Raw genomic sequence first — 135526 nt, forward strand, 5'->3', positions numbered from 1 at the left:
CATTAATTAGTACATTAGTGACTTTACTTTTCTTTAAAGCTGTATTCTTTCTCATGTGTAGTCACAGAAGACTTAGTGGTATATTGATGATTTGACAGAGATTTCTTTTAATGCCTTGAACTAATAAATCTCCAAGGTTTTGTTGGAGGGCTTTGTCTGTATGAGACGGTTTGTTCAGTCATGTCTTCAGTGCTGCAGAAGGTAAATTACAACTGGGTCAGTATTCTTGCTTGGGAAATCCCATGGATAGAGGACCCTATAGTCCATGGGGTCGCGAAAGAGTGGGACATGACTGAGCAACTAAACAGCAGCAACCTCACCTTCACTTCTTTTTTGTAAAATACATGTATCTTACAAAATTTTAAAAAATTTGGTTGGCTGCTTCAAGTCTTAGCTTCAGCACATGGAATCCTCAGTCTTCCCTGCAGCATGTGGTATCTAGTTCCCTAACCAGGGATTGAACCCAGGCCTCCTGCATTGGGAGTGTGAAGCCTTAGCTACTGGACCGTGAGGGAAGTCCCACTGCCTTCACTTCTTGTATAAGTAGTTTCAAGGTCAGAGGTCAGAGCTTAGGGTCTTCTTAGGTCTTTCCTGAGTATGCACAAAGTTCTGACATACACATGAACTTCTAAACTCCTAGGAATTATGTTCAAGCTTGTTGAAGCCCCCACAGACATCTCCTGTAAGTTTTTTGGTTCCTCTGTTTTTGGTCCCAATTAGTAATTCTGCCTCGGCAGCTGCAGTGTCAGCCAATCATCACTGGTTGACTACAGCCGGTAGGGCTGTTTGCAGAATGAGCTGGAGTCAGACCGAATAAAGAATGGAGATTTTCAGTAAGCTGCCAGACAGGTCAAACACTGGCACTTGTGTTCAGCTGAAGATTTTGGGGAACTCCGTATCTATTCTGCTCTTTCCGGTAGTTGCTGCTTTCACAGGTACTGTAGTTATGGGGCTTTTGATCTTCAAAGCTACCACAAAGACAGGGTGAAGGGAGTGGGTTTAGGGCAAGTTAAAATGCCACTGGCTTTTCTCCCTGAAATTCAGCTGTTTTCCTTGAACAAACAATCCTTGGCTTGTTGCAAGCCTTAACTTCCAAAATTCTGAAAAAGTTTGACAATTTTTGATAGGGTTTTCATTGGTTTTATGGAGGAGCAGAGTTTTGGTAGACCTTACTCTTCCATTATTCTCCCTACTTTCTTCCCAGTTTCCCCTTCCCTTACATCCCTGAAGAAAGCAGAACTCCTTTACTTAGTAAAACCATACATTTATACTGATACTTCAGATTCAATCCAGCACTATAGGGTTCTTTTTATAGCTTTTCCCCTTTCTTGATATGCAAACATCTTTCTCTAACAATGAGAAACTCAGTTATTATCTACAAATGTGTATGTATTTATTTTCATATGTAAAGTGGTTTGAAAATTGCCAACCCATACTTCAGTGAGAAATGCATTTACTTTTAAAAAGATGACTGACTGACTGCTTTGTTAACAAATTGTGAGGAGAGGGACCAAATCAGCTGAGTGCCGAAGAACTGATCAGCAAGAGCAGCTAAGTGATTCCTGATTATTTGGGTTAGATGCTGAGGATGGCTTGGACCAGAGCAGTGGTGGTTTAGATTATGAGGCATGGTCAGATTCTGGATATAGTATTAAAGTTGAATCCATAGTATTAAGCTGATGGGTTGAATGTGAGATGAGATAAACAGAAAAGAGAAGATGTCAAGATTTTTTCCTGAATGGTTGGAAAACTGGAGTGGTCATTCCTCCAAAGCTATGGGAGGTGCAGGTTCTCAGGGAAAGACTGGGCCATTTTAAGTTGCAGATGTTTATTAGATGTCCATGCAGGTGCAACCAGATATCCAGTTGTTGTCCAGCTGCTTGGTCATGTGTGAGTCAGGAGTTTAAACCCCTTTGGACTGGAGGCACATCTGAGGATTCAGCTCTACAAGACGACCAAATGGGCAGCCAGCGCCCGTCCTCTGTGCCAGGAGTGCCCAGTGTGCTCCGGCCGCTTCCAGATGCTGCTGTTCTCTGTATCTCTGTCAGAAAGCTTTTTTCTCACCCCCTTTTTTTTAAACTGTGGAAGGCAGCTCTGTCGAAGATGCATATGGAAAGCCAGTAGCTTAACAGGCCCTGAAATAGCCGTCAGCTAGTGATTCTTGGGAGTTGGTATATAAATACCTTAGCTCTCTTGCTCCTGGGTTGGGATAATTCTGAGGTGCATGCTTTGCCAAATTTCCCACTCTCTCTGTGGGATTAAACTCCAAATTGCCTACGATTGTAGCTGGTTTAAGAACACACTATTCATTGGATGCTTTCTCATCACTATATGTTGTGATTCCCCGTCTCCTACTGTTGGACTATAAAGAAAGCTGAGTGCCGAAGAACTGATGCTTTTGAACTGTGGTGTTGAAGACTTTTGAGTCCCTTGGACTGCAAGGAGATCAAACTAGTCAGTCTTAAAGAAATCAGTCCTGAATATTCACTGGAAGGACTGATGTTGAAGCTGAAGCTCCAATACTTTGGCCACCTGATGCAACGAACTGACTCATTGGAAGAGACCCTGATGCTGGGAAAGATTGAAAGCAGGAGGAGAAGGGGATGACAAGATGAGATGGTTGGATGGCATCACCGACTAGATGGACTTGAGTTTGAGCAAGCTCTGGGAGTTGCTGATGGACCGGGAAGCCTGGAGTGCTGCAGCCCATGGGGTTGCAGAGTTGAACACGACTGAGCGACTGAACTGATCTCCTACTGTTAACTTTCGCTTGAATCACTGTGTCAGGTTTTACTTCTGGGAGAGCTCAAACTAAGATAATTTTAAAGCTGTGGGACTGGATGATGTCACCAAATAAGTCAGTATAAGAAAAGAGATGCAGATGAAGGGTGAGCTCTAAAGCAGGGCAACACCAAAAGGTCAAGGAAATACAGAACCAGCAGAAGAAACTGCATGTGCAGGGGTAAGGGAGAGTCCTACTTTGCCAGGGTTGGATTCTGTGAGAAAAACTTGTGAACGGAAGAGGGAAAAGAAAGTTGAGTTTTTATGCAAGACAGTGATACTAGTATGGACCATGGAATTTAAAGACCATGAAATTACAGGCATGAGGGAAGTGAAGAACCGAAAAAGCGGTAGAATCAATGGATTGAAATTGTGGTGGGCTTCCAGTGCACCTTTCCAGCACCGTGCTTGCTAAGAATGCTGGCGAGGACAAACAGCTGGGACTTCATGGAGCTCCATGAAGAGTTTCATGTGACCTCTTTCGTTTGTGCATGCTTGCTAATAAATGTTTTTATGGATAGCAGAAAAAGAAATCTTGGTGGGCTTAAAGAATTGCTGGAGTTGGAGATCCCAGGAGTGAACTGTAAAGATACCAGAGGTCACTGTAGATGCTTAGAATGGAAACATGGAGAGTTGTGGTTATTGTTGTTAAAGGACTGGACTCTGGCTAAAACTATGGAGTGTCTCCTCACTGGAGGAAACAGCAAGAAGCTGAGAGGTCTAAATATGTTAGACCATCATTTGGATTCTGAAATTACCAGTGGTCATGAAATTAGTTTGGAGAATAATTCTCAACTGAGAGCTAAAATTGTCACTAAGTGGGAGTGACCAGGCTGGGGCCTAAAGGTAACTGCAACAAGAAAGAGTAAACCGATGAGGTGATGCTTTTCTTAAATACATACACACTTACTTATGTGCCAGGGTGTTCTAAGCAGTTTTAAAAGTCGCTTAATCCTCATACCACTACCACAAGATAGGCACCATTTTAGCTACTTTTACAGATGAGGAAACAGGAGCAAAAGAGGATAAATGACTTGCCCAAGGTCCTAAAGCTAGTCTGGCTCGTATTCTTAACTTCCATATTGTGATGTCCATTCATCTTCATATGTGTGTGTGTTTAGTGGGTAAGGGGTGGGGAACAATGTAGAAGCAGCGGTGAAGAGCTTAAAAAGGGCACCTACTCGACCTCCAAGCCCAGTGACATGAGGGAAACAGGAGAGAAAGTCACTCAAAAGGGCTGTGAAGGAAGTCACATCCTCAGAAGAAACCAGACTCGAAACTGGGAGTCCTGTTTTAATTTGTAAGTAACTGTTTCATTGGCTGTATTTATCTTGTATTGCCTTTTTGTTATTTATTTCAGTGACTAGAGCTTTCAAAAATATGTTGATGGAAGTTACCTGGTATTTTTAATGGAAAATATTTCATCTTTTACTATTAAGATGACTAAATTAACTCAGACAAATTACACTAAGAAAATATTCTTTTATTCTTTACAAAACTGAGTTTACTAAAGCTAGGTGTTGAATTTTATCAAATAATGGTCAATGTTGGGTATCTTATCAGAATTTCTCCCCTTTGGCTTTACTATGGTAAGGATTTGTGACAGAGTTATCCTCTGAAATATTCTTACATTCTGGGGATAAAGACACCTTGGTTATTACATTTATTTTAAAAGATGACTGGAATTGATTTATTCTTTCTTATGAATTCTTGGATGTATCCTCTGAGTGAGGATTGGTCTGCTGTTCTTTCCTCATGGTACCACTCTTGATATCATGCTAGCCTGGCTAATAATTTTAATTTTTTTTTTTAAAATTTATCTATTTAATTGGAGGCTAATTACTTTACAATATTGTAGTGGTTTTTGTCATATATTGACATGAATCAGCCATGGGTATACATGTGTCCCCATCCTGAGCCTCCCTCCCACCTCCCTCCCCATCCCATCCCTCAGGGTCATCCCAGTGCACCGGGCCAGAGCACCCTGTCCCATGCATCAAACCCAGACTGGCGATCTGTTTCACATATGGTAATATACATTTCAATGCTATTCTCCCAAATCACCCCACCCTCGCCTTCTCCCAGAGTCCAAAAGACTGTTCTTTACATCTGTGTCTCTTTTGCTATCTTGTATATAGATAGGGTCATCGTTACCATCTTTCTAAATTCCATATATATGCGTTAGTGTACTGTATTGGTGTTTTTCTGGCTTACTTCACTCTGTATAATAGGCTCCAGTTTCATCCACCTCATTAGAACTGATTCAAATGTATTCTTTTTAATGGCTGAGTAATACTCCATTGTGTATATGTACCACAGCTTTCTTATCCATTCGTCTGCTGATGGACATCTAGGTTGCTACCTTGTCCTGGCTATGATAAACAGTGTTGTGATGAACACTGGGGTACACGTGTCTTTCACTTCTGATTTCCTTGGTGTGTATGCCCAGCAGTGGGATTGCTGCGTTGTATGGCAGTTCTATTTCCAGTTTTCTAAGGAATCTCCACACTGTTCTCCATAGTGGCTGTACTAGTTCCCACTAACAGTGTAAGAGGGTTCCCTTTTCTCCACACCCTCTCCAGCATTTATTGTTTGTAGACTTCTTGATGGGACGAGCAGCAGGTGGTTGGAGTGGTGGTTCTACTGCTTGGCCCTTTCCTCCAGGGATTACGTGAGGCTCTGGTCCAGACTTCCTCAAACAAGGTTCTTTATGTGAACCAGAAAACGATGAGGTTTTCGTCTGAAAACTGAACCCTCTTCCAGTTTTCTCAAGGTGGTACATAATCACCATCAGATGCACAGAAACTGGTTATATAATCACCATCAGATGCACAGAAACTGGTTATATACAGTGGATACTGTATTAGTTCCCATTGCTGCTGTAACAAATTAGCACAAATTTAGCAGCTTAAAACAAGTATTATTCTCTTACGTAACCTGAAGGCCATAAGTCCAAAAATCAGTTTACTGGACTGAAAGTGAGGTGTCAGCAGGGATGGTTCCTTTTGAGGGTTCTGAGAGAAGAATCTGCCTTTTTTCAGCTTCTGTGGTTGCCTGTATTTCTTGGTTTATAGCTGTTCCTCCACCTTCAAAGTGCATCACTCCAGTCTCTGCCTCTCAATACAGTCAGGACTTCTCTTCTGCCACCCACCCTCTCTGCCCCCTCCTTACTAGAATACTCATAATTACATTCAGCCCACCAGGATCATTTCCCCACCTCAAGATCCTTAATTTTAATCACATTTGCAAAGTTCCTTTTGCCATATTAGGCAACATTCACAGGTTCCTGAGATTAGAACCTCAGTATCTTCAGAGGCCATTATTCAGCCTATCACAGCTGAAAGCCTCAGGGCTTAATTCTTTTCTAGACTTGTGCTGAAAAAGGCTGGCTGTACCATATGCTCATTAGAGTTGCAGATGGCACAAAAGTGACTGTGCCACGTGACTGACAGATGCTGAAAGTCTAATTCACAAGAGCGTGATTTGGTAGCACTCTTGTGGCCTGCTTGTGAAAGGCTTCAAGTTGTCAGCTGGTAGTTCCAGGGACAGGCTATGACTGGGCTCGTATTAGAAACAACATCTAGAATGAAAACGGGGCTGGCTTTTCCAGGGCTGCTTGGATCCCGTCAGGAGCAAGTGTTGACTCTGAGCAAGCCCTGCTTCCTGTCCCTACCAGAGCTGCACACTGGGAGAGCAGTTGGGACACTCGGTAAGGCCAAGCTGATATGGGAAAGTTAGAGATCCTGCAAGAAGGCGGGTCAGGATCCCAGTGAGGAGGAGGCCTTGCTTTTGTGCAGAGCTTTCCAGAAATGGATGTGCACAGTGGGGAACTTCCTATCTTCAGACAGCCCAGGTTTGGGGACTACCTGGTAGGGATATGTGGGGAGGGAATAGAGTGGGCACTGAAATCAAATTACTTAAGATTCCTTTCAAACTCTGAAGCCCCCATTTGACTACTGCAGATTTTAGTTGGAGAAACTGAGGTCCCAAGAGGAAGAGGTCACTTACCTAGATTTGTAAAGAGCAGAGCCAGATATTAATCATTTCTTTCATCTTCAGATATTAGTATTGATAACTCAGTTTTTAAAACCACAATGAACTAAATTTAGAGGTAAATCTTAACACTGATTTTTTTTTTTTAATGCCCAAACTGTAGTTTCCAGGCAGAGAAACTACTTCTCACTAATGCTTTGAGAAGTGAACGTTTAGTAAGAAGCTTCAGGTCCTATAGACTTCTTCATTAGTGCAGGGAGGGAAGCAGGGAGGCTGAGCATATCTTCGCTGCTGTTGAGGCTTGTCAGATGCTGCCTGGAGAGGAATGGAGTTCAGAGAATCAGCCCAAATTTCATGTGAAACACTTTTAATGATTTTTGAACCTCTCAGACATAAAAAACGCTAGACACAAGGCTCATTTGAAAGAACATTTTCATATTGACTCAATACCAGAAATAAGCAGTTGCCAGAGGACCAGTGTTTCTAAAGTATGTAAGTCTTGAATGTTTTTAATGAACATAAGATCCTAGGGAACTAACACTGCATGTCACAATCTCTGAGCACTGCTCAATGTTCTTCTTAATCCTGTAGAATTTCTCCACATATTCAGAACGCCCTAGGAGCTCCACAAAATCTTCATCATGAGTGATTACCAGAAGCTGGAAGTTCCGCTGTTGTGAGCGACTTTTTATTATCCTGAAACAATATAACATTTTATTACTAAAGAACATACATAACTCTTTCCTTTATTTGCAAAAGCCATTGAGAACCCTGTCAGACACAAAGTGTGTGCTGTGTGTGATGACCAGGCTTTTCCTGTGTCGTGTGAGTATCAGGGCCTCTGACAGCCCTGCAGGAAGTGGGAGGGGGGAGGGGTGGGGTGGATCCAGGCCTTCGGGCCAGCCGGGTAGCAGTCTCTCTCCTCTCCAGACAGTGGGGATGTGTGACCTGACTCTTCACTGAGGTCTAGTTTAAAGACTGGTGAGAATACATGATGAACTAGTTTTATTCTTAAAGCAAGTAGAAATGTTTTATTGCACTTTCCTTAATAATCTGTGCCACTCAGCTTTAGGAGTCTGACTTATTCCTGGGGTTTTCTTGACCTGATATTAGTTTTCTTTGGAAGAAAACTATTAAAAAAGACTACAGGCAAGGGGAATAACACTGTGAGCTGCACTGCCTTCTTAGGAGCTGGGTCTACTTAGAATTCTGCCACCACCAGTCACTAGACGCATCACTGGTATGACACACAGAGGGCCCGAGTAGGTGTACTGAGAACATTTTTGCTTGTTATCTATATGCTGAGGTAACTAGTTATGAGTCTGAGACTTAAGACTTTTTCTTTTAACTAACCGCTTATTTACCCCTTGCCTGGAGCTGGATGCACTTAGCTTTCACAAGCACCAACCCTTGCTTGTGGGTCACACGGGACTGCTGAGAGAGATGGCTGGAGACAGCTGGCTCTGGGGCCACTCAAGTCTCCCATCACAGGAAACGTTCTCTCTGCTCGGAAGTCTGTCTGGAGTGAAGAGCCCCCAGAAGAGCTTCTCCATCTCATGGAGACTGCCCAGCCTCTGCTGGCACCGTGCAGAAGCAAGGGCTCTATGCCCCTAGAGCTGGCACCACCCCACCGGTGAACTGTGATAAGCGTGTCTGCAGTCTGGATTCTACTTCACCACTAATACACTCTTTGAGTAAGAGCTGTCATTTCTCATAGACGCTGACACATGTGAGAAGCTGGGGAGAGAGTTTAAAACCCACTATTACCACCTAGAAATGCTTTAGTGGAGCATGCTAACTCCTGTCTAAGACACATGGGCCCCTCTGGTGGGTTTACAGGAAAACCAAACCAAGCCAGGAAACCCTCAATGTGAACACTCTTGGGGAGATGTAGGATGTGTCTGGGGCATCTGTTCACCAGGTAGTTCTTTTTTTAAGCATCTGAAAAATTACTAGCAAGGTAAAGCCTAAGATCTGGTAGAACCAGTTCCCCAAGGAGGACACATCTACAGAGGATTCAGTTTTCACCAGAGAATTCTCTTACTCTTCCTTTAAAAACAGTCATAACTTGGCTTCAAATTTGAGGTACTTACTCAACCAGAGCATGAGCAAGAGATTCAATGTTTTCTCGGTCAAGATTTGTCGTTGGCTCGTCCAAAGCAAGGATGCCACAGTTTAAGCAGAATGTTTCAGCCAGGGCTAGGCGAATGATGAGTGAGGCTAATACCTGGAAAAAGGGGGCCAGAGCTCAGCACTGCACACATTTCTCATTCACCTGAGGAAAACAGGCAGACTGGCACCAGGTCTTTCGAAGGGACAGGCGGGGCAGTGTCACAGGCTCACTGACCTCAGGTGCACCTCATTAAAATGCCAGGCCACACCTCACGTCAGCTGTAACAAAGCTTCCAATTAGAGACCTGCATCAGAAATGCAGTTAACACCTATCTAATGCTACTGACAATTTTAATAGTGGTATAAGATGAACAACCTTAAAAATTCATAATCTGGCTATTTTCCTGATGATGTTAGAAAACTTGGATATAACACATTTTCTAGAGCCTCACAGACACCTTTTTCTTGGAGACACCTTTAAATCTCTCTGTTCTGTGGAACCAAAGTGGCACCATTGCTCTAACCCAAACTTAAATGTTTGTGTGTATGATTCTGAGAGGGAGGGAGAGGGAAACTATGAGTACAGAAGTATGGTTTTATTTAAGCTTGACTGTAGAAAATCCACGCAACCAAAACTATGAGGAGCTTTTGCGGATAACAGAAACCTAACACTGAGACTGCCACTGAAGCCATCTGAGGGTACAGGGTCACAGAAGTAAGAGGGAAGGACTAGTTTAGGAAGTATACACTTTGTGTGTGAGCTGTAATGTCCCCTCCACCCCCAGATTTGTGGGCAAAGGTGCATCAGTGAGTGAGTGAGTGATCTCAGGGCAGTTCAGAGCTTTTCTCTGACGCGCAGGGCAGGCTGGCAGATTGAAGACGCCAGGGCCATGGGCCAGCCCTCCTCTCCTGCTGCCACTGAGCAGGGATGGAGCTCCTGGCCCACCTCTACAAAGCATCTGTCTGTTCTGTCACTCAACACCAAGGAAACACTAGCACTCATTTTTATAATTTATAGTAGCTACAGGAAATCCGCTTTTGTTCAGAAAGTATTTTTAATCCAAACAGACATGTTTCAAACTCAAGGGATATTGATTATAGATCACAAATTTGTCATTTTTGCAATCAGATTAAGATAATAATCTGCAGATGCCTTATAAATTGGTATCAGCTGTCTGGGTTGATGACAAAAATATATGCATAGAGTGTCTTTAAAAAATTGCAAACTTTTATGTGAATAACTCAGATGATGTGAGCATCCATTTACAGAATTATAAAATTTTGTTAAGAATCAGGGGTCCAGAGGTAATATTGATAATACTCTTCTAATCTGCAAAGGAGGAAGATAAAAAATCGGTAACATTTTGGGGACAAACCAGTGCACAGTGAAAGAACCCACCACTGTTCCCCAAGGATACAGGTCCTATCTTCCCAACTTTTTGAAATATCAGTCCTCTGTGCTCTGCACATCCAGCCTCGGCTTCCTCCCAGAGCTCCCTGCAGAGCTGGGTGGCCTGGCCCAGCACTGAGTCCCTGTGGCGGTGGGGCAGAGGCACCTGTGGCTTTCATAGCCTTTGCCTCTGGTAGACCCTGCTTTCAGATGGTCCCCAGGCCCCAAGGCTAGGCTGGGGAGTGGTGGTGGGGACTCAGTCCTATGGCGAGGCGGCCTTCTCTATCAGACTCTTAGTTACTGTAATGCCTCAGCTGGCTCAATCTAGGGTCTGGTTTGCTAATACTGTATGTCACTGATTCTAAAACATACCGTTCCTTATCCTTTGACTTCTCTGAAATCAAGATGCAGCTTAGAATTACTATTGAATTCTTTCTTTCTTGGTAGCACATAAATTAGTGTGGGTCTATAACTGATGATCAAATAACCTTATTCTCATAAGGAATGCCATGAAACAATGAATGGCCTTCAGCTTTTTGCTCTACATTTACACTATCCTGTGAGACTGCTTCAGGCCCTTCTTCTAAAAGCCTACTTTACATAATGTTGCAGGAAATGCTGGTTAGAATTGAGAGTGTAATGAGAGTGAGTGAGCCTGGCTCACTTCATGTGGCAGCAATGACGCTATAAGGAGCTTCCCACCATTCATGGGCACCTCGGCTGCTTCCTCTGTGCTGACGATCATTTCTCTGTCAGTTTTCTGTGTACAGGTGGCCTTACGTTCATGAAGATACCTGCCTTTTGTCCGGCGCTGCAACGCCCTCTCATATCCAAGGCTGTGTCTCCCTTTAGCATCACCACTCGGTAGTTGTAATTCCTCCTTTTATCAGAAGCTGATACATTTTCATCGGCATCTGATCGAATTTCTATGTACTCAATATCTGATACAGAAAGAAGAAGATTTTAGGAACCTATACTCTGCAGCATTTTGTCATTTGCAAACCTTATCAAAGAACGTTATAAGCAACATGTGAGGCTGACATTCCCAGGGGAAACACTGGGTGGTTTGGAAACTTTTCCCTGGTTATGAGGATTCCTGGTCAGAAGCAACCAGATACCCAACCAACCCTTGCTCTCAGCTGTGCCCTTTTCTTAGTTCCCCTATTAAGAATTTCCTCCTAATGGTTTTCTTCTTCTTCTTATCTCATTTCAGCTTATCCCTATCTGCACTTCAACAGAACCTATTATGTCATCAGCTAAATATAATCTGTACCATAGCCAAATCTGTAAGTCCTGTCAGGCTTTGGAATAGAAAACTTTGCATTTTTTCTTTCTACAAGATATTGTCAAGATAAGAATTCTTAGAAAATCTGAAAGATGTTCAGAAAGGGATCTAGAGGTAATACTGACATGATGAGAGGTCATATGAAGCAAGAGCTTGACACAGGGCTTTAGAAAGAGCATTCAAGTTACACCATGTTAATTACCTTGTCCACGATAGGTACTTCGCCAAAGGTCACGAATAATTTTGTTGATTTCTTCCATTTTCATACTGTGAAATTTCATTATTGCTCTGGAAAAAGAATCCACTGGTAAAGATAACATAGTATTTAACTGGAATGGGTTGCCCATTTCCTCCTCCAGGGGATCTTCCCAACCCAGGGATCGAACCTGGGTCTTCTGCATTGAGGGCAGATTCTTTACCATCTGAGCCACCAGGGAAGACCAATATATTTAACAGTATATATTAAAAAATATACAAAATGTTTAATAATATATATAGTAAGTAACATCATAACAGTGAGATAACTTCCCCCATATTAATAATAAAAGTAGAATATAGTAAGAGCTAGAAAAAATAAATAGAACCAAAACCTTACTATTGGCTAGTATTGCAAACTGTCAGGCATATATAATTCCAGCACTCCAGGGTCCTTATCCTTCTCCACTTTCACTCTCTAGATCAAACCCTGGTCTCCTGCATTACAGGCAAATTCTTAACCATCTGAGTCACCAGGGAAGCTCCATGGTAAGACAAACATTCCCTTAAATGCTTAAGTACTGTGAAAACTTCTGAAAAGAGTTTTTTATGAGACTTTTCCTTAGGTTTAACAGAAGTGCTGTTTCTACTGATAGCAACTGGTTATATAGGAAGCTCTGCTAAACGGATGACAGTGAGTTAAAGAGGGGATAGAAGGTGTACAGGGCCCCTTAATCCACCGGAAAATAGGTGAATCTCTGGAACTGCTGCCTTTTTTCTCTTCTATTTTATTACAGTTTACCGAAGTCAGCCTCTGAAGCTGCTTTTGTCTCTGAGATCTGTGAGCTTTCTACCAACCAGAAGTGCTGGTTCAGAGAGGAGGATATAGAGGCTTAAGCTGACCTGAATTTCAAAATGTTATTTTCCCTTCCTAGTTAAAGATTCAGAAATCCTAACTCCAAATATGTGCGTTAACTTTTGTGCACCCCTCTACCCCCCACAACACTCTTGAAATACTAGTAGTTTTGAAATACGAAAAAGAAAAGAAATGTCTGTAAAAACAAAAGTAGCCTGTCAAAATCTAACATCGTTTTTACTATAGTCACCTTTCGCCAAAAAGCCCTTAGGTTCTTTGGAAGTGGGTTTATGAATTAATAAATGTTGCAACAGTCACAAAAAGGCAAACATCACTGCCATCACCATACAAAGGATGTGAGGCGGACACACTCCCATTTGCAAGTCTCTTATCTGATATATACAAAAAAAGAAACTGAACGTAATGCTCCTGCCTCTGCAGAATCATTTCATGATCTTCTGGTTTACCAGCAAAAGAGAAAGAAATGACTCAACATAAATACATTTTACATATCAGATGAAGGATTTTAAGTATAAACCCTGGAAAAAAACCATATTCTGCCTGTTGATGAGAATGCAACAAGTCTCTATTTTCTACTTTTATATATTTACCTCAGATTTTATACTTCTTTCAAAAGGACAGAGAGACAACTTCTAAGTATTTGTTTAAAACCAAAAAACCTCAGAGAATGTTCTTGAGATGAATCATGTAATCCTTAGCTTTATACATTATGATCTTGATTCTTCAAATGACTTTTAAAAAATGTCATCTTTCCATTCAAGTTAGAAATCGTCCATAATTAACATAAATAAGCACTCTCAACGTGGAGAACAAGCTCCAGGTGGGGCACACATGTCCAAGATGCATACGTATAGTCGATACCATGGCTCCCTGGGACATCAGAGGTGGTGCATCCTCACCCATGTGTGGGTCTGCTGAGAGAAAAAACTAGTCCTTACACTCACCCAGGAGTGTGGCAGGCAGCACTGATGTTAACAACTGCCGGACCATTCACTGTGTATCTTGCATGCATGCTCAGTCGCTCACTCATGTCTGACTCTGGCTCCATGGACTGTATGTAGCTCGCTAGGCTCCTTTGGCTGTGGGATTCACGAGGCATGGATACTGGAGTGGGTTGCCATTTCCTACTCCAGGGGCTCTTCCCAACTCAGGGATCGAACCAGCGTCTCCTGCATTGACAGGTGGATTCTTTTACCACTGAGCCACATGGGAATCCCACTTTGTATCTTCTCTCTCTGCTAATATGGAGTTTATAGCCCCACTATGCAGTGATTACAGTAACTACATGGGTTCGATCCCTGGTCAGGGAATTAAGATCCCACAAGCCAGGCGACACAGCCAAAATGAAAAAAAGAATGGAAAGGTATCCCTATGTTCATGATTGGAAGAATTAATTATGTTAAGATGTTAATACTTCTCAAAGCCATGTATGTAATACAATGCAATTCTTATCAAAATTCCGATGGTATCTTTAATAGAAATAGAAAACACTCTTGAAACTTACATGGAACTAAAAAAGACCCCAAATAGCCAAACAAACCTGAGAAAAGAACAAAGCAATGGTATTGTATTTCCTGATTCTAAGTTATACTAAAGCTATAGTAATTAAAACAGTATTGTACTACCATAGACAATTAATCTATGACAAAGGAGGCAAGAATATACAATGGAGAAAAGAGTCTCTTCAACAAGTGGTGCTGGGAAAGATGGACACCTACATGTAAAAGAATGAAATCAGAACATTTTCTAACACCACACACAAAAGTAAACTCGAAACGGGTTAAAGACCTAAAGACAAGACTACACTATATAATTCCTAGAGGAAAAACACAGGCAAAACACACTTTAAAATAAATTGCACAGTATCCTTTTGGATCCATATCCTAGAGTAATGAAAATTAAAAACAAACAAAAGGGACCTAATTAAAAACCTTTTGCAGAGCAAAGGAAATGATAAAATGAAAAGACAACCCACAGAACGGGAGAAAATCTTTGCAAAAGAAGCAACCAACAAGGAATTAATCTCCAAAATATACCAACAGCTTACACAGCTCAAAAAACCCCAAAAAAGACAACCCATCAATAAATGGGCAGAAGATCTAAATAGACATTTCTGAAAAGATATATAGATGATCAAAACACACATGAAAAGATCCTCAACATCTCAAAGAAATGCAAATCAAAACTACAATAAGGTATCACCTCAAACCAGTCAGAATGGCCATCATCAAAAAGTCTACAAACAATAAATGCAGGAGAGAGTGCAGAGAAAAGCAAACTCTCCTATATTGCTGGTGGGAATGTAAAGTGGTATGACCATTATGGAGAAGAGTATGAAATTTCCTTTAAGAACTAAAAATAGAACTATCATATGATCCAGCAATCCCACTCCTGGGCATGTATCCAGGGAAAAACAAAACTTGAAAAGATATATGCACCCTGATGTTCACTGCACACTGTATAATAGCCAAGACACAGAAACAACCTAAACGTCCATCAAGAGATAAAGAAGATGTGGTGCATGAATCTAATGGAACGTTACTCAGTCATTAGAAGAACGGAATGATGCCATCTGCAGCAACGTGGATGACCTAGAGACTTTCATGCTAAGGTGAAACAAGCCAGACAAAGACAAAGATCATATGATATTGTTTATATGTGGAATCTGAATTAAAGAAAAGATTAAAATAAACTTATTTAAAAGACAGAAATAGACCCACAGACACAGAAAACACTTATAGTTACCAAAGGGAAGAAGGGAGGAGAGGGATAAATTAGGAGGTTGGGATGAACATATACACACTACTATAAATAAAACAGATAACCAATAAGGACCTACTGTATTGGCACAGGGAATTATACTCAATATTTTGTAATAACCTATAAGGAAAAAGAATCTGTAAAATAATATATACAGATATATGTGTAACTGAATCACTGTGCTGTTCATCTGAAACAAACATGACATTGTAAATCAACTATATTGATACTTCAATATAGAAAGAGACTTAAAAAAAAACTAGTATGGCACTGGCATAAAAAGGCAAATAGATCAACAGAACATAACCGACAGCCCAGAAATTAACCCAGACACATACAGTAAACTAATATTTGACAAGGGAACCAAAAACTCTCAATGGAGAAAAGACAGTCTCTTCAGTATGGTGTTGGGAAAATGGGATACTCACATGTAAAAGAATGAAACTGGATCCCTATTTTAATCACTCATAAAATGAACTCTAAATGAATCAAAGGCTTAAATGTAAAACCTGAAAGTATGAAACTCCCAGAAGAAAGTTCTTGACATGGGTCTTGGTAATGATTTTTGGAAATCATAGCTAAAGCACAAACAATAACACCAAAGTGGGGGTCTACATTAAACTAAAAAGTTTCTGCACAAGAAGCGAACAACAAAGTGAAAAGACAACCTATGGGGTGGGAAAAATATTTGAAAGCCATGTATTTGATAAGGAGTTAATATCCAAAATATATAAAGAACTCATACAATCTGGAAAAAAAAAAAAACCTCAATTTAAAAATGGACAGAGGACCTTAACAGACATTTTTCCAAAGAACATATACGAATGGCTAAAAGGTCCACGAAAAAGATGCTAACAGTCACTAGGGAAATGCAGATTAAAACCACAATGAAAGAACCCCTCATACCTCTTAGAACATCCATCACCAACAAAACGTGACAAATGATGGCATGGATGTGGAGAAAAGAAAACCCTCGTGCGCTGCTGGTAGGATACACTGTAAACTCTATAGCCACCGCGGGAAACAGTATAGAGCCCTAAAAAATTAAAACCAGAAGCAACATATAATCTAGTAATTCCACTTTGGGGAATATATCCAAAGGAAAGGAAATCACTAACTTGAAAAGCTATCTGCACCCCCTCCCCCATTCACAGCAGCACAGTTCACAGCAGCTAAGAGACAGAGACAAACTATGTCCATCATGGAATGAACAGATAGAGAAGGTGTGAGATATATATCTCTATACACATATATATATCTCAGTATATCAAATCTATACACACACACACATTTATACATATAATGGAACATTATTCAGCCATAAAAAACAAAGGAGTCCTACCATTTGGAATGACGCTGGATGGACCTTGAAGGCATGTTAAAAGAAGTCAGTCAGACAGAGAAAGACAAATACTGTAAGATCTCACTTACATGTGGAATTTAATTTCCACTTATAAATATGTACTGCTGCTGCTGCTGCTAAGTCGCTTCAGTCGTGTCCGACTCTGTGTGACCCCGTGGACTGCAGCCTACGCTCCTCCGTCCATGGGATTTTCCAGGCAAGAGTACTAGGTGTGTAATATACAATATGTTAACTATACTTAACACTGCTGTATGACATAAGACAGCTAGGAGAGTAGATCCTAAGAGTTCTCATCACAACACTTTTTTTTTCCTTTTTATCTACATGAGATGATGGATGTTAACTAAACCTACTTTAGTAATCTTCATAATATGTGTATATCAAACCATTATGCCATACACCTTAAACATATACAGTGATGTATGTTAACTATTTCTCAATAAAATAAAACAGAAGCTGGGGAGAAAACTGAGATTTAATCAAATTAGTAATGTGCTCAAGATCAGAGAAAAATGGGATATTAACAGCCCTTGAATATAATCAAAATTATTTGAACAGGCAGTCAAAATGCCATCTTTCAAGCCATCAGGCTCAGACAGTTTTACACGTGGATGTTTTCATATCTTCAAGGTACACCTAGTTCTGAAGCATGTAAATACTACATAGCAAGGAGAAACATAAGTAAGAAAAAAAAGGATAGGCTTATTTTGCTTACAAATACAGATACAAACATTCTAAATAATACCAAATTTAGGGCTGAGCATATTAAAAACAGTGTATTACAACCAAATAGTGTTTATCTCAAGAACCCAAGAATGGTACAACAGAAAATTAAGATAATTCACTTCATTAAAAGATTGCAAGAAAATATTATTTAAACAGATGTCAAAAAGTATAATACTGAGTTTTGATAAAAACTAAATACAGAGAAATAGAAAAATTTCTTAATTAGACAAGATGACTATCGGATAGCCACAGCAAGCATCAAACTTACTGTTAAAATACACAGAAGTGTTCCTCTTAAAGCTAAGGGCAAGAGAAAGAGGACTTTTATTACTGCTACTCTAAAATAATGTCCTGGAGACCCCTAACAACTGAACAAGACAATAAAGAGGAATGAAGACTAAATGAGAGGGACAAAAAAGAACTTGCTATTGTTTCTGCAGATGATATAACTATATACTCAGAAAACCTAAGAAGTCAACTGACAACTATTAAGACTGACAAGGTGGTCAGAAATAAACATACATTACTGTAGCAAAATTCAGTATGAAATATAATAGAAAAATGGATCCTATTCATGATGGCAATAAAAACTAAGAAATACCAGGAGAAGTGAAAAAGTTATAATACTTGACAATAGAACAAAACCATCCTGAATAAATACATTACAGGACTCCAGTGGGAGATTCAATATTGCAAACATTTTCCCTCAAATAACCCGTAAATTAAATGCAATCCAAACAAAACTTCCAACAAGATTAAATAATTTTTTAAATAAAACCCACAAGATGACTCTAAAGTTCATATATGAGAGATAATGCCAATGAATAAAATCATAGTAGAGGACAAGAATAAAAATTAAACCAACTACATACAGAACTTTATAACTGACATTTCAAGTCAATGGGAAAGGTTTTAATAGTGCTTGGAAGAGGAAAAAATTAAAATTATATCACTATCTTTTATCAAATTTCTAATAAAGTCCAAATAAAAGATTAAAAATAAATAAGACTATTAAAAATTTTTTTTGTAATCTTAGGACTGGGAAGGCCCTTGTAATTGAGAAGTCAAGCATTAAAAGACCAAAGATTCACTGACCTAAACACTGAGCCACAGATAACACCATCAAGAAAGCTGATGGCAAATGACAAACTAGGAAAAACTCCTTGTGGTGTGTGTGCAAAGGATTAATATCCAGAATCTATTTTAAAATAATAATGTAGATCACTTAGAAAAAGACAACCTAATAGAAAACTTGGCAAAGAGCTATGACTGGACAATTCCTGGAGAAGAAATACAAACAGCCAACATATGAAAGGACTTCTAACCTCACTATTACACACGGAAATGTAAAGTGAGAACATTTTATGTGTAAGACTCAAAAATTTTAGAAGTTGATAATATGTAAAGCAGACATAAAGAAATGTCATATATTTAAGTAGGTACTTTCATACACTCCTGGCAGAAACAAACTTTGTGCTTTTGGAAGGCAATGTGGCACAAACAAGTTAAAAATGTACACACCCTCTGACCCAGCAGCTCTATTTCTAAGTAGCCATCTTTCTGATATAGCTGCACAAGTGTAAGAAGACATACATTGTAGCATTATCTGCAGTAGCAAACACTTAAAGGCTTCCTAATATGTCTGTCAGTGGTCAAATAAAGTAGGTAACATCCACCTTATAGAATATTATGCAGCCATTAAAAATAATGAGGTATTTATCTATACAAATGTGAATTTCATCACATGGTAAAGTGAAAAAAAAACAAAACGTATCTACAATGTGATACTGTTCACACAAAGCAAATGTGTACATACATGCAAAAGCACTGTGAAGAAAATGAAAATGTCTCATCAGTGTAATTCTACTGAAGTGTTGAATAAATGTCAGAGCCTGTCAAGGAAATTTCAAGTCCCAATCTGAACCATGTTCTGTAATTTGCAGAATAATGGTATCAGTTTAGTTCAGTCGCTCAGTCATGGCCGACTCTTTGTGACCCCATGAACTGCAGCATACCAGGCCTCCCTGTCCATCACCAACTCCCGGAGGAAATAAAAATATCTGTAATACAAGGCTGAATGGGTTAAGTGGTACAAAATATTATGATATACAAAGGAAGAAAAAATTACAGCACTTGTATGTTACAGGTAATTAACACTTAAGAATGACCTTGAAGGCCCATGACATCTAGTAAACTATGATTCTGCTTGGGCAAAGATATAAATTTCATGGGCTGGAAACTATTGTAGGTAGATGGTCATCGGGCTAGCTACGTCAGCCCCACCTGTGTCTGGAGTGTACATGTCACTCGGTTAAATGCATATAATACTGACACATGTTATGTGTATGTTTTGTGAAAAAGGATCTCCCAAAATAAAATGAAAAGTTCTAAGATCTAAGAAAACAGTGATTTATAAATCAGTCTTATATTGAAATATTCTTGGTAATCTGAAAGATTGTCTTGAAAATCTCAGTAACAATCTATTGCATTTTATGAGGACAAAGGATGGTTTTAGTGGTATTTAAATTCTAGTCATCCATGAAAGTCTTAGAATGTGATCCTCAGAGATGACCAAGGCCTAAGATATTTACTGTTTGAAAGGGGGCACAATGAGGCCAAAAGACGAAAAGACTCACACAGGTGAAACTATTCCGTATGATGCTATATGAGTAGTTGTTCTTCAGTCGGGTCCGGCTCTTTGCGATCCCATGGACTGCAGCGCGCCAGGCTACATGGCTAGTTACATGTCATTAAACATTTGACTATTTGCACAGAGTGTAGAAAACCATGAGTGAACCCAAACGGGAACTTCAGATTTTGGCGAGTATGATGTTCATCTAATGTACCACTCTGGTAAGGGATGACTGTGGGATAGGCTATGGTCAGGGAAGGGCGGAGACAGAGGTATATGGGAAATCTCAGTATTTTCTGCTTGATTTTACTATGAACCTAAAACTGCTCAAAAAATAAGTCTACTGAGAGAGACAGAGAGAGAACGGAGTATGAACTAATATAGTGTGTAGAGCTTTTTCATACATGTCCCTCTTCCTTCTTCACGCACACAACGCTTCGAATGCCAAGCTGACTGTCCTGTCCGTCAGCACCTCTTTCCACTATGGCTTCTGCCCCGGCAATTTCTACATGATTTTCCTTTTTGTTCTAAGCTGTCAAACTGTCTCCACTCTTTGGCCTTTAATAAAAAGCTTCTGCAAGCCTTGACGTTATCTACTTTCTAAGTACACATGGGTTCTCGCTTGATGTCACAAGTGAAGCATGTTAGGCATCCCCAGGACAGTAGTTCAGAGTTTGCTGCTGCTCTCTGGCCACTTCTAAAATCATCACAGGACTTGGTCATTAGCTGAGAATTGAATGCATGAAATGGAGTGGTCAGATAATAAGTAGACTAAAACCTCACCTGCCAGACAAACACCTTTTCAAATGTTACACCTTTCATATTTAAGCCATCTCCAGGGCTCCAACTACTGAGGAACGTTAGTTACCATTTTGCTATTCAAAGTCAGAAATGCATGTACAATGGCAAATTTCGAACTGGATTTCCCCATAACTCAAGCTATTTCAGTAAATATTAAAGGGGCCAAAGACGAGCCTTCCTAATGAAAGCAGTAGAAAAGATTATACTTACAAAGACTTTTTCCAACAGTACTGTTCTCATCCTTGCACATAAAATTGTACCAAATGGAGGAGGAAATGGCAACCCACTCCAGTATTTTTAATTAAGAAGTTGAAATATTTTATTATTAAATTGTTTCTTATTCTCCTGCAAGGCTGTTGCTTCATTGTATAAAAACAGTGTATTGCAAAATTAAGATAGTAATATTCTTTACTGGACGCTATACAACAAACAAACTTTTCTCTCCTGCCAGCTATTTTCTAGGGGGAAGATAATTTTGACCCAAATGCAGGGATGGCTGTAAGCAAGTTACAAAATTATATAAGGCTTAAGATAACCGTGTTATCTTTGAATTACATAATTTTTATAACTAGTTTTACCACATATAATTTCAGAAATTTTGAATATTGTAACTGGAGCCTGGCCTAAAAATCATAGGGTGCTGTCAAAAAGATGCACAGTGTTTATCTGAAGTCATTAGGAAGTTAAGGGGTGTTTTCTTCAGGAAACATTGTTACAAGTGGTTTCTTTTCTTAAAAGTTGCTTTTTAAATACATATCCACCCCTAATTTTAAGACAACTATGCTAAATTGTTTCAAAACTAGTTTAGTTAGGGGTTCCATTTTCACTCCTCAATAGATTTTATGTATTTTTCATATGCTTCTTCACTCATTAGTTCCCCACTCCCGTATCTTTGCCTGGAGAATTCCATGGACAGAAGAGCCTGGTGGGTTACGGTTCACAGAGTTGCAAAGAGTTGGACACAACTGAGCAACTTTCACTTTGCTTCGCTTCACTTCCTGAGATATACAGGTTGCCAGAAAACTGGCTAAGATCAATTTTATTGTTCATTATTATACTGAATACTCTTCCCTACTGTAGTTACCACCATGAGAACTTCCTGTCTTCCTACATATAGGTCAGCGGAAGCCCTCTAGTATGAGGGAAATGATATGATGAGTATCACATTCTACTGAGTATTGTGTTCCAAACTAGTAGTGATTTTTATTACTTACCACAATTCAAAATCCCTAACTTGCCAATCTTAAGCTGCACATTTATAAGAAAAATGTCCTCTTTTTCTAGATAAACCCTTTAAGACTATTAAACTAATTTCCTAAAACCTTTGAAATTACTGAACTGCTGTAATTTCCTTTGACCAGACTCCCAAATATCAGCTTTTAAAATTCAGGTAATGGGTCAACCACTATTGCTATAGTGGTTGATAAATATTTGGTTAAAAAACCTTCAAGTCATTGTGAAATGGCACTAGCTGTCATCGGGGTTTGTAGTCTACTTGTTTGCTGCTGTGGGGGCTGATGTGAAACTGCACTGTATCTAAGATAAGAATGAGAATGACGGCCACGAGGTGAGCCCAGCATCAAGCCCTCACGGAGTGTAAGAAGCCGGGTTCTGGAGAGACTCAGAGAAACCTGGCTGCCCTGGACATAAAACTTACGTTTCCACTGAGTCTCAGAAGAAGTATGACTTAATGTTCAACATCCCACATTTGGGGGGAAATAGTGTAACATTTTGGGAATACGGCAGAACTATGTACTTTGAATGATATATTCCAAAATCACTTAATTTTAATTGATGGCTTCTATTAAGGGAGTGGATAAGGGATAGTAAATTCTAAATAATGGATGTTTTTCCCTTGTCGAGTGTCTCTGACCATTGGTAATGCTGACAATCAGTGATGGTTTTAGATGATTACTAATAACAGATGGTAATCAGCTTTTCTTGAAAATGCACTGCTAATTTCCTGTGTTATCTTAAATAGATAGATGAATGCAACAATTACGACGACTGCATGCTTCTTCTAAGAGGTGAAACAATGAGGGAAATTTTGGACCTTACTTTTTTCTAGGTGAGAAGGCAAATTTAAGGCTCCTAGTATAAACCTTAAGAAGAGTTGCAAGCATAAGCTCACAAACACTCAATTTTGGGGAAATCTGTACCACTTCTTTTCTTCTCATTTAGAAGAATCCATCTAATTGCCAGACAACAGAACTCAGTAAACAGCCTGCCTTTGTTTCCTAGGCAAGCCTAAACTGCTGGGAAGCACCGCTCTACCCCACAACCCACAAGCTCCCACATATGCCCGCCTTCTGCTTAGCATGATGCCTCTATGATTGAAGCTCTTTTCTCTACTGAAATGCCCTTCCTTCATTACTCATGGCCCAGGTCAATACAGACCGTGGACCACCTACCATGGTCTCTCCTGTTGAGCGGTTACAACTTTACAGGAACAACAAGGTATATTTCTATCTCCCCAGAGAGAACAGAACAGGGATTTTTTTCAATGAACAGGTGCCCCACTGAGGGAATTTTTGTTCCTGCTGTCAGTGCTCTCAGGGTCTTGCAGGGTTAGCTGGAGGGCTTCTGGGTACAGTTTTCCATTCAGTTAACGCCTATGAAACCCCAGGTCTGCAAGTCAGTGTACTAAGAGGAAGAGCTACTTTATAGCAGAATCATGTACACTTAAGATTTAGGATTTAAAAAAATAGAAGATTCAGGATAAAACCAGTCTACATACCTACTTTGGTGTTCAAGCCCCTTCTAGTCAGCCCCCATTTTCCTGCTACTCTTCACAACGGAATTTTTTTTTTTTTTAATAAAGAGTTTACTGTACTCACTGTCTTCATTTCTTACCACCTACTGTCTCCTCATTCAATGCTAAGGCTTCAGTTCCAACCATGCCACTAAGTTTGTTCCTCAAAGTCATGAACAGTCTCCATTTTATCAAATCAAGGGTCACTTCTTAGTCCTTATCTCATTTGACCTCTCAATAACATTAGATTCCTGAAATAGTTTCTTTCCTTGGTTTTCAAGCTACTATGCCTCTAATTTTTTTTTTCCTTCTTCATCAGCTACTTCTTCACTCCATTAGTAAACATGAGTTTTGGGACCCTTCCCATCTCTTCCACAATTATTCCATACGTAATCTCATTCCATGGCTTTAAATACTACATCAGTTCAGTTCCGCCACTCAGTCGTGTCCAACTCTTTGCGACCCCATGAATCGCAGCACGCCAGGCCTCCCTGTCCATCACAAACTCCCGGAGTCCACCCAAACTCATGTCCATCGAGTTGGTGATGCCATCCAGCCATCTCATCCTCTGTCGTCCCCTTCTCCTCCTGCCCCCAATCCCTCCCAGCATCAGGGTCTTTTCCGATGAGTCAACTCTTCGCATGAGGTGGCCAAAGTACTGGGGTTTGAGCTTCAGCATCAGTCCTGATAATTCCTAAATGTATAGCTTTCCCTTGAACTGTAGACTCTAAATTATAGATCCAACTGCCTGCCTTACATCACTACTTAAAGTGCACCTCAAACTTCAAGTGTCCAAAACACTTTCTCCTCCCCAATCCTGCCCATTTCAGGGAGTGGGAATTTGCTCCCCCAAAATCCTATTGCTCATGAAAAAATATGTAGGATCAGTCTTCCTCCCCCCCACCCCTTTCCTCCCCTACATTCAGTTCAGAAGCAAGGCCTGTAAATTCTATTTCCAAAACAAAACTTGAGCCCATCTACTGCTCTCCATTTCCACGGCTACCATCCTGGCCCAGTCCACCACTCTCCTGGGTGCCTCCACAATCCATTCTCTACACAGCAGCAAGTGTAATTTCTTCCAACTACGAATCGGGCTATACTACCTCCCTGCTTCAAACACTCCAGTGACTTCTCATCACACTTAGAATAAAATCGAACTATTAACCAAAGCTGCAAGGCATGGCATGCTCTGGGGACCACTCCCCTCTGACCTGATTCCCCTGCTCACTGTACCCAGGCACGCCTGCCTTCTTCCTATTCCTTGAACACCTCATGTTTGTATTGGTCTTAGGACCTCTGCATCAGTTCTCTTTCCATCTGGAATGCCTGAATCTCCGCTTTCTGCATATCTTGCATGGATCACATTCCAGCTTAAATGTCACATTCTCAAAAAAGATCCTGCCTTAGAAAAGGCCTAAAGTAGACCCTCAGTTATTCCCATCATCATGGTTAATTTTCACCATTTACGGATTTATTTCTGAACTTTGTTTCTTCATCTCTACATACTTAGTATACAATATCTAAACAGTACCAAATGTACAAGCACTCAAATCTTAATTAAACAAAATCCTAATGCACATGACAAGATATATTTTGCACATACATATATACACAGTTTGCTGAGGAGGTATAAAATATATACATTGACTATTGTGGCTCTTAACCAAGAAGTATGAGTTAAGGAAAATTCTTAATATAAATATTTGTTTTCTAAAGGTTAAAAGAGAGGGGTGACGGATGGTGGTAGCAGCACAGCATAGTGGGAGTAGAAAGGCCTTAGTTCTGAGGTCTAATTTCATCTCTGCCACTTGGCTGGGTAATTCTGGACAGTCTGCTTGATCTCTCTGATGAATACTTGCTCTTTACAGGTCTACACTAGTAGTTCAGTCACTCAGTTGTGGCTGACGTTGGAAACCCCATGGACTGCAGCACGCCAGGCTTCCCTGTCCATCACCAACTCCAAGAAGTTGGTGATGCCATCCAACCATCGTATCCTCTGTCATCCCCTTCTCCTCCTGCCTTCAATCTTTCCCAGCATCAGGGTCTTTTCCAATGAGTCAGTTCTGCATCAGGTGGCCAAAGTATTGGAGCTTCATTCAGCTTCAGCATCAGTCCTTCCAGTGAATAGTCAGGACTGATTTCCTTTAGGACTGATAGACTGGTTTGATCTCCTTGCAGTTCAAGGGACTCTCAAGAGTCTCCTCTAACACCACTGTTCAAAAGCATCAGTTCTTTGGTGCTCAGCTTTCTTTATGGTCCAACTCTCCCATCCAAAACTGACTACTGGAAAAACTGTAGCTTTGACTATACGGACCTTTGTTGGCGAAGTATTGTCTCTGCTTTATAATATGCTGGCTAGGTTGGTCATAGCTTTTCTTCCAAAGAGCAAACGTCTTTTAAGTTTATGGCTGCAGTCACCATTTGCAGTGATTTTAGAGCCCAAGAAAATAAAGGCTGTCACAGTTTCCACTGTTTCCCCATCTACTTGCCATGAAGTAATGGCTTTCTGCCATAAGGGTGGTATCATCTGCATATCTGAGGTTATTGATATTTCTCCCGATAATCTTGATTCCAGCTTGTGCTTCATCCAGCTGGAATTTCTCATGATGTAATCTGCATATAAGTTAAATAAGCAGGGTGATAATATACAGCCTTGACATACTCCTTGCCCAATTTGGAACCAGTCCATTGTTCCATGCCCGGTTCTAACTGTTGCTTCTTGACCTGCATACAGATTTCTCAGGAGGTAAGGTGTTCTGGTACTCCCATCTCTTTAACAATCTTCGACAGTTTGTTGAGATGGAATTCAATTAAATTATGGCTAACACAGATGACACCATCCATATGGTAGAAAGTGAAGAGGAACTAAAGAGCCTCTTGATGAAGGTGAAAGAGGAGAGTAAAAAAGCTGGCTTAAAACTCAACATTCTGAAAACAAAGATCATGGCATCTGGTCCCATCACTTCATGGCAAATAGATGGGCAAACAATGGAAACAGTGACAGACTATTTTCTTGGGCTCCAAAATCACTGCAGATGGTGACTGCAGCCATGAAATTAAAAGATGCTTGCTCCTTGGAAGAAAAGCTGTAACAGACATATTAAAAAGCAGAGACGTTACTTTGCCGACAAAGATCTGTAGAGTCAAAGCTATGATTTTTCCAGTAGTCAGGTATCGATGTGAAAGTTGGACTATAAAGACAGCTCAGTGCTGAAGAACTGATGCTTTTGAACTGTGGTGTTGGAGAAGACTCTTGAGAGTCCTTTGGACTGCAAGGAGATCCAACCAGTCCATCCTAAAGGAAATCAGTCCTGAATATTCATTGGAAGGACTGATGTTGAAGCTGAAACTCCAATACTTTGGCCACCTGATGTGAAGAACTGACTAACTGGAAAAGACCCTGATCCTGGGAAAGACTGAAGACAGGAGGAGAAGGGGATGACAGAGGATGAGATGGTTGGATGGCATCACCAACTCCATGGACATGAGTCTGAGTAGGCTCCGGGAGCTGGTGATGGACAGGGAAGCCTGACGTGCTGCAGTCGCAAAGAGTCGGACATGACTGAGCAACTGAACAACACATATTAAGTATTTAATTACTATTAGTATCTCCTCTGCACAGCCCCTGCCCCAGAAATTTCATCTTAAAGCATGTTTAGATAGAAACAACAGACACCTAATGCTTTCTTGGTCAAGTTCCTTAGTGCCCTTAAGAAAGAGAGAATTTAACAATATACGTTAAAGACTGTAACATGACAAGGAGAGCCGGACGAAACAGCCTGTGAGTTTCCCTTTGAATTCTGACTCTACGATGACTGCTATAATGGACTTAAAAAAAATTTCCGTTTTATAGATAAGAAGACTGAAGCTCAGGGTATTTAAATAACTTGCTAAATGTCAAGTCAGATTCAGATAGTCTCTAGAGACTAGAGACAATACTTTTAACAGTTATGGATTTTTTTTCAGGCCTCAAAAAGGTACAATTTATCAACTTTTATACAAACAGTTCTTGCTATTTAAGACTCAGCTTAATTTTTTTCATCAAAACCAAGTTAAGTTATCCTATTCTGTACAGATTTTTACTGATAAAAATCTGTTTTGGTTTTTGCCTCTTTAAATAAACTTGCCAGTAAGGATTGGGTTTCCTATTCCTTAGCACTCAAAAAATGTTCAGAACGTTTACCACATACACAGCATCAGCTGTTAAAGAATTCAAAAAGTAATAAGCCTTCTAAAGGCATATATGCCTATAGCTGGATATACTAAAAAGAATTATGGAAGTTTTTTTTAAAAAGACAAATGTTGTATATGTAATAGTCTACCAGGCAAGGACTCTAATAATGTCCTGCATTTGCTCTTATTTCAGAACATGAAATCTCAACAACTGCTGGATCTAAAAATCTAGGGGAGATTTCAATATTTGAGGACATTAAGGAACAAGGGGAATAAAAGTTCCTACTTGGTACAGACATACATATCCACGAGCCTTTCTGAACCCAAGGAGCATTGTAATGTTAGCTTATTTGCTCACTGACAACGAGGACAAAAGATGTGTTCCTTCATTACAGAAGCCGAACTTAATCCAACAAAAACCTTACTAGTATTTATTTTTAAAAATGACTAACATAATTGGCTCACTTCCAGTCTTCACTTACCTTGAAAGACTATGTACTCTCTAAAACCTGTACATGCCAGAATTATAGCTGAGTGATTCTGGGGCCACTCTTGCTATCATCATGAACTAAAAGAATCCTCATACTGCAACGTGGGGTCTTCCTGTCCTCCTGAGCTTGTGGTCTGATTCCCAATGCTGAGGCTGGTCTGTTTACTAGGCTCTTTCCAGAGGAAGCCTTAAAACACAGATTCTCTCAAGGAGGATATATTCCTTTTTAGGAAACAGTAACAAACAAAATCTAAGGTAACTGATCCTTCTCTTGATAAAATGCTTAGAGAGGCTAGACAGATTTAGAACAAAAGTTATTTTAGAGTATAGCTGAGTTTAGAAGAAAGGCAACTCTCTATGTGGTGGAAACAGAGAACTAAAAACCAGAATGGTCAGTGTGTGATATGATAACTGCAGCTGAATTTAGTTATTATTTTCATAACCCAGGGTTTAGGTATTCTCACCTAGGACAGAAGATGAGGTATAGGGCCCAAGTGAGGCAAAGAGAAGTGACTCCCAACATAAAAGCTGAGACTCTTGAACAGTAACTTCAGTGAAAAAGTGGAAAATTAATAAGCTGAGAGTTCAAAGTCCTGGGCAAATCCCTTCCAAGAGTTTAAGGTCCTTTATTATACCACCAGTGTAGTTCAGGAACTCCCAAATTGAAAAATTAACATAAAAACTAGATTCAGACCAGTGTTAGCCCTAGAGTGTCTAACAGAAAACAAAACAACTAAGTGGAAGGACATCCACATAAAAAAGTCACAGGGGCGCTTCATAGAGGAAAAAAAAACTCACTAAAGACAAGTTTACAGTTAAATACTACATGAAACCCAAGAAATAATTCCCTAGAGCTAGAGTCAGCACACAATACAGCAGAAATAGACTCCTAAAAGTGTGAAATTAAAAAATGACTGTGAAAAAGAATATAATTTATATTTAAAATGAGTAAAGACATACAAGAAGGAATCAAAACACTAAGGAAAAAAATACATTAAGAAAAATAAAAATTTCTGAAAATGAGTAAAATAACACTTACAGAATTGAAAAATATCTTGAAATATTGAAATGAAAAATAGATTAAAAATGGACACCTTAACAGGCAGTATAAGCAGCAGCTAAAGAATCTGTGCACTGGAAGGTCTTCATCAGGGTGTTACCCAGGGTATTACCAGTATATGCAAGGGGCATTAAGCAATGTGGAGGAAAGAATAAGGTTTATTTATGTCTAATGACAAATGAAGGCGGGAAGAATAGTAAGAAATGGGGAAAGGATAATATCTGAAGAGAGAATACGTGAGAACTTTCCAAAATTAATGAAAGGTATCAATCCTCAGATCAATAAGCATAATTCTTAAATAGAACTAAAACTAAACCTACATCTAGACATACTCCCCCAAAATGCAGAATACAAGAGATAAGGGAAAACTCTTAAAAGAACCAGAGGAAAAAGGCAGATTACTTCCAAAGGAATAATTAGAATGATTTCTCAACAGCAATCATGGAGATCAAGAAGAAATGGAATATTTTCAAAGTACCGAAAGAAAAAAAACATCCTTTCAATCTAGAACTCTATGCTCACCTAAAGTATCAAGATTGAGAGCAAAGATTTTCAGACTGAAAAAGAGTTTACTACTCACAATTCTTCACTGAAAAAAAAAATTAAAGGATATACTTCAAAAAAAGAAAGAAACTGAACCTAAAGAAGGAAGATTTGTAAGAAATTGGTAAATGTGGGTTTATCAATAAGCGCTGACTATGAACCACATTAATTATTTTCTAATCTGACATATAAAAATAAGGTTAAATGAAAATATCAGGCAATAGAAACACAGCAGATAGGAGAAATGAACATTTTGGAAGAACGTAAAGCAAGTCATATCAGAGCCATGGTTCTTAAACTTTGATGTGCACTGTAATCACCTGGAAGGCTTGTTAAAGCGTGGCCCGCTAAGCCTTGTCCCTAACATTTCTAATGTACCAGATCTGGAGTGGAGACTGAGAATTTTCATTTCTAATAAGTTCCAAGGTGATGCTGGTAATGTTTCTCTAGGACCCCTTTGGGAATCAAAACACTTGATTTTTAGGTCGAATATGAATGTTAAAAAAAAGTAAAGGGAAACATCCAAATAACTAAAGCATATTATTTACAACCCAAAGAAGGGGGAAAAGATGAATAAAGAAAAATAAATCAATCCTACAGAAGTCAGGGAAGTAGGAAAAAAAAACAGAAATAAATACAACTAAGTAATCAATCACAATCAAATGAATGGACTAAATTTACTAGTTAAAAGACAAAGATGAGTTGATTCACTTTGTTGTACCGCAAACACAACACTGTAAAGCAACTATATTCAAAAAAAAAAAAGACAAAGATGGACAAACTGAATAAAAAACAAAATTTTCCCATGCACTAAAATATACTGTAAAGTTATGGTAATTAAGACAGTCTTGGTAACGGCACAAATTGAACAATGAAACCCAGAAATGACCCATGCACACACGGTATACTAGCCAGGACAACTGGTATCCATAGGAAAAAAATGAAATTGGATTCCTACCTTATACTGTACACAGAATTCAATTTAGAATTAGATACTTAAATGTATTTAAGTGTGAAAGGAAAACTTTAGAACTTTTAGAAGAAAATGTAGGAATAGGGAAGGATTTTTTAAACAAGACACAAAAGAGCTAACCTAAAAAGATGAGTAAATATAACTACCTAAGAATCAAATCTGTTTAGTAAAAGACACTATAAGAAAGTAAAAAGATCACATGCAAACCTGTAAGACCACCAACAGTACATTAAAAATGGGTACAAAATACAAATATTTCAAAGAAGAAACATGATCAAACACAGAGATGTTCAGCATCATTAGAAATCAAGGGACTGCAAGGCTTTCCTCGTGGCTCAGGGGTAAAGAATCCGCCTGCCAGTGCAGGAGACATAGGTTCAATCCCTGGTCTAGGAAGATCCCAGAGCAGCAGAGCAACTAAAGCCCATCTGCCACAACTACAGAGCCTGTGTGCCACAATCACAGCCTGTGCTCTGGAGCACAGGGATGGCAACTCCTGAGGCCCACACACCCTAAAGCCTGTGCTCTACAAGAGAAGACCCCGCAACGAGAGAAGCCCGCACACCGCAACTGGAGAGTAGCCCTCCACTCCCCACAGCTAGGAAAAGACGCCCCACAGTAATGACCCAGCAAAACCAAAATCATTTTTTCTTTTAAATCAAGGGACTACAAATGAAGACCATAATGATTTATCATTTAAAACCCATTAAACTGCAAAAACTAAAATCAGCAAAGTCAATGTCACAACATACATCAAAGGTAACTATTATATTCTGTTAGTGGTATAAATCATTAAAACTACTTTGGAAAATAATTTAACATTATTTTGCGAAACAGCATACCCTGCAACCCAGCAATTTTACTCCCACGTGTACTCCAGAGAATCTCTTACATTTTTACTCCACATGACACAAATGTTCCTAGCAATGAGGGTTAGATTAGTAAAGGCCTGGAAACAACCCAAACGTCCATCTACCAGAAAATGGATACATTATGGTAATTTCCACAACAGAATTCTGTACATCACTGAAAATGCATCAACCACAGCTATAAGCAACTTAACAAAAGCAAAACAAAACAAGCAAAAAAAAAAAATTCTAGAAGAGTACAAAGAATATCATTTTTTTTAAAGCTAAAAAAGTGATATACTTTACAAAATTATTTTTTTTTAAAGCAGAGAGAGCAAAAATCTATGTCAGCAGTTACAGGGAGTGGGGATGACAAGTGGCCGAGATGAGGAGGAGCATCTCAGTGGATGGTAGTTAGTGATAGTGGTAGAGTTCTCAGATTGGGTATGGGAGTGGGATCATGATGCTCGTTAATATTAATATGCCTTATAACTTAATTTCGTAATTCAAGTAAGCACGCTTTACTTAACATACATACATATATTTTTCTATTCTCTGCTAGGTATGAAATACATTAAAAAAGTTAAAAGGGAGTGGTGAGTAAGACTAAATTATGCTAGTTGATACTGACTGCAGTAGGAACCAAATGCCCAGTACTTACTGGTCAAGGGTCTTATAATAGATGTCCAGATCCTTGTTCACAAGCTCTGTTGTTCTCATAATAATCATCATTTCCCTGTACTTTTCCTCAGCATCCCGAAATTGAGGTTCTCGAAGTTCTTTCTTAAAATGAATAATTTCTTCCTCATAACCTTTCTGTCGTCCTATTGCCAAACTGTGATTTCTTTTTATATTGTCTATTTTTTCTTCCAACTTCTGATGTTCACTAGGAGGGAAAATAACAAATGAGGACCATTTTTAGATTTTAGCAGCCCACAGTAGAAAAGCCAGATTTCTTCAGCTAGATAAATATATCCTTCTCTTTGCAATCAGAATACAGTCTTTCCTTGCTTTTTCTTTAAGGCTTCAATACTAAAGAAAACTTTCTTCTCTCCAAATCTCTGAAGCATCCAGGTTTCTAAACAGCTGATTTGTGTGTGCTGAATAAAGTACTGTCATAACATGTGAACACTGAAAAAGTTCCTGATGTTTACACATTAACCAAAGTAAAGTACTTTTGGTGATTAATATTACAAATTTATAAACTTCTCATTGTGATCTAAGTGTACAACTCTGAGAAGTTACTAACAGGTTTTATCAGTTTGTTCACAGTATGTTAGACAAAATAAAATTTTACCTCGAACTATTAATTTATGTTGTAATACTACTAATAGTTTATTTTCCTCTATGAAAACAAAATTTCTCTTACATAAGTATAAAAAGCATCACACTGATCATAAAAGTAAAATACTTAAACTTTTCTCACAACTTGGTAGATAATGCAGATTTTAACATATGCTTTAAAAATCTTCATTCAACAATTAGTTATTAAGTGTCCTCTTATTTGCCAAGCACGCCTCTCAAGTTTATGAATATACTTAAAGAACTGGCCTGATTTCTGTTTTGTTGACATTGCTGTTGTGTCCTGGTTGAAGAAAGGTTTGAAAAAGAGCAGTTGTGCTTAGCAGTCTGAATGAATGTGAAATGCACTGTTATGTGCCAATTACAGAAGGAATTATAAAAATATCTGATTTTGGTCTTTAGTAGCAAGGAATATACGGTTTCATTTAAAGGCTTTTTCTATAAGCTTGCCCCCCGTCCAACTTGCCACCAAGAGCACCAACATTACAATGTTAAAGAGTACAGCTTCGAAGCTAGGATATCTGGGTCATGTTCCTGGCTTTCATTCTAATTTCCTATCTTTTTTTCTGGGTCTCAGTGTCCTAATGCATAAAAAACAAACAGGCTGAAAGATAAAGAGCTCTTCTAGTTAAGTCTTAGTTCCTTGATATATGAGATTGAAAATGACCAAACCAAGAGAACTTACAATAACACAGGAGTAACTTTTTGTTAGGTTTTAATAACTAAATTAAATTTCAATTTATTATATCTTTCAGAAAAACCTAAGCATTCTTTGATCCAGATTTCTTTGTGAAGTCAAGAAGAAAAATGAAAATTCCATAAGGAATGGCTGAATGAATGAGTATATCTAACCAGCTGAGGTGGGACCAAAAACTGTTTGGCTAGTACAATCTTTAACACCAGACTAGTGCCTCAGCATCAACCAGCTTCTTACAGAATTCATAAGGCAAAGAAACCAAGAATAAAATATTTTCTGCTGTAGCAGGAAGATAGCAACTATAGTAAGTATCAATAAAACCAGATGAAAGAAGAATCTAATTAATCAAATGCTTTGGCTGGCACATAATTATACCTGGGACCATGTACAATGGGTCACCAAGGACAAAGAACTGGCTGTAACTCCGCTAGCAATTACAGAAAGCATAAGCACTGACCCAGGCAGGGTTCAGAGGCCAGATATTCTTTCTACCATTAACTTGTGAAGCAGGCTTGCTAAAGTCTGTGAATTAGATATGTTTAATACTGGCTATCACTGCATAGTTACAATGTGACTATAAATTCTGTGTTACTACTTCTTCAGTAATTTGGTTTATAAAGCCATTAAATGTATTTGTATGCAAGTGCCCACCTTCTTTCAAGTTTGAAAGGACACTCTGGGCACAGGTTTAAATTCTTTAAAAAAAAAAAGCATTGAATATATTTCACATGTCAATAATAAGGACCTTTATTTAAACTAAAGACTATTTTTAAAAACGCACTTTTTCATTTGTAAAACCTGCATTTGACCCATTTCCTTCAAATGTTGTTTTCTTTCTTCTTCAACTTCTTTTAGTTCTTCATTTCTTTTTCTTAAAGTAAGGTTATCCTGTAGCCACCTTTCTTGTATCTAAATGTAAATATTAAATTCATTAGCAAAAATAATCAAGTTACCAACATGTGATTCATAGCAGGTAACTGGCAACAGGCAGTACCAATTCTGCCTTAGACTTATGTGTAACTCAGCAGAGGGAGAAGCCAGTGTAAAGGGACCTCCAGGCCTAGACAATCTGGAAGGCCCATATACACACAAAACAGACATTTAAGTGATGAGAGAAAACACACAACTAGATTTTCAGTATTTCATACCTAGGCCCCATAGGGTCATCTTTCCTAAGAACCTCACAATGGAGCCCACTGATCTAAGAGATACAAGAGAGCAAGACGACTATCAAAGTCTCCCCCACTTTTTCCCCAGTTGTATTTGTCTACTAACATGTGCCAAGACCATTATATACGGTATGTCAGATAAGATCTTCACCTTCAAGCTGACAAGGCAGTAAGAAGTTTCACAAAAATAGTATGTCTATATACTTGATGACTTTTTTTCTGGCCACTGAATTGAACTGAAAAACTTTAAATTTAGCTGTTCTTGTTGAGTAGTTTTGTCCTTAAAAAGCAACCATTAAATCATTTGGTGGCAGCAGCACCACACAATTATTTCAGTAGTTTTCCTGGTGATTATAATGGACTATGTTGTCAAGAGACAAACAGAATACAATTTATAAGTTGACTCTTTGCAACTTAGGGAGAAAAAGTCTTCCTGCAAAACAATGGTGGTTTGGCTCCAAAGAGCCTGAATATAAAAAATTTACCTTAAGTTTGGAGTCAGGCCTTTTCAAAGAAGACCCTTCTACAGCAACCTGAGAAAAACTCAGAGTGGAGGGAAGTGGGGGTGAGGGGAGGAGGCAGATCTTTGATAATAACGTTTTGTTGCCAAAGTAATAACACCAGAGTCACCACGGTTTTGGGAAGTGGGAGATCAGAAGAGAAGCCACTTCTCTCACATGCTTAATGTTCACATCCAACCCTGCCCATCTATAAATCACTATTCTGAGTTTTGCTGTTTTTTTTTTTTAACTTCATTAAGGCTCCTTTCAGTTTTCCTACAACTAATAATGTAAATCTATACATATCTATTAAAGGCATCATAATAAGCTAGAGACGACAAAAACGACATAGTTGTAAACTACCTTTTGTTGCCAAGGCAACCTAATGTACCACCACAGCTGCTATGATTCCCCAAGATTCTTCCATGAGGGACTATGCTTATACTTCTTCCTTATTAGGAACAAAAGAATGTGGCATTGCTTGCTTTTATCTAACAGAACAATGGAATTTGCTTTCATGAATACCTGAAAGGATTCTCTGAAGGGCTATCACATTCTTAGGTGAGACTGATTTTTTGCATGAAATAATATTCCTGGTCTGTTAGCCTGCATGGTCACCAGAAAGCTAGACGTTTCTTTCAGGTCAGCTTCTAATTGCTTTTTCATTCAGGAAGACAGTATTCAGCACAGTAGTTAAAGAGTATAGGCTTTGAAGTCAGATATACCTAGGCTCAAATCTCAGCATTGCAACTTTCAAACAGGATGACTTCAGGCAAACTAGTTTAAATTCTCTGAGCCTCAGTTTACTTGTAACATAGGGACAATAATACCACCTGTCAAGAGAACTACTTTAATGTTAAAATAGTTATTGTATATAAAAAGTACTAAATACAATGCTTAGCTCAATAAGCTAGTGAAATTTTTGGGGGGTCAAATCTGTCCTTGTACTTTGAGTCTTCCCTGGTGGCTCAGATGGTAAAGCGTCTGCCTGCAATGCGGGAGACCCAGGTTCGATCCCTGGGTTGGGAAGATCTCCTGGAGAAGGAAATAGCAACCCACTCCAGTACTCTTAAGCAGTAAAAATTCCAGTTACAGTCTTCAAAATATAAAGTATCAGAGGAGGAAGAGAGAAAGTATCAGAAAAAACTAGATGCAGTCATAAAACTGTTTTTCCACTATACTAGCAATTTGACAATGTAGGGTCAAGTTTGACTCTTATTACTTTTATGACCTTTGGCAAGTCAGGTTACCTCTGGTTTCCTTCATCTGAAAAATGAGGAAGATTATTAAACTTCCAAATTTTTTAATTCTGTGGAGTAAATTTAATAGGGCTTAAGTACATAAATATGCTGTTAGGTTCTTCAACTGTTTGATAGTAATCCCAATCACTCAGTTCAGAGAGTAGTTAATGCATGTGGTTTGCCACCTAAAGGAAACATGAAAATTAGCTGCATTATAGGTACTTGTGATAGAGTAATATGCTGAATAAACTACATTCCAAAATTCACCAAAAGTCTAGTTGGGGAAAATGCCATTTATAGAGCAATTTCCTGAAAGCTATACAGTGCTCTGACTCAGTAACTGATACATCGGAACCCCTGAGGACCTTTAACAAAATATACATGCCTCTGCCCATGCCCCAGAGGTTCTGATTTATTGATCTGGAATGGAGACAGATGTGTATTTTCAATAACCCAGGTGATTTATTCTTTTTGAGATGTAACTCATATACCACAAAATTTGCCACTTTTTTCAATTCAGTGGTTTCAGTGCATTCATAAAGTGCTAATTCCAGCACATTTTATTGCCCCCCAAACTCCACACCCATTAGTAGTCACTCTCTATTCCCTTTTCTCTCCCTCCCCCTTATCCCAAGCAACACTAATCTGCTGTCTCTATGATTTGCCTATTCTATACATTTCATGTTAATAGAATCATACAATATGGTCTTCTGTGACTGACTTCTTTCATTTAAGCATAATGCTTCCAAGGTTTGTCCAGATTATAGCATCTATTATTTCCTTACTTTTAATGGTTGAGTAATATTCTGTGAGGACTTCCCTGGTGGCTCAGATGGTAAAGTATCTGTCTACAATGCGGGAGAGCTGGGTTCGATCCCTGGGTTGGGAAGATCCCCTGGAGAAGGAAATGGCAACCCACTCCAGTACTATTGCCTGGAAAACCCCATGGACAGAGGAGCCTGGTGGGCTACAGTCCATGGGGTCACGGAGTCGGACACGACTGAATGACTTCACTAATATTCCGTGACGGTTGATTTTGTGTGTCAACTTGACACCACAGGGTGGCTAGACACTGGTCAAACACTATGCTGTCTATGACAGTGTTTCTGGGTGAGATTAAAATTTGAATTGGTAGACGGAATAAAGCAGACTGCCCTTCCTAATGTGGATGGGCCATATCCAGTCAACTAAAGACCTGAACAGAGCAAAAAAGGCTGATTAAGGGGTAATCATCCTGCCTGACTGTATGAGCTGGGATGGTGGTTTTTTTTCCTGTCTTCATATTTAAGGTGAAACCCTGGCTCTTCTTGGATCGAGAGAATATTTTAACTCTCCTAGTTCTCAGGCCAGAACTACACCATCAGCTCTCCTGGGTCTCCAGCTTGCCAACCACAAATCTTGGGAATTCTCAGCCTCCACAATCACTTGAGTTAATTCCTTACGATAACTATCTTTGTCTGTATCTTTATCTGTATTTATCAGTCTCTTATTGGTTCTGTTTCTCTGGAGATTCCTGGCAAACATATATGAATATACCACATTCTGTTCATCCATTCATCAGGTGATAACAATTTGGGCTGTTTTCCATATTTTATGCAAATATATTTGAGAGGGCTATGGCAACCCACTCTAGTACTCTTGCCTGGAAAATCCCATGGACGAGAAGCCTGGTAGGCTGCAGTCCATGGGGATGCTAAGAGTCAGACACGACTGAGAGATTTCACTTTTCCTTTTCCTTTCAGGCATTGGAGAAGGAAATGGCAACCCACTCCAGTGTTCTTGCCTGGAGAATCCCAGGGACGGGGGAGCCTGGTGGGGTGTTGTCTATGGGGTCGCATAGAGTCAGACATGACTGATGTGACTTAGCAGCAGTGGCAGCATCATGCAAATATATATTTTAAATTCTTGGTTATATACTTAGGAGTGGGAAAAACCCATGTGATTTTGATAGGTGCCTATAGCTAACTTTTGCTCTCCAAACACTCTAACATTTATTTTAGGCTCCAAGCATACCACCTTCTACAGAACCTTCCTCAAGGGATAATAAAGGTACTGAAACACACTGCAAAAAAAAGGCCTCAGAAAAAAAAAAGCCCCATGAAGTTTGTTGAAGACCTGGTTTCTATTAATCTATACAGTGTCTTCCTCTCTTTCCATGAATGCCTACAGAGACATTTTTCTCTGGTCTCAGTCCAGGAAACTGGTTTGTTTTCAGTTTTGAAACAATGTGAATCTTAATTACGACTTTCTCTTTTCATGTGACTACTGAGATCTTCAGCAAGCATGTAAGATTTCACGGCCTACATTTGATATACTTAGTACTCTCCTGCTTCACTGTCCTTCTTCTTATCCTTATTTCTACACTGTTTCATTTTCTCATTAATTTATTACTTAGCATTGCTTTATGTAAATAATTAGTAAACAACTTCTAGAACAAGGTAGGTTATAAAAGTAAACTAATGTAGTCAGATCTACTAAATTTAGACCATCAACTTGAAAAGGGTCACAGACTGGTATTATCTTAACTATCTCTGTATATTTGTAAGGACTTTATTTACAGATTGTGATCTTAAATAGAAAACACACATAATAAGCTAATGGTAACTATTATATATGCATCATAAATTTATATAGCCTTTATTAGATGGCAGAGATTCGATTGACCTCTGACTGATACTAATATGGGAAGGACTGATGTTGAAGCTGAAACTCCAATACTTTGGCCACCTGATGCGAAGGGCTGACTCATTTGAAAAGACCCTGATGCTGGGAAAGACTGAGGGCAGGAGGAGAAGGGGACGACAGAGGATGAGATGGTTGGATGGCATCACTGACTCAATGAACATGAGTTTGGGTAAACTCTGGGAGTTGGTAATGGACAGGGAGGCCTGGCGTGCTGGCGTTCACTGGGTCACAAAGAGTCGGACACGACTGAGCAACTGAACTGAACTGATACTCATATTTAAGATACGGCTAATCTTTAAAGAGATTTTAACCATTATTTATAACCAAGTGTTTAAAGCATTCAAACATTAAATTTTGTTCAAAACAGCAAGAACAGAGAAACGGTATAGTTTTTAAAGATATTAACCATCATGTTCATATAAGACATGTTGAAAATTATTTTCTCAATGTGATTTTAATTATACGGTAGAAATTAATTTCTTTAATAGAGAAAGCAAATAAAGGAATCAAATGAAAAACAATGTATAGTCTACTTACAACATTTAAGAATAATATAGAGAAGTAAGACTGACAATTGTCAGCAGGGGAGGGAAACTTTTAATTTTATGTTTTGATGTTTAAATTTTTACCAAGGCAGTCTCTTACTGAAAACAAAAAAGGAAAGAAGAAATCACAATTTTATTAGAATTGCTTTTCTCAGGGAACCCTCCTACACTGTTGGTGGGAATATAAATTGGTGCAGCCACTGTGGAAAAATAGTATGGAGATTCCTCAGAAAATTGAAAACAATTACCATATGAACCAGCAACTCCACTCCTGGGCATACATCCAGATGAAATTATAATTCAAAAAGATACATGCAGCCCCCACATTCACAGCAGCACTATTCACAACAGCCAAGACATGGAAGTAACCTAAATGTCCACTGACAAATGAATAAAGCTGTGGTACATACATATGGAGTATTACTCAGCCGTTAAAGAGAATGAAATAACTCTATTTGCAGCAACATGGATGCCACTCAAGATTACACTACATGAAGTCAGAAAAACAAAGACAAATACCATACGATATCATTTATATAGAGAATCTAAAATATGACACAAACGAACCTATGGTGGCACGGTGGTAAAGAATCCGCCTGCCACTGCAGGAGATGCAAGAGACGCGGGTTCAATCCCTGGGTCAGGAAAATCCCCTGGAGAAGGAAATGGTAACCCACTCCACTACTCTCGCCTGAGAAATCCCATGGACAGAGGAGCCTGGTGGGCTACATTCCATGGGGTCACAAAGAGTCAGACACAATTGAGCATGCATGCACACACATGAAACAGAATCATGGACACAGAAAGAAGACTAGTGGTTGCCAAGGGGGAGGGATGTGAGAGAGGTTGGGGACTGGGAGTTGGGATTAGCATATGCAAACTGGTATATATAGAACAACAAAGTCCTATATATATATAGTCCTATATATATAACAAACAACAAAGTCCTACTGTACAGCACAGGGAACTATATCAATATCCTGTGATAAACCATAATGGAAAAGAATATGAAAATGAGTGTATATATAATACATAACTGAGTCACTCTGCTGTACAGCAGTAACTGACACAACATTGTAATCCAACTATACTTCAATAAAAAAAAATCAGAAAAAAAATGTTATGATCAAAAGAATCACAATAACTTAAGTTACACCAAGTGTACTTTTTAAAAATTGCATTTTACAAATGAAAATATGTCTCTTTATAGTACCACAGGAAAATTTGCTTTGTCTCTCAATGACGTAAAAGAGAAACATACTTTTTATATAAATATATACACAAGAATTGCTTTTCCCTACTGTTTTCATATCTACTCAATGCAAGTATTGAAGAGTAAAAAATAAAAAAGGTAAGAATGTTACTGGTATAAATACCACCATAAATCCTCAGCAGAAAAAGGACCTACCTTCTGTGTATCAATATCTTGTCTCATGATTCCCATTTCCTTATTAATCTTTTCTTTGTGTTTCTCACATTCACTTATTTGAGCTATTACTTTATTAAGTTCAGTTTCTTTTTGCTACAAAAAAGAAAATTTCTTAAGCACAAAAAATAAAAATGTAAACAAATCATTTTAAATTATATTCAATTAAGTAGTTTTAATTACCTTCTTATAGTCATCTTTTCCATCTTGAATATAATTCTCAATGTCTTTCATGTAACTGTGAATATTTTTTACCTTCTCTTTGATTTCATTTATCTGTAGAAAAATGTTTATTAAATATTGGGAGTAGGTATTTAGGAAGATTTATTTCCAAGGAATATCTTATTTAAGGTAACAAAAACTTAACAGGAGCATACAGCGACACATGGGCTTGGAAGTTAGAAATGCTGGTTCCAGTTTCCATCACTGACACATTTTATCTCAAATCAAATTTTATGACCTCCCTTTATTAGCTATGGGATTAGATTAAAAGCTCTCAATTCTCAAACTTCTATTAATAGTTTAAATCAAGAAGCAAAATAATACAAAAAGAGCAAAATAATTTATAATTAATCCTTATTTAAAAAAAGATTATGTCACAAATATTATGTCACAAATATTATTTTATCATGCTTTTAATTTCATGTGAAATATCAGTGTCCAACTTGGTGCTTTTAATATAATAATTTAAAAAATGTTTTTGGTAAATATATAATAAATGAAATCTTACTTTATCTTGTGCTATTTTGTGGCTTGTATTTTTTTTGTTGATTAATTCTTCTTTCTCCTGCTGAAATTTTTCCAGTGTTGTTTCCAAAGGGCTTAGCTGCTCTTTAGCATCCTAAAGATATAAAATATATAAGACCTTATATAATAGCATTACATTATCTTATTTCAGACTTCATAGTCATAATAAAACCACTTTCTATGTACCAGGCTTTAAAAATATTTTAAATGATTAAATCATTCATTTGCCCCTTTCAACAACCCTATGAGGAAAGTACCATTATTTTCATGCTAAATTTCAGATAAGCACAGAAATGATTTGTCCAGGGCCCCCCAAACCAGTAAATGAAGGAGCCAGGATTCAAATCTCATTCAACTCCAGAGTCACTCTTTAGCCACTGTGCTATACTGTGTCCAGCAAGTATATATGCTATACCGACTTGATTCTTTTTTTCTTTTCAAAATTTTAATTTTGTCTTAACAATGTTGTGACAGTTTCAGATGAACAGGGAAGGGGCTGAGCCATACATACACCTGTATCCATTCTCCCCCAAATTCCTCTCCTATCCAGGCTGCCATATAACATTGAGCAGAGTTCTATGTGCTACACAGTAGGTCCTTGCTGGTTACCCATTTTAAATATAGCAGTGTGTACATGCATATCCCAAACTCTCTAGTCATCCCTTTCCTTCATCTGCCCCCAGCCAGGCGACCATGAGCTCTTTCTCTGGGTCTGTGAGTCCCCTTCTGCTTTGTAAGTTCATTTGTATCAGTTCTTTTTAGATCACTGACTTGATTCTTAATCTATGCCATGTGCTTCCAATTACATGAACACGTGGCTTCAGGTAAATTTCCCTGAGTTTGTAGGGGTCCATATCAGCTCTGTGTAGCTGAAGAACAGGAAAGCTCTTTCAGTTCAGTTCTTTCTTCCACAGATGGAAATATGATCATAAAGGAACTTTTGACATTAAGCTTAGCTTGCTGAAGCTAAGTAGATATTTTATGGTAATTAAACCATACTAGTACACTGATGTAGGTGTGTCCTGACTTATTTTGGAAAGAAAGGGGTTTTCAAAAAACTATTTTAATCAGAAGTCCACATCATTTGGCCTTGCAACATCTCTATAGCATAATAACTGTTGTTCAAAACCCTGATCCTCACAAGATCCTAAAGTAACTAGTGAATTCATAAAGGTAGAAACAATTATTCAGAATTAGTTCAGTGTCAGTATATTTTATATTAGGAAGTGGTTAGGTATGGTAGGAAGTCAGATGTCTTACATATCATAAGATATATACCAGTAAATTAACTCTGTCTCCTACTAACTGTATGAACTTGGACAAATCATGGGATATCTGGAAGTCTCAACTTCTTTTTCTATAACAAGGAAATTTTGTCACATTTATCAAAATGATACACTGAATGCAAAATGAGATACAATAGTTTCAATGTCACAGTGTTTTATTAAGCAGTAAAAAAATAAAAAAGGTAGTACTACTATTTATACTATACTCTAAGCCTCTGATATTCTGTAATCTAAAACTACTTAAGAAACATTTATAGTAACAACAGGTTCAGTAATATACTTAGTTCTTACTGAATGTGCACAGTTATAAACCTAGATAAGACTATTTTTTATAAAACTGTTCAAAAATTTAATTGGCTGAGTCTTAGGTTTGATTTGGGGCTTCCCTGGTGGTTCAGCTGGTAAAGAATCCGCCTGCAACACAGGAGACCTGGCTTCGATCCCGGGGTTGGGAAGATCCCCTGGGGAAGGGAACAGCTGCCCACTCCAGTATTGTGGCCTGGAGAATTCCATATAGTCCGTGGGGTCGCCAAGAGTCGGACATGACTGAGTGACTCTCACTTTCACTTTTTACTTAGGTCTGATTAAACTAGATGAGGGATGCCAATTAGCTTCCATTCCATTTGTCAGCTCAGCGCCTGCTGATTGTAGTGGGAAGTACGCTGAAATTACATCTGGAATCAAAGAAGAGTGCTATGTCTGAGAGGCAGTGTCTGCCATCCATGTAGGATTTTTAGATAAGACAATCTCCAATACAGGTAGGAATCCTTATACGGAGTTAACAGCCACCACCAGACCACCCCCAGTAATAGGAAGTTTACTACTTAACCAGGCAGCCAGTTCTTTCTTCTTATGGCCAGTAAACCTTCTCCCAGAAGTCTTTTCCTATTAGTATTTCTGTATACCATTTTGATTTGATTCTCACAATAACCATATTTTGGCCATTGTCCCAAAAAGAGCACTTCATATATCTGAACTAATTATAAAAAAATACATATGAATGTTTTTACCTTTATTTCTCTGTATAAGGACTGAACTTCAGTAGATAATTCCACAGTCTGTTCCTCTAGCTGCTGCCGACGTTGTAAATTAGTGGATATCTGAAGTTTTTCTGATTTAAGTTCATTTGCTGTGCTTTTTAGGTGTTGAATCTGTTCCTGCTGGTCCTGTATAAGCTTACGGTTCAATTCTATCTTACTAGAAACTGCATGAGAACACATCCATACAGTGATTAATGGAAGGGCACAGAAAATACTCTAAGTAACATCTTTCCAGTTTATAGGTCTGTGGCATTCACAATGGCTGAGTTTCTGTGGGTCCCACAAACTGCAAGTAAAATGCCAGAACAATCTACCCAGCTCCCAAACCCGTCTGCTGTCCCAAGAGCCAGGGGTGAGCTCACAGGGCATGTATGACTGAGAAAGAGAACAGCTTATCTATTATTTGGGCTATGCTTGTGGCTCAGCTGGTAAAAGAATCCGCCTGCAATGCAGGAGACCTGGGTTCAATCCCCAGGTTGGGAAGATCCCCTGGAGAAGGGAAAGGCTACCTACTCCAGTATTCTGGCCTGAAGAAATCCATGGACTCTATAGTCCACGTGGTCACAAAGAGATGTACATGACTGAGCGACTTTCACTTTCCATCTATTACTAATTATTCAAAAGTTCCTATTATTCAAAGTCTGTTCCGTAAAGAAAGGAAACCGAGAAGTGATGCTTTTGAGAAAAGAAAGTGACTATACCATGGACTGGAAGACTGTTCCTTGTCCACATAACAGTTACCAAATTAATGGTAAAAACCATATGCTTGGAATGTTAAAGTCTTTATAAGGAAACACACTCTATTACCTGTATCTAATTTGTGTTGTTTTTCTTGTTTTTCCTGGTTTACTTGCTGAACGCTTCGATCCAAATCTAGTCCTTGGAGTTTAGCTGCTTGCTGTGCAATTTTTCTTTCAACATCTTTTAGTTCCATCTTAAGAATAAATCAAAGTTATTTCCTTTAGGAAATTTATGGCATTATCATTATTCAAGATCTTTACAAATTAACTGCTTTTAATTACTTTTAAAAATCTAATTTGTAACTGTTCTCAGATATAATTTTAACAAATTTTAATACGATAAAAATGAAATTATTTTTATGCTTCAGTCAGTCAGTTCAGTTGCTCAGTCATATCTAACTCTTTGTGACTCCATGGACGGCAGCACGCCAGGCTTCTCTGTACATCACTAATACCTGGAGCTTGCTCAAACTCATGTCCATTGAGTCGGTGATGCCATCCAATCATCTCATCCTCTGTTGTCCCCTTCTCCTCCTGCCTTCAGTCTTTCCCAGCATCAGGATCTTTTCCAATGAATCAGTTCTTCACATCAAGTGGCCAAAGTACTGGAGTTTCGGCTTCAGCATCAGTCCTTCCAATGAATATTTAGGACTGACTTCCTTTAAGACTGACTGGTTTGAGCTCCTTGCAGTCCAAGGGACTCTCAAGAGTCTTTTCCAACACCACAGTTCAAAAGCATCAATTCTTCAGCACTCAGCTTTCTTTATAGTCCAACTCTCGCATTCATACATGATTACTGGAAAAACCACAGCTTTGACTATACAGACCTTTGTCAGCAACATAATGTCTCTGCTTTTTAATTATGCTGTCTAGGTTGGTCATAGCTTTTCTTCCAAGCAGCAAGCGTCTTTTTATTTTAGGCTGCAGTCACCATCTGCAGTGATTTCGGAGCCCAAGAAAACAAGGTCTCTCACTGCTTCTCCATCTATTAGCCATGAAGTGATGAGACTGGATGCCACGATCTTGGTTTTTTGTATGTTGAGTTTTAAGCCAGCTTTTTCACTCTCCTCTTTCACTTTCATTAAGAGGCTCTTTAGTTCTTCTTCACTTTCTGCCATAAGGGTGATGTCATATGCTTATCTGAGGTTATTGATATTTCTCCCGGCAATCTTGATTCCAGCTTGCGCTTCACAGAGCCTGGAATTTTGCATGATGTACTCTGCATTTAAGTTAAATAACAGGGTGACAGAATACAACCTTGATGTACTCCTTTCCCAATTTGGAACCAGTCCATTGTTCCATGGCCAATTCTAACTGTTGCTTCTTGACCTGCATACAGATTTCTCAGAAGGCAGGTAAGATCTTCTGGTATTCCCATCTCTTTCAGAATTTTCCACAGTTTGTTGTGATCCACAACATAGGCTTTGGTGTAATCAATAAAGCAGAAGTAGATGTTTTTCTGGAACTCTTGCTTTTTTGATGATCCAGCGGATGTTGGCAATTTGATCTCTGTTTCCTTTGCCTTTTCTAAATCCAGCTTGAACATCTGGAAGTTCACAGTTCATGTACTGTTGAAGCCTGGCTTGGAGAATCTTGAGCATTACTTTGCTAGCATGTGAGATGAGTGCAACTGTGCAGCAGTTTGAACATTCTTTGGTATTGCCTTTACTTGGGACTGGAATGAAAACTGACCTTTCGCAGTCCTGTGGCCACTGCTGAGTTTTCCCAATTTGTTGGCATATTGAGTGCAGCACTTTCACAGCATCATCTTTCAGGACTTGAAACAGCTCAACTGGAATTCCATCACCTCCACTAGCTTTGTTCCTAGTGAAGCTTCCTAAGGCTCACTTGACTTCACATTCCAGGATGTCTGGCTCTACGTGAGTGATCACACCATTTTCATTATCTGGGTCACAAAGATCTTTTTTGTATACTTCTTCTGTGTATTCTTGACACGTCTTCTTAATATCTTCGGCTTCTGTTACGTCCACACCATTTCTGTACATTATTGTGCCCATCTTTGCATGAAATGTTCCCTTGGTATCTCTAATTTTCTTGAAGAGCTCTCTTGTTCCTTAATTTTATGCTTAAATTAATTTAAATGATGAAAATAAAAGGCACCTTCCCAGGTGGCTCAGTGGTAAAGAATCTGCCTGCCAATGCAGGAAACACAAGAGACATGGGTCTGATCCCTGGGTCGAGAAGACCTGTCGAGAAGGAAATGGCAATCCACTCCAGTATTCTTGCCTGAAAAAATTCCCATGGAGAGAGGAAACTGGTGCGCTACAGTCCATGGGGCCACAATGAGTCAGACCCAACTGAGGACGCAAATTAAAGGAAGCAGACTAAAAAAGAAAAATAAACATAATTCTCCTAACTTAAGGATAAAAAGAACTAAACTCAGAAGTGTAAGTTAAGCAGTTACTCCCTGAAACTACCTGAAATTCAGAATAGGGAACTCTAAACACAATTTGTACCAGAAAACTAGCTACTGAAACACTCACACGTCATTTTCAAACCACCATGAAACAAGTTTTATTCTGCGTTAAACTGCAGTAACTGTACCTGGAGCCTCTCCATAATTGTAACATCTGTCAGACACACTTTAGCACTTTCTTCTTCAGGTATAATTGCACCCAAGAGTGTTTCCTGTTCTTCTATGTCATTCTTGAGGCGCTGTATGTCTCTGTTCACACTCTGCAGTTTGTTTCTTAATTCTGGTATTTCCTTCTCCTTCAATTCAATTATGCTTTGCCTTCACAGAAAACACAATTAAAAATAAGCAATGTAATGTTTCTTCATTAAGGAGATGGAGGTTACGTATTTTTTGGCAAGAATACCATAGAAGTGATGTTGTATCCTTCTACGGGCACATGATGTCAGCATGTTACTCTTACTTAGTAAAGACAGTGTCAGCCAGATTTATCCACTGTAAAGTTACTATTTTTCTCTGTGTAATCAATAAATACCTAGGAGAAATGCACTGAAGACAATGTAAACATTCTGTTTTTCCTCAAACCTTTGTCCACTGATTTTAGTACCTATTGAGAGATCTTCATAGCAACAATTTTACCATGCTGTCTGCCAAACTGAAGGATATTTTACAAATTACCAGACCATACTCATCAGAAGTGTCAAGATCATGAAAGACAAAGAAGAACTATGGTAGACCACACAGGAGCCTAAGGATAAATATTAATAACAAGGATAATACATGCAACGTGGAGATCCTAAGTTGGATCCTGAAATAGAAAAGGGATATTAACAGAAAGACTGCTAAAATTCAAATGTGGTTTGTAGTTTAATAGAATTATACCAAAGTTAATTTTTTGATTTTGATAGCCATATTATGGTAACATAAATTGTGAACATCAGGAGAAACAGGGTGAAGGATACATGTGAACTCTCTGTACTATCTTTGTAAATTTTCTTTAAGTGTAAATTTACAAAATAAAAAGTTTTAAAAGTTTAAAACTTATAAAATAAAAACTTTAAACATTAAAAAAATGAAGGATGGAAGAAAAGAGGAAGGAAGGAAGGAAACCGTCCAGTCAAATGCTACGTGGGTTTATGGTACAAAAGTTGTCGAACCCACTTTACCACTGCCACTCTAGCTAATGAGTTATCAGCCCTGCGGCAGGTACTGGCCCCAAACCTGTTTTTGTTAATACCTCGGAAACGACAAAACTTGTATTTAATCTGAAAAATAAAAAGCTATTAAGCTTATTTCAGAAAAGTTTTAAATTCTTAATCAAAATCAAATTAGTATGATAAACTGATTTCTAATGAGAATCTTATAATAAACTAGAAACTCAAGCATTAGCTTTACACGGTTATTACTTAATGATTTTTTAGAAGTCCACACTATGACCAAGAAACGCGAACCAACCAATCTGTGGCAACAAAAGACCTGTAATCTTTTACACCAGAGCAATGGAAAACTTTCCCAAATAAACATTAACGTATTCAGATTACGAATAATTCATGCTCACATTACTTCCTGATGTTATGGACCAGAAGTTATGTGCCCGCTACCTAAAAAGTGACAAAGTTACAACAGCCTAATGACAATCAAGCATTCACTTGACTGGGTCATCTTTGTGGAGAACTACAGGCATCCATTAAATTTTAACCCCATTTTTACATTTGCATACACACACATAGATGTGGTCTCTTTAAAAAATAGCAGTAACACTATGACCAATAAAAAACAGCAGAAGTAACACTATGACAGTTTCTGGGCCCAGACCTTAACACATTTGCTCTTAGAATACTTCCTGTGGTAATCTAGCCACTATGCTGCCAAAAGCCCAAGACGCAGGTGGAAGCCACATGAAGGTGTTCTGTGTGACGGCACAGGCAAGCCCGTGGCCAACAGTCAGCATCACCACCAACCATATGAGTGAACCATCTGAAAGCCCAGGCCAGCAGAGCCTCAGATGAGCTCCCAGCCAACAGTCAGCATCATCACCGGCCATATGAGTGAACTATACTGCATGTCCAGGCCCACAGAGCCTTGAAATGACTGCAGCCAACATGTGACTGCAATTGCATGAAATACCCCAAATAAGAACTACTTAGTTTTAAGCCCAATTATCCCACAGAACCATGGAAGATCATAATAAATTATTGTTGTGAGGTACCAAGTTTTGAGGGGGGTTTGTTATGCAGCAATAAACACATGGAACTACAGTTACTAAAGTTTTCATTCATTCAGCAGATAGTTACCAAAATTACAAAACACAAAGAATAATGGGGCCACAACAATGATTAAGATATGTACCTTACTCGGACAAAGGGAGCTGTGTTGGCAAGGGTCCTAAAATATTAATACAGTGTTGATTTCTGCTCTTCATAATTTATCAGTTTGACACAGAACTACATGTACTTTCTACCAACTTCTAATGTTATCTTTCACTTGATGTCTTTAAGATCCTGCCTTATTCCTTTTAATTCTCAAATTATTGCTTTTGTCTCCACATGACATGCTCTCTGTAGCCCCTAATGATCTGGTTTTTATTCTTGATGATTATATTAATTATCTATCGCTACAAAACACAACACCCTAAAACTTAGCAGCTTAAAACACAATAGCACTTATTTAATACCACAGATAGGAGGATTAACTACTATCTGGGTATTTTTGACTCAGGGTGTGTTACTGAAGGTGTGGTCAAGCTGTGAGCTGCAGTTATCTGAAGGTATTACTGCTGGAGAATCTGCTTCCAAATGGTACACTCACTCATGTGGTTGTTCGAAAGCCTCAGGTCCTCACCAAGTGGGTCCCTCCACAGGGCTGCTCACAACACAGCAGCTGGCTTCCCCCAGATCCAAGAGAAAGAAAAGGAGAGCAGGAAGCTATAGTGTCTTCTATAATCTGATCCTCGAAGGAACATGTGATCACTTCTGTTGTATTTTACTGGTTACACATCCTGGAACCCATACTGGAACATGAGGGACAACTATGCAAGAATGTGAATACCAGGAGGCAAGGGTTGCTGGGGACCATCTCACAGGCTGGCTACCACAAAGCACATCTTCCTGCATCTTTCCTTCTCCTTTTCCTCACACTCCTCTTCAGTTTTCCAAGTCAACATACCCTCCTCATTTTTCGCTTTTAGAGTTTTTCTCACTTTCATCTATTCAATGTAGGCCTTACAAATAGCTGTGAAAAGAAGAGAAGTGAAAAGCAAAGGAGAAAAGAAAAGATATAAGCATCTGAATGCAGAGTTCCCAAGAATAGCAAGGAGAGATAAGAAAGCCTTCCTCAGCGATCAATGCAAAGAAATAGAGGAAAACAACAGAATGGGAGAGACTAGAGATCTCTTCAAGAAAATCAGAGATACCAAGAGAACATTTCATGCAAAGATGGGCTCGATAAAGGACACAAATGGTATGGACCAAACAAAAGTAGAAGATATTAAGAAGAGGTGGCAAGAATACACAGAAGAACTGTACAAAAAGATCTTCATGACCAAGATAATCATGATGGTGTGATCACTCACCTAGAGCCAGACATCCTGGAATGTGAAGTCAAGTGCGCCTTAGGAAGCATCACTATGAACAAAGCTAGTGGAGGTGATGGAATTCCAGTTGACCTATTTCAAATCCTGAAAGATGATGCTGTGAAAGTGCTGCACTCAATATGCCAGCATATTTGGAAAACTCAGCAGTGGCCACAAGACTGGAAAAGGTCGGTTTTCATTCCAATCCCAAATAAAGGCAATACCAAAGAATGCTCAAACTACCGCACAATTGCGCTCATCTCACACGCTAGTAAAGTAATGCTCAAATTCTCCAATCTAGGCTTCAGCATTACGTGAACCACTTCCAGATGTTCAAGCTGGTTTTAGAAAAGGCAGAGGAACCAGAGATCAAATTGCCAACATCCACTGGATCATCGACAAAGCAAGAGAGTTCCAGAAAAACATCTACTTCTGCTTCATTGACTATGCCAAAGCCTTTGACTGTGTGGATCACAATAAACTGTGGAAAATTCTGGAAGAGATGGGAATACCAGAACACCTGACCTGCCTCTTGAGAAACCTATATGCAGGTCAGGAAGCAACAGTTCGAACTGGACATGGAACAATGGACTGGTTCCAAATAGGAAAAGGAGTACATCAAGGCTGTCTATTGTCACCCTGCTTATTTAACTTCTATGCAGAGTACATCATGAGAAACGCTGGGCTGGAAGAAGCACAAGCTGGAACCAAGACTGTGGGAGAAATATCAATAACCTCAGATATGCAGATGACACCACCCTTATGGCAGAAAGTGAAAAGGCACTAAAAAGCCTCTTGATGAAAGTGAAAGAGGAGAGTGAAAAAGTTGGCTTAAAGCTGAACATGCAGAAACCTAAGATCATGGCATCTGGTCCCATCACTTATGGGAAATAGATGGGGAAACAGTGGAAACAGTGTCAGACTTTATTTTTGAGGGCTCCAAAATCATTGTAGATGGTGACTGCAGCCATGAAATTAAGATGCTTACTTCTTGGAAGGAAAATTATGACCAACCTAGATAGCACATTCAAAAGCAGAGACGTTACTTTGCCAACAAAGGTCCGTCTAGTCAAGGCTATGGTTTTTCCAGTGGTCATGTATGGATGTGAGAGTTGGACTGTGAAGAAAGCTGAGCACCGAAGAATTGATGCTTTTGAACTGTGGTGCTGGAGACTCTTGAGAGTCCCTTGGACTGCAAGGAGATCCAACCAGTCCATTCTAAAGGAGATCAGTCCTGGGTGTTCTTTGGAAGGACTGATGCTGAAGCTGAAACTCCAGTACTTTGGCCACCTCTTGAGAAGAGCTGACTCACTGGAAAAGACTCTGATGCTGGAAGGGATTGGGGGCAGGAGAAGGGGACGACAGAGGATGAGATGGCTGGATGGCATCACCGACTCAATGGACATGAGTTTGAGTGAACTCCGGGAGTTGGTGATGGACAGGGAGGCCTGGCGTGCTGCGATTCATGGGGTCGCAAAGAGTCGGACATGACTGGGCGACTGAACTGAACATTAGATTAATTTTCCTAAAACACATTTTTAAATAAATCCCTGAGGATGGCTCCCCATCACCTAAAAGACTAACTAGGAATGAACATAATGCAGCTCTGTCTTCCCTACTTATGGGAATCAGTCACTACAAGTAGGTTTTCAAACTCCAGATAATGTTTCTACTGCACCACATGTCTCACTCTTCCCTGTCCTATATACACACTGGTCTAATTTCCCTCTTCCCTTTCCTTCTCTTAAATGAATCAAATCAACTTTTCTGTGCTTTACATTCCTCCTCCTTCCCTCAAAATTCTACTCATTCTGTAGTCCACTGGCTTCTTTCTTCCTAACTAATGCATTCGTTTGAACCAATTAAGTTCTTTATGAAGTCTAGCTTTCTACATTTAATTATGAGCGCTTTTTTTCTTACAAAGATCATCAGCTCCATGAAGGTCATGTCTTATTGGTCTCTGTGACCATTTTTTGCTCTGTGTTCTGGGAAATACCAAGGCAATCTTCACATACTCTCTGACTTGATTTTATGTATAAATAGACCATCATCTGGATTTCTTATAGAAGAGAGGGAAAAATAAACAATAGAAATCATCTGTAATTCATTCTTTCTGGAAATGAGAAAAACGTAAGTATAGTTTAAGATTTGTCTCTTAAGGGGGGGCTTTCCAGTACTTTAATTCTTTTGCTGGGTTTAGAAAGTGACACATCAGCCAAGAGTCTGAAAATTTAAAAATTTCTGCCCTCAACCCAAGTCTCAGGAATGAAACACACACACACGCTCACACAGAGTAAAGAATGTATCCATCCTGTGAGTAGTTTAAGAAACAAACTTATTTTGAAACAAAACAATTCTTTCTTATCACATAAATTAACAGGAGAGGAACATACTGGCTTAGATTCCTGACTTTAACCTTTATTCATTCAACTCTTGCTTACTGAATACCCAGCCTATGCTAGGAGGTAGACAGGTATCTTGCTGTGCAGGCACGGTAACGGGAAACTGCTATTCTCACCTCATGGGCACTAGTCCCAGCATTTCATCACGCCGCTTTTCTTTTTTCTTTAACTCCGATTCTGTCGACTTGAGCTTATCTGGAGCAAGCCTCAGCTTGGACTGCAAATCACTGATGACTTCTTGTAATTCAGCTTCTGTCTGAAAACCTCTCTGACAGACAGGGCAACATGACTGGTTTTCATCCGTCAACTGAGTAATGAACTGGGAATAAACTGCCGTAGCTCCAGCCAACATGGCTATTTAAAAAACAGATATATATATATATATATATATATATATATTCTCAGTGAGATGCATATAAAATATGGTTTTGTTAATATATTTCTATCCTTTTCTGTAAATACATGATACTCTTCTTGCTTTATAAACACACTATGAAAGAAATAAAAATTCTGACATTTAAATCTTCTCAAGGGTGTAATACATTCAGATTTATATATTTTCTGGTTAACACAAAAAGTATAACAAAACTTTATAGAGCTTGTTACGTGCCAGACACTATAATCTCATTTACTCCTTCCCAACATCCTGAGGCAATTATGTCCTCAGGTAATGAATCTGAAGTATAAAAAGTTTCAATAATCTGTCCAAAGTTATAAACCAAGTAGGTTGTAGAACCAGAACTGAAACTTGAGCCACTGGGCTCCAGCACCAAGTTTTTAAATCTCCCATCCTTAATAGCTACCTGTGAACAAAAATTCAAAAACATGAAAATGCCCTGATAATATAAAGATGGTAACTTACCTCGTTGTTTTGACGATTTTTCAATTTCTTCTTTAAGTCTGTCCAAGTCACTTTCAAAATCCTGGCTGCCACAGACATCAAACAGTTTGTCTTCATAGCTGGACAACTGCTCTTCCTTCCTTTTTAGCTCAATATTTATGTGATTTTTATTTTGCTCAGCTGAAGCTAGTTCCTTGCTAAAATAAGAAAATAGATTACAATTTCAAAATATGAGAAATGAGTTCAAAGTGTGAAGGCAGATACAAGATAAACTCTGCCAGAAAATACGACAAAAGTCTGCTGTGACCAGGTGCCGTTTCTTTTTTAGAAGTCATGGCAACAGTCCACTGCTGCCTGCACTCTCCTCCTATAGTACACCGACTCACTCCGGCCAGACACCTGCTCCCAGAAAAATGTGAAAAGACCGAATCTGAGGCGGGATCGTGGTCTTAGATCTTGCACTAAGAACCTTAGCAAGGAGAATATGTTCACAGATCAACTGGAGGGAGATTAGAAAAAAGGAGAGCATTCACTTAACTCTGTGTGAACCCTTTCAAAACTGTACGTCCATTCCTCCAGTAAAACATTTTTCCTTTGTTCCCTCTCTGTTGCTGTCATCCAATGAGTTGGCCAAAAGGTTCTTTTGGTTTTAAAGTAAAAATAAAAGACATTTTTCATTTTTCACCAAGAACTTTACTGAACAATGTATTCACTGTTTTGTTCCACTACCTTCTGCCATTTTCTAGGCAACTCATAATTCCATCTTCCAAAAACTTTATTGTTTTGAGCAAAGAACTAGTTGTTCCAGGTGCCTTTTATGGTCTTCCAAAGAACTGAAATTTTTTCCATTAAGAGAATTTCAGTTGGTCTGATTTGCAGCTGTACTTGTTGGAATTGTTTGGTTTTTTGGAAAGAGTTAATAGTAGAGGACTCACTTCCAATCCCACCATATACACAATATCAACTTCTTTGGATGAAGACTGGTCTTTGGTATGTGGTTGGTGGTGTTCACTTTCCTTGACCCACAATCTCTTCCATTCCACATTATTGTACAGTATCCACTCTTCATTGCCTGTCACAATTTCTTTTAAAAATGGAACTTTTTGTTATGTTTAAGTAGAGAAATGCATGTGGAAATATGGTCAAGAAGGTTTTTTTCACTCAATTTATGTGGAAGCCAAACATCAAATCAATTAACACAACCAAGCTGGTACAAATGATTTTCAGAGCTTGATGTGGATATTTTGAGTATGGCAGCTACATCCCATATGGCATAACACTGACTGTTTTCAACCAGAGTACCTTCTTTATATATGGCACAAATCTTTTTTTGTGTTTCAGTTGCATTTTTACTTTTCTTGAAATAACAAAGCATAATATGTGAAAATGTTGCTTTTCTCTTTCATCTTCAATACTAAAATGGCTACACAAAATTCACCAATTTGGGGATGTTTTATTTATTTATTTATTTTAAAAAGCATGCTGACGGGACAGCTGTCATACTACAATCTAACAAAACTGCTCTGAATGAAGTTAAAGACAACTAGTGCTACCAGAACCACCTTAGAGGAAAAACCAAACATCTTGGCCAAACTAATTTTTACAACCTGATCACTCATTCCCTCTCATTCATCAAAGACTTTGCTCACTAGTACAATTAATTTTCACTCCAACTCTTAAATATCATCCTAGCCAGCCTCCATGCCCATACAAATCAGGGGTTTTTGATTTACAGGTTTTGATACATTAGGTAAGCCATGTAATCAATTTAATGTATCATATTCAGCATATTTTGAAAAACTGAACATATTATGTAGAATATACTGGAGTGGACTGAGTGTAGTTAGTATTGGCACTATTTTAAGAAATCTGTTTCAGATAAATACGCATGAGTGCACACATGCCTCATCTTGATACTTTCCATTGTGAGTTGCAGCAAAAGTTTGGAAAAAAATAACATGCAGATGATGCTTTCACCATCCTAGCCATTGAGCATGCTCATTAAGGTCACTATTTTAACAGCAGCACATACATTTGGGATCCTCCTTGGAAGAACAGTTTCTCAAGGCAAACCAGACAACACTCCCCTCTTGCTCTCACCCTGGCTCCCTGGGCACTTGGTTCTCTTGCTCCTCTTCCTCTGCCTGCCAACAGTTTAAATGCTGGGTTTTCCAGGAATCTGACTACAATTCTTTCTCTTCTCTTTCAATAACTCCAAGTTGACATGTACTACTGAGGCCAATATCATCTGCAAAGCGACAACTTCCAATCTACTAAACCTCAAACTCTAATATTTTATTCCCTAACAGACATTTCCACAAGAAATACAAATTTAACATGGCCAAATTCACCATCTTCCTCAAAAATGTGTAGGATTTTTCACCCTCCTATCTAAACACCACTCAAGGTGATATTTCAAAAAAAATTGATCACTGTTTTTAAACTGTGGAAAAAACAAAATTTAACACCTTAGCCATTTAAAATTGTACGGCACGGTGGTGTTAACTGTATGCACATTTTTGTGTAACAGATCTCTAAAGCTTTTTCATCTTACAAAACTGAACTCTATACCCACTGAACAACACACCCCACCCCACCCCGCCCTCATCCTCTGGCTACTCTGAACCTCCAATATATATACTTTCTGTATCTAAGAGTTTGACAACTTTGAATACTTCATGTAAGTGGAACCATGTAGTACTTTTTGTGACTAGTATACTTCACTTAAGATCCTCAAGGTTCATCAGCACACAGAAGAATTTCCTTCTTTTACAAAGATAAATAATATTCCATTATACATTATCAAATTTTATTTATCTATTCATCCATCAATAAGCATTCAGGTTGCTTCCACCTGTTGGCTATCGTGAATAATGCTGCAGTGAACATGGACTAACAAATATTTCCTTGAGATCATGTTTTCATTTGAATATATACCCACAAGTGCAACTGCCCAATCATCTGGTTATTCTTTTCCTAATTTTCGAAGAACCTCCAAGGTTTTCTACGGTAACTGCACCATTTTACATTCCCATGAACAGTGCACAGAGCTCCAATTTCTCAACATCCTCAACACTTGTTTTCTGGGTTTTTTAAAAACTTATTTTATTTAACTGAAGTATAGTTGATTTGCAGTGTGTTAGTGTTAGCTGCACAGCAAAGTGATTCTGTTATACGCATATCACTCTTTCATTTTCTATTCTAGGTTATTGTAACACACTACTGTACTCCCTATTGTTTTGATAACTGTCATCCTAACCGGTATGGAGTGATATATCACCATGGTTTTGATTTGCATTTCCTTAATGATTAGCGATTCTGAGTATCTTTTTATATGCTTGTTGGCTAGTTGTATATCTATTGGAGAAATTGCTCAAGTCCTTTGACATTTTTTAATCTGGGTATTTGTTTTTTCATTACCAAATTGTAGGAGTTCTTTATATATTCTGGATATTAACCCCTAACTGTTATATTTATTGTTCATATTGTTCATGGAAAAGGCAAAAAGATATGACACTGGAAGATGAGCCCACCAGGTTGGTAGGGGTCCAATATGCTATCGGGAAATAGTGAAGAAATAGCTCTAGAAAGAATGAAGAGGCTGGGTCAAAGTGGAAATGACGCTCAGTTGTGGATGTAACTGGTGGTAAAAGTAAAGTCTGATGCAGCTAAGAACAATACTGCATAGGAACCTGGAATGTTAGGTTCATGAATCAAGGTAAATTGGATGTGGTCAAGCAGGAGATGGCAAGAGTGAATGTCGACACTTTAGGAAACAGTGAAGTAAAATGGATAGGAATGAGCAAATTTAACTCAGATGACTGTTATATCTACTACTGTGGGCAAGAATCCCTTAGAAGAAATGGAGCAGCCCTCATAGTCAACAAGAGAGTCCAAAATGCAGTTGATGTTGGTGTTCAGTTGCTTAGTTGTATCTGACTCTTTGCAACTCCATGGACTGCAGCATGCCAGGCTTCCCTGTCCTTCACCATCTCTCTCACACTCTCATGAGTGTGAGTTTGCTCACACTCATGTCCATCGAGTCGATGATGCCATCCAACCATCTCATCCTCTGTTGCCCCCTTCTCTTCATGCCCTCAATCTTTCCTAGCATCAGGGTCTTTTCCAATGAGTCAGCTCTTTGCATCAGTGCAGTACTTGGGTGCAATCTCAAAAGAAACAGAATGATCTTGGTTTCCAAGGCAAACCATTCAAGGTCACTATAATCCAAGTCTGTGCCCCAACCTCTAATGCCAAAGAAACTGAAGTCATACAGTTCTGTGAAGACCCATAAGACCTTCTAGAACTAAAACCAAAAGAGATGTCCTTTTCTTCATAGGGGATTGGAATGCAAAACTAGGAAGTCAGGAGACACCTGGAGTAACAAGCAAGTTTGGCCTTGGAGTACAAAATGAAGCAGGGCAAAAAATAATGGAGTTTTGCCTAGAGAACACACTGGTCATAGCAAACACCATCTTCCAACAGCACAAAAGATGACTATACACATGGACATCACCAGATGGTCAATACCAAAGTCAGATTGATTACATCCTTTGCAGGTGAAGATGGAGAAGCTCCATACAGTCAGCAAAAACCAGACCTGGAGCTGACTGTGACTCAGATCATGAACTCCTTATTGCAAAATCCAGAAAGCAGGGAAAACCACTAGACTATTCAGGTATGACCTAAATCAAATCCATTATGATTATACAGTGGAGATGACAAATAGATTCAAGAGATTAGATCTGGTGGACAGAGTCCCTGAAGAACTATGGATGGAGGTTTGTAACACTAGCGGTTACCAAAACTATCCCAAAGAACAAGAAATGCGAACAAGAAATGCAAGGAGCCAAAATGGTTGTCTGAGGAGGCCTTACATATAGCCGAGAAAAGAGAAACGAAAGGCAAAGGAGAAAGGGAAAGATATTTTCAACTGAATGCAGAGTTCTAGAGAGTATCAAGGAGAGATAAGAAAGCCTTCTTAGGTGAACAATGCAAATAAATAAAGGGAAACAATAGAATGGGAAAAATTACAGATTTCTTTAAGGAAACCAGAGATACCAAGTGACCATTTCAGGCAAAGGTGGGCATAATAAAGGACAGAAACAGCAAGGTCCTAACAGAAGCAGAAGAGGTGACTAGAATACACAGAAGAACTACAAAAACAGGTCTTAATGATCCAGATAATCATGATGGTATCGTCACCTAGACAATGTATTAAAAAGCAGTGACATCACTTTGCCAACAAAGGTCCATACAGTCAAAACTGGTTTTTCCCTGGTGGCTCAGACAGTAAACAATCTGCCTGCAGTGCAGGAGATCCAGGTTTAATTCATGGGTTGAGAAGATCCCCTGGAGAAGGGAATGACAAACCCACTCTAGTATTCCTGCCTGGAGAATTCCAAGGACAGAGGAGCCTGGCAGGCTACTCCATGGGGTTGCAAAGATTCGGACACAACTGATTGACTTTCATCATTTCATTTTATAATTTTTCCAACAGTCATGTATGGGTGAGAGTTGGACCATAAAGAAGGATGAGTGCTGAAGAACTGATGCTTTTGAAATGTGGCGCTAGAGAAAACTCTTGAAGAGTCCCTTGGACAGCAAGGAGATCAAACCAGTCAGACCTAAAGGAAATCAACCTTGAATATTCACTGGAAGGACTGATGCTGAAACTGAAGCTCCAATACTCTGGCCACCTGATGCAAAGAGCAACTCACTGGAAAAGACCCTGATGCAGCGAAAGACTGAGGGCAGGAGGAGGGGCAACAGAGGATGACATGGTTGGATGGCATCACCAACTCCATGGACATGAGTTTGAGCAAAGTCCGGGAGATAGTGAAGGACAGGGAACCCTGGCATGCTGCAGTCCATGAAACTGCAAAGAGTTGAACATGACTTAAGTGACTGAACAACAACCTCCACACCTAAACAGATACATCATTTGCAAACGTTTTCTCCCATTATGTGGATTGCCTTTACCCTCTGTTGTGCAGCAGTTTTTAAGTATGATGTAGTCCCAACTGTCTAGCTTTGCTTCTGCTGCCTGTACTTTTGGGGTCATAACCAAGAAATCATTGCCAATTTCAAGATAACGAAACTTGTCCCCACAGTACCTTTTAGGAGTTTTGTATTTTCAAGTCTCACTTTTTACACAGGAATATTTTAATTCTTTCTCTTAGTTCTGCAAACTTTTAAGGAACAAGAAGCTCAAATCACTGTTGCCATTTTACTTAATTTGTAAAATACAGGAGAATCAAATTCAATTAATAAGACATACCATTTAATGATAATAAACGATTTCAAAACAATTAAAAATGAAAGCAAGACATAAGAGACTTCTATTACATCTTTAAGTGTTATAACTACTTACTTCAACTTGGCAAGTCTGTCCCTAGTCTGGTTAATTTCTTTTGATTTACTATGAAGCCAGTCTTCAAGCTGTTTTTTGTTGGGAAAATATCCTAACAACGAAGTTAATTCATCACTATGCCTGTATTTTATTTTTCTGATTTGTTCATCTTTGTCAGCCTAAAGGGAAAAAAAAAATCTTTTAAAAATAAAACTCAGTATCTCCACATTACATAAAGAATAAAACCAAATTTTAGATTGATTACAGTTCTAGGCTTAAAAATAAAACCGAAAATGCAAGGAGAAAAAGAAAAAAAAATATTTTTAATTTTGGCTGTGCTATGCAGCTTGTGGGATATCTCAGTTACCTCACCAAGGACTGAACCTGGACCATGGGAGTGAAACTGCCAATAATACTTGGCCACCAGGGAGCTCTCGAAAATTTCTTACAGTATCAGAGGAAAGAATAACAGGTCTGATGACACAAAAATTAAAACTTCTGTACGTGTATGCTCAATCTCTCAGCCATGTCTGACTTTCTGTGACCCCATGGACTTTAGCCTGCCAGGCTCCTCTGTCCATGGAAGTCTCCATGGAAGAACACTGGAATAGACTGCCATTCCCTTCTCCAGGTGATCTTCCTGACCCAGGGATCAAACCTGAGTCTCTTGAGCCTCCTGCACTGGAAGGCAGATTCTTTACCACTGAGTCACTTGAGAAGATCAAAATTTCTGTATGATATATGATAAAAATTAATAGAAATGTATGTGTGTGTTTGTGTAAACACTTTTGTACTGTTATTTTTTGTAATTAGAGTACAGTTTTTAAGCCTGAAAGTCTATTTTATAGAGCATAAAGCTCACTTAACCCTTAAAATATAAAGCCAATACCAACTAAATACTTCATAGTATAACAACTATGAATGTAAGATAAACTGTTTTAAACACCAGAGAGTATAATTAGAATAAACAGAAGGTCATACTTTGTCTTTGTTGAGCATCTCCATCTGGGTGCGTGCTGCTGTGTGATGGTTTAGCTGCTCCATCTCCTGGTCCAACTTACGCAGGGTCCTGTCTAGGTCTGCTTTCTCATTTTGAAGGCTTATTACTTCTGTTTTTAGAGTTTCTACATTGCTGTTTTTCTCAGCCTTGCTTAGCTCACGCTCCTTATTGATAATTCAAACAAATGAACAGGTTTATACGTTTTGGGTTAAAATGATGGCAGAGTGTATTAGAAATCAGCTACTCCTCAGAATGGTCAAAATATTAGTTTGATTTTATTCAACAACAGAAAAACAGAAGGAATAAACTTTTTAAGAAATATCTTACAAAGTTACCTTACTATAAGAGTAGAGACTTAGTAAATAAATCTACAATAGTCAAACAGGAGTGAAAATGAAAATTAGTGCAAAATTAAGAAAAATATGCCTAAGTATACAGTTCAGTGACTCTTCAGTGAATAATTAAGCATTTATCAAGGAAGTATGTAACTCACCACACACTGCCTAGCATACAGAAAATGTGATGTGGTCCCTGACCAGTATCTAGTATCTTTCCATCACAACAGACCAATATTGTGATCAAGGGTTAAACTGACAAAAATATACGCTATCAGTTAAGTTTGGGAGCAAAAAAAAAAAAAAAAAAAAAACAACTTAAATTTTCAAGATGGGACCTAAAGGGGGGACTTACCAAGTTTTAGGATGCTTATTTTGCTAACAGAGACATGAGGGAAGAGAACAGATCAGGAATGGAGAAGAAATTTTGGAAATTCACCAAAGGAAGAAGTGGGCCAAGGAACTTTCTACCACAGAAAAAGTGGTAACATGGCAATAATCATATATCTAATCAATATTTAATCATAATATCTACAGTGTGTGGAACCTAGAGGGAAAATACTACTTTTTTTAAGCTGAGACAAGTGGTTTTCAACTAACATACTTGTAAGAATCACCCAGTTCTGTTTTGAACACACATTTCCACATCCCACTCTCAAGGGACTTTTATTTGGAAGTTTTAAGATCTAAGCTTAAGTATTTTTTTTAAACCTTCCTTAGATGATTCTCATTTTCAGCACACCAGGTTTCAGGATTAGAGATGGGTGATTAAGACAGTCAAATAAATTCATTTTACAGAGACTGACAGACAAGGTTGACATTTTTATTAAAATGCCATAATCTTAGGACTAGCAAAAGATAAGCTACTTCCAAATATCTTACACCTTAAAATTACTGGATTACACAGAGTATCTTACAGCTTTTGTGAGCTCCTGGTCCAGTTCAAGAATCCTGTCTGAAGAGCCTTCCAACTGCTGTAATTCGTACTTCACATTTTTCAGCTCATTCTGCTTCTTAGTTAGGATTTCTGACTTTAGCTCAATTATTCTTCCCAGTCCAGTTTTCTTATCCCTTATCTCATCTATTTGTTGTTGTTTCAGAGCCTCTTTTCGTGTGAAGTCATTCTAAGTACATAGTAAGAAGCATAAGCATTAATTTTTCACAAAAAAACACCACTAAGGAAAAGTTTCTTTGATGCAAAAGTAATATAATTTGAGGAAAATACAGAAAGGCATAAAAAATGTAATGAGTATCATTCAGAGATGATTATTATTAACTATGAGCAAACTTCTCCAAAATTAACTTTAAAAAGAACTTTTACCTAAAATCAAATAAGAAACATAGGTCTGTATTTCCTTTGTACTTTTACAATTATAAAGTTTACAGAGTTTGCATCCATAAAGGTTTTAATTTTACCTCATAGCTAATTTTAATGAATAACATTAATCCAAAAATATGACAAAATAAGATCCACCCAAAAATTAAAACAATTCAACTAGACAATGTGATACAAACAAAAGAAAATAACAGTATTTACCAACAGTTGGCTGGCAGTTTCTGATTCCTTTTCCTGCCTCTCTCTCACAAGCTTGTGAAAATTTTTTATCTGTCTTTCACTGAATGGTCCGAGCTCAAAGCCATCCAATTCTAGCTGTGTTGCCAAAGACTGAATTAATGAATCTCTAGCTTGCATATGTTCCTGATGACGATCTGCCTGTAGTTGTAGACGGCCTTTAAAAAACATAATCATAGTAATTCTTTTATCAGTTGATTTTTTTAAAAAAATTGAAATAATTGTACATTACATGCAATTGTAAAAGAAAATAATAGAACAAGATCTCTTCTATCCTTTGCTCAGTTTCCCCAATGGTAACTATATTATTGAGATACAGTAAGAAATCCATATTTGGGAAAAAATGGAAGCAGTGACAGATTTTCTGTTCTTCGGCTCCAGAATCACTGTGGATGGTGACTGCGGCCGTGAAATTAAAAGTCACTTGCTTCTTTCAGAAGGAAGGAAAGCTATGCCCAACCTAGTGAGTTAGTGAGTGAAGTCTCTCAGTCGTGTCTGACTCTTTGCGACCCCATGGACTGTAGCCTACCGGGCTCCTCCATCTGTGGGATTCTCCAGGCAAGAGTACTGGAGTGGGTTGCCATTTCTTTCTCCAGGAGATCTTCCCAACCCAGGGATCGAGCCCGGGTCTCCCGCATTGAAGGCAGACGCTTTACTATCCGAGCCAGCTCCAAAAAACTCTTAGAATTTCCCAGTGATAGGGGTGAGAAAAGTATCTTTGGTTATTCATTGTAAGTCCTTTTCAACTTTACCTGAGTTTATTCTAATGAGGTGACTCTTGGAGGATAGGACTTGGTCATCAGAGGAACCAACTATGTGATTAGAGAGTCCGAAGTTTCAATATCCACCCCTCTCATTTCTGAGGAGGGGTTGAAGTCTGAGTTCAATCACCAATGGCCAATGACTTAATCAATCAGGCCTACCTAATGCAACTTATAAAAATCCTAAGCAATGACACTCAAAGAGCTTCCATTGAGGTGCTGGGCAAGTCACACATGTGGAGAAGGCATAGAAGCTCAATGTCCCTCTCCCATATCTTGCCCTATGCATCTCTTCCATCTGTTTGTTCCTGAGCTCTATTCTTAATAACCTGGTAACAGTGTGTCCCTGAGTTCTAGGAAGAGTTACAGAAAATTACTGAACCTGAGAAAGCAGTTGTGGAAAACCCTGATTTATACAGCCAGTTGGTCAGAAGTACAGGTGCTGGACAACCTGGGCCTTGGGAGTAGCATCTGAAGTAAAGTGAGGGACAGTTTCATGGGACTGAGCCTTAATCTGTGGGGTCTGTGCTAATTTCGGACCAGGAATGTCAGAAATGAATGAAATTACAGGACACCTGGTGTCCACTGATAACTGGAAAATTGCTTAGTGTGGAAAAACCTACACATCTGATGTCAGACCTGTTGTTAAGTAGAAAAACAATGTTCTCTTTTAGTGATTCTGCGAAACTATAGTATATCAAATTAAGGATAATGAGACTAATACAATCCATCAATCTTCTATTTCCCCAGTTTAAACTGTATCTGTGTGTTTAAGTTTTATATGATTTTATCAGCTGTGTTGGTTCTTACATTCACCATGACAGTCAAGATATTGAACAGTTCAAATACCACAAGAACCCCTCTTCTTTTAAAACCATAACCAGGGCTTCCCTAGTGACTCAGTGGTAGGGAATCAGCCTGCCAGTGCAGGAGACATGGGTTTGATCCCTGATCTGGGAAGACCCCCACATGCTGTGAAGCAACTAAGCCACAGCTGTGAAGCAACTGTGCCACAACTAGTGAGCCAGTCCTCTAGAGCCCGGGAACTGCAACTATTGAGCCCACATGTCCTAGAGCCTATGCTCTACAGTAAGAGAAGCCACCTCAATGAGAAGCCCAGGCACCACAACTAGGGAGTGGTCTCCACTCTGCAACTACAGAAAAGCCTGTGCAGCCCTGAGGGCCCAGCACAGCCAAAGTAAATAAATAAATAATTATGAAACCACCATCATGCTAACCCTCCTCCCATTCTTCCTCCTACTGGGTAACCCTGGCAATCACTAATCTAGATTTCTAAAATTTTAGTGTTTCAAAATGTCACATGAAATGGAAACATCTGATTTATAATCTTTTGAGACTGACTTTTTTCACAAGGCATAATTCCCTGGAGATTTATCGTTCATACAGAAAATGCATAATATTATAACACAGGAAAAAAACCAAGTAAACACTGTCCTACCCTGTTCCACAAGTAGTTCTGATTTTTCTTGATTGAGAAGCCTAGATTCTTTATTTAATTTTTCCAGTTCACGCTGACAGTCTACCAATCTCCTTTCTTTCTCCCTTACTGTTCTCTGGTGATTGTGATATAAATCATTTAGTTGCTCATCAGACCCTTGAAAAACCTGTGTAGAACCAAAATAAAGTATAACAAGGTATCACACTGAGGTACAAAATATGAATCAGAGCTTATTCAATATCCTTCCTTTTAACATAAACGTGGAAGTAACACAAACATCAAGATGTCTATGTTTGGGAACGAGTGACAAAATGGGACCAAATGAGGTTCATTACCATAATCTCAAAATTCTGAAGAAGAACAAAATTCCACCACCACAAACCTTTTCCATTTTCTGTTCCAGTTCACTATTATCTTTTTCCATTTGCTTCTTTCGGCTTTCCAAAGCTTTAATTTCATTGTCGAGTCTCATTATTTTAGAGAGATTTTGTTCAATTTCTTTTAGACGATTCTGAAAATAAACACCCTGCATAAGTAAAATTCACTATAGTTTACACTGCAAATAACTGAAGATAAATAACATGTCCCACGGCCAGTCACTTAGTCACATCGCTATAAAGGGAGCACAGAGAAACTGAGGACTTTAGACACTAAGTAACTCATGCAATTCCTTATAGCTCATAAAGAAAAGAAGGAAATAAACTCCCTTCTAACTCCAAAGCCCATCCCCTACCTTCATCACCTCTCACAAAAGTCATTCACTCACTGGGTAACTGGAGTCACATTATGTAAAGTACCACATTTTAAGAACTTAATCCTTAAAAGGCTAATTATTTATTAAAAAATAAATTAGAACTATTGAGTGGATTAGAAACTCATGCTGCATCACAAGTGAAATGTGACAAATGATCTCAGTGGCCTGCTTCTAGCAACAGCTGGCTGCCTCACCTCCTAGGAATATGGGTGACCTGGCTCACAAAATTCCCTTCTTGGATGATGCTGGGGATATTCTTCTGGTGTTTTCCTCTACAATTCTAAGGCTGACCAATTTCTCTTCTAAGACACTTTTTAAACTAACACATTACGGGTTATCAACTGTAAGCTTTCATACCTGTACCAAAACACATCCTCAACTTCAATGTCATTTACTAAATTATACTAAGGTGGCTCAGCTGGTAAAGAATCTGCCTGCAATGCAGGAGACCTGGGTTCAATCCCTGGGTAGGGAAGATCCCCTAGAGAAGGGAATGGCTACCAACTCCAGTATTCTAGTATTCTGGCCTGGAGAAGTCCATGGACTGTGTAGTCCACGGAGTAGAAAAGAGTTGGACATGACTCAGCGACTTTCACTTCACTGATACCGTATCTTATGATTTATGTATTAGTAGGTAATGTGTTATCATCATAGAAACGTCATTCACTTTGTTCACCAATGCTTCCCCAGCACATGTAACAAGTGTTTAGTATGTTAGCTGAATGAGAGATTAAAAAACAATTATCAATAACAGTCATAGCTATCAGCAATGGAAGACTTGCTATATTGCAGACACTGTACTAAGTGCTGCTATATATTCCCTCTAATCATTATGACACCTAGGCAAAGTGGGTTCAGTTCCAGACCACTGCAATAAAGTGATTATTGCAATAAAGCTAAGTCACACAAATCTTTTGGCTTCACAGTGCATATAGAAGTTGTTTATACTACCATGTAGAAGTGTGCAATAGTATTACGTCTTAAAAGAAAACAATGTTCATATTTTGATCTGTTCCCATGAATCATGAATATTCTTAATGGCATCTAGAATGGTAAATCCTTTCCAGAAGGTTTTCAATTTACCCAGATCCATCATTGGAATTACTATACATGGGCAACTATAGCCTTATGAAATATATTTCTTAAAAAGACATGAAAATGAAAAATGACTTCTTGATCCATGAGCTGCAGAATGGATGCTATGTTAGCAGACATGAAAACATAAATCTCATTGTACATCTCCATCAGCACTCTTGGCTGACCAGATACATGGTTGATGAGCAAAATTAGGGAAATTTTGAAAAATAAATTTTTTTTCTGAGCAGATCTCAACAATGGGTTTAAAATATTCACTGAACCACGTTGTGAATAGATACACTGTCATCCAGGTTGCTCCATTTATAGAACACAGGCATAGTAGATTTAGCATAATTTTTAAGGGCTCTTAAGATTTTCAGAATGGTCAATGAGTACTGGCTTCCACTTAAAAGTCACATGCTATGTTAGTCCCTAACAACAGTCAGCCTGACCTTTGAAGCTTTGAGGCCAGGCATTGACTTTTCCTCTCTAGCCATGAAAGTCCTAGATGGTATCTTCTATCAGTATAAGGCTATTTCACCTACAGTGAAAATCTACTGTACAATGAAGCCAACTTCATTCATGGTCTTAGCTATGTCTTCTGTATAACTTGTAGCTTCTATATGAGCATTTGCTGCTTTACCTTGCACTCTGAAGTCTTGGGAGACAGCATCTTTCCTTAAACTTTAGGAACCTCTGGCTACTTTCAAACCTTTCTTCTGCAGCGTTCTTACCTCTCTCAGCCTTCACAGAATTGAAGAGAGTTAGGACCTGGCTCTGGATGAGGCTTTCACTTAAGGGAATGTTGTGGCTGGTTTGATCTTCTATCCAGACCACTAAACTCTCCACATCAGCAATAATGCTGTTTCACTTTCTTATCATTTATGAGTTCACTGGAGTAACACTTTTAATTTCCTTCAAGAACTTTTTCCTTTGCATTCACAAGCTGGCTAACCACTTGACATATGAGACCCAGCTTTTGGCCTGTGATGGCTTTTGATATGCCTTCCTCATTGACCTTAATCATTTCTAGCTTTTGATTTAAAGTAAGAGATGTGTGACTCTTCCTGTCTCTTAAAGATGTGAGAGGCCCTTACAGGGTTAATAACTGGTCTAATTTCAATAACGGGTGTCTCAGAAGAAGAGGGAGACAGGGGAATCGACAGTTGGTAGAGCAGTAAGAACACATACAACATTTATCGATTAAGTGTGCTGTCTTAAAAAGAGAAATTTAATGAAGTACAACAATAAAATTTGCTGTCTTATATGGGTGTGGTTTGTGGCACCCCAAAACAATTACAGTAGTAACACCAAAGATCATTGATTACAAAATACCATAATAATATAACAATGAACAAGCTTGAAATATTGCAAGAATTACCAAATGTGACACAGAGACACAAAGTGAGCAAATGGCGTTGGTGATACAGTGGTGAGCACAGCTGTCTTCCAAAATGAGCAAATGCTCTTGGAAAAATGACCCCAACACACTTGCTTGACATAGAGTCACTACAAAAAAAATCAATTTAAAAAAATCAGTTATCTACAAAGCACAATAAAGCAAAGTGTGCCTGTACATGCTAAGTACAGCAGGAGACTCAGAGGACTTGTACAGAGTCCCATACTTAAAAATGGGAGATGACACTGGGAGGCAAGGCGGTATAACAATTAAGACTATAGGCTCTGGGAGCTGGAATGATTGGACATCTATGTAAAGAAGTAAATCTCAACCTCACCTCATACCGTATTAAAAAATTAACCTGAAATATACTTAAATAAAAGAACTCAGACTATAAAACTTCAAGAAGAAAATTTTTATGACCTTGGGTCAGGCAAAGATTTCTTAGATAGGAAACAAAAAGCAAAAGCGATAAGAAAATGTTAATTTTGATGAAGTAAAAATCTGCTTGGAAGAAAAGCTATGATCAACCTAGACAGCACATTAAAAAGCAGACATTTTGCTGACAAAGTCCATATAGTCAAAACTATGGGTTTTCCAGCAGTCATGTATGGACCTGAGAGTTGGACCATAAAGAAGGGTGAGCACCAAAGAATTGATGCTTTTCAACTGTGGGGCTAGAGAAGACTCTTGAAGTCCTTTGGACAGCAAGACCAAATCAGTCACTCCTGAAGGAAATCAACCCTGAATATTCAACTGGAAGGACTGATGCTGAAGTTGAAGCTCCAATACTTTGGTCACCTGAGAAGAGCTGACTCACTGGAGAAGAGCCGACTCACTGGAAAAGACCCTGATGCTGGGAAAGGCTGAGGGCAAAAGGAGATGAGGGCGACAGAGGATGAGATGGCTGGATGGCATCACCAACTCAATGGACATGAATGTGAGCAACCTATGGGAGATAGTGAAGGACAGGGAAGCCTGTCATCCTGCAGTCCGTGGGGTGGCAAAAAGTTGGACAGGACTAAGCAACTGAACAACAACAGCAATCAGACATTTACTGATTGCTAAAATAAAAAATAGTACCATTAAGTCCTGATAAGGATGAAGCACAACTACACTCTTAAAACACTGTTATGAGACTACCAAAGTGACACTCTGAAAAATAGTTTGGCATCTAAGGTAAAACACACACTTAATATATACCCTCACAACCCACTCTGAGGGAGTTACCCAAAAGAAATGAAAACGCATCTCCAAATAAAGACCTCTATACAGAAGTTTATAGTAGTTTTATTTGTAATAGCTAAAAGCTGTTAATAACCTAACGTCCACCAACAAAAGAACAGATGAACAAACTGCAATATATCCTTAAAATGGAATATCCTCAGCAATAAAAAGGAATGAACTACTCAAACATGCAACAACATAGATAGATTTTAAAGTATTATGCTAATAGACACAAAGGCTACATAATGCAAGATTCCACTGATGTAGCATTCTGGAAAAAGCCAAAACACAAAACAAATTAGTGACTACCAAAGGCTGGGAGTGGAGGTAGCAGACTGGCTACAAACAGACTTGAAAGAACTTTTGGGGGTGATGGAAAGTTTCCATATATTGACTGTACTAGTAGCAGTAATACTGCTGTATTCGTTTGTCCAAACTCATCAAATAGTAATTACAAAAGTGTGGATTTTATTAAAAGTAAATTATATTTTGATAAATCTGACCAAAGGAGAAAAGTATGGGTTTAGGAATCAGAGAGGCCTGGAATTAAATCCTAGGTTTACCCCTTACTTCCAGTATGAATACCTGTTTTTCTTGTCTGAAAAACTTCACAGGGTTACCACGGGGCTTGTATAATATGTTTTAAAGCATTCTGATCAGTGACTGGGCATACAGAAAGTCCTTCATGAATGTGATCATTCATATCAATTGTGGGGAAAAAACTGTATTCAGAAAATATATTGAGCAGTCTAACAAAAAGAACTGGATTAATTCTCAACGGCAACAAACAGGAATACCTCTGTTACTGTAACCGAGGAGTTTCTACTTCTCAAAAACTTGTCGGCTTCCATCAGCGTTTTCACTGTGCTGCAGCAGCATTACCATTATCTTGGCTGGGGCTTCCCTAGCGGCTCAGTGAAGTCTGCCTGCCAATGTAGGAGGTGTGGGTTTGATCCCTGGGTCAGGAAGATCCTTTGGAAAAGGAAATGACAACTCACTCCAGTATTCTCGCCTAGGAAATATGGACAGAGGAGCTTGGTGGGCTACAGTCCAAAGGGCTGCAAAAGAGTTGGACACAACCTAACGATTAGACAACAACAAGGATTCTTCATATACTACAGATAAAAGTTCCTTGTCACATATGTAACTTGCAAATATTTTCTCCCATTCTGTGTGTGGTCTTTTTGCATTCTTGATGGTATAGTTTGCTGAACAAAAGGTTTTTGTTTTCATGAAGTCCAATGTATCTATTTTCTTTTCCTCTCTCAATTGTGCCACAATCACTATCTTCAAGCTCTTAAAGAACCTATGTTTAAACTATATCATTCACATTGCTACAGCTCTTCATTTTACTTGCTTGTAATCCTAACTATCTTTCAAAATATATTCTTTCTTTCTCCAACTAGACTACCAGATCATTAAAAACAAAGTCTAAGTCTCTGGCTTCCCTATCCTCAAGAGAACAGGGCTCCAAAACCAATGCGGATGGTGACTGCAGCCACGAAATTAAAAGACACTTGCTCCTTGGAAGAATAGCTATACCAAACCTAGACAGTGTTTTAAAGCAGAGACATCACTTTGCCAACAAAGGTCTGTATAGTCAAAGCTATAGTTTTCCCAGTAGTCATGTATGCATGTGAGAGTTGGTCTATAAAGAAGGCTAAGCACTGAAGAATGGATGCTTTCGAACTGTGGTGCTGGAGAAGACTCTTGAGAGTCCTTTGAACGTCACGAAGATTAAATCAGTCAATCCTAAAGGAAATCAACCCTGAATATTCATTGGAAGGACTGATGCTGAAACTGAAGCTCCAATACTTTGGCCACCTAATGCAAAGATCTGACTCATGGGAAAAAAAACCCTGATGCTGGGAAAAATTGAGGACAAGAGAAGAAGGGGGTGACAGAGGATGAGATGGTTGGATGGTATCACTGACTCAACGGACATGAGCTTGAGCAAACTTAGGGAGACAGTGATGGACAGAGAAGCCTGGCATGCTGCAGTTTATGGGGTCAAAAGAGTTGGACATGACTTAGCGACTGATCAACAACAACAATCCTCAAGAGTACCTAGCACAGTGCTACACACAAAACAATAAATGCTCACTAAAGGATGCATTCATGTCAACAGGCACTGGGACAGAAAACCAAGCTACTTTCAGATTACAATTCAAATATCTATACCAGTATTTATAAGAGAGTTTTAAAAAAACCAAATCAATAATTTAAAAAATTTTAAACTTTCCTCTGCTACTTTAAAAAGCCATTTAAAAAAAAGTTTTTTTAGACCAGTAATACCTTAAATGGAAAGGACACTACTGTCGTTCTCTGCACCTGTAGCTCCAAACATAGTATATACCCTGACAAACTGGAAACACTTAATGCATGCTTATGAAATGAATGAATAGGATTCTGTTAAAGTCTTGCTTACAAATCACAGAATTCAGAAATCTCACTCATTTGTAAATATATCAACATGCTACACATCAATTTCAAATTTTGCACAATGTCAAGAACATCATACAAATTATAAAAACTGCAAAGAAAGACCTGTTAATTTAAAAATAATCTCTTTTGGACTTCCTTGGGGGTAGAGTGATTGGGAATTCACCTCCCAATGCAGGGGACACATTCAATCTTTGGTCCAGGAAAATCCCACATGCCACGGAGCAACTAAGCCCACCCACCACAATTACAGAGCCTGTGGTCCAGGGCCTGAGAGCTGCAACTACTAAGCCCACAGCCACAACTACTGAAGCCTACCTGCCCTAGAGCCCATAAACCACCAACTACTGAACCGGCATGCTGTAACTACTGAAGCCCATGCACCTACAGCCTGTGCTCAAGAGAAGCGACCACAATGAGAAGCCTGTGCACTGCAACAAAAAGCAGCCCTTGCTCACAGCAACTAGAGAGAGCCTGCATGCAGCAACAAAGACTCAGTGCACCCGTAAATAAATGAATGATTAAAAATTAATCTTAAGAATACAGAATTGTAAGGTGGAGTCATTACACTGTTAAAAACTAGTGACATGACTCATTTAATGATACTACAAATTTGTTTACTCTCAAATGCAAGATCTTCAGACTGAACACAGACCTAAGACAGAACCCTAACATATAGTCTCTGATCATTTTTTCAAGAAATACACATACCATTCACAGAAAAATAAGTACTTTTAGGGTAAGAGATAGATAAATGGTGACCTTCTCCTTGGCATACAAGAGATCAAATTACCTTCAATGGATCAAGTTCATTCTCATAGGATTTGACAATTTCCCTCGAGGATGTTAACTGGGCTTCCTTACTAGTAATCTGATCACGAATCTCACAAGCTTTTTCTTTGTTTTGCTTCAGATATTTTAGTTCTGTTTGACATTCTTTTACTTTCTGACCTTGCGTCTGCCGTACCTGCCGAAGTGTTTCCAAGGCTTTTATGTACCTTTGAAGATATTAAATAAAAAGCAAATTTCTTGGTAAGCATACTATAGTATATTCAAACAATGGATATTATGCAGTCATTAAGATAACATTTACAGAGTTTTTAATAACTCAGAAAATGCTTATGACATAACAGTAAGTACAAATGTTACATATATTCTGTCAACCAAGTGAATAAACATGCAAAGAAAGAAAACTGAAAGGAAATATGCCCACTGGTTTCCACTGGATAAGTGGTATAATTGCTGACTTTCTGTTTAGAAAAAGAAGCATCCAAATTGCAATTCTGGCTCAATAACTTAATGGACTACAAAATCTAATTATAGGTTACAAACCTTGTTGCTGAAAAAATCTCATCAAACTTTTGCTTCAAAGCCTTTCCTTCACTTAAAGGCCAATTCGAGTCTTCTTGGTGACAGAAAATGACATTATTTAGCACAGATTTGGAAACCCCAAGAGAACTTATCATCTCTCGGTCAATTTCTGCACACTTGGAGCTGAGACTGACCTTTTCACCATGCCTGCAGAAAAGGATAATCAAGAATTTATGTAAAATGGCATTCAATTGTATCTAGTCTGTTACTTAATTAATTCTTTGTGCCCGTACTTACAAAAAAGCCAAAAAAATCCCCCTCATCCATCCCCAGTGGATGGCCTTCTAATACTAAAAAGTATAACTCTCAAATGTTTCAGTATAAGTGAAATGAAAAAGTATGTAAAACAGGGTGGTAGGGAACAGGTGCTAGAATTGTTTTTTTATGTAGCTGGAAAACATTTATAGGCAGTACATAAAAGAAAATAAACTATCTTCCATCCTCAAAATTTTAAAATACGGAAAATAAGAGATCAAAAGAATAAAGCATGATGATACACAGCCGACAGGCAAAGGTACTTAAAAAAATATTGACACTGTGTTGATTAGATAAGGGACTATTTAGTAAAAGACACAATAAAAGGAGTGTAAAGGCAAACCTTAGTGATGCCCATCCAAATAAATCCTAGGAAGATTCTTAATCAATAGACCTAAGTTCTAGGGTCACAATGACAAAACAATCAAAACAGAATTGCCTCAGGGCCTTTTAAATAAGTTCCCTATTTCATTACACCTGGGGCCAGGAGCATCCCTAGCCTTGGATTCCAAGTGATTTCTCAGTACCTTTCTTCAGAAGGGTAAACTGACCTTTTTCCTTCAAACCTTCTGTCTTGTATACAGTCAGTAGAGGTAACGTCTGTCTTTATTGTCATTTTGTATGTATTCTGAAAATGTTACACTGAATGTACTGAAAATGTTTTGTAGGGGGACAGAATGGACAAAGACAGACCAGGACGTTGTAGGAGGCTTTCTAACGGGGAGCCAAGGGGGAAAGGATCATGAGCTTGGTTTTGAATATGTTGAAACTGAGGTTTCTTTGGAAGAACTGGGAGAAAATGAAAGAGACAGCTCAGTACATGGGTCTGGAAACAGAGGTCTACTCTAGAGACATTCATGTATGAGTCACCTGCAAATACATATGAATATGTTAGGTAGTTAGAACAGGAAACAGGAGTCCAAAATGGTGGTGGCTAAAAGACAAAGAAGGGAAAAGCCTGTGAAAATAGAACAAAGGAAGGTCAAAGAAAGGTCCACTGGAGTGAGGACTTCAGGTAGATCAAACAGCACCCCAGCTAGCCCAATTTGCATAGGGCAGGCCCGGGGGGAGGGAAAACATATAAAAAGAGGAGCCAAAGGGCTCTCTCTCCCTCCCTCTCCTGCACACTGGCATGCTCCCCCACTCTCTTCTCTTCACGTCTTTGGGTCGGCATGCCCTCACACCTCGAGGATTCTCTTGCTATTTTCTAAATAAAATAGACCTGTAACACCGATTTGTCTAAGAGCTATATCACAGTCTGTCCAAGACCCGAGAGCTTGATGCACTGAGGGCTTTAATGTCCATCACTCCAAATCTTTGTTGTGACCGAACAGAGCCGAGGAGCATACACTCGCCTGACAAGTATGTACAAATGCAAATGAAAAAGAATGAGAATGTAGAGCAAAACTAGGAGAGGACCTAAGACAGAGCCTATGGAACTCCAAACAATTGACTGGGTAGGATGTGAGTAAGGGAGAGAAAGAGGCAAAAATATTGTGTTATAAAATGGAAGTCTAGAAAAGAATTTTCAATAAGTGATTAACAGCTACCATTTACTGAGTTGTACACAGACCCTCCAGGACAGTTATATTCTAATTCCTGGAATTTGTAAATACGTTAGTTTACATGGCTAAGTGGACAGTTCCTCATCTGACTTTATTTTTGGAAATTGATGTTAAGTGTATTTGATTACAATTTTCAACATTTTAAAATATTTTCAAATTACACATAATAAACTTCACATATTAAAACCGTACAATGGCTTTTACTTTTGAAATATGCATATAATCGTGACACCACTGCCACCGTAAAGACAATGAACATATTTATCATCTGCAACATATTCATCATGTCCCTGTGTAATTCTGACCTTCCTCTACCCCAACCCCTACTCTCAGCCAATGACTGATCTTTTAAAACACTACAGATTTACATTTTCAAGAGTTTTATATACATGGAATAAGTATGTATTCTATTTTGTCTGATTTCTTTGAGATTTATCCATGCTGCTGTATCAACAGATCATTCTTTTTTTTTTTTTTTGAACTGCTTAGTAGCATTTCACTGTACCATCTCACTTTAAATAGAGAGATTATCTAGGTGGGCCCAAGGTAATCACAGGGGATTAAATGTGGGAGAGGGAGGCAGAAGAGGAAATAAGGATGATGCGATAACTCTGCTCACTGCTGGAGACTTTCATGATCCAAGGAATGTGGGTGGCCCCTGAAACATGAAAGTGGCAAAGAAACACATGTTCCCTAGGGCTTCCAGAAAGGAACAAAGCCTTGCCAATACTTTGATTTTAAGCCAGTGAGATCCGATTTGGACTTCTAAACTATAGAACTATAAGATAAGTTTGCACTCTTTTAAGCCACTAAGTTTGTGATTTGTTGTAACAATCACAGAAAACTAATGTGTCCCAGTGACACATGAAGCATTTTATGTCCTTTACTTCAACCCCTAACACCTTTCTAAGATATCTACGGTGATAATGAAGCCATATTTTACAAATTAGAAAAATAGAGACTCACTGCAAGGTCTATTTGGTAAAGCGAAGTGAAGTGAAGTCGCTGAGTCGTGTCTGACTCTTTGCGATCCCATGGACTGTAGTCTACCAGGCTTCTCTGTCCATGGGATTTTCCAGGCAAGAGTACTGGAGTGGGTTGCCATTTCCTTCTCTAGAGGATCTTCCTGACCCAGGGATCAAACCCAGGTCTCCTGCATTGCAGGCAGACTCTTTACCCTCTGAACCACCAGGGAAGCCCAACAGCATTATTCTAATTAATACAGAGGTTGTGACAGTTGTAGCTGTTTCAATATAAGAATGGGGCAAGAGAAAGAGTCAGAAGGAAGTGAAGAAATGGAGATAGTGAGTATCAATAACTCTTCTGAAAAAACTGACCATAAAGGGGAAGATGAAGACAGACTGTAACTGAAGTGAAATGAAACCTGAGCTTGCAGGAGAGACCTGAGTGTGTTTAAAAGTCACCGTCTCTAGCACATAATAGGTGCTACACATTATTGGTTAACAGATTATTTAATTAGCTTAACAAATTAATAAATGAAAGGGATAAGATGATAAATAATTTGCTCAATAAGGATAAAGCTTTGAACTCAGGGCAGCCTAATTCCAACATCCAAACCCATTTCAAGATGATACCTGCCCTTAACAGAATGACAGCAGCTGAAAGGGACAACACGCTTCCCTACCTATCTGCTTACCTCATCTTTCCCTACAGACATGATTACTAGCACTTTTCACTCATTCAGTCTGTATTTGAGTGATTATGCACCTTCAATTCAGCAACTGTCCATAAATTTACTCAAAGGAATGGACCAGTATTACTAAATCTTTAATGGGATCACTCTGTTTAACTGATAAATAGTATCAAATAAAAAATTAAATGATGATAGTGATAAGGCTGTACAGGTGTAGAGGTAGGATGAAACTCTACTTTCTGCTCAGTTGTGCTAAGAAACTAAAACAGGTTTAAAGGTAAAGTCTGTTTAAAAATTAATAAGTTCCATTTTTAATAGATTAAAAAACCAGACTGCAAATCCTTTGGTGTTTGTTTTTTTTTTTTCCAAGCAAACCTTGTACCAGGTTTTTGGTCCAAATTGTGTATTTTATTAACCCATATGAGTGTATTTCTGTAAGCATAGTTACGTTGAAATAGTTTTAAAAAGCAAAAAAATAATTAATAAGTTCCCTTAAAATAAACTTAAAATGTAGAAGGAAAACATACAGGTTTGTAGACCGAAAGACAAAAAGGATCAGACATTCAAATATAAAATAAACACCTACTTTGTTCTAGTAATGACTCCTTCCAAGGTTTTAAATTCTGTCTTTTTGCTTTTCTGAGTACAAAGCATAGATCTCTGCACAGCCACAAGTTCTCCATTGACATCACGAAACTGTAGACGAATCTGGGCTCTAACATCTGTTTCTTGAGCAACCTTTGAAGGTAAAAAGAGGAAAATCATGCTACCTTAATAAGTATCAGAATATTACTTCTAAACAGAAAATATTCAAGCAATTTTACTTATCAAAAATTTTTTAAAATGAGATTATTATATGCAGGACCACAAATAACCAAAGAACACTGAGAAAGAAAAACAGAGCTCCTTGACTTCAGACTATACTATAAAGCTACAGTAATAAAAAAACAGTATATAATGACACAAACACAAACCTATAGATCAAGTGAACAGGCTAGAAAGATCAGAAATAAACCCATGTACCAATGGTCAATTGACCTACAACAATGGAGGCAAGAATATATGATGGAGAAAACGCAGTCTCTTCAATAAGTGGTACTGGGAAAATTGGTGTGTGACATGTAAAAGAATGAGATTAGAACATTCTCTAATACCATAGACAAAAATGAACTCAAAATGGAGGAAAGACCTAACTGTATGATCGGATACTATAATACTCTTAGAGGAAAACTGCCGCAGAACAATCTTTGACATAAATCGCAGCAGTATCTTTTTAGGGCTACCTCCTAGACTAATCAAAACAAAAACAAATGGAACCTAATTAAACTTCAAGGCTTTTGCAGAGGAAAGGAAACCATAAACAAAAGGAAAATTCACCCCACAGAATGGGAGAAAATATTTGCAAATAATGTGACTGACAAGGGATTAACCTCCAAAATATACAAACAGCTCATATAGCTCACTATCAACAAACCACCCAATCAGAAAATGGACAGAAAATCTAACTAGACATTTCTCCAAAAAAGACATACAGAGGAGCAATCAGAATGGAAGAGTAGTAGGACTTGAAGTTTACCTTCTCCCACAAACATCAAAAATAAATCTACATGTAGAATGATTCTCACAGAGTATCTATTGTAAAGCTGGCAGAAGACCTCAGACTTCTGAAAGGTTAAGAAAATCTCCACATACCCGGGTAGGAAAAAAGAACAGAAAGAAATAGAGAAAGGAATCAGGATGGGACCTGCACCTGTGGAAGGGAGCCATGAAAGAGGAAAGGTTCCTGCACCCTGTGAACCTCCCTCACTGGCAGGAGATTGGTCAGGACATAAGGGGAGTTTCTGAGTCTCAGAGAAGAATGTGCAGCTCGTTTGTACAGTCAGGCCAGAGGGAAAACTGCACAGATGGTCGGTGCTGCCAACCTGCACTCCCTAGCCTGAGATGCTCTTCTGTTGGTGCGGACAGGGACTGAGTGCTGACAGGCGGGCTTCAGAGATCGGAACCTAAGAGAACTGCGGTTGGCCCTGCAGAAACAGCCTGGGGAGCGTGGGGCTGGAGCGCGAGCCAGTCTGAGCTCAACTCAAAGGAAGCCTGGGCGACCTTAGAGGCTAGCCGCCATTGTTTAGGGGGTGCAATGAGAAGAGGGGTAGGACCCGATTACAGCCCTTTCCCCAGTGTGCGTACTAGTAGCGGACGGGACACTGCTAGCAGCATGGGCTTCTAGTGCTCTTCAGCCCCCACCACTTCCATTCCAGACACCAAGAATGGTTACAAGCCCCCACCACCTCCCTTCCAGAACCCAGAGCAGTCACAACCCCCTGCTGCTGCCTGTGCAGACTCCAGAATAGTCACGAGCCACCTCCGTTCCCATTGCATGCCCCACGGGTGCCCCTGGGCCACCACTGCGAACCTCAGGACTGGGCAATAAACTCCTGCATCTGCACACCCCCATCAAGGGGATAAAAACCAGTACACACTGAAGAAAGAGGCTCTAGGCATCCATACTAGAAAGTGCCCTCATATCAAATGTATTAATCCTACACAAGCTACAAAGGGACAACCCCACATATAAACAGCCCTCCAAGGCCACAGTATATAACTAGTTTTCCTAAACTCTGAGTAAGAAAAGTGTAAGTAAAATGAAGAAGCAGAAGAACCATTCTCAATTAAAAGACCAAGAGAAATCCCCCAAAAGAACAATGAAACAGACCTCTTTTAATAAACATCACCTTCAAAAAGGAGGTAATGAAAATACTGAAGGAATTAAGAAAGGCTATCAACAGAAATGCAGACTACTGTAAAAAGAAATAAAGGACTACAAAGAACCAAGAACGATTAGAATATTCATTTGCAGAGATGAAAGCTGAGTTAAAACCAATGAACAGCATAATAAACAATGCAGAATAATGAATAAGTGACCTGGAAGATAAAATAATGGAAATCACTCAATCAGGACAGCAGACAGAAAGCCAAATGAAAAAAATGAAAGCAATATAAGAGACCTGTGGGATAGTAAAAGGCATGCAAATCCACCAGTAAGATGGCTACCAGAAGGGGGTCTAAAATTATCTGAAGTAATCATGGCTGAAAACTTCCCAAACCTGTAAAAGCAAACAGATATCCTGCTCTGTCCATGGGATTCTCAAGGCAAGAATACAAGAGTGGGCTGTCATGCTCTCCTCCAGGGGATCTTCCCAACCCAGAGACTGAACTCACATCTCCTCTGACTCTTGCACTGCAGGTGGATTCTTTACCCACTGAGCCATCTGGGAAGCCCTAACAGGAAGCACTGCTGCTGCTGCTAAGTCGTGTCCAACCCTGTGTGACCCCATAGACGGCAGTCCACCAGGCTCCCCCGTCCCTGGGATTCTCCAGGCAAGAACACTGGAGTGGGTTGCCATTTCCTTCTCCAATGCATGAAAGTGAAAAGTGAAAGTGAAGTCACTTATTCAAGTCCGACTCAGCGACCCCATGGACTGCACCCTTCCAGGCTCCTCCACCCATGGGGTTTTCCAGGCAAGAGTACTGGAGTGGGGTGCCATTGCCTTCTCCAACAGGAAGCACAGGAGGTCCCAAATAAGATAAACCCAAACAGATTTATACTAAGACATATTATATAAAAATGGCAAAAGTTAAAGAGAAAATTCTTAGGGCAGAAAGAAAAAAACAAAGATTTAATTCTAAGGACCCCTCATAAGGCTGCCGTCTCTGGGGTCACACAGAGTCCGACACGACTGAAGTGACTTAGCAGCAACAGCAGCAGCAGGTTTATCACCTGCACAGAAACATTACAGGCCAGAAGGGAGTGGCAAGATATACTCAAAGTCCTGAAAGGGAAAAATTCACAACCTAGAATACTCTACCCAGCAAGACTATAATTTAGAAAAGAAGACGAGATAAAGAATTTCTCAGACAGGCATAAACTAAAAGAACACAGCACTACGAAACCTATCTTAAAGGAAATATTGAAAGATCTTCTCTAAATCGTTAAAGAAAAGAAGAATCTATAAGAGAAAATCAAAACTGGAAAGTAAATCACTTAAATCATTACACATATAAAAAAATTAAAAACACTTCTATTAAAGTGATGATAACACAATGAAGAACAAAAGGATGGACATGAAGATGTCGAACAGGACATCAAAATCATAACACGTGGAGGAGGAAAGTGAGAAAATGTAGTTTTCTTCCTAGAATGTCTTTCAGCCTATATGACTACCAGTCTAAGAGAAATTCATAAGGAAGGGGTTGACATACTTGAAAAACAGGGTATCCACAAATCAAAAAACATAAAATAGATTCACAAAACCCCAAAAGAACATAAGTATAATACCAAAAAAACAAAAAATCATCAAAGCACAACAGGAAAAACAAAAAGAAAGGAACAAAGAAGAAACATAAAATCAAGAGGAAAATGCGGTTTAAAATGGCAATGAATACATATCTATCAATAATTACCTTCAGTGTCAATGGACTAAATGCTCTAAGCAAAAGGCAGAGTGGCAGATTGGATTAAAAAAAAAAAAGAGCCTACAATATACCTAAAGATAACCACTTCAGGGCAAAGGACACACATAGATTCTAAGTGAGAGGATGGAAAAAGATATTTCATGTGAACAGAAATGACAAAAAAGCAGGGATTACAATACTTGTATCAGACAAAGAAGAATTTAAAACAAAGGCCGCAGGACTTGCCTTGTAGTCCACGGGTTAAAAACTCATATGCCAATGAAGAGGACAAGGGTCTGATCCCTGGAATGGGAAGACCACACAGGCCGCAAGGCAGGTAAGCCTATGTGCACTACAAATGCTGAGTCTGTAGCTCTAGAGCAGAGGCTCTTCACGCTGAATGAGAAGCCAGTACACCACAACTGGGGAGGAATCGCTGCCCGCCTTAAACAGAGAAAGCCCCCGCACAGCAGTGAAGACCCAGCATGTCCAAAGAGAAATAAACGCGTATGATTCAATTCCTTTTAAAAAGGGGCCATAAAGAAGATAAAGAAAGATACTATACAACGACAAAAGGATCAATCCAAGAAAAGGATTTCACACAACATATACAAGATACAAGCATCCAAATACATAAACACTAACACACATACAGGAAGAAACTGACAGGAACACAATAATAAGAGTCTATCACACCACACTCTCATCAATGGACAGATCTTCCAGACAGACTCAGTGAGGAAACAAAAATCCTAAATGATACAATAAAACATTTAGGCATAAATAATATTTTCAGAACATTACATCCAAAAAAATCCCAGAATACACATTCTTTTCCAGTGCACACTGAACATTCTCTAGGATTCATCACATACTATGACAAAAAACAAGCCTCAACAAATTTAAGAGTACAGAAATTATCTCAAGCACCTTTTCTGACCACAACAGCATGAGACTAGGAATCAACCACAAAAAAAGAAATGAGAAAAAAAACAATTACTGGAGATTAAACAGCATGCTACTAAAAAACCAATGGGTCAATGACGAAATTAAGAAGGAAATTTTACAATACCTTGAGACAAATGACAATGAAAACACAACCATGCAAAATCTCTGGAATGCAGCAAATGTGGTTCTTAGAGGGAAGTCCATACTGATACATTCCTTCCTCAGAAACAAGAAAAATCTCCAACAACCTAAACTACCACTTTAAGAAATCAGAAGAAAAAAAAGGAAAAGAAAACCTAAAATCAGCCAAAAGAAGGAAATAATACAGATATGAAAGAAAAAGAGTAAAATCCAAATTTTTTTTTAAATATGAGGAAAAAAATAATCAATAAAACCAAGACCTGGTTCTTTGAAAGGATAGACAAGACTGACAAACCTCTGGCCAGCCTGACCAGGAAGAATAGAGAATCCAAATCAACAAAATAAGAAATGACAAAGGAGATGTAACAACTGATACTGCAGAAATACAAAAAAACCTAAGGGAATACTATGAACAATTACATGGCAGTAAATTCGACAACCTAAAAGAAATGGACAAGTTTCTAGAAACATATACTCCACCAAAATTGAATCAAGAAGAAATAGATCAATCGCTAGAAGCAAAACAGAATCTGTTATTAAAAAGTACTCTATACAGCCTCCTTGGTGGCTCAGAGGTAAAGAATCTGCCTGCCAATGAAGGAGACGGGCTCAATCCTTGGTCCAGGAAGATGCCACACACTGAGGAGCAACTAAGGCTGAGCACCAAAACTAGTGAGCCACAACACTGCAACCACAGAGTAGCCCCCACTCACTGCAACTAGAGAGAAGCCCAAGCAGCAACAAGGACCCAGCACAACCAGAAACAAATAAAATTATTTTTAAAACGAAAAAGTACTCTACAAAAGTCCAGGAACAGATAGCTTCACAGGAGAATTCTATTAAACATATAAAGAACTTACATTGATCCTCTGCCAACAAATGGAAGAGCAGGAAACACTCTCGACCCTGATACAGAAACCAGACAAAGACACCATCAAAAAGAAAATTACAGACCAACATCTTTGGTTTCAGAGAAGGCAATGGCACCCCACTCCAGTACTCTTGCCTGGAAAATCCCAGGGACGGGGGGCCTGGTGGGCTGCCGTCTATATGGATGCAAAAATTCTCAACAAAATATTAGCAAACTGAATCCAACAACACATAAAAAACAGCACACACCACAATCAAGTGGGATTCATCCTAAGCTTATAAGATTGGTTCAACAAAAGCAAATCAATCAATGTGATAGAAGACACAAACAAAAGAAAAGACAAAAACCACATGATCTTCTCAATAGATGCAGAGAAAAACATCTGACAAAAAGCAACATCCATTTATGATAAAAAGTCTTACCAGACTGGATATAGAGGGAACACATCTCAAGACAATAAAAGCTATTCGTGACAAACCCACAGTTAATACTCAGTGGTGAAAAGCTGAAAGTCTTCCTGCTAACATCTGGAATGAGACAAGGATGCTCACTCTCATCTCTTTCATTCAATATAGTAGAGGAAAACCTAGCCATGGCTTATCAGTAAGACAAAAAAAAAGGGGGGCGGTATCCAAATTGGAAGGAAAGAGGTAAAACTGCCACTGTAGGCAGATGATATGATATTATATATAGAAAACACTTTGGCATTGCCCTTCTCTGGGACTGGAATGAAAAACTGACCTTTTCCCATCCTGGAAAGGTTATGCTCAAAATCCTTCAAGCTAGGACTCTTCAGTACATCAACTGAGAACTTCTAGATATACAAACTGGATTTAGAAAAGGCAGAGAAACCAGAGATCAGATCACCAACATTTACTGGGTCACAGAGAAAGCAAGGGAATTCCAGAAAAACATCTACTTCATTGACTACACTAAAGCTTTCGACTGTGTGGATCACAACCAACTATGGAAAATTCCTAAAGAGATAGGAATACCAGACCACCTTACCTGTCTCCTGAGAAACCTGTACACCTGTACACTCCTGAGAAACCTGTCAAGAAGCAACAGTTAGAACTAGACATGGAACAATGAACTGGTTCAAAATTGGGAAAGGACTACAAGGCTGTATATTGTCACCTTGCTTATTTAACTTATATGCAGAGTAGTACATCATGGGAAATACAGGGCTGGATGAATCACAAGCTGGAATCAAGACTGCCAGGAGATATATCAACAATTGCAGATACACACATGATACCACTCTAATGGCAGAAAGTGAAGAAGAACTAAAGAGCCTCTTGATAAGCAGACTTAAAACTCAACATTCAAAAAACTAGGATCATGGCATCTGGTTCCACTACTTCATGACAAACAGAAGAGGAAAAAGCAGAAGCAATGACAGATTTTATTATTCCTGGGCTCCAAAATCACTGTGGATGTTGACTGTACCCATGAAATTAAAAGATGCTTGATCCTTGGAAGGAAAGCTATGACAAACCTAAACAGTGTATTAAAAGCAGAGACATAACTTTGCTGACAAAGATCCATATACTCAAAGCTATGGTTTTCCCAGTAATCATGTATGGATGTGGGAGTTGGACCATAAAGAAGGCTGAGTGCTGAAGAATTAATGCTTTCAAACTGTGGGGCTGGAGAAGACTCTTGAGACTCTCTAGGAATGCAAGGAGATCAAACCCTGAAGGAAATCAACCCTGAATATTCACTGGAAGGACTGATGCTTGAGGTTCCAATATTTTGGTCCCCTGATGCAAAGAGCCGACTCATTGGAAAAAACCCTGATGCTGGGAGAGGTGCAAGACCAAAGGAGAAGGGGGTGGCAGAGGATGAGATGGTTAGATAGCATCACCAACTCAGTGACCATGAATCTGAACAAACTCCAAGAGATAGTGATGGACAGGGGAGCCTGGCATGCTGCACTCCATGAGGCTGCAAAGAGTTGGACACGACTGAACGATAACAGTAGCACAGAAAACCCCAAAGACTCACAGAAAAGAACTAAGAAAAGAATCCAGCAAGGTAGCAAGATACAAGATTAACGGACAGAAATCGGCTGCATTTCTTTACACCAACAATGAAATCTCAGAAAGAAAACTGGAAAAGAAAATACTTTGTAAAATTGCAATCTCAAAAATAAAATACTTAAGACATAAGCTTCATTGAAGAAGTGAAAAAAAATTAGTAAAGAAAACTGAGGTTCTGGTCAAGATGGTGGAACAGAAGGACGTGTGCTCATCTCCTGCGAGAGCAGCAAAACTGTAACTATCTGCTGAATAACCATTGATAGGAGGTCACTGGAACCCACCAAAAAAAGATACCCCATGGCCAAAGACAAAGAGAAAGCTGCAGTAAGATGGGAGGAGGGCCGCAATCACAATAAAATGAAATTCTATACCTACTGGGTGGGTGACCCACAAACTGAAGAACAATAATACCAAAGAAGTTCTCCCACTGTTGTGAAGGTTCTGAACTCCACATCAGGCTTCACAGCCTGGGGATCTGACAAAGGGCCTGGGAATCCCCAGAGAATCTAACTTTGCACGCCAGTGGGATTTGATTACTAGACTCCTACAGGACTAGGACTACAAGCTGGAATCAAGATTGCCGGGAGAAATATCAATAACCTCAGATATGCAGATGACACCACCCTTATGGCAGAAAGTGAAGAGGAACTAAAAAGCCTCTTGATGAAAGTGAAAGGGGAGAGTGAAAAAGTTGGCTTAAAGCTCAACATTAAAAAAACGAAGATAATGGCATCCGGTCCCATCACTTCATGGGAAATAGATGGGGAAACAGTGGAAACAGTGTCAGACTTTATTTTTTTCAGCTCCAAAATCACTGCAGATGGTGATTGCAGCCATGAAATTAAAAGACACTTACTCCTTGGAAGAAAAGTTAGGACCAACCTAGATAGCATATTCAAAAGCAGAGACATTACTTTGCCGACTAAGGTCCATCTAGTCAAGGCTATGGTTTTTCCTGTGGTCATGTATGGGTGTGAGAGTTGGACTGTGAAGAAGGCTGAGCACCAAAGAATTGATGCTTTTGAACTGTGGTGTTGGAGCAGACTCTTGAGAGTCCCTTGGACTGCAAGGAGATCCAACCAGTCCATTCTGAAGGAGATCAGTCCTGGGATTTCTTTGGAAGGAATGATGCTAAAGCTGAAGCTCCAGTACTTTGGCCACCTCATGCGAAGAGTTGACTCATTGGAAAAGACTCTGATGCTGGGAGGGATTGGGGGCAGGAGGAGAAGGGGACGACAGAGGATGAGATGGCTGGATGGCATCACGGACTCGATGGAGTGAGTCCGAGTGAACTCCGAGAGTTGGTGATGGACAGGGAGGCCTGGTGTGCGGCGATTCATGGGGTAGCAAAAAGTCAGACACGACTGAGCAACTGAACTGAATAGGACTAGGGTCAACAGAGACTCCAGTCTTGGAGAGCACAAACTCTTGTGCCCACCAAGACCCAGAGGAAAGGAGCATAGTCTCCCCACAGGAGACTGAACCAAAACTACCTATTAAGTGTTGGAGGGTCTCCTGTGGAAGCATGGGTAGGCAAGGGAGCACTGGCAGCAGCAGTCTGAGAAGGTCCCCCTTGGGAGTAAGCCCTCTTAGAGGCCACTATTAACCCTACCATAGAGCCCACAGACCCCAGGACTGGGTAACCTCAGGCCAAACAACTATGAGGGAGGTTTGAGTGCAACCCCACCAGACAAGTGGATTAAAGCTTTACTGAGCAAGAACCTGCCCACCAGGGCAAGACCCAGTTTTTTCTACCACCAGTCCCTCCCATAGCAAGCTTAAACAAGCCTCTCAGCCTCCTCCATCAGAGAAGTGACAGAAGAAACAGGAAGAAGCGCAGTCCCCACAACAGCGAAAACAAAAACCACATTACAGAAAGTTTTATCAGGATGAAAAAGCAGAAAGTTATGTCCCAGATGAAGGGACAAGATAGAATCCCAGATAAACAACTGAATGAAGTGGAGACAGGCAACCCTCCAGAAAAAGAATTTAGAATGATAGTGAAGATGACCCAGGATCTTGGGAAAACAATGGAGAAGACGCAAATGTTTACCAATGACTTACAAGAACTAAAGAACAGACAGATGAATAATATACTAGAAGGAATCAATAGCAGAATAACTGAGGCAGAAGAACAGACAAATGGACCCAGAGGACAGAACGGTGGAAGTCACTGCCACAGAGAATATAGAAAAAAAGAATGAAAAGAAATGAAGTCAGCCTAAGAGACCTATGGGACAACATTAAGTGCATCAACATTTGCATTATAGAGGTTCCAGAAGAAGAGAGATAGAAAGGACCTGAGAAAATATTTGAAGAGATAACACAGCTGAAAACTTTGAGGAAATAGTCAATCAAGTCCCCTAAGCAGAGCCTCGGGCAGGACAGACCCAAGGAAGAACACACCAAGGCACATAGCAATAAACTGACAGAAGTTAAAGACAAAAATAAAATATTAAAAACAATAAGGAAAAAAATCGCAAATAACATACAAGGGAACTCCCATCAGGGAACTCTCAACTGAAACTCTACAAGCTAGAAGGGAATGACATGAAAAGGAAAGAACCTACAACCAAGAATACTCCACCCAGCAAGATTACCATTCAGATTTGACGGAGAAATTATAGTCTTTCCAGACAAGCAAAAGCTAAAAGGAGCTTCTCTAGGCAGGAAAACAAGAGAAGGAAAAGACCTACAGAAAACCTAAAACAATTAAGAAAATGGTAAAAGGATCATAATATTGATAATTACCTTAAATGTAAATGGATTAAATGCACCAACCAAATGACACAGACTGGCTGGGCAGGTGGAACCATGTGCATGTGTGCACTTCCACTTACCACACCACTCTGCGTGGCCCCTCAAACTGTATGTGACTGTTTTATATTGCTGATTAATCATGGTCCCATTATGGCTTGCCACTGTAATTATCTTTTTTTTTTTTTTTGGTCTGGCTATTGATTGTGAAAACTGATAAATATCTTTTACTATTGTGATCATGTAACTATTACTCCCTTAATACCACTGCATCATGATTGGTCAACAGAAAAATAACAGAATTAAGTATCATCAAAACTACTGTTTAACAGAAAAATCTGTAATCGCTTTTTAAAATCCAGATGCATATCAGAATCATCTTCGAATTTTTTGAAAAATACAAATGCCCAGATATTGGGGGTTTTTTGGCCAGAGTTCCAGATATCTTTCTAATATGCAACCATATTTAAACATAACTGGACTATATGATGATCTTTTACTTTTATCTAGTTTCACTTTTTCTATTACATATTCAGTGCTCCCATCTCATTTAGTTTATATTTTCCAATTTCTCCACCTTTTTTTTTTGGATGTTCTTTCTCAAAACTTTATCAAGCATAGTAGAAAAGCTTCTGTATATATATAAATAATATATATTATATATATTTTAGAAAACTTATGACTGTTTCTCTAACTAAAACATTTATAATATTTTTATTCCACTTGTTTGACTTACAAATAGAATGCTAGATTTCCAATTTAAAAAAAATAGATATGCAACAAGCAACAAAGGTTTACTGGATAGCACAGATAACTATAGTCAACATTTTTTAATAACCTATAACATTCAGAAAATGAAGATCATGGCATCCGGTCCCATCATTTCATGGGAAATAGATGTGGAAACAGTGTCAGACTTTATTTTGGGGGGCTCCAAAATCACTGCAGATGGTGACTGCAGCCATGAAATTAAAAGACGCTTACTCCTTGGAAGAAAAGTTAGGACCAACCTAGATAGCATATTCAAAAGCAGAGACATTACTTTGCCAACTAAGGTCCGTCTAGTCAAGGCTATGGTTTTTCCTGTGGTCATGTATGGGTGTGAGAGTTGGACTGTGAAGAAGGCAGAGTGCCAAAGAATTGATGCTTTTGAACTGTGGTGTTGGAGAAGACTCTTGAGAGTCACTTGGACTGCGAGGAGATCCAACCAGTCCATTCTGAAGGAGATCAGCCCTGGGATTTCTTTGGAAGGAATGATGCTAAAGCTGAAGCTCCAGTACTTTGGCTACCTCATGCGAAGAGTTGACTCATTGGAAAAGACTGATGCTAGGAGGGATTGGGGGCAGGAGGAGAAGGGGACGACAGAGGATGAGATGGCTGGATGGCATCACTGACTCGATGGATGTGAGTCTGAGTGAACTCCGGGAGTTGGTGATGGACAGGGAGGCCTGGTATGCTGCAATTCATGGGGTCACAAAGAGTCGGACAGGACTGAGTGACTGAACTGAATGGAAAATAATTTCAAAACTAATATTTGTGTATATGTATAACTGAATCACCTTACTGTGCATCTGAAACATTAAGTCAACTATACTTCAATAAAATATATATATTAAGAAAAAAAAAGAAAACTGAAGATGACGCAGAGAAATGGAAAGCTACCCCAAGCTCTTGGCCTGGAAGAACTATTATTATTAAAATGTTCACACTACCCAAAGCAATCTACAGATTTAAGGCAATCCCTATCAAATTACCCATGACATTTTTCATAGAACTAGAATAAGTTATTCTAAAATTCATATGGAACCATTAAAGACTAGTATTGCCAAAGCAATCCTGGAAGAACAAAGCAGGAGGCATAACCCTCCTAGATAGCAGACAACACCAACAAACTACATAATCAAAACAGTGTGGTATTGGCACAAAAACAGACGTGGATCAATGAAATGGAATAAGACAGCACAGAAAAATCCACACAACTATGGTCAATTCATTGACAAGACAAGAATTTACAAAGAAAAAGACAATCTCTTCAGCCAGTGGTGTGGGCAAAATTGGATAGCCACATGTAAAGCAATGAACTTAGAACATACATTCTCACTATACACAAAAATAAACTTGAAATGGCTTAAAGACTTAAATATAAGACATGACACCATAAGACTTCTAGAAGAGAACATCAGCAAAAACATTCTCTGACATAAATCGTACCAATGTTTTCTTAGGTCAGTTTCCCAAGGCAACAGAAATAAAAGCAAAAATAAACAAATGGGACCTAGTCAAACTTACAAGCTTTTGCATAGCAAAAGAAACCATAAACAAAATGAAAAGACAACCTACAGAATGAGAGAAAATATCTGCAAACAATGTGAATAAGGGCTAATTTCCAAAATATACGAACAACTCAACAACAGAAAAAACAACCCCATCAAAAAATGGGCAGAAGACCTAAACAGACATTTCTCCAAAAAAGACATACAGATGGCCAACAGGCACATGAAAGATGTTCAACACTGCTAATTATTAGAGAAATGCAAATCAAAACTACAAGGACATATCACCTCACACTGGTCAGAATGGACATCATCAAAAAGTCTATAACCAATAAATGCTGGAGAGGGTGAAGAGAAAAGGGAAAACTCCTACACTGTTGGTGGGAATTTAAATTAGTACAGCCACTATGGAGAACAGTATTGAAGTTCCTTAAAAAACTAAAAACAGAACTACCATATTATACACCAATCCCATTCCTGGGCATATACCCAGAGAAAACCATGGTTCAGAAGGATACATGTACCCCAGTGTTCACTGTAGCACCATTTATAATAGCCATGACATGGAAGCAACCTAAATGTCCATCAGCAGAACCAATAAGGAAGGTGTGGTAATATACACAATGGAGTATTAATCAGCCATTAAAAAAAACAGAAGAATGAAATAATGCCATTTGGAGCAACATGGATGGACCTAGAGATTATCATGCTAAGTGAGACAAAGAAAAACATGATGTCACTTACATATGAAATCTAAAAAAGTCTTACTTATGAAACAGAAAAATATGATATCACTTATATATGAAATCTAAAAAAATCTTACTTATAAAACAGAAAAATATGAATCACTTATATATGAAATCTAAAAATATCTTACTTATAAAACAGAGTCACAGAGTTCAAAAACAAACTTATAGTTACCAATGGGGAAAGGATAGAGGTGGGGGATAATTATGACGTTGAGATTAACAGACTTACTATATATAAAATACAGGACTTCCCCGTAGGTCAAATGGTAAAGAATTTGCCTGCAACGCAGGAGACCAGGGTTTGATCCCTGGGTCGGGAAGATCCTCTGGAGAAGGGAATGGCAATGCACTCCAGTATTCTTGCCTGGAGAATCCCATGGACAGAGAAGCCTGGCAGGCTACAGGTTCATGGGGTCACAAAGAGTCAGACACAACTGAACAACTAACACACACACATATACAAAATATGCAATCAGCAAGGACCTACTGTAATATAAGAGCCTCTAATCAATATTCTGTAATAATCTACCCAGGAAAGGAATCTGGGGAAAAAGAAAAAGGCGTATGTATTGTATAAGAGAATCATTTTGCTGTACACCTGAAACTAACACAACATTGGAAATCAACTATACCTCAATATGAAATTAAAAAATTTTTAAGTAAATTAAGGGACTTCTCTAGTTGGTCCACTGGCTAAGACTCTGTACTCCCAATGTTGGGGGCTCAGGTTTGATCCCTGGTCAGGGAACTAGATTACATGCCACAGCTAAGAATATGAGTGTTGCAACAACACAACAAAAAATCCTGCATGCCACAACTAAGACCCAGTGGAACCACATAAATAAATTTAAATAAAATTTTAAGTAAATTAAAAAAATACATGCATGAGGAAAAGAACAGTTCAATTTACCAGAACTGTATTATCTACCTCCATTATTTTTCAAATAAATGAATTTTATCTTTTTAAGAACCAAGTGTTTGTTTTTAATATTTTAAAAAACAATCACAAGCTTACAGAAAAACAGAAACACAGTATACATCATGACTTTTCCACTCAAACCACCTGAGAATGAATTGCTGATCTGACATTCAAACACCAGTATTTCCTACAAAACAAGGGCATTTTTTACTGTTAAAATCAGGAAATTGAGAATACATTACTACCATATGGTCCTCAGTTCCCATTCAATTTTGCCAACTGTCCCAATATGTCCTTTAGAATAACAGGATCCAGTTCAGAATTACACATTATACTATGCATTAGTCAAAATTACACATCGTTATCACGTCTCTTTAGTTCCTTTCAATCTGGAACAGTTCCTCAGATTTTCCCTGACTTTCATGACTGGTAATTTTAAAAATTACTGAACATTATTTTATAGAATGTCTCCCCAAATTTATATTTTTCTAATATTTCTTCAGGACTAGAATCAGATTATGCATCTTTACAGCAATATCGGGCTTCCCTGGTGGCTCGGATAGATGGTAAAGCATCTGCCCACAATGCAGGAGACCTGGGTTCCCCTGGAGAAGGAAATGGCAACCCACTGCAGTACTCTTGCCTGGAAAATTCCATGGACTGAGAAGCCTGGTAGGCTACTATCCATTGGGTCGCAAAGAGTCAGACACGACTGAGCGACTTCACTTTTCTACAGCAGAATCACAGAAGTGATGATATAGTCCTTACATTGCATCTGATCAGACGGGCACTATTTCAATTTGTATCATTACAGAGAATGTTACCTTCTATCTCCTAGTACAGGTGCTATCTGCCAGGCTTCTCCATCATATTATTTATTTTTTTACTTTGCTGTCAATATTTGGGAAACAGATACACTGAGACTGTGTAATGTCTCATATCTCATCAAGCTTTTCCTTCATCAGTTTTAGCACCTCTATTGTTTCTTGTATGAATTATTACTGTGATAGCTTTCAAAGAATAATTTTCTAACTCCATTATTCCTCCTGTATTTATTGGCTAAGATTCTACTATAAGGAAGGGATTTATCCTTCACACCTGCCCCGCACCCACCCCCCCTGCAAATGCCACCTTGTTTTTCATTTTTAAAATATCACTATGGACTAACACATTCTTCCCTTGGGCTCTGACTCCCCATCAGGATTTTGTGGATGCTCTCCTCCTATTACTGAATTCTGGACCTCTGTCATAGTGTATTAGCTTTATGTATATAATGCTGAATTTGACTTGCTAATATTTTGTTATGGATCTCTGCATTTGTGAGAGTTACTCATCTCTAGTTTTCTTGTAATGCCTTTGTCTAGTTTTTGGTAACACAGTAATACCACCTTCATAAAATGAGTTGGGACATATTTCCTTTGCCTTTTCTCTGAAAACAGTTTGTGTGGAATTGACACTATTTCTTCCTAAAATGATTTTTACAATTCACCAGTAAAATTATCAGAACCTGAAACTCTTGTTGTGAAGATTTTCAGTTTCTTCAGTAGGTATATTTTTTGAGTAAACTTTGGTAGTTTATCTTCTTAAAAGAATTTGTTCATTTCATCTAAGTTGCTGAATTTACTGGCATAAACCTCCTAGCAATACTCCCTTATTACCTATATGTCTGTAGGATTCACAGTGATATTGTCTCTTTCATTCCTAATATTGGTAATTTGTGTCTTATTTATCACTTTGCTTAGAGGTTTATTCATTCTATTGATTAAAAAAAGAAAACCACATTCTGCTTTCACTGGTTCTATTGTCTCTGTATTCTATATCACTGATTTTGCTCTTATCTTTATTTAATTTCTCTCTTTCACTTATTTTGAATTTAATTAGCTCTTCTCTTCCAAGTTTCTTAAGATAAAGGCTCAAGTCATTAATTCTAGGCATTTTTTTCTTTTCTAATACAAACATGGTATCCTATAAAATTTTAACCATTACTCACCTGCAGTCCACAAATATTTATATGGTATGCTTTCATTTTATTTCAAGTATTTTTCAAATTACTTTCATGATTCCTTTTTTGACCCATGGATTATTGAGAAATGTACTGTCTAATTTTCAAGTATCTGGAGATTTTTTCTTATTGACTTCTAGTTTAATTCTAGAGTGGTCAGAGGATACATTCTGTATGACTTCAATCCTTTGCAATTTATTTACACTTGTTTTACAGTTCAGAATATTTGTGAATGTTTTAGAGTGATTAAAAATAATGTGTACCCTAGCCAAGCCCTGTAGACTCACTGCAGACTCACTAGGAGCAGGAGTGGATGTTGTGAGCATCAGCTGTGGGTGAGAGTAGTGCTGCTCTACATGGCAGAGATCAAGCCCTGAGCCTTTGGAGTGGGAGCACTGACTGCAAGACCCTAGACTGCCAGAGAACTAATCCTAGTAGTGTTAGTGTTAGTCACTCAGTCGTGTCCGACCCTTTGTGACTCCGTGGACTGTAGCCCGCCAGGCTCCTTTGTCCATGGGATTCTCCAGGCAAGAGTACTAGAGTGGGTTGCCATTCCCTTCTCCAGGGGATCTTCCTGACCCAGGAATCGAACCTGGGTCTCCTGCATTACGGGCAGATCCTTTACCATCTGAGCTACAGGGAAACCCAAATAGTGAGAACTCACATGAAGGAAACCACTAGAATACAAGACCCAGCATCATCCAACCACCAACAGCACCCTGTGCAGGATGCCTTATCTAAACAACAAACAAAACAAAAATACAAACCCAATCATCAGCAGACAGGATTACCACCTCACTCAGCCTTGCCCATCAGAGGAAAAACAAACAAACAAAAACTCAGCACAAATCTCACTCTATAAGAAGCTTACACAAACCACTGGTACAACCTTAGGAAGGCAGAAACCAAAAGAAAGAATTCAACCTTGAAGCCTGGGAAAAGGAGACCTCAAGCACAATAAGTTAAAAAATAATAATAATAATGAAAAGGCAGAGAAATACTACACAAATGAAGGAACAAACTAGAAACACAGCAGTCCAAATAAATGAAGAGGAAACAGGCAAACTACCTGAAAACGAATTCAGAATAATGATAGTAAATATGATCAAAAACCTTGAAAGCAAAATGCAAGAATCAATTAACAAAGACCCAGAAGAATTAAACAATAAACATGCAGAGACAACACAATTACTGAAATTAAAAATACTCTCAACTCTAGAAGGAACCAATACCAGAATATTGGAAGCAGAAGAATGAATCAGTGACCTGGAAGATAAAATGCTGGAAATAATTCCTGAAGAGCAGAATAAAGTAAAAAGAATGAAAAGCATTGAGGATAGTCTCAGAGACCTCTAGGACAATATCAAATGCACCAACGTTCTAATTATAGGGGTCCCAGAAGAAGAGCAATGGCACCCCACTCCAGTACTCTTGCATGGAAAATCCCATGGATGGAGGAGCCTGATAGGCTGCAGTCCATGGGGTCACCAAGAGTCGGACACGACTGAGCGACTTCACTTTCACTTTTCACTTTCATACATTGGAGAAGGAAATGGCAACCCACTCCAGTGTTCTTGCTTGGAGAATCCCAGGGACAAGGGAGCCTGGTGGGCTGCCGTCTATGGGGTCGCACAGAGTCGGACACAACTGAAGTGACTTAGCAGTAGCAGTAGCAGAAGAAAAGAAGAAAGGGTATGAGAAAATTTTTGAAGAGATTATAGTTGAAAATTTCCCCAACGTGGAAAAGGAAATAGTCAATCAAGTCCAAGAGGCACAGAGAGTCCCATACAGGATAAACCCAAGGAGAAACACCCCAAGACACATACTAATCAAACTAACAAAGTCTAAACACAAAGAATATTAAATACAACAAGGGAGACGCCAACAAGTAACATACAAAGGAAACCTCATATGCTTAACAGGTGATAAGGGAGTGGCAGGATATATTTAAAGTACTGAAAGGGAAAAATCTACAACCAAGATTACTGTACCCGGCAAGGATCTCATACAAAATTGATGGAGAAATCAAAAGCTTTTCAGACAAGCAAAAGTTAAGAGAATTCAGTACCACCAAACCAGCTTTAAAACAAATGTTAAATGGACTTATATAGTCAAGAAATACAAGAGTTAAAAAAAAGATCTACAAAATCAACCCCAAACAATTAAGATAATGGCAATAGGAATGTATATATCAATAATTACTTTAAATGTAAACAGATTAAATGCTCCAAAGAAAAGACAAACTGGCTGAATGGATACAAAAACAAGATGCATATATACACTGTCTAAATGGCAACCCACTCCAGTACTCTTGCCTGGAAAATTCCATGGATGGAGAAGCCTGGTAGGCTACAGTCCATGGAGTTGCAAAGAGTCAAATACGACTGAACAACTTCACTTCACAAGAAACCACTTCAGACCTAAAGACATATATATACTGAAAGTAAGAGGATGGAAAAATATATTCCATGCAGATGGGAAGCAAAAGAAAGCTGGAGTAGAAATTCTCATATCAGACAAAACAGACCTTAACATAAAGATTACAAGAGATAAGGAAGGATACTATATAATGATCAAGGGAATAATCCAAGAGGAAGACATAACAACTGTAAATATCTATGCACCCAACATAGGAGCACCTCCATATATAAGACAAACACTAACAGACATAAAAGGAGAAACAGACAGTAACACAATAATAGTAGGAGACTTTAACACCCCACTCACACCAATGGACAGATCATCAAAACAGAAAATTATAAGGAGAAACAAGTCTTAAATGATACATTAGATGAGATGGATCTCATTGATATCTTCAGGACATTCCATCCAAATGCAAAATACACCTTCTTCTCAAATAGACCCCAGATCTTGGGCCACAAATCAAACCTCAGTAAATTTAAGAAAACTGAAATCGTATCAAGCATCTTCTCCAACCACAACACTATGATACTAGATATCAATTACAAGAAAACAACTGTAAGAAACACAAACACATGGAGATTAAACAACGTGTTTCTAAATACCCAACAGGTTACTGAAGAAATCAAAAGGGAAATCAAAAAATTTCTAGAAACAAATGACAATGAAAACACGACAAGTGAAAACCTGTGGGACGCAGCAAAAGCAGTCCTAAGAGGGAAGTTTACAGCAATACAATCCTACCTCAAGAAACAAGAAAAACATCAAATAGACAACCTAACTTTACACCTAAAACTGGAGAAAGAAGAACAAAAAACCCCCAAAATTAGTAGAAGGAAAGAAATCATAAAGATCTGAGCAGAAATGAATGAAAAAGAAATGAAAGAAACAATAGTAAAGACTAATAAAACTAGAAGCTGGTTCTTTGAGAAGACAAAATTGACAAACCTTTACCCAGACTCATCAAGAAAAAAAGACAAGAATCAAATCAACAGAATTAGAAATGAAAAAGAAGAGGTTACAACAGACAATGCAGAAATACAAAGGATCATAAGAGACTATTAAGAACAATTATATGGCAATAAAATGGATACCCTGGAAGAAATGGACAGGTTCTTAGAAAAGTTCAATCTTTCAAGACTGAACCAGGAATAAATAGAAATTATGAACAACCCAGTTACAAGCACTGAAATTGAAGCTGTGATAAAAAAATCTCCCAAAAAACAAAAGCCCGGGACCAGACGGCTTCACAGGAGAATTCTATCGAACATTTAGAGAAGAGCTAACGCCTATCCTTTTAAAACTCTTTCAAAAAATTGCAGAAGGAACACTTCCGAACTCATTCTTCAAGGCCACCATCACCCTGATACCAAAACCAGGCAAAGACAACACCAAAAAGAAAACTACAGGCCAATATCACTGATGAACATAGATGAAAAATCCTCAACAAAATTTTGGCAAACAGAATTCAGCAACACATTAAAAACATCATACAGCACGATCAAGTTGGGTTTATTCTAGGAATGCAAGGATTCTTCAATATACACAAATCAATCAATGTGACACACCATATTAACAAATAGAAAGATAAAAACCATACGGTAATCTCAATAGATGCAGAAAAAGCCTTTGACAAAATTCACCACTCATTTATGATTAAAACTCTTCAAAAAATGGGCATAGAAGGAAACTACCTTAACACGGTAAAGGCCATATATGATAAGCCTACAGCAAACATTATTCTCAATGGTGACAAACTGAAAGCACTCTCCCCTAAGATCAGAAACAAGACAAGGGTGTCCATTTTGGCCACTATTATTCAACATAGTTCTGGAAGTCCTAGCTACGGCAATCAGAGAAGAAAAAGAAATAAAAGGAATCCAGATTGGAAAAGAAGAAGTAAAACTCTCACTGGGTGCAGATGACATGATACTGTACATAGAAAACCTTAAAGATAGTATCAGAAAATTATACTAGAGCTAATCAGAGAATTTAGCAAGGTTGTGAGAGTTGGACTGTGAAGAAAGCTGAGCGCTGAAGAACTGATGCTTTTGAACTGTGGTGCTGGAGAAGACTCTTGAGAGTCTCTTGGACTGCAAAGAGATCCAACCAGTCCATTCTAAAGGAGATCAATCCTGGGTGTTCATTGCAAGGACTGATGCTAAGGCTGAAACTCCAGTACTTTGGCCACCTCATGCGAAGAGTTGACTCATTGGAAAAGACCCTGATGCTGGGAGGGATTGGGGGCAGGAGGAGAAGGGGACGACAGAGGATGAGACGGCTGGATGGCATCACCGACTCGATGGACATGAGTTTGAGTAAACTCTGGGAGTTGGTGATGGACAGGGAGGCCTGGCATACTGCGATTCACGGGGTCACAAAGAGTTGGACACGACTGAGCAACTGAACTGAACTGAGGATACAAAATCAATACACAGAAAGCACTTGTATTTCTACATACTAACAATGAAAAATCAGAAAGATAAATTAAGGAATCAATCCCATTTACCTCTGCAACAAAAAGAGGTAAATACGTAGGAATAAACTTACCTAAGGAGACAAAAGAACTGTACACAGAAGATTATAAGACACTGATGAAAGAAATCAAAGACAACATAAACAGATGGACATAGTCCATGTTCCTGGGTAGAAGAATCAATATTGTGAAAATGACTCTACTGCCAAATGCAATCTACAGATTCAATGCAATCCCTCTCAAATTACCAATGGCATTTTTCACAGAACTAGAACAAAAAATTTCACAATTCACATGGAAACACAAAAGACTCCAAATAGCCAAAGCAGTCTTGAGAAAGAAGAATGGAGCTGGAGGAATCAACCTTCCTGACTTCAGATTATACTACAAAGCTAGTCATCAAGACAGGATGGTACTGGCACAAAAACAGAAATATAGACCAATGAAACAAGACAGAAAGCCCAGAAATAAACCCATGCACCTAAAGTATGGGCACCTTATTTTTGACAAAGGAGGCAAGAATATACAATGGGGCAAAGACAGCCTTTGATAAATGGTGCTGGGAAAACTGGACAGCTACATGTCAAAGAATGAAATTAGAACACTTCCTCACACCATACACAAAGATAAACTCGAAATGGATTAAAGATCTAAATGCAAGACCAGAAACTATAAAACTCTTAGAGGAAAACATAGGCAGAACACTCGTTGACATAAATCAAAGCAACATCCTCTATGACCCACCTCCTAGAGTAAGGGAAATAAAAACAAAAGTTAACAAGTGGGATCTGATTAAACTTAAAAGCTTTTGCACAGCAAAGGAAACTATAAGCAAGGTAAAAAGACAATCCTCAGAATGGGAGAAAATAATAGCACATGAAACAACTGACAAAGGGTTAATTTCCAAAATATACAAGCAGCTCATACAACTCAATGCTAGAAAGACAAACAACCCAATTAAAAAGTGAGGAAAAGACCTAAACAGACATTTCTCCAAAGAAGACATACAGATGGCTAATAAACACATGAAAAGATGCACAATATCACTCAATAGAGAAATGCAAATCAAAACCACAGTGAGATATCACCTGACACCAGTCAGAATGGCCATCACCGAAAAGTCTACAAACAATAAATGCTGGAGAGGGTGTGGAGAAAAGGGAATGCTCTTGAACTGTTGGTGGGAGTGTAAATTGATACAGCCACTATGGAAGATGGCATGGAGATTCCCTAAAATCTAGGAATAAAACCACTGTATGACCCAGCAATCCCACTCCTAGGCATATACCCTGAGGAAACCAGGGTTGAAAAAGACACATGTATCCCATTGTTCACTGTAGCACTATTTACAATAGCTAGAACATGGAAGCAACCTAGATGTCCATCAACAGATGAATGGATAAAGAATGTGTGGTACCTATTCACAATGGAATATTACTCAGCCATAAAAGGAACACATCTGAGTCAGTTCTGAGGAGGTGGATGAACCAAGAATCTATTATACAGACTGAAGTGAGTCAGAAAGAGAAAGATAAATATCATATTCTAATACACATATATGGAATCTAGAAAAATGGTACTGAAGAATTTATTTACAGGGCAGCAGTGGAGAAGGCAATGGCACCCCACTCCAGTACTCTTGCCTGGAGAATCCCATGGACGGAGGAGCCTGGTAGGCTGCAGTCCATGGGGTTGCTACTAGTCGGACACGACTGAGTGACTTCACTTTCATTTTTCAGTTTCATGCATTGGAGAAGGAAATGGCAACCCACTCCAGTGTTCTTGCCTGGAGAATCCCAGGGACAGGGGAGCCTGGTGGGCTGCCGTCTATGGGGTCGCACAGAGTCGGACACGACTGAAGTGACTTAGCAGCAGCAGCAGTGGAGAAACAGACATCGAGAACAGACTTATGGACATGGGGAGAGGGGAGGAGAGGGTGAGATGTATGAAACAGTAACATGGAAACTTACATTACCATATGTAAAACAGATAGCCAACAGGAATTTGCTGTATGGCTCAGGAAACTCAAACAGGGGTTCTATATCAACCTAGAGGGATGGGATGGGGAGGGAGATGGGAGGGAGGTTGAAAAGGGAGGGGATATATGTATACCTATGGCTGACTCATGTTGAGGTTTGACAGAAAACAAAATTTTATAAAGCAATTATCCTTCAATAAAAAAAATAAAGAAAATAATGTGTATTCCGCCATTCACTGTTCAAATGGACTATAAAGTCAATTAGGTTAATCTGACTAACAGTGTTAAAGTTTTCCATGGCTTTCTGCTATTTTGTCTACTTTTTCTGTTTCTATACAGAGAGGGGCATTGAGATCTCCAACTATAATTGTAGATTTTTCTGTATCTCCTTTAGTTCCATAGATTTTTTTTGCCTCTTTCACATCAAAGCTCTAAATCTAGAGTTGTTATATCCTCTTGATGAACTGATTCTTCTATCATCATAAAACATCACTTCTTACCCCAATAGCATTACTAGTTCTAAAGTATACTGTCTGATGTTAATATAGCCAATTCAACTTTCTTTTTATTAGCTGGCATATTTTAGTACATTTTCCATCCTTTTATGTTTAATTTATCTGTATTATTATATTTAAAAATAGTTCCCTCTAAAAAATAATACAAATGAATGTATATGCAAAATAGAAATAGACATATAGAAAACAAACTTGTGGATACCAAAGAGGAGGGGAAAGGAATAAATCTGGATAAAGGATTAACAGATACAAGACACTACATACAAATAGGTAAGCAACAAGAATGCTCAAGGAGTTATACCCATTTTCTTGTAAAAACCTATAAGGCAGTATAATCTGCAAAAGTACTGAATCGCTACATTGTACACCTGAAAGTAACACAAAAATGTCCATCAACTATACTTTAGGAAAAAAAAACCTACTGGTATTCCTTTTTCTTTATTGGGGTCTTTTGTAAGGGAATGCCAGAAAAACATTTACTTCTGCTTCATTGACTATGCTAAAGTATTTGTGTGGATCACAACAAACTGTGGAAAATTCCTTAAAGAGATGGGAGTACCAGACCACCTTACCTGCCTCCTTAGAAACCTATGCGGGTCAAGAAGCAACAGTCAGAACTAGACATGGAACAACAGACTGGTTCAAAATTGGGAAAAGAGTATGTCAAGGCTGTATATTGTTACCTTATTTAACTTATATGCAGAGTACATCATGCAAAATGCCAGGCTGGATGAATCACAGGCTGGAATCAAGATTGCCAGGAGAAATATCAACAATCTCAGATACACACAGGATAACACTCTAATGGCAGAAAACAAAGAAGAACTAAAGAGCCTCTTGATGAAAGTCAAAGAGGGGAGTGAAAAAGCTGGCTTAAAACTTAACATCCAAAAAAATAAGATCATGGCTTCTGGTCCTATCACTTCATGGCAAACAGAAGGGGGGAAAAGTTCAAGTAGTGACAGATTTTATTTTCTTGAGCTCCAACATCACTATGGAAGGTGCCTGCAGCCATGAAATTAAGATACTTGCTCCTTGGAAGGAAAGCTAGAATCTCTATTCAGTTCACAATCCCACTTCTCTACCCCAGTAGCTGTTCTCTGCTAGTCCTCACTGAATCTCATTCTAAAACACATGCAGCTTAGGATCTGGCAAAAGACTCATGGGTTCCTTATGAAGATTTCTGGGGTCCCATCTCTACACAGCAATCCCACCCCTGAACCTTGCCTCACATTTACAACCACCTCAGCAAACCCAAACTTCTTTGTCTCATCTGCCAAGTGACTACTGCTCTCTGTTGGATTCTAATTCTATACACTGAAGTTTGCAAAGTGTCCCTAGGTAGAAGGCTAGAATAAATTTGTAGTCACCACATATATTTTTCTTTTTTCAGATATTACAACCCAGCATCTGTTGTCCAATGCCTGAAAGAGTTGATTCAAATATTTTTTCCAGTTTTAAAGTTGTTCATCTTGGGAGCACAAGTATGATACTCATTATTCTATTGCAACCAAAATCACAAACCCCAGGGTTTGCCTTTTTTAAAAAATCTAAGTAACTTTTGTTGATACTTTAATGACTTTTTAGAATAAATTTAACTTTCATATTCATCAACTGTTTAACAAATATTTATTAGGCGTTCATTAGCTTTCATGTGTTGTTTTGGTTCGAAAATGACACTTTTTTCCTTTGGTGCATGGAAGACAGAGGGGTTAAACAAAAGGGTAGAAAAAGGAATGTTAAGTATCATCATAAGAGAAGTACAAGATGCTCTGGGAGCACAAAGTAGAGGCATCTAACTTACCTAGGAGAGGACTGGGAAGGTTTTCTAAAGGAAATGAATATTTAAATAGAAACCTGACAGAGCTACGCAGGAGTAAGCAGATGAAAAGATCTGAGACACTGAATGGCTAAAGTAATTTCAGAAAGTTTTCTGCAGAAAGAAGGGAAAAGGAAAGTAGAGACAGAAGATGGTTTCACTAATTAAAAGCTTTCTGAAACATGTTAAAAGAGTTTTGGACTTAAAGCAATGGAAAATCATTAAAGAGTTTAATGATTTTAAAGGAAAATCATGCAGTAGATAATGCATTGTAGAAGAATCATTTTGTCCTCAGGGTAAACAGACTTGACTGAGGCAAGATAAGAAGCTGAGAGTAATCCAGGAGAAATTTAGATACAGACATCTTAGTGAGGAGGTAGCAAAAGATTAATATTCAGCTTTGCCCAGGGCCTTGATCCTATCATTTCATCCCAAGGAAAGTAGCTATTTTAGTCACTAACTTGTGTCCTACTCTTTGCAACCCCATGGACTATAACCCGCTAGGTTTCTTTGTCCCTGGGATTCTCCAGGCAAGAATACTGGAGTGGGTTGCCATTTCCTTCTCCAGGGATCTTCCCGACCCAGGGATCGAACCTGGGTCTCCTGCATTGCAGGCAGATTCTTTACTGAGTTATGAGGGAAGCCAAGGAAAGTAACTACTGAGATTTTAATCCATGGCAGTTAAAGGATTTTTCACATCTACATACCAGAAAATGAGTTAACTTGTTTACAATATGCCTGGTTAGTTACAAATAGACTGGTTAGCCAAATACATATTTTTTCTCCTGGCATCTACCTGTTAAGAATCAAAATAGTAAATGTATTAACAATTTAAAGAGGGAGTATTTTGTAGCATTTCAAGCACAATGCTATTGTTGACGCTCTTCAAAGAGTAGGGGCTTCCCTGGTGGCTCTTCCTCAGTAAAACAGGAATTTATTAAGGCGGAGAAACATATATTACACTTTAGAAGAATTTCTATCCAAAAGAAAAAAATATAATAAGCCCTTTTCTTTTCAAACAGTCTAGTTGTAAAACCATTAGATAGGGCAGAAGAAGGTACACATGCATGCTACCTGGAGGTGGGGGAACATGGTAGCTCAGCATGGAGCAGGCTGAATGAGCTTGAGCAGGCTGACAAGGGTACGCACATGGACAGACAGCTTGGCCCAGGGTTTCCAAAGTCCAAAGGTGTCAATTTAAGCAAGCTAAAAGGGCATCTGTGAGTAGGGATGACCAAGCTCAGGAGAACGATGATGTCTGTCCTAGGGGAAGGCATAATGTGGGGATGCAGAGCCTGACAACACTGAGGAGGGAATCCACATGGGCAGGGGGAAGCCTGCAGGGACGATTCAGATGCCAGATTAGAGACGGCAACCCTACAAGAGGCCTCGTGGTAAAGAGTATTTGTGGCTGAGAAAGGTAAGCAAGGTGTTCATGGGTAGAAAATGGGAGCATGGAAAGTCAGAGCCCAAGTGGAATGGGAAAACATCCACATTGAGGGGGCCAGCATGAGGAGTTACAGGCCAAGCAGGATAAAGAGGGTTTGTACACAGTGGGTAGAGTTGGTCCAGTATGGAGTGTTAGAGTTCTGGTGTACCAACAGGAGATTCATTACATATAAGGGGATGGATCAAATAAGTAAACCTATTGAGAACATAGTTGAAAGAAAAAAAAAAGAATATAGTAAATTCCTTGCCTCTTACTCCCTTCATTTTATTTACCAGGCAAACCTTCAACCTTGATTAAATCCAACTTTCCAACTCATTCAGTGTCTGCCACTGAGCAGCTGAAGAAAAGTGAAAAAACACAAACATAATGATTGCTCTCCCTATAAATTTTCACCCACAAACCTCAAGTGACCCCTTGACACCGTCACGTAACCCTTTAACACTTCCCTAGTCAAATTACTCTGAAATAAAAACTACCTTTTAATTTTGCTAGCCTCAATCATCCCCCTCTCCCACTCTCAGCTAATGATTTCACTTCTTTTTTCCACTGAGACTACAGAAAGAATCAAAAGAGGATTGATTCATTCTCTCACTACTAAGTTTACCATGTATACTCTGCCTGGCATCCTTTTACAAAGGATAACAACGTGCACGCTTGGTAACTCCTTCAGTTGAGCAATGGATCGTATCTCTTCTTGCCTACTCAAGGATTTTGCTCCATAATTGTCCCCTCCCTTAGGTCAATTTCCCCCTCTCTCCAGTGTCATTCCTATCAATTTATAAATGTTCTAGTATCTCCCACTTTTAGGAACACAATATACGGCCACAAAATGGGATAAAGAAACTGCTGAGGAAATAAGCATCCAGAAAATTTACAGTATCAGCCAGAAGCAAAACAAACTTGATGAGATGCAGACAACAGAGAATTGAGCTTCTGATGGTCCAGGTCAACTGAAGAGATGCAAATTAGGTAGAAGAAGAATGGATGTACTCACGTAGCTGAAAGTTTGAAAGAAGTAGAGGAGAAAGGTGTGAAGTTAGGCAAATAGAGCAACATGGAAATCAAAGTACCTAAAAAGATAGAAACAACTGAACGCAGGTAAGAAAAATTACTGAGAAAAACCAGAAAAACCCAGGCATTTGTTTAAGATAAACAATATCAGGTGCAGGGTCAAATTAAAACAGGGAAATAGAGAAGAGAAGTTGAAGATATAAGAGGGTGAGAGAAACTGAAATGTTGAAAAGAACATAGCATATTGGGAAAACTGAGGGGATGTGGGCAATTCAGGTGAGGGGAATGGCTCCACCCACAGTAGGAGGTGTGAGTGACTCAGGAGAGAAGGGTTGATGAACAAGTGTGGGTGGGAGCTCAGAACTGGAAAATGAGAGCAGCCGAAAAGCGGGTAGTAAGAGAAGAGAGCTAAACCACCACAGCCAGAAGAACCACAGAGAGGACAGAAGCAGATAGCTGAGAAAAACAGCTCTAGAAAGATGAAAGCAATTGGAAAGGGGGTGGGTGATAGATGAGACTGGCAGAGATACCAGAGCATCAATCAACATGGAAACATCCAGAAAATACACACATATGTAGAAAAAACAGGAACAGAAGCCAAAAAAACTCTTCTTGATCCTGCAAACCTTTTCAGTGATTGCCCCATCTCTTTCCACTTACAGAAAAACTCATAAAACAATTCTACGTGTCTTACTTCCTTACCTCCTGTTTTCTCAGATTACTAAAACTGGTTTTGTCAAGATCACCAATGACCTTCACATAGTCAAATCCGCTTCTTGACTGAGCTATCCACATATCTGACACAGCTGATGACTCCTCTTTCTTGTGACACTATTCTTTTGTCTTCTAAGACACCATTCTCTATTTTCCCTGCTTTACTAGTTGTTTTTTCACTGGCTCCTCCTCTTTCTTATTTCTAAATGCTAATATGCTCTAGGCTCAGATCTTCTCTATATTCACTTCCTAAGAGATCCCATCAGGCTTTAAGACTAACTCCATACATATGTTAAGTGTATGCATCAATGATTCCTAATTTTAACTCAAACCTCCCCTCAGACATACTTCTATTTACCTACTGGACATCTCCTTTCGATATCTAACAAACATCCCCAATTTACATGTGGGGTTTGTTTTTTTTTTTTTCTCTTTTTTAACTGCACCACTCGGTTTGCAGGATCTTAATTCCCTGACCAGGGACTGAACCCGGGGCAGGGGAGAAGCCGGGTGGTGGGCCCTAGCAATGAAAGCACCAAGTCCTAACCACTGGGCTGTCTAGGAATTCCCATCCCGATTTATACATTTAAACCAGAGGCCCTCAAACCTCCTTTTCCAGAGTTTCCTCATTACTACTATTTTATCTATTTGCTAAAGTCAAAAAACTTGTAGTTCTGCTTGATGCTTCTATGTTTCTCATACACCATTACCCAAATCAATAGCTAATAGGCTGGTTCTACCTTTAAAACATCCCAAATCCAAGCATTTGTCATATTTTCTACCATTACCACTTAATTAAGCCACCAATATTCCTCACCTGGATTACCACAAAATGCCCTTTATCAGTTTTCACCCTTCTACCCTCGCCATTTACAGACAGTCCTCTCAGCAGCTAGACTGATCACTTTAAAATACAAATCATGTCCTCTTCCTGCTTAAATCTTCTAATGGATTCCTATTTAAATTAGAACCCCAAATCCTACAGGATCTAGACCCTTCAACTATTTTAACTTAATTTTCTACTAGTCTTCCCCTGATTATTTTGCTCCTCCCCTTGTGATTCCTTGAACACATCAAATACAATCCTACCTCAAGGACTCTGCACTTAGTATTAACACTGACTGGAGTCTTCTTTCCTCAGACTTTAAAAGACCCACTCCCTGTTAAATGAATGAATAAATATTTAGAGATAATTTGTTGCTATTAGAAAAGAGATTCTTCTTTTCTATAAAAAAGAATTTCAATAATGAAGCAGGAGGGCCTTCCCTGGTAGTCTAGTGGTTGCTGCTGCTACTGCTGCTAAGTCACTTCAGTCGTGTCCGACTCTGTGCGACCCCGGAGATGGCAGCCCACCAGGCTCCCCTGTCCCTGGGATTCTCCAGGCAAGAACACTGGAGTGGGTTGCTATTTCCTTCTCCAATGCATGAAAGTGAAAAGTGAAAGTGAAGTTGCTCAGTCGTGTTGACTCTTAGCAACCCCAGGGACTGCAGCCTACCAGGCTCCTCCGTCCATGGGATTTTCCAGGCAAGAGTACTGGAGTGGGGTGCCATTGCCTTCTCCGAGTCTAGTGGTTAAGACTTCACATGTCCACTGCAGGAGGAATGGGTTCAATCCCAGGTTGGGGAACTAAGGTCCCACATGACACAGCCAGAAAAAGAAAAGAATGAGGTAGGAAAACAAGTTTGCAGACTATCAGAATAGTTCAAAGGGTAAAGGATGGTGGCTTGGACCAGGGAAACAGTAGAGATGACATGAAGGGACATATTCTGCACATACTGTAGAAGAGTAGGTAAGAACTGCTTATGAATTAGAAACAAGATGAGATAAAGGAATCATTAAAAGAATGACAAACAGGTTTCTGCACATTTCAAGCAAATGTGCAGATGATATCATTTATTAAACTGCAGGTTGCTGAGGTAGTAACAGGTTTGAGAATGTGAGAGGAATGGGGGCACAGGGAACCAAGAGTTCTATTTTCAGTATGTTAAACTGGAGATCCCCATTAAATACTTAAACAGCTGGACATATATGTCTATAGTTTAGGAAAGAAGTTAGGACTAAATATAGTATTTAGGAATTCATCAGCATGCAACTGTACACAGAACCACTGACCTAAACTGCCTGTCAAGGCCAGGCCCTATAGTAACCATCTTCATGGGTTATCTTACAACAGGAGTTCTTGGTAAAGAATGTGGAACTAACAAGCTACCATCAACCAGAATTTGCGAAACATCAAAAGGAGACAGGAGACATTAATCCATACATCCTACCAACCTCCCAGAATCCTTCTCACTGGAACCTACCCTGGATGAGCAATGAGAACAGCACCAGGAAGGACCCTGAGTCAGAATGACTGGCCAGGGACAACCTGGAAAGTGACCGTATTACCATAAGACCTGAGACCACAAGTCACACGGCAGAGCAGTTCTCCTGAGTTCCCTTCCTCTGCTGCTCTTTGCCAGAGTACCCCTTCCCAATGAAGTCTCTTGCTTTTTCAGCACATGTCTCCTCAAACAATTCGTTTCTGAGTGTTAGACAAGAGCCCACTCTTGGGCCCTGAAAGAGGTCGCTCTTCTTGCAACACAACCAATACTTAAAGCTGTGAGAGTGAATATCATCCAAGAAGAGTCAAGCAAAAGTAGACTCATTAACGGAGACTAAAGTATGGCCCAGCAAAAAAGAGGTATGAGATTATGGTGTCACGAAAGCCAAGAGAGCAATGTTTTAAAAAAAGAGGAAAACCAATTATTAATACATCAAATCTGCAGAGAAAGTATTGAGAACTAGAAAACAACCGTTCTGAGACTTTCCTGGTGGTCCAGTGGCTAAGACTCTGCCCTCCCAACACAGGGGACCCTGGCCAGGAAGCTAGAACCCACATGCTGCAAGATATAAAGACATAGAGACAAAGATTCTGCATGTCACAACTAAAAAAAGAGAAGATCCCACATGCCACAGGATCAAAGACCCCAAGTGCCACCACGAAGGCACGGCACAGCTAAACAAATTTTTTTTTTAAGTTTATCTGGCAATATGAAGATTACTGGTGACCTTACCAGAGCAGTTTTAGTGAGGGGCAAAAAAGAAAATCTAAACAGAGTAGGCTGGGGAGAAAAGGGGAAGCAATAAAGTGAAAACAATGAGCACACATAACTCTTAAGAATTTTGGTATAAATAGAACAGAGAGTAGTAGCCAGAGGCTGAACTGGAGAAGAGGGAGTGTTTGTCTGTCTGTAGACGGGCGCAACCAGAACATGTCTATCTGCTGACGTAAATGATGCCCTAAAGAAGGAGAAACTGAATGCAGGAACAAAGGCAGCTGGAAGGCAAAATGCCTGACAAAAGCGACTGACATTGGATCTAGGTTCCAAGAGGACTTAACTGACCTTAAAACAAATGATAAACAATTTACCCTTATTACAAAGGTGAAAACAGTACGGATATATATGCAGGGTAGTCTGGTAGATTTAATGATTCCTTCTATTTTCTCAAGAAAACACAAGGCAAGATCATCCATCAATTGAAGAGAGTACATCTAAAGTTTAAGAGAAGGTGTGAAATAGTCACTGTAGAAAAGGCTCAGTAAATATAGTAAATGCTTTACTATTTCTAAAGAAAAATTAATTCCTTTGTTTGGAACAATTACTAAGGATAATTAGCAACACTAGGAATACACAAAAGTAGTACACAGAAAAGATATTAATGACCTGGATAACCACAATGGTGTGATCATTCACCTAGAGCCAGACATTCTGGAGTGCAAAGTCAAGTGGGTTGTAGGAAGCATCACTACAAACAAAGCTAGTGGAGGTGATGGAATTCCAGCTGAGCTATTTCAGATTCTAAAAGATGATGCTGTGAAAGTATTGCATTCAATATGTCAGCAAATTTGGAAAACTCACCAGTGGCCACAGGACTGGAAAAGGTCAGTTTTCATTCCAATCCCAAAGAAGGGCAATGCCAAAGAGTGTTCAACATGCGGCACAACTGCACTCATTTCACACGATAGCAAAGTAACACTCAAGCTTCTCCAAGATAGGCTTCCACAGTATATAAACCAAGAACTTCTACATGTTCAAGCTGGATTTAGAAAAGGCAGAGGAAACAGAGACAAACTGCCAACATCTGCTGGATCATAGAAAAAGCAAGAGAATTCCAGAAAAACATCTACTTCTGCTTCACTGACTACACTAAAGCCTTTGTGTGGATCACAACAAACTGGAAAATTCCTTAAAGAAATGGGAATACCAGACCACCTTACCTGCCTCCTGAGAGACCTGTATGCAGATCAAGAAACAACAGTTAGAACCAGACATGGAACAATGAACTGGTTCAAAACTGGGAAAAGAGTAGGTCAAGGCTGTATGTTGTCACTCTGCTTATTTAACTTATATGCAGAGTATATCATGTGAAATGCAGGCCTGGATGAAACACAAGCTGGAATCAAGATTCCCAGGAGAAATATCAATAACTTGAGATATGCAGATGACACCACCGTTATGGCAGAAAGCGAAGAGGAACTAAAGAACCTCTTGATGAAAGCAGAAGAGGAGAGTGAAAAAGCTAGTTTAAAACTCAGCATTCAAAAAACTAAGATCATGGCATCTGGCCCCATCACTTCATGGCAAACAGATGGGGAAACAATGGAAACAGTGACAGACTTCATTTTCCTGGGCTCCAAAATCACTGCAGATGGTGACTGCAGCCATGAAATTAAAAGATGCTTGCTCCTTGGAAGAAAAGCTATGACAAACTCAGCATACTAAAAAGCAGAGATATTACTTTGCCAACAAAGGTCTGTATAGTCAAAGTTATGGTTTTTCCAGTAATCATGTACGGATGTGAGAGCTGGACCATAAAGAAAGCTAAGTGCTGAAGAATGGATGTTTTTGAACTGTGGTGTTGGAGAAGACTCTTGAGATTCCCTTGGACTGCAAGGAGATCAAACTAGTCAATCCTAAAGGAAATTAGTCCTGAATATTCATTGGAAGGACTGATACTGAAGCGCCAATACTTTGGCCACCTGATGCAAAGAACTGACTCACTGGAAAAGACTCTGATGCTGGGCAAGACTGAAGGCAGGAGAAGGGGACGACAGAGGATAAGATGGTTGGATGGCATCACCGACTCAATGGACATGAGTTTGAGCAAGCTCTGGGAGATGGTGAAGGACAGGGAAGCCTGGCATGCTGCAGTTCATGGGGTCACAAAGAGTCGGACATGACTGAGTGACTGAACACCACCACTAGGAAATCGAGCTGAGTGCCTTGTGGATAACAATTTCCCTTAAAGATAAGGATTGGTACAAAACAAAGTCAGACAATCTGGGATATACTGGGTTGTATCTAATACAAATTCTTAAGTTCTTACTTATGACCTTAATAACACTGTTAGCTGTTATTTTTTTACATAGCCTGTTTTATAAGATTGTTATTTCTTGCATTTATCATTGTGTGACTGAGTCTCCGACAAAAATATATAGTTCTATATGAGGTCAATGACTAGAACAGTGGAACTCTTACATGAGAAGAAGCTACAAGAGGGAATCTTTTCCTAGATCGTAAGAGCCTAGTAATTAATACAGGTGGTATAGAGATTTATGGCTACTGTTAATAAGGCCTAGTCCAATAATAGCTCATTGAGCAGCCTAGCAACAAAATTTCACCAGACCCATGAATGAGCATTCTGAGCACCATGGGATGAAATGGTTATGAAAGGGCCCTTTTTATGACCATAACATTTATGACCATAAACGGGCCCTAACAACTGGAGACTGGCACTTGCCACCTACCGCTGTAGGTTGGTGGCAAGGATTAAATCATGAGCCGCTGCAGCTGCTGACCTTTAACACCCCCTAAAAGAGGTTGAGGGTGGAGATCAGTAATGAGGCACTCACTCTGTGCTCTGGGAAAAACTGACAAAACAGGTCTTCAGATAGTTAGATATTTTCAGGAGATTTTAGGAGCCCAAATTCTTGCATCTTCTCATACCTAAAGAGGTACTAACATCATTAATGGCAGCATTTGCTTTGGCTATTAAGGAGAAAACCACAATTAAAGTCAAAATGGAGTAACTATGCTTCAGACAGCCAAGGCAATACTAAGTGATACTTAGTACAAGGTGTGATTTCAGATAAGTCCTTATATTGTTGAGAACTTAAGTTTTCTGAGCAGTATCAGTCTTGAGATGCCACCAGCCATTCTCAAAACAGTGTCTGCTAACAGCTGGCAACTACAACCTTACTTTTTAAAAGTCTCCTCTTATAACTACTGCATTTTTAGATATTACAATTGCTTTACAAAATAACAAAAAGAAGAGACATGTATGATGATCAACAGCTTATATTATTTATGTTAATATCACATCAAAGGTTAAAACCTAGTTAGATAAAACTAGACAACTGGCTACCTGGCTACAAGTCTCCCCAGAGCACTAGGTCCAAACTAGGTTTCAGGCTTATTTTCCTGAGAAGAAATGAGATCTATTTTGTCTATTTATGTCAGGTTGTCCAACCAACTGAGTCTATAACACCCACATCAAATCGCACTGGGCTAACAGAAGCAGACATCAAAAATATGTACGATCACACCAAATGGCTCCATCCCTTCTGACAGGGTAACTCCAGTACTGACTCTACATGGACCAGGATCAAAACTGCTACCATATATAACCTGGTTCTTACTCCTGCGTGGGCCCCTGGTTATAATAGTTCATTTATTGGTTTTTGGCCCCTGCCTTTTAAATCTACTTGTTAAGTTTGTCTCTTCCAGATTACACTAGTTTCATATCAAGATAATGGCGATGCGGAGATGCCAGCCACTCCTCAGAACAGATCCTGCTGGTGTAACAACAGAGGTCATCCTGGGCCCTTAATGAGACAGGGTGAGAGCTCTGTGACCCCAACTAGGTAGGCTTACAAGCCCCATGCCAGCCCAAAAGCCCTTTATCCTCCCAATAAAGATTTCTTGGGGTTCACGTCTCTCAGGGGGGATTTGAGACAGGAGATAGATGGGCCCCAGGCTGAGCAGCTGGAGTTTGTCCCCTGTGGACAGATACTCCAAGATGAAAACAATAGCAGAAGTGAGGAGGACCTGAGCCTTGCCCAGATAGAGACCACATATTTCTCATTCTTGGGGTCAAGGAGACGTTCCCAACAACATGTGCACAGAAAGGCTCCTAAGGGGCCAATGAAAAGGGGGAACCACCCCATGGTAGATGATGTCAACCTGCCCATAGGCCTCTTCACTAGAATCCACCTTGGCTGAGAAATGTGCGCTCATACAGGGGAGGACCTTGAGTTAAATCTAATACAGGCGCAGAACGAGGCAAAGTAATATGACTGGCCAGAGGAAACCTGGAAGAAATGCCCCATGTAAGTGACTCAAACTACCTCCAGGGCATGATTCTGAGTCTGCTCATGTGAGTCTATTCATACATACTTTTTCTTTCGAATAAACACTTTACATGTTTCACTACTTTCTGTCTCTGTGGAAATTCATTTCTACAAAACCAATGGGCCAGGGCCTTGTCACTGCCCACTGGCCCTGATGGTCTAGAGTCTAGGATTCGGTGCTCTATCGCAGCCTGACTTCAGTCTCTGGCCAGGGAGCAAAAATCCTGCTTCAAGCCACTGCAGGCCAAGACTGCCCAAGATCACTTTCATAATCAGAGTTATCTTTAGCCATATAAAAGTGGAAACAATTTAAAAGACTATCAACAGTGCATCAGTTAAATAAGCTAGAGAATATAAACTCAATGGAATACTATTAATTAAAAATAATGAAACAAAAGTATATATATCTTAACATATCTGCAGGTGGCGCAGTGGTAAAGAATCCGTCTGCCAATGCAAGAGACACTGGTTTGTTTCCTGGGCTGGGAAGATCCCTGGGAGAAGGCAACCTACACCAGTATTCTTGTCTGGGAAATCCCATGGACAGAGGAGCCTGGAGGGCTACAGTTCATGGGGCCACAAGAGTTGGACATGACTTAGCAACTAAAAAAACAGCAACAAAAATATCACAAAATAAATACTTGATTTGTAGAATAGTCAAAATAAAATTCTATTGATTTATTAAAATATTTATGTGAGTATATTTATATACACACAGAGGTTTTTTTTCCATAAACACACAAAAAAGCCTGGAAGAAATACACAACAAACTATTGGGAAGTAGGGGTAATGAGAGGCACAGGACCTCACGACACATACACCAAAGTAAAACTTCAGGAAGAGAGATAAATCAGGAGTTTGGGATTAGCAGATACACAGTAATATATATAAGATAAGCAAGAGTGATTTAACACAGGCAACAATATTCTATATCTTGTAATAACCTATAATGGAAAATACGCTTAAAAAATATATGCATATAACTGAATCACTTTTCTGTATACCTAAAACTAATGCAATATTGTGAATCAACTATACTGCAATATAAAAAAGGAAAAACTATAAACCAAAATGTATATAGAAAAGTCTATGTCCTAAACACACACTAATAGTTAAAACACCATAATTCAAAGATTCATACACAGACTTTCATCATGGTACATTTTAATGAAAAATTAAAGCAAGGCTAAATATAAGAAAATGATGCAATCATTAAAAATGTTCATAAAAGGTGTTTTAAGTAGAAAATATTTCAGACAAAGAAGTACAAAGATTAAAAAAGCACCCATGTACCTATACACAACAGACTATGCAGTTCAGTTCAGTCGCTCAGTCATGTCCGACTCTTTGCGACCCCATGAATCGCAGCACGCCAGGCCTCCCTGTCCATCACCAACTCCCAGAGTTCACTCAGACTCACGTCCATCGAGTCCGTGATGCCATCCAGCCATCTCATCCTCTGTTGTCTCCTTCTCCTCCTGCCCCCAATCCCACCTAGCATCAGAGTCTTTTCCAATGAGTCAACTCTTCGCATGACGTGGCCAAAGTACTGGAGTTTCAGCTTTAGCATCATTCCTTCCAAAGAAATCCCAGGGCTGATCTCCTTCAGAATGGACTGGTTGGATCTCCTTGCAGTCCAAGGGACTCTCAAGAGTCTTCTCCAATACCACAGTTCAAAAGCATCAATTCTTTGGCACTCAGCCTTCTTCACAGTCCAACTCTCACATCCATACATGACCACAGGAAAAACCACAGCCTTGACTAGACGGACCTTAGTCAGCAAAGTAATGTCTCTGCTTTTGAATATACTATCTAGGTTGATCCTAACTTTTCTTCCAAGGAGTAAGCGTCTTTTAATTTCATGGCTGCAATCACCATCTGCAGTGATTTTGGAGCCCTGACACTGTTTCCACTGTTTCCCCATCTATTTCCCATGAAGTGATGGGACCAGATGCCATGATCTTTGTTTTCTGAATGTTGAGCTTTAAGCCAACTTTTTCGCTCTCCTCTTTCACTTTCATCAAGAGGCTTTTTAGTTCCTCTTCACTTTCTGCCATAAGGGTGGTGTCATCTGCATATCTGAGGTTATTGATATTTCTCCCAGCAATCTTGATTCCAGCTTGTGTTTCTTCCAGTCCAGTGTTTCTCATGATGTACTCTGCATATAAGTTAAATAAGCAGGGTGACAATATACAGCCTTGACATACTCCTTTTCCTATTTGGAACCAGTCTGTTGTTCCATATCCAGTTCTAACTGTTGCTTCCTGACCTGCATACAGATTTCTCATGAGGCAGGTTAGGTGGTCTGGTATTCCCATCTCTTGAAGAATTTTCCACAGTTTATTGTGATCCACATAGTCAAAGGCTTTGGCATAGTCAATAAAGCAGAAATAGATGTTTTTCTGGAACTCTCTTGCTTTTTTGATGATCCAGTGGATGTTGGCAATTTGATCTCTGGTTCCTCTGCCTTTTCTAAAACCAGCTTGAACATCAGGGAGTTCATGGTTCACGTATTGCTGAAGCCTGGCTTGGAGAATTTTGAGCATTACTTTATTAGCATGTGAGATGAGTGCAATTGTGCGGTAGTTTGAGCATTCTTTTGCATTTCCTTTCTTTGGAATTGGAATGAAAACCGACCTTTTCCAGTCTTGTGGCCACTGCTGAGTTTTCCAAATTTGCTGGAAGAATGCATTTGAATCAGTTCTAATGAGGTGGATGAAACTGGAACCTATTATACCAAGTGAAGTAAGTCAGAAAGAAAAACACCAATATAGTATACTAACCCATATATATGGAATTTAGAAAGATGGCAATGATGATCCTATATAAGACAGCAAGAGAGACACAGATGTAAAGAACAGTCTTTTGGACTCTGTGGGAGAAGGCGAGGGTGGGATGATTTGAGGGAGTAGTGTTGAAATGTGAAGCAGATCACTGATCCAGGTTCAATGCATAAGACAGGGCACTCAGGGCTGGTTCACTAGGATGACTCTGGGGGATGGGATCAGGAGGGAGGTGGGCGAGGGGTTCTGGATGGGGAACACATGTGCAGCCATGGCTGACTTATGTCAATGTATGGCAAAAACCACTACAGTATTGTAAAGTAATTGCAAGGAGATCCAACCAGTCCATTCTGAAGATCAGCCCTGGGATTTCTTTGGAAGGAATGATGCTAAAGCTGAAACTCCAGTACTTTGGCCACGTCATGAGAAGAGTTGACTCATTGGAAAAGACTCTGATGCTGGGAGGGATTGGGGGCAGGAGGAGAAGGGGACGACCGAGGATGAGATGGCTGGATGGCATCATGGCCTCGATGGACGTGAGTCTGAGTGAACTCTGGGAGTTGGTGATGGACAGGGAGGCCTGGCGTGCTGCGATTCATGGGGTCGCAAAGAGTCGGACACAACTGAGCGACTGAACCGAACTGAACTGAAAGTAAATAAATTAATAAAATTAAAAGTACCTATATACCAAACACCCAGACTAAGAATTTAATATAGTTTTTAATAACACAGGACTTGATGATAATGTTAGATGGGAAAAAAGCTCAGAATACAAAATTAAGAGTATGACTTCAGCTACTTAAGACAGTACGTAAAGGAGAAGAAACACATGAAAACGTCAACAATGGCTATCACTCACTGACTGTACGTGAGTGACTTCCATATCTCAGATTTTTCCACTGCCAAGTTTTCTACAATGAGCTATCACTTTTATCATTATAAACATTTTATTTAAAAAAAAGTTTCTGGAGTAGGAAATGGCAACCCACTCCAGTAGTTTTGCCTGGAAAATCCCATGGACAGAGGAGCCTGGGAAGCTGCAGTCCAGGGGGTTGCAAAGAGTTGGATGTAACTGAGCACGCACATACAAAACAGAAACAGACTCACAGACACAGAGAACAGACTTGCGGTTGTCAAGGAGACGAGGGGAGGAGGAGGGGTGGACTGGGAGTTTGGAGTTAGCAGATGCAAACTATTACATTTAGAATGGATACACAAGGTCCAACTCTATATAACAGAGAGCTATATTCAATATCCTGTAATAAACCATGATGGAAAAGAATACGAAAAAGAATATATATAACTGAATCACTTTGCTATGCCGAAATTCACACAATTAACACAAATTAACACAATCAACTATATGTCAATAAAATTAAAAAACAAAAGAAAAAAAAAGTTTCACTGGCATCATTACCTTGGGGTCATGAACAAATGTATTTCCTTTGGTTCCAGGAGGAAAATCTCCAGTACAAATATATTTTAGACATTCAATGATGGTCTAAAGAAATAGAAAATTATATTATTTACTTATTAGAAAACTGCAGAATTTAACCATAAAATGTTAATTCATTATAAATATTTGTAAAAGATAAAAGACTATAAAATATATGATTAGGTAAATTTTGATATTATAAAACCTGACATATAAATATAGAAAAGCTATAGAATTAAGAAGGTATACTGAAATAAAAAATTATTATTATTTTGGGAGGAAAATTTTCTATTTCTAATTAAAATTAAACTAAGTTTTTAATAACAATGGCTTAAACAGCTCACCATAGCTGATTACACTATATTGTATAAATGAAATTTATTGAGTGAAACTTAAATGTTCACACACACACACACACACACTCACACACACACACACATCAAAGGATAAATATGTGAGGCTGATATCCTGCAGGGCCCTGTGTGGCTCCTGGGCACAAGGACTTTCTGTGTTCCCCATTTCTTTGATTATAGGAAGCAGCCTCCATTCACCCTCCATGACCTTCCCTAAGTTCCAAAGGGCAGATTCAAGCAATAAAGTTATTTAGGGGAGGGAGGGGATGAGACCAGAGAGAGACAGTCAAGAGCAGCCTTGGGGCAAGGTCCTGTTTCCCTATCAACAGATACACACAATATCACAGTATCTTTGAGCTACTCTGCAGACACCTAAACCCCCTCCAGGTGGGATGCTGCCCAGGACATGCAGACCCCAGAGTAATTACACCTGAGGGTTGATGATGTCGACTCCTACTTACCTCACCATCATTAGAACGGCCACGAGCTAATCAGGCTGTTACTATAAAACTTGTCACTATATTCCCCAGTTGAGGACACATGGTTTGGAGGGCATGAGCCCGCTGTGTCCCCCTTTCCATGGCAAAGCAATAAAGCTACCCTTTTCTACGTCACCCAAAACTGTCTCCGGGATTTAATTTGGCAACGTTGTACAGAGAAGCTGAGCTTTCTGGTTCAAGGTGATAGATGTGTTAACTAGAATAAGAGAAACCTTTTGGGGAACACGTTTGTCAAATCACCATGATGTATACTTTAAATAGCCTACAATGTATATGCCATTATACTCCAATAAGACTGAATTTTTTTTTTAAGCTGAAACAAAACAAATGGCTAGTATCAACCTTATTATGTGACAGGTACTGTACTAACCACTTTTACATACATTAAGCATTTAATTCTCACATTAACCCTAGGCGATAGAAACTATTTTTAACATCTATTTTATAAATGAGAAAACTAAGGCAAAGAACATTTAGGTCACTTTTGCCCAGTCACACAACTAATAAATGGGGAAGCAAAAAAAAAAAAAAAATCTGTATTCAAGCAGCTAGGGCTCATAAACACTAAACTAACCTATCAGTAACACTTAATATAGTACTTAGGTACATAAAAAAGCATCTGTAAATAATATTTTTACATAAACAAATAGACAAGAGTCTGGCATTCAACTCTCAACACCAAACCTTGTCTTTCTCTATGCTTTTCACTTCCTCTTCTCCCTGTTACTATGATATCACCTTGCTTTTCTCAAACCACCCTCTCAGACCAGAGAGCCTCTTGGCTACACTTCTTTCAAAACTGCATACCATTCCAGGGCTCAACTCAAATTTCTAAATATTTCCAGGGTTTTAAAAAGTCACAGTATATATGCTGTGCTCTAACCTTTATTTGAACTAGGTAAGAGCATCCCAACAGCAAAAGTTTACCAATTTAACCAAGCCCCAATGGAGGTTTCATTTTAAAACTGTTATTTACCTAGTCATTATGCTTAGTCGGGATAGTCAGTTTTCTTAACGTCATACATTTACATTTAATAACAACAACAACAACAAATCCCGAAAGGGGACAACTACCAGGAAATGAATGCTATGCCATGAGAATAAAGAGAATTAAGAAAACATGAATACAGGCAAAAAAAAAAAAGAAAAAGTTCCTGTGGGGCTGTGGGCTCCGTAAGCTCACGCAGTTAGTTCCCGGCCTCTCGGGATTCTCAAGAAAACCCTGTCCACTGGGCAGCAGTGGACAAAAGTCCGGTCGGCGGCTCAGGTGACAGAGACCAGAAGTCCACACCAAGCCACGCTCCTGGGCACGGAAGTCAGCTGACGACCCAGGTGTACCCTGGGGCCTCAGGAGCTGAGTCATACTGACTCCTCTCACCCTAAACTAGAGTTCCGAACTCTGCAGACACTCTACTCCAGATCTGTAACACGTGGCGACCCATAAACTGAAGGCGGCTCCTCAGAGGACTTACCGTTTTCCCCGCCCCATTGGGTCCAACCAAAATTGTAAGGGGACTGAAGAAAGTGATAATTTGTTTATCTTTATCCTCTATTCCAAAACTCCGCACGCCCTGAATGCTCATCTTTTCGATCCGGGACATGTTTGCAAACGTTTCTTTTCTCAACAGCTGGGGTCTAGATCCCGGGGCCCACCAAAGTTTAGCAGCGAGGCCGGAGCACAGCAAGAACGGGTCGTAAGGACTCCAGCGTCTCGGAAGGCTCGGGCTGGGACCGTCCCTCCCACACTGGCTTTCTTCCCTGCTGCAGGACGAGAGCGGGGGTGGGGGCCAGCCCGGGGCTGCCCAAGACACACGCGGGCAGAACCCCCAGGACCAGGGAGCCCGAGACCCAGGCACTCACAGACTCCCGCCTTGGCTACGCCGCGGGTCAGGTGGGTCATTGCGCCGGCGCGCATTTACGCCGCAGGCGCGGGGCACGCCGGGAAGTCGGAAGCTAGGTGCGCGCGCAGGCTTACAGTGTGCGACGGTCGTATGCCAGGTCTTGAAAGTGGCTTGTGTCTCCTAGCAGCGGACCGAGGGGGGAGGGGCGAGAGGGAGGGGAGGAGGAGGGGCAGGGGTGAGGCAGCAGTCAGTTCAGTTCAGTCGCTCCGTCGTGTCCGAATCTGCGACTCCATGGACTGCAGCAGGCCAGGCTTCCCAGTTCATCACCCACTCCCAGAGCTTGCTCAAACTCATGTCCATCGCGTGAGTGATGCCATCCAGCCATCTTATCCTCTGTCGTCCTCTTCTCCTCCTGCATTCAATCTTTCCCAGCATCAGGGTCGTTTCTAATGAGTCAGTTCTTCACCTTAGGTGGCCGAACTATTGGAGTTTCAGTTTCAGTATCAGTCCTTCCAATGAATAGTCGGGAGTGATCTCCTTTAGGATGGACTGGTTTGATCTCCTTGCAGTCCAAGGGACTCTCAAGAGTCTTCTCCAACACCACAGTTCAAAAGCATCAGTTCTTTGGGCTCAGCTTTCTTTATAGTCCAACTCTCACATCCATACATGACTACTGGAAAAACCATAACTTTGACTAGATGGACCTTTGTTGACAAGTAGTATCTTTGCTTTTTAATATGCTGTGCTTATCATAGCTTTTCTTCCAAGGAGAAAGCATCCTTTAATTTCAAGCCTGCAGTCACCATCTGCAGTGATATTGGGACCCCCCCAAAATAGTCTCTCACTGTTTCCATTGTTTCCCCATCTATTTGCCATGAAGTGATGGGACTGGATGCCATGATCTTAGTTTTTTGAATGTTGAGTTTTAAGCCAACTTTTTCACCCTCCTCTTTCACTTTCATCAAGAGGCTCTTTAGTTCTTTGCTTTCTGCCATAAGGGTGGTGTTATCTGCGTATCTGAGGTTATTGATGTTTCTCCCAGCAATCTTGATTCCAGCTTCGGCTTCATCCAGCCTGACATTTCGCATGCCGTACTCTGCATATAGTTAAATAAGCAGAGTGACAATATACAGCCTTGACATACTTCCTTCCAGATTTGGAACTAGTCTGTTCTTTCATGTCCGGCTCTAACTGTTGCTTCATGACCTGCACACAGATTTCTCAGGAGGCAGATAAGTTAGTCTGGTATTCCCATCTCCTGAAGAATTTTCCACATTTTGTTGTGATCCGCACAGTCAAAGGCTTTGGGGTAGTTAATAAAGCAGAAGTAGATGTTTTTCTGGAATTCTCTTACTTTTTTGATGATCCTATAGATGTTGGCCATTAGATCTCTGGTTCCTCTGCCTTTTCTAAATCCAGCTTGAACATCTGGAAATTCACAGTTCATGTACTGTTGATGCCTGGCTTGGAGAATTTTTAGAATTACTTTGCCAGCTAGTGTGAGATGAGTGCAATTGTGTGGCAATTTGAACATTCTTTGACATTGCCTTTCTTTGGGATTGGAATGAAAACTGACCTTTGCCAGTCCTGCCCACTGCTGGGTTTTCCAAATTTGCTGGCATATTGAGTATAGTGCTTTAAAAGCATCATCTTTTAGGATTTGAAATAGCTCAGCTGGAATTCCATCACCTCCACTGGCTTTATTTGTTGTGCTGCCTCCTAAGGCCCACTTGACTTTGTATTCCAGGATGTCTGGCTCTAGGTGAGTGATCACACCATTGTGATTATCTGGGTCATAAAGATCTTCTCTGTATAGTTCTGTGTATTCTTGCTACCTCTTCTTAATACCTTCTGCTTCTGTTAGGTCCATACCATTTCTGTCCATTATTGTGCTCATGTTTGCATGAAATGTTCCTTTGGTACGTCTAATTTTCTTGAGATCTCTAGTCTTTCCCATTCTATTGGTTTCCTCTATTTATTTGCATTGATCATTGAGGAAGACTTTCTTATCTCCCCGTGCTATTTTTGTAACTCTGCATTCAAATGGGCATATCTTTCCTTTTCTCCTTTGCCTTTAGCTTCTCTTCTTTTCTCAGCTATTTGTAAGGCCTCTTCAAACAACCATTTTGCCTTATTTCTTTTTCTTGGGGATGGTCTTGATCACCGCCTCCTGTACAATGTCACGAACCTCTGTCCATAGTTCTTCAGGCACTCTATCAGATCTAACCCCTTGAATCTATTTGTCACTTCCATAAGCCTCTTGTCCTTATCCATGAGGGCAGACAGAATGAAAACCACAATCACAGAAAACTAATCAAACTGATCATGGACTGCAGCCTTGTGTAACTCAGTGAAACTATGAGCTATGCCATGTAGGGCCTCCCAAGACAGATGGGTCATGGTGGAGAGTTCTGACAAAATGTGGTTCACTGGAGAAGGGAATGGCAAACCACTTCAATATTTTTGCCTTGAGAACCCCATGAACAGTATGAAAAGGCAAAAAGATAGGACACTGAAAGATGAACTCCCCAGGTTTGTAAGAGCCCAATATGCTACTGAGAAGAGGGGAGCAATAATTCCAGAAAGAATGAAGAGATGGAAGCAAAGTGAAAACAGTGCCCAGTTGTAGATGTGACTGGTGATGGAAGTAAAGTCCGATGCTGTGAAGAACAGTATTGCTGAGGAACCTGGAATGTTAGGTCCATGAATCAAGGCAAATTGGAAGTGGTCAAACAGGAGATGGCAAGAGTGAACCCTGACATTTTAGGAATCAGTGAACTAAAATGGACTGGAACGGGCGAATTTAATTCAGATGACCATTATGTCTACTACTGTGGGCAAGAATCCCTTAGAGGAAATGGAGTAGCCCTCATAGTCAACAAAAGGGTCAGAGCTGCAGTACTTGGGTGCAGTCTCAAAAATGACAGAATGGTCTCTGTCCATTTCCAAGGGAAACCATTCATTATCACGGTAATCCAAGGCTAAGCCCCAACCAGTAATGCTGAAGAAGCTGTAGTTGAACAGTCCTATGAAGAACTACAAGACCTTCTAGAACCAACACCCCGCCAAAAAAAGATGGCCTTTTCATCATAGGGTAGTGGAATGCAAAAGTAGGAAGTTGAGAGATACCTGGAGTAACAGGCCAATTTACCCTTGGAGTACAAAATGAAGCAGGGCAAAGGCTAACAGAGTTTTGCCAAGAGACTGCACTGGTCATAGCAAACACCCTCTTCCAACAACACAGGAGAAGACATGATACATGTACATCAACAGATGGTCAACACTGAAATCACATTGATTATATTTGCAACCATTGGAGAAGCTCTATACCATCAGCAAAAACAAGACTGGGAGCTGACTGTGGCTCAGATCATGAACTCTTTATTGCCAAATTCAGACTTAAATTGAAGAAAGTAGGGAAAACCACTAAACCGTTCAGGTATGACCTAAATCAAATCCCTTACAGTTACACAGAGGCAACAGTAAGAGACGCTAACACTAAGGCAAAGACTTGAGATGGCCAGGGATTCCCAGAGTGTGATCGTGTGATCTCAGGACACCTGGAGTGGAGTGGGGGGTGTGGTGTCCGTTCTGGTCAAAGCTGTTTTCCTAAAAAAACTAAGACGTTATTTGCCTGTGTACTCTCAGTGGCCATTAGTGTACTGTGTTTTAGTAATCACGTGATGTCAGAGACACCATCAAATGATGGTTGATGGACTATATGCATGTATATTCTTGTGATTTTTTTAACTCAAATTTAGCTCCTAATTGAGTAAATATAATTATAATATATAATTATAATAAATATATTTAAATATATAAAATATTTAATATATAAATATTAAATATAAATATAAAATATATATAAATATTTAATATATTTAATATATTTTATTTTAATAATATAATATATATTAAACATATATTAATATATATTAAATATATTATAATATAAAAATATAGATATAAATATATATTACATATAAATATTTAGATGTTTAATATATATTTATTTTATATAAATATAAAAATATATTTATATAATAAATATAATTATAATTATAACACATCTTATTTATATATATATAATAACTCTTTTGGATCCTCAGTAGTTTCTATAAGTGCAGACAGGAATTTAATACCAAAAAATTGTAAACTACTATTGTAGACCAGGAGCTGTTATTAGTCTCTGTGTGTGCATGTGTTTGCACACAGTTGCTCAGTTGTGTCCCACTGTTTGTGATCCCATGAACTGTATCCTGCCAAGCTCTACTTTCCATGGAATTTTCCAGGCAAGAATACTGGAGTGGGTTGCCATTTCCTTCTTCAGGGGATCGTCCAGACCCATGGATCAAAACCTATGTCTCCTGCAACTCCTGCACTGGAGGCAAATTCTTTACTATTGAGCCGCCTGGGAAGCCCATGTTATAAGACTATAAAATTACACAAATATGTGAAGGAAACCCACTTTTATAAGCAGAACTAATTGGTGTTGCTTGGGTGGGGGCTCTAAACAGCTCTGGTACCATAGTCCTTTATGTCTCAGCGCAAAGAAGAATTCATCCACAGCTAAGTGATAAGAAGTGACTTATTAGAATGGGACACTTGTGAGGCTTACAAGCTGGTGAGTGAGCGATGCTGCACCCTGAGAATTTACTGGGCTACAGTTTTATAATCAAAGGAAAAATGCGGAGGGGAAGAAGGGCTTCTTTGTCTTTCTAGAGTAGATGTCATGCTTCCATCATCAGTTCCAGACTGAGAAGGGGAGTTTTCTTGTCCCTACTGGGTCAAGCTAGTTCCACAAATTATTGTTGTCTGTGTGTGCAGAGAGCATGTTGTAGGGAATCTTTAATTTTCTGCGCTCACTGGGCAGTTTGTGAGTCTCATGCCACAATTATTTCATTGTTTTGGGGCACGTCCCATGCTTCTGCTGCATGGTTTTGTTGCTGAGCAAACGTGCTTGGTTTAGTGGTTAAGCAAACCTGTTTTCTTGCGTAATCATTAACTTACATACCTATCATTAGCATACATATTTTTTTTCTACTTACCATCCCCTAGTGGGATTAGCTATTTAATTACCTACTTTGTCCCTTCACTCTGTCCCTCTTATAAGTACCACCACAAGAAAGGAATAGACACCTTTAAAATAAGAGGTTTTGTAATACAAGATGAATACTGTATATCATCATCATGGGTATTTTTAACAACACTATATTATATACTTAAAAATTTGCCTAGATGGTAGATCTTGTGTTAACTGTTCTTATCACAAAAAAATATATAATAGAAAATAAGATGAGAAGAAACTTTTGGAGGTGATGGATATATCAATGGCGTTGAATATTTGGACAACCAGACATTATACGTTTCCTGCTGTGGTCTTAATATGAAGTAGCCCATGTTACCTTTTATGAAGTTAGATTAAGAAAAAATTTAACTTGAATCTTTAGCACCTTTAGATTAAGCTTCCTGTTTATAGGAAGTATTAATAATAACATGAGGATGAAAAAGGCAAATCTGAAAGGCAGAATGTGTTACAAGACATTGCCCCAGACTCTCAGATTAGTGTCATTAAAGTAAAGAGTTTTGTAGATTCTATAAGACTGGAAAACTTTAGCCAAAAAAATAATCAGAGAAGTAAAAACAGGCAGAAACGAAGAAAAACAACAAAGGAGACCAAATAATAATGTGGTCATTAAACCAGTTGAGGACCTTCAATTTCTTCTCAAGGGCCGTAGATAATATTCTGAGCCATATCCTGTGAGCTGACTTACACAAATACCGAAACCTCCACCAGGTGGAAGACGTTAACTACATGATGATCAGACCGTAGCCATGACGTAAGGTGCGTCAATTCCAAGAATTAGCCTCAAGGAAATGGGAAAAACTGACCATGGAACTAAAGACTAACTGTATCCGAAACAATCAAGATGATGCTGGTCAGACCACCAGTGACCGATTTCAACATGAATGCCAGAGCTGACTGTGCTGTTTCTGCATGTTGCCCCCTCCCTCTGCCTATAAAAGTGCTTGCCCCCTGATAGAGGGAGGGGGGAGGGCTCAGCTTTTGGACAGTAATCCATCCTCCCTCCACCTCTGCTGCTCCTGTTGCTGGCATCCAAAATAAAGCAAGCCTTCTTTTCCACCAACCTGGCCTCTTTATTGGCTTTTGAGCAGTGAGCAGCCAGATCCCACTTTTGCTAATGGTAGGAACCTATAGAATCTATAAAACTCTAGGAGGAGGGGTGGAAAGATTTGCGATAAAAATGATTAATTTTTAAAAAGACTAAAAAGGCAGATCAGTCAAGTTCCCAGTTCTCAGTAAACTACCACTTAAAAATGTTGCTTCACTTATAATCAATGAAAGGGAAATTTTCATTATAAATAAAATACCGTGAAATACCTACTAGTATACCTATTAGTGAATCTCTTTATAATACTTTCTGACAAAACCCTGTCTTTTTTTGATATTGATATCAGTGTACCAGCTTTCTTTAATTTGTGTATTTATTCTGTTTATTTATTTACGGCTGTGCTGGGTCTTTGGTGCATTGCGCTGGGTTTCTTGAGTTCTGGTGAGTCCGCTCTCTACTTGTGGTGTGCGGGCTTCTCATTATGGTGGTTTCTCTTGTTGCAGAGCACCGGCTCTAGGGCATGCTGGCTTAGTTACCCTTAGACATGTGGAATCTTCCTGGACCAGTTATCAAACCTGTATCCCTTGTGTTGGCAGGCAGATTCTTAACCACTTGACTACCAGGGAAAGTCTATCAACTTTCCTTTGATTAGTATTTGTCTAGTGTGTCTTTCTGAGGCTTCCCAGGTGGCTCAGTGGTAAAGAACCTCTGCCAATGCAAGAGAAACAGGTTGGGTCCCTGGGTCAGGAAGATCCCATGGAGGAGGAAATGGCAACCTGCTCTAGTATTCTTGCCTGGAAAACTCCATGGACAGAGGAGTCTGGCAGGCTATAGTGCATAGGGTTGCAAAGAGTGAGATACAGCTGGGCACAAACGCATGCATGCACACAATGTGTCTTTCTATCCTTTGATTTTTAAACCCTTTTAATGTCATTTTAGGCTTCAGGTGGCTCAATGGGTAAAGAAAATGCAGGAAACACAAGAGACACAGGTTCCATCTCTGGGCTGGGAAGATCCCCTGGAGATGGACATCCTCTGGAGAAGGCAACCCACTCCAGTATTCTTGCCTGGAGAACCCCATGGACAGAGGACACTGGTAGGCTATAGACCATAGGGTTGCAAAGAGTCAGACACTACTGAATTGACTGAGCACAGTGTCACTTTGCATGAAGTGAACTGTTATTCCTGATAAATTTGATTGTATTCTCATATTTTGTGCTTTTTCCTTCTAATTCTCCTTTCTAGGTTTCTAGATTGATGGAGTTTTCATTATTCTCTTATTTTACTGGTTTTGAAGTTGTACATTCTATTCTGATTCTTTTCATAGATATTCTTGAATTTTTCACCTGCCTGTTTTGAAATCTGAATATCTTAAGTATCCTTTCAAACAGTATAAGAACCAGACTTTAATTCCATCTTAATTTTCCACATTATCAGTGTTTAGAATATTTTTCCATATTGTCTTGAAATACCCTAACTTATTTTCTAAACCAGGATTCTTTATGTTTATCAACATATTTATCAACCTTTTCGTTATCACTTCTTCTTTGGTTCATTTCATAGCACTCCTTTTTGGTTCATTTCTCTCATTATATTCTAGTGCTAAAGAATCTTGAGGGAAAGAAATCCATCCCACAGAGCTGATATCAAGATTAAACAAAGTTATTTTGTGAAAGTGCTTTATAAATGGTAACACACAGGCTTCCCTGGTGGCTTAGTGGTGAAGAATCCGCTTGCCAATGCAGGAGACACGGGTTCGATCCCTCATCCAGAAAGATGACACGCGGCGGGGCAACTAAGCCCATGCACGGCAACTACCGACTGTGCTCCAGAGGCGGGGAGCCACAACCGAAGACTGCGCACCCTAGAGCCCGTGCTCCACAGCAGAAGCCGCACTGCAACTATAGAAGCCCCTGCTCGCTGTAACTAGACAAAAAAGGCCGCGCAGCAATAAGACCCAGCATAGCCAAAAATAAATAAAGTTGTTTTTTAATGGTAAAACGCTGTAAAAATACGATTTATTTTTTGTGCATTGAATATTTTTACAGGGTTTATCTGGTAAAATGCAACAAAGCTATTGAAATGAGCATGTAAGTTTCTCAGCATAAGGAAATATTTTAAAAATTATACATAGAGCTTTTTAGTAGCATTACTTGTAATCGTGGAATACTAGCAGCAACCCAAATGGTGAGGTAAACTGTGGTACACCAATTTCATCTAACAGCAGGTAAACTTTAAAAATGGCTTCCGCAGTGGCTTAGTGGTAAATAATCTGCCTGCCAGTGCAGGATACACAGGAGATGTGGGTTTGATCCCTGGGTTGGGATGATCCCCTGGAAAGGAAATGGCAACACACTCCAGTATCCTTGCCTGGAAAATCCCATGGACAGAAGAGCCTTGTGGGCTACAGTCCATGGGATCACAAAGAGTCGGACACAACTGAGCACCTATCAATGTAACCTTTAAAATACTATATGGAGGAGAAGTATTAATAAGCAAAAAAAAAGATAAAATTACACATATTCATTGATTATAACTCTGTAAAGCTGTTTTAGTAAAGACTGGACATGGTCAACAAAAATCTGATAGTTGCTATGCCAAGGGGAAGTTGTTCTGTGTTTATTTTCCTATGATGTTATTTATTAATTTAAAAATTATTCAAAAGATATACTTGGAGATTGAAAGGATGAGAGTTAGAGTAAGATCAAGAAAAAGAAAGAGATGCTATCATTTTACATTTAGTCACTGCAAAAAAGAAAAAAATGTGGCAGCATGCCCTGTTGATTGATTACAATCAGTACATAGAAAAGTCATTTGACCTTAATGACTAGAAGGCATATTCAAAAGCAGAGACATTACTTTGCCGACTAAGATCCGTCTAGTCAAGGCTATGGTTTTTCCTGTGGTCATGTATGGATGTGAGAGTTGGACTGTGAAGAAGGCTGAGCGCCGAAGAATTGATGCTTTTGAACTGTGGTGTTGCATGTGAAGAGTTGACTCATTGGAAAAGACTCTGATGCTGGGGGGGATTGGGGGCAGGAGGAGAAGGGGACGACAGAGGATGAGATGGCTGGATGGCATCACTGACTCGATGGACGTGAGTTTGAGTGAACTCTGGGAGTTGGTAATGGACAGGGAGGCCTGGTATACTGCGATTCAAGGGGTTGCAAAGAATCGGACACGACTGAGCGACTGAACTGAACTGAACTATACAGTTAGTAAAAAAAAAAAAAAAAAAACACTTATCCTTATCAGTTTTTAAAAACCATGTTGCCAATTTGGAAGCCACTAATAGAGACAAAGGGCTTCCCTTGTAGCTCAGTTGGTAAAGAATCTGCCTGCAGTGCAGGGGACCTGGGTTCAATCCCTGGGTTGGGAAGATCCCCAGGAGAAGCAAATGGCAACCCACTCCAGTATCCTTGCCGGGAAAATCTCATGGACAGGGGAGCCTGGTGGGCTGCAGTCCATGGGGTTGCAAAGAGTCTGGCATGACTGAGTGACTAACACTTACTTACTTCACCACTGAGTGACTAACACTTACTTTTTCCTTTCTTACTAATAAAGATTTTAGGAAAACAGGATGGGTGCTGCCTACTAATACAACGTTTCAACAACAAAGTCCTTCTTCTAAACTATAAAATTATTAGTAATTCTTAAAAATTCTGTATCAGTTCAGTTCAGTAGCTCAGTCGTGTCTGACTCTGCGACCCCATGAATCGCAGCACGCCAGGCCTCCCTGTTCATCACCAACTCCGGAGTTTACTCAAACTCACGTCCATCGAGTCGGTGATGCCATCCAACCATCTCATCCTGGGTCGTCCCCTTCTCCTCTTGCCCCCAATCCCTCCCAGCATCAGGGTCTTTTCCAATGAGTCAACTCTTCGCATGAGGTGGCCAAAGTACTGGAGTTTCAGCTTTAGCATCAGTCCTTCCAAAGAACACCCAGGACTGATCTCCCTTAGAATGGATTGGTTGGATCTCCTTGCAGTCCAAGGGACTCTCAAGAGTCTTCTCCAACACCACAGTTCAAAAGCATCAATTCTTCGGCGCTCAGCTTTCTTCAGAGTCCAACTCTCACATCCATACGTGACCACTGGAAAAACCCTAATTTCTTTCTAGTCTCCTAAAATAATGTGGGTTTTTTTTTTAATGCCATGGTAGTTCACATTGACTTGTTCTCTATAGATGAGCTCACAATTTTGCTCTATCTTTTTTGTAGGAGTCCTACCAAAGTTGTTTCTGTCATCAGGCTCTTAGCCCCAGGGAATAGACTCCTTCAGTTTCTACAGTATTCACATTAATGTGTTCATCTAACACAACCATTGTTTGTTGTGTTAGTTGCTTGGCGTGTCCAACTCTTTGCAACTCCATTGACTGTAGCAATGGACACAACTAAGTGCCTGATTGTTTATTCAATAAACATTAATTGAGTGTATACAATAAGCTGCTCAATGAGGATAAAGAGATCAATTAAATAAAACCCTTATTCTCAAGGTGTTTACAATCTAGTGAAGCAAAAAGTTCCCAAGTGCATGACACTTACAGGATACAAAGTCTTTTTACATAATAATAATAATATAAACAATCATTAACCTTTTTTCAACTTGCAAGGTTATTTTTAATAACCTTTTTATTTTATGCAGCTTTAGATTTGCAGGAAAGTTGCAAGATTATAGAGAGAGTTCTGAGGTACTCTGTACCCAGTTTCCTCTCTTGTTCATGTTACCATAGTATATTTGTCACAGCTGGGTAACCAACACCAGCACATTACTAGACTCCACCGTTTTGAGAGGGTTTTCTTAGTTTTTCCTTATCCTTTGTCTGTCTGGGATCTCATCCAGAATACTACATTGCATTTAGTCATCATGTTGTTTTAAATTACTCCGGGCTGTGACAGTTTTCAGACTTTACTTGTTTTTGATCACCTTGACAGTTTAAGAGTACTGGTCAGGTATTTATTCCTTCAGTTTGGGTATGTGTAATATTTTTCTCATGGTTAGATAGAGGTTTTGAGTTTTGGGGAGTAAGACCACAAAAATAAAATGCCATTCTCATTACATCATGTTAAGGGAACACACAAGCAACATGACCTATGACTGCTGATGTTGACCTTGATCACCCAGCTGAAATTTGCCAGGTTTCTCCATTGCGAAGTTACTCCTCTCATAATCCCCTTTCCAGACTGCACTCTTTAAAGTGAATTTTATCCTACACTTACCTTAAGTGTATCCCACACTGAAAGGGAATTATACTCCATTTCCTTGAGGCTAGAATATCTACAAAAATTACTTGGTTATCCATTTCAAATACAGCAGAGTGTACATGTTGATCCCAAACTCCCTATCTTCCCTCTTCCCCCATTCTTCCCCCCCAGTACTGAACCCCGGCAATCATAAATTCATTAGCTAGGTCTGTGAGTCTGTTTCTGTTTTGCAAATAAGTTCATTTGTATCATTTCTTTTTAGAAATGGATAACCAACAAGGTCCTACTGTACAGCACAAGGAACTCTGCTCAATGTTGTGGGGCAGCCTAGATGCCAGGGAGGTTTGAGGGAGAATGGATACATGTATATGTTTGGCTGAGTCCCTTTGCCATCCGTCTGAAACTATCACAACATTGTTAATTGACTATACTTCAATATAAAATAAAAAATTTTAATTACTTGGAATTCTGCACAAGAGATTAAAATTATTAATTTTGTTTGAAGTTTTACATTAATAAACCTCTTTCAAATACATTATTTTATGGTCCCTGCTCAGAGATTTCTGCTCAGAGTTTGCAATCAGGTTGGGGAGATCAGACTAATAGAGGAATAGTTTATGACAATATTATAAGAAATGTAATCCTGTACATTCATGTTCATAATGGCGTTATTCACAGTAGCTAAAAGATGGAAGCAACGCTAAATGTCCATTGATAAATGAATGGATAAACAAAATGTGATATATACATACAATGGAAGATTCCAGGCTCTCACTGCCATGGCCTGGGTTTAATCCCTGATTGTGGAACTAATCCCACAGGCAGTTTGGCATGACCAAAAAACCAAAAAAAAAAAAAAAACGGGGAAGGAAATTCTGCCACATGCTACAAGATGGATGAACCTTGAGGACACTATTCTAGGTGAAATAAGCCAGTCAGTAAATGGCAAATACTATATGATTCCACTTATGTGAGTTACCTAGAATAGTCAAATCTGTGGAGACAGAAAGTAGAAGCGTGGTTGCCAGGGGCTGGGAGGGACCGGGGGAAAAGAGAGTTGTTTAATGTGTACAGAGTTTCAGCTTTGCAAGATCAGGAAGTGTTCTGGAAATGGGCTAGAAGACATTATGAATGTGCTTAACGCTACTGAACTCCACACTTTAAAGTGGTTGATGCCACACTTTATGTTACATGTGTTTTACCACAGTTTTTAAAAGCTTTGAGGTTATCTAATATTGAATAAGAGGATTTTTAAATAACTTGCCCTCCAATAGGGACCCACAGTTATACTATAGATCAGAGGCTGAGAAATAGCACCCTGTATGGTTTTGAAAACTATGAATTGCCAACATTTAAAAATCAGGATTTCTGGCTTCTTTGAAAAATTGGATGATTTGGCAATGTAAGCCCAAGGATGTCACATGGCAACAGTCAGCTGGAGGTGAGCAACGCTTGCCACCTGGAGACAGGTCACGCTGCTGCAGTTCTCTGCAGCCCCACCATCTGTGTTGTGTCACACCTGGCCCATTTCACTCATTTTTGTAACCAGCCAGCATGACCCCCTAAACATAGTGGGTGGTTGGTGAGCTTTTCTCCTGCTTTAGTGAACACTAGTACAGTGGTATCTTAGTCCTCCACCACCTAGATTTCCTATGCAACTCTATAAGAGGGAGAAGTTTAAAACTCAGAACTTTGTGTATTTAAGGTACTAAAATAACACGTCATGTGGCAGTTCCTCTGAAACCTTCATCTAAGCCCACACTTTCTCGGCGTAGCCTGTAGAAGTCAAGGAAAAACAGCAAACTCTCTGCGAAATCTTCCAGGGAGAGAAGGCTCTGCTAGAATCAGCTTTGGTTTTGAGAGCTGCATTTTAAGAGCACTGGACTTCCCTGGTGGCTCAGACAGTAAAGCGTCTGCCTACAATGCGGGAGACCCAGGTTCAATCCCTGGGTCGGGAAGATCTCCTGGAGAAGACAATGGCAACCCACTCCAGTATTCTTGCCTGGAGAACTCCATGGACGGAGAAGCCTGGTAGACTACAATCCATGGGGTCGCAATGAGTCGGACACAACTGAGCGACTTCACTTTCACTTTCACTTGATCTAGCCTATTGTGATTCCTACCTCACTACCTCACTCCTGAAATCTCAAAAAAATAAGGTTTTTCGAGTGTTTAAACAAAGAGTCCAAAAGTTTAGCACAAGCAAAACCAGACATGAAGGCTGCCACTGGACTCCCACACTACTTTTACCCTGTCTGTGCAGAGGTGTGACTACACACGTGCATCCAGGGCATCGACACGGAACCACTTTGGGAGACTCACTGAAGTTCCCCATCACAAGCCATGGCTTGCACCTCCACTATGCGTGCTCAGGCCAGGGAAGAAGGAAGAATGTGGTCTAGAAGAGGGCCCTATCTCACTCCCGCCCGAGATTACGTGGCCTACCCCAGATGTGGAAGGATATCCCCCCACTTTGTGGGATGTGAATGTGATGTATATTTTTGGTTGCCTTCCTAGGATCTAGGTCCCTCCTAATATTACCTAGGACCCCAAATTTCTCAGCTATGCAGTTCAAGTGGGATGAAGCCCACCTCCAGCTACATGGAGAGCTAATCAGTATATCACATAGCCCTGGCCACAGTTTAGGGGGGAACATGGGATTAAGGGTGAATAAGGCTGAATTCTAGAACTTTTAATTGAGTAATCAGAAAAACACAATTTGCTTTCCTCTGTGGCTCATGAACA

General features: G+C 39.3%; 1 protein-coding gene and 1 non-coding gene across 2 annotated transcripts; one reads left to right on the forward strand and one right to left on the reverse strand.

The window, feature by feature from the left end:
• Nucleotides 1–7133: 7133 nt before the first annotated feature.
• RAD50 (RAD50 double strand break repair protein) lies at nt 7134–121204 on the reverse strand. Its single transcript, XM_052643726.1, has 25 exons — nt 121076–121204; nt 118733–118816; nt 78191–78342; nt 74092–74277; nt 73553–73757; nt 66243–66371; nt 65861–66026; nt 63605–63798; nt 62985–63191; nt 61714–61896; nt 60754–60911; nt 54402–54577; nt 53656–53893; nt 47698–47887; nt 45200–45326; nt 44363–44556; nt 42050–42160; nt 41503–41595; nt 41302–41415; nt 34535–34662; nt 32416–32640; nt 11764–11849; nt 11075–11217; nt 8868–9001; nt 7134–7470 (listed from the first exon to the last, which is right to left on the reverse strand). The coding sequence occupies exons 1-25, from the start codon at nt 121202–121204 to the stop codon at nt 7284–7286; spliced, it is 3939 nt and encodes a 1312-aa protein (XP_052499686.1). The 3' UTR covers nt 7134–7283.
• On the forward strand, nt 36380–36451 carry TRNAC-GCA (transfer RNA cysteine (anticodon GCA)). The gene has a single exon. It is a non-coding gene; the product is annotated as a tRNA-Cys (tRNA).
• Nucleotides 121205–135526: the final 14322 nt, after the last annotated feature.

This window comes from Budorcas taxicolor, chromosome 7, assembly GCF_023091745.1.
Source record: "Budorcas taxicolor isolate Tak-1 chromosome 7, Takin1.1, whole genome shotgun sequence".
Taxonomy (NCBI): domain Eukaryota; kingdom Metazoa; phylum Chordata; class Mammalia; order Artiodactyla; family Bovidae; genus Budorcas; species Budorcas taxicolor.

Bases quoted from the DNA above. Each gene is read 5' to 3' on its own strand.
- RAD50 (XM_052643726.1), bottom strand. From the start codon at position 121,204: ATGTCCCGGATCGAAAAGATGAGCATTCAGGGCGTGCGGAGTTTTGGA. The intron at 73,758-74,091 runs GTTTGTAACCTA...ATATCTTCAAAG, and splicing joins GAGATTTTTTCAGCAACAAG to GTACATAAAAGCCTTGGAAA. The intron at 47,888-53,655 runs GTGAGAATAGCA...TTTTCTGTGAAG, and splicing joins CTGGGACTAGTGCCCATGAG to GCAAAGCATAATTGAATTGA.